This window comes from Lynx rufus, unplaced genomic scaffold (genome assembly GCF_022079265.1).
Source record: "Lynx rufus isolate CCGP_SWC_20201006 ecotype Redwood Valley unplaced genomic scaffold, mLynRuf1.p SCAF_18, whole genome shotgun sequence".
Classification (NCBI taxonomy): Eukaryota; Metazoa; Chordata; class Mammalia; order Carnivora; family Felidae; genus Lynx; species Lynx rufus.
In genome coordinates this window covers 7,028,267-7,158,932 of record NW_025814832.1, presented here as the reverse complement: position 1 = coordinate 7,158,932, position 130,666 = coordinate 7,028,267, and the positions used below count along the sequence as shown (strand labels likewise).

At 40.7% G+C, this 130,666-nt stretch overlaps 3 protein-coding genes and 1 pseudogene across 5 annotated transcripts; 2 read left to right on the top strand and 2 right to left on the bottom strand.

Moving 5' to 3' along the window:
• Positions 1–11,668: 11,668 nt before the first annotated feature.
• LOC124513139 (high mobility group protein B1-like) lies at positions 11,669–12,347 on the bottom strand (annotated as a pseudogene).
• Positions 12,348–14,821: 2,474 nt separating this feature from the next.
• On the top strand, positions 14,822–22,248 carry TEFM (transcription elongation factor, mitochondrial). Of its 3 annotated transcripts, none has more exons than XM_047081109.1 (4): positions 14,822–14,865; positions 15,606–16,069; positions 19,623–19,772; positions 21,601–22,248. In XM_047081109.1, exons 1-4 carry the CDS (start codon positions 14,835–14,837, stop codon positions 22,036–22,038), a joined length of 1,083 nt encoding a protein of 360 aa, XP_046937065.1. In that variant the 5' UTR covers positions 14,822–14,834; the 3' UTR covers positions 22,039–22,248. The 3 variants fall into 3 exon arrangements, with proteins under 3 accessions (XP_046937065.1, XP_046937066.1, XP_046937064.1); XM_047081108.1 differs by having other exon boundaries at positions 14,835–14,886; XM_047081110.1 differs by lacking the exon at positions 19,623–19,772.
• A 1,343-nt stretch (positions 22,249–23,591) lies between these two features.
• On the bottom strand, positions 23,592–70,742 carry ATAD5 (ATPase family AAA domain containing 5). The gene is made up of 23 exons (XM_047080828.1): positions 70,422–70,742; positions 64,464–66,358; positions 63,578–63,686; positions 59,853–60,017; positions 57,972–58,098; positions 57,079–57,160; positions 49,968–50,152; positions 47,342–47,499; positions 46,114–46,273; positions 45,321–45,650; positions 43,664–43,760; positions 41,901–41,980; positions 41,578–41,720; positions 41,330–41,480; positions 35,650–35,823; positions 34,777–34,910; positions 33,971–34,064; positions 32,655–32,719; positions 30,665–30,845; positions 28,606–28,787; positions 25,923–26,788; positions 25,091–25,249; positions 23,592–24,986 (listed from the first exon to the last, which is right to left on the bottom strand). The coding sequence occupies exons 1-23, from the start codon at positions 70,485–70,487 to the stop codon at positions 24,908–24,910; spliced, it is 5,682 nt and encodes a 1,893-aa protein (XP_046936784.1). The 5' UTR covers positions 70,488–70,742; the 3' UTR covers positions 23,592–24,907.
• Positions 70,743–79,926: 9,184 nt separating this feature from the next.
• CRLF3 (cytokine receptor like factor 3) lies at positions 79,927–122,814 on the top strand. The gene is made up of 8 exons (XM_047080772.1): positions 79,927–80,108; positions 94,786–94,993; positions 98,179–98,266; positions 98,758–98,935; positions 101,497–101,719; positions 102,399–102,531; positions 120,388–120,500; positions 121,357–122,814. Exons 1-8 carry the CDS (start codon positions 79,992–79,994, stop codon positions 121,611–121,613), a joined length of 1,317 nt encoding a protein of 438 aa, XP_046936728.1. The 5' UTR covers positions 79,927–79,991; the 3' UTR covers positions 121,614–122,814.
• The last annotated feature ends 7,852 nt before the right edge of the window (positions 122,815–130,666 follow it).

Here is a 130,666-nt window from a genome sequence, read left to right as displayed (position 1 = left end):
AATCCCTCCCACACCTCCAATACACACGTGGCCTCGCTGGATAGTTTGACGTCAGCAGATTTATTTCTGTATCCCACATAATTCCTAGAAACAGCACCTGCACATTTTTAGAAGTCCAATAGTTGCATGACCGTGTTCACCAGGAAGCGTGGTTTCACCAACGCGGACTCAACTAGGCACTTTTATCTGTGAGGTTCCATCGCTGTGAGGTGTGGGCAGGGTTCAGGTGGTTTGGAATCTGGGGTCTCCCTCCCCCATCCCTGGCCCTCGTTGATCCCTTTCTCTGTGGTCCCCAGGTGCCTGGGAAGGCACACGCTGCTCAGGCTTGTCCTCCCCTCCGTAGGTAAACACCCATCTGTCATATGCATATAGCTTAATGCGCAAGGATGTTCCATTTTCATCCTGATCGTTGCAGCCGAAGTTCTAGCTGACCCTCCTGTATCCCCAGTTCAACATACGTGCATATACACATGTGGATACATAGGGCAGCATGGTATCATGGAATGAATCCAAGAATACAGGTTTTGAATCTTGGCTCCACCCCTTACCAGCTCGGTGGCCTTGGGCATATTCCTTCACTTCTCTGAGCCTTGTACTCCTCCTCTGGAAAATGAGGATTTGGGAAGACCCACTTAATAGGGTCACTGAGATGTGCCAGTGGGTGCCTGGCACATAGAACCCTCAGAACATGGTGGCTCCCGTGCTTTCCCTGTCCCTCTCTGGTCAGCTCGTGGGATCATCATATGGAATGCTGTGTGTCATTTCCCATTTTCCACAGGGCAGAGGAGGTCAAGCCTCCACGCCTGGGAGGAGAGGGACATTACCAAAAATAACCAGCCAGGAGGGTCTTGACTGTGGGGGGGGGGTGGTGAGACCTAGCCCAGGGGCAGCTCCAGAGGAGCCAGAGAGAGCCCAGAGGGGGTCAGAGGGCATGGGGCTGTTTACCAAACAGGCTGAAAGATGATTCATTTCCGCTGCTTAAGATGAAAAAAGAGACAGAAATAAATCTCCCAAGAGACAGATGGGAAAGGCAACCTAAGATAGGAAGGCAAGACGAGGGGGGAGGCAGGGGGGCAAAGACAGGACAGGGCAAGGACATCATTTCTCTGCTGCCCAGTGCCAAGGCAACACCCCAAGCCCTCCTAGATTATGCATCTTTGAATATTCCTTCCCCACAACACCAGGAAAAACACAGCATCTCCTTCCTGGTGAGGAGCCAGAGATTGAGAGATTCCTTTTGTTTGCCCTCCACCTGTCCTTATTTCTGGAGGTTTCCATTATACAGAATTCCAAGCCTTAAGGTCTTCAGGCACTAAATAAATATTAAAAAAAAAAAAAAGGTACTATTGTATTTTGTTTGTAATGGGTTTCTTTTATGGGGCAAGGTTAAGGCGATAATACTAATTAAGAATTATTGATTGTTTTACAGAGAGTTTCACACCATTTGGTCACATTTGAGTTCCATGACTGCCCTGAGGGCAGTGGGTTATCTATCCTCAGAGGAGTTAAGTTACCCAGGGTCAAAGAGCCAAAGGGACCGAATGGAGGTCAAAATAGAGGCCTCCTGGTGTCAGCCCAGGTTCTGTCACCAAATCCCACAGGTCAACCCTGCCCTCTTTCGTCTGGGTTTTTGTTTTGTTTTTTTTTCACTTTTCAAAAAATTGAAGTAAAATCTCTATAACGTAAAATCGGCCCCTTTAGCCATTTTTAAGTGTACGATTTAGTGGCATTGAATACATTCACGATGCCCCGCAACTATCACAACTGTTTCCACAACTATTTCATCACCACAAACAGAAATGCTACAGCCCACTCCGTGGGCATGGGACATGATCAGGGTTCAGCTCGGGCCTGTGTTCGGGAACCAGAGGCTGCTCTTAAGGGAAGAAGATAACCGTGCCAAAGGCTGTCGTGACTGGGATCAGGGGCCAGGCTGTGAGGGGCCGGGTGGGCTGAGGCAGCCTTCTTCGTGGGCTCAGTCCGTAGCAGCTGCAGAGGTGAGGGGGCAGTTCAGGCCCTGGGACCGAGTGTCCTCTGTAAATAAAGCTCCCAGGGTCGGCCAAGCACAAACATCAAGCCCTGCTCTCAGGGTCACTGTCTGTGGAGCTGAGTCCAGCCACCGCAGGGGTTGGAAGAAAGCTTTCAACCACATTCCCAGCCCTGGACTTGGCTCCAGATCCCTGGGGAATGGATCGCAACCCCTTTGAAAATTTAAATAATTGTGTTTACTAGTTTTTTTGAACTCTAATTACAGGAAATTTGGAAAATACAATAAAGAAGGAAGAAAGCGCCACCTACAATTATGACCACCATTTATTCAGAGATGAGTGTATGTCAGACATTATTGCATTTAATCTTAAATACAACCCTGAAGTCTGAACTATTTTTATGTCCATTTTATAGTCGAGGCAACGGAGGCCCCAGACAAAGTAAATTTACTACTCAGGTTACACAACTGAGATGATGCATACTGGACGGTACATAGTATTGGAGCTGGGATTTGAATCCAAGTCTGCCTTGGACCCCTTTCATCAATATATTTGGTTGATGGTATGAAGTAGACTTACAAAAGTTGGGGTGCCTGTTTGGCTCAGTTGTGTGAGCATCCCACTCTTGATTTCTGCTCCAGTCACGATCTCATCGTTGGTGAGATGGAGTCCCTCATTGGCATGGAGCCTGCTTGGGATTCTCTCTCTCCCTCTCTCCCCTTCCTCTCTGCCCCTCCCCCTTCCAGCTCCGACCCCTACCCCCCCCCCCCCGCCACACCCCACAACCAGGGCACATGTGCGCTCTCTCTCTCTCTCTAAAATAAATAAGTAAACTTTAAAAAAAAAGTAACGGCATGCAGTTCAACCTAATATTATCCTTTCAATTGTCCTACTATCAGTCTTTATTAACATTTTCCTAGATTTTCTTCTGGACTTCCATACATTTTTTTATATATCATTGGGATCATATTTTTTCATATAATTTTTTTCTTTTACTTTCTTCACATAATGTCCCTTATCATATTGTTATAGATGTATCATGACATCATTTTATTTTATTTTATTATTTTTTAATGTTTACTTATGAGACAGAGAGGGACAGAGCATGAGTGGGGGAGGGGCAGAGAGAGAGAGGGAGACACAGAACCCAAAGCAGGCTCCCGGGTCCCAGCTGTCAGCACAGAGCCTGACATGGGGCTTGAACTCACAGACCACGAGATCATGATCTGAGCCGAAGTCGGATGCTCAACCGACTGAGCCACCCAGGCGCCCCATGACATCATTTTAATAGCTCTGCAATATTCCATGAGGTATGTATATTTCTTTGTTGTCAGACATCGATTGTGACCAATATTTCGCTGTTACACATGATGCAACTATGAGTATCTTTGTGTCCAGAGAGTTTCCCCTCTTTAAGGCTAGGATTTTCAAGTACCTGAATCGCCTGTAATTGCTCACTGGTTTCCTGTCTCCCTTACTCATCTCAGCTTCCTGAGGGCAGGGACAGGTCGCTCTGTCCTCTGTTGCATCCCGGCACCTGCCTGCTGCGTAGCAGGGACTCAAAACATACTTGCAAAATAAACGAAAAAATGAATACAGGTAAAAAATAATAAACAATAAGGTGAGAGGACTTGGGATCACAAAAATATTTTCCTTTTGAAGGGAAATAATAGGCAGGCACGGGAAACAGTGGAAAATCAAGCAGCCAATTGTGGGGAAATAGGTGCTGCTTATATAAATGGGTTAGAGGAAAGCTCAGGGCAGAAAGTCACCATCATGAGGCGAAAGTGCCTGAGGTTAGCTAGTGAGATATTGTAATGGGATCATGAGTAACTTGTTATGTCAGCTGCAGGAAATTACTTTCCATCTGATGCCAATATATTATCACAAACTCCACTTGCCTCCCAGAGCCTTTGTTCTTATACACACCGGTCAATTGCTATCTGATTGTTTTCTTCACATTCACACAGTGGGCAATACCTTGTGAGCTCAAGAAACACGGAGACGAAACCCCTGTTAGAGGCTCTTGTCTCCTTCTGGACGTTAGCCTCTCTTGTATTCAACTCTGCGTCTGCTCTCGCTGGACAAGAGAGCACTCCAGACTCATAGTCTGTGACAGCCAATCAGAAGAATCTGATCGAGTTTATCTATTGCTTGGTGCTTTCAATATTGCTCTGACTTCAGCAGGAAGCAGCTCAGAACCCAGAGGGACTCCCCACTGCAATGCTGCCAAAGTGATTGCTTCTCCACTCATTAAAATGTATGGGGCTTACACTATGTGCCAGGCATTGTTATGGGTGCTGGGAATATAACTATAAACAAAGCAAAGAGTCCTGCCTTTGTACAGCTTACCTTCAAGTGGGGGAGACAGAAAATGAACAGAGAATCATATACCTATATACAATATGGTACCAGAGCGATAAAGGCTGAGAGGGAGTACAGAGTAAGAAGATAGAGAGGGACAGAAGATGCTGTTGTTTTTCTTTAATAAAGTTTATTAAAACTTTATTAAAAGTTTATTATAAAGATGCTGTTTTGATAGGGAGGTGAAGGAGGCCCTCTCTGAGGAGGTGACATTGAAGCAAAGATCTGAAGGAAGGGGTTGAGCCTACCAGGCACCGATCTGAAAGAAGAGTGTCCCAGGAAAAGGGGCCAGCAAATGCAAAGGCCCTAGGGTGGAAACATGCTTGGGGTGTGCTTTGTCAACCTCCTGTGAGCACAGAGCTGTCCAACTCTCTGCTCTTGTGCCTTGCTCCAGCTACTTCTCTACTACTGCAGCTCCCACCTCCTCTACCCTGCCCTCTTGCCCAGCCCCACTGTTCTAGCAAACTCTTGCCTCTATGCCTATATTCAAATCTTACTTTTTTTTTTTAAGTTTATTTCTTTATTTTGAGAGGGACAGAGACAGAGCAAGCAGGGGAGGAACAAAGGAGACAGAGAATCCCAAGCAGGCTCTGCACTGGCAGCACAGAGCCTGATGTGGGGGGGCTCCAAACCACGAAACTGTGAGATCATGACCTGAGCTGAAACCAAGAGTTGGCTACTTAACTATGCCACTCAGGCATCCTCAAATCTTACTTCTTACAGTTTGCCCTATCTCCCACATCTATTTCCTCACAATGCTCATATTTCTGTTACAATAATCATCACATTGTACTATCATTTTTTAAAATCTATTTGTCCCAGTTGTCAGTGATCTTGTTAACAGAAGACTGTCATATTCATCTTTGTATTCTTGGTGCTTAGCAAGTGCTTAAATGCTGATCAATCGCTTTTTAAAAAAAAAATTTTAAGGTTTATTTATTTTTGAGAGAGAGAGAGTGCAAGTGGGGAAGGGGCAGAGAGAGAGGGAGACACAGAATCCGAAACAGGCTCCAGGCTCTGAGCTGTCAGCACAGAGCCCGAAGAGGGGCTTGAACCCACGAACCATGAGATCATGACCTGAGCTGAAGTCGGATGCTTAATCCACTGAGCCACCTAGGCACCTGACTTTTTTTTTTTCAGAGAGAGAGAGAGAGAGAGGGCGCAAGTGAATGAGGGGCAGAGAGAGAGACAGGGAGGGAGAGAGAACAGGGCTCATGTTTTACCCAAAGCGGGGCTCGAGCTCACGAAACCGCAAGATCATGACCTGAACCAAAGTTAGATGCTTCACAGACTGAGCCACCCAGGCACGCCCAGTTGGTTGATCTATTTATGTGAAATGTGCAGGATAGGCAAATCCATAGAGACAGGAAGTGGATTCCTGGTTGCCAGGGGCTGGGAGGGGCGGGCAGGAGAGTGACTGCTAAATGGGTACAAGGTTTCCTTTTAGGGTGTTGAAAAGGTTCTGGAACTACATAGTGGTGATAGTTGCACAATACTGCGAATGTACCAAACACCACTGAATTGTACACTTTAAAACGGTTAAAATGGTGAATTTTATGTTATGTGAGCTTTGCCACACACACCCCCAAAAAATGTTGGTTGAACTGGGGGTGGAGTTGAGACCTCCATTACACAGGCAACCCGTGGTTCGTTCGGGTTTGCATTCTGAGTACAATACAACAAGGAGTTGAAACATCCCGTTGTGAAACCTGAAGAGCCAGAAAAGAAGTCCCGGATTAACACACGGTAATTGAGTGTTTACATTTGATGTCATTACCTGGAGCACTGAGTGAGAAGTTAGTCACAGAGGTTTGCTCAAAACCACAATCAAAGGGGTTAGGGTGACACCTGTTGGAAATGTGATTTGAACGTTGGTGCCACCCTGTTGAAGTGGAGTTTTAAAATTGGGCTCGAAAATCTAAAACTTCTATTTCCTATTGTTATACCTAAATTAATCAGATAGAGGATTATTTTACTTTTTTAAGTTTTTTTTTTTTTTCAAGAAAGTTCTACACCAAACGTGGGGCTCGAACCCACAACCCTAGGATCAAGAGTCACGGGCTCTTCTGACTGAGCCAGCCAGGTGCTCTGAGGATGGTTTTAGAAAACATCTAGGGATTTTCTTCTTGAGGTGGTTTCTTAGGCAATCACATTTCATCTTAACCTATAGAATCAATTGTCCACTTTATCATATCTTCCACTGTGAAAAAAAAGTCATTTCCGTTGTGTAACACTTTCTCTTTTCCCTATGATTTATATAATTTCATCTTCACAACAACCTTGTGAGAGCGGTACTTTGAACTTTATTTTGCACAAAACTGTTCTTACAAAAGTAAACTGAGATACACATATGTAATATGTAGCAGTGTCGGAACGTGAACCCAAGTATTCTGAATTTCAGATTGAATAGTTTCTTATTTTGATCATTTGCCTTATAATTTTAATTGTGTAATACCATTTATTTATTTATAATTTATTTATTTTTAAAGATCTATTTATTTTTGAGAGTGAGAGTACAAGCGGGGAAGGGGCAGAGGCGGGGGGGGGGGTGGGGGAACAGAAGATCCAAAGCAGGCTCTGTGCTGACAGCAGTGAACTCTATGTGGGGGCTCGAACTCATGAACCACGAGTTCATGACCTGAGCCGAAGTCAGGCACTCAAGTGACTGACCTACCCCGGTGCCCCTGTGTAATAACTTTTAAAAAGACAGTAAGACAATGTAACATAAAAGCAGGGGGAAAAAAATCCAAAACTTTTGCCCAAGTGACATTAGGAGGACCAATTACCTTCCCTCTACCCATTCTTGTCTCCTCTGATCTCTTCCTGGGGAGGGGGAGCAAAGAGACGTCTTGTGCTCCTTGCCCAGAATGGTCTATGCAAGAATCAGCAGCCCTTTCATGGAGATCCGGGCTACGTTTGGGAAGTGAACAACTTTGAAGACTAAATAGAATAGATTATATCACTAAATAAACATTCAAACCTTATATGATGCATATCTAACTCAGGTGACTCGGAGAATTACACTTGGATGTAAACTTTTATTGAAATATAACAAACAGAAAAGCACAAATAATAAATGTGCAATTTGATGAATTTTTACTAAGTGCACACACATGTTTAACTAGTACCCAGAGCTAAAAACAAAACAAAATGAAACCAAAAACCAAACAAGCCACAAAAACACAGAAACCGGCATTCCAACGTTTATTTATTTTTGGGACAGAGAGAGAGCATGAACGGGGGAGGGGCAGAGAGAGAGGGAGACACAGAATCAGAAACAGGCTCCAGGCTCCGAGCCATCAGCCCAGAGCCTGACTCGGGGCTGGAACTCACGGACCGCGAGATCGTGACCTGGGTGAAGTCGGACGCTTAACCGACTGTGCCACCCAGGAACCCCATAAACCGGCATTCCAAAAGGCTCCCGTTCCCCTTCAGTTTCTAGTCCCTAAAGGTAATCTGATTTTTATCCCCCTATATTCTTTTGTCGATTTTTACACTTTATATAAATCATGTGGCTTCTTTCCCTCAACATTATGTTTGTGAAATTCCTCCATGATGCTGGATGTATTTGAAGCTTATTCCATATACAATCTTTTGACATTTGAGATATCCCATGTTTTGGCTTATACAAAGGACACTGCTATGAACATTCTGGTAGGAGGTTTGACTCTGGGAAGCTGCAGTTTTTGTAAATCAAAAACTACCACATACTCCCAACTTTATACATATATTCCATGTTTTTTAGTGCACGTATGTTTGCATTCTATTGAATTTACACCCAGGGGTGGGATGGTTGGCTCACTGAGGATACATATGTTCAGCTTTAGTCAATACTGCCAGGTGGTTTTCCAAAGTAATTCCACCAATCCCCACTTCCACAAGCAAGTGTGAGAGTTCCACATCCTTGCCGACACTCCAGGTTTATTGATCGGTATTTTCACTTCAGCTGTTCTCATGTCTGTGTGGTGCTATCACATCATAGATTTTGATTTGCATTTGTCTGATGACTAATAAAAGAACGCATTTTCATCTGCTAATTGGTCATTTAAATGCCCTCTTTAGGTGAAGTGCTTATTCCAATCCTCTGCCCATTTTTTTTTTCAGCTGGTTTGCCTGCCTTTTTCTTACTTTCTAGGAATTTATATATATAATATATATATAATATATATAACATATATAATATATATAACATATATATAACATATATAATATATATAATATATATAATATATATATATAACATATATAATATATATATATTTTTTGATACCAGTTCTTTGTTAGTTATGTTTTGAAAATATTTGCTTTCACTCTGCGACTTGCTTTTTCCCTGTTGTCTTTTTTTTTTTTAATGGAGTTATTTATTTATTCAGAGCACAAGCAGGGAGAGGGAAGAGAGAGAGGGAGAGAAAGAATTTCAAGCAGTCTCCACGCTGTCAGCGCAGAGCCCGATGTGGGGCTTGATCCCACAAACCACAAGATCATGACGTGAGCCGAAGTCAAGAGTCAGACGCTCAACCGACTGAGCCACCCAGGTGCCCCCGGGAATGGATTTTTGATATATTTTAGTTGGTAGCTTCCAGATCCCCAGAGTCAAATAAGGGGACAAAGCCATGTGGTCAAAACAAAACAAAACAAAAAGCCCCATAGTTGAAGACAGATTGTATTTTGAGAGAGATACGAATCAAGTGTTTGGCAAAAGGGCCAGGATGCTCTGGCTTGGCAGAGAGGGGGGCTTCTTGGGGCAGGAGACACCCTTGTTGGCCCTTGAGAGGTGAGAATTCATTTGGGGGGGGATCCTAGGGAAAGGGACCGGCAGACACAGAGGTGCAGAGGTGAGACAGCGTGGAACGTGTATGGGGAACTTTAAGTCACCAGACTGTCTCCTGAGTGGATGTATTAAGGAGGAAGTTATCAGCTTCAAGTAACACGATACTGATCTACAAGTGGCTGAAACAATTAGGTCAGTTTATCTCGTACTGAACCAAAAGTCTGCAGGTGGATGGTTTCAGGGAACAACGTCATCAAGGCATTCTTCATGCTTTTTTTTTTTTAAGTGTTGGTTTTGCCTTGACAGTTTTTCTTCCAAAACGTTTATTTATTTTGAGAGAGGGGGGGAAGGGGCACAGAGAGAGGGAGAGAGAGAATCCCAAGCAGGCCCCGTGCAGAACCCGACAAGGGGCTGGATCCCACAAACCATGACACGAGATCATGCCTTGAGCTGAAATCGAGCCAGACGCTTAACTGACTGAGCCACCCAGGCGCCTCTGTTTTTCATGCTCTGTTGTCAGCATTACTTGTCCCGCAGAGGTGGCTGTTGCTCTTAGTTCCTCCTCCCGGCTACCAGAGCCTCAGGAAGAAAGGGGAGGCGGCTGCTTCTCTTTCCTGATACGCCCCCAAACAGAATCACACCCTTCTTAATCCGCAGCAAAGGGAAATGGGTTACCTTAACCGGTTTGCCTTCCCTGGAGACATTGCCACCTGCCTACAACCAGGGACCTATTGGGAGAGGCAGCACTGTGGGTGTTGGGTGCCAGAGAGGGTGCCTGGTGGTGTGCAGAGAGAGAAAGAGCTAGAACATTAAGGTGAGGCCCCATCACAGGGCAGGGATTTGGAGATTTAGTTAGCCCTGGGGCTGCTGGCAAGGACAGGTAGGGTGTGTATAAAGGACAGGGCAGGGGTTAGGTTGATAGGCAGCTGGAAAATTGGTGGGGGGGGCGGTATTGCAAGAGCCCAGGTGAGAGATAATGCAGGTAAGGTTGTAGAATTTTGTGTGTTTTTAAAATTTTGCAAGTTACCACACAGTAGTGAGTCATGAAATGAATATTGATTTAGTGGTTCCAACTAACCTAGATTTTTTATTTTTATTTTATTTTTTAATGTTTGTGAGAGAGAGAGAGAGAGACCAAGCAGGGGAGAGGCAGAGAGGGAGACACAGAATCTGAGGAAGGCTCCAGGCTCTGAGCTGTCAACACAGAACCCGACGCGGGGCTCGAACTCACGAACTGCGAGATCACGACCTGAGCCTAGGTGGGATGCCTAACCGACTGAGCCACCAGGCGCCCCAACCTAGCTTAAAAAACAAAAGCAAAAACAAAAACAAAAAAACCTCTTACCTCCTCAGGATCCTGCATGCCCTTAGTCTCTTTAACTTGACTTTGTCCTGTTTCCTTTTAAATCTCTCTAAACATTGTCTCTTAGTCTTTTGGGGAATCTGAATTATCTGCTCACCCCCAATACGGGTGCTCCCAGAGTCTTCTCTTTGACTTGGTGTGATTTTCTCACACTACCCTCTCCCCAGCTCATCCCTTGCACTTTCATGGGATAAAGTACCATCTCTCTACACTGACAACCTCCAAATCTATACCCCAGCACAGTCCTCTCCCTTAGCATCAGACTTAGCATCTATCTACTAGGCATCTCCACCTGGTGTCCTGTAGACTTTTTGTTTTTATCATTTATTTTGAGAGAGGCAGCGATAGCACGAGTGGGGGAGGGGCAGAGAGAGAGGGAGAGACAGAATCCCAAGCAGGCTCCGTGCTGTCATCATGGAACTTGTTGCAGAGCCTGATGCGGGGCTTGATCTCATGAACCGTGAGATTATAACCTGAGCTGCAATCAAGAGTCAGACGCTCAACCGACTGAGTCATTCAGGTGCTCCTACACAAGTATTTTTTTTTAACAAAGCTTTTGTGTCACACCAGACGCCTATGTGTCCTGCGTCCTGGTCAAAAAGGTTTTAAAAGGTCAAAAGGTTTTAAAAACATTGAAACCAGGTAACAGGCTAGATGGAAGGAGTGGGAGGAGCCAGGGACATCTGCAATACAAACGGGGAAGTTAGGAGGAGCTGGTTTGGTGGGGGGGGGGGGGGGGGGAGGAAGTAACAACTTTTGTTTTGAACACCCGGAGTCTGGTTTACAGTAAATCATACACCGTAGTTGCCCCTTTACCTTCCACTTCCGGTTCTGGTCCAAGTAATATTGAACGACTGCTCTGAGGAATGAGGGAGTTTCCCTGCAAGGTCATTAATAATTAGCTCCCAGGAAGAGGTAATCCTTTAAAAGGGGAACTAACGTTTACTGAACCCTTACTATGTGCTGGGCTCTCTGCATCCAGTTTTTTTGTTTGTTTTTTTACATTTCAGTTTTTTTTTTTTAATTTTTTTTTTCAACATTTATTTATTTTTGGGACAGAGAGAGACAGAGCATGAACGGGGGAGGGGCAGAGAGAGAGGGAGACACAGAATCGGAAACAGGCTCCAGGCTCTGAGCCATCAGCCCAGAGCCCGATGCGGGGCTCGAACTCACGGACCGCGAGATCGTGACCTGGCTGAAGTCGGACGCTTAACCGTCTGCGCCACCCAGGCGCCCCTCAGTTTTTTTTTTAACAGGAGTGAGTTGTGTACAGGGGGGTTAAATGCTTGATAGACAAGCAAAAAAACTGCGCTAGAACCTCTTATTCATCATCATCTTCTTCTTCTTCATCTTCCTCCTCGTCCTTGTCCTCCTCCTCTTCCTTTTTCTTGCGTTTCTCAGCCTTGACGACTCCCTTTTTTGCCACGTCAGGCTTTCCTTTAGCTCGGTCTGCAGCAATATGCTTTTCACATTCTTCCTTCAGCCTCGGAGTCCTCTTTTCATAAGGCTGCTGGTCATCTGCAGCGGTGGTGTTGTTCCACATCTCGCCCAGTTTCTTTGCAACATCACCAATGGATAGGCCAGGATGTTCTCCTTTGATATCCGCCCCTTTGGGGGGGGGTATAAGTTTTCATTTCTCTTTCATAAAGGCCTTGTCCGTCTTTGCCCTGTCTTCAAACTTTCCTCTCTCTTTAGCAGACATGGTCCTCCACCTCTCCGAGCACCTCTTAGAAAACCCTGAGAAGTCGACTGAAGCAACTGGGTGCTTCTTCTCGTGCTCCTCTCGGCAAGTTTGCACAAAGAGTGCATATGATGACATTTTGCCTCTCGGCTTCTTAGGATCTCTTTGGCCCGTGTTTAATTATTTTCCTCAGCGAGGCACAGAGTCGCCCAGTGCCCGTGTGCCTCTCACTTGCCCCGGTGCTGTGTCTGTGGAGCCCGATGTACTGCAATGGCTGTCCAGCTGTTGGTTTGTTTTTTTTTTAACGTTTATTTTTTGAGAGAGAGCGAGAGCGTGAGCGGGGCAAGGGCAGAGAGAGAGGGAGACAGGGGACCCGATTGCCGGTGAACATCATCATCTCTGAAAGCATCAATCACCAGGGTTCCTGATGGCTTCAGGTGTTAATTTCCTAGGGCTACTGTAACAGACTACCACAAACCGCGTGGCTTAGAGCAACAGAAATGTATTCTGTCCTGGTTCTGGAGGCTAGAAGACTGAAATCACAGTGTAAGCAGGACTGGTTCCTTTCTTTTCTTCTTTTTTTTTTTTTTTTTTACGTTTTATTTTATTTTTATTTATTTTGAGAGAGACAGTGTGAGTGGGGGAAGGGCAGAGGGAGGGGTAGAGGGAGGGAGAATGAATCCCAAGCAGGTTCCACACGGTCAGTGCACAGAGCCTGATGCAGGGCTCGAACCCATGAAAATGTGAGATCATGACCTGAGCCGAAATCAAGAGTCAGATGCTTAACCAAGGAGCAACCCAGGCGCCCCTGGGCTGGTTCCTTCTGAAGGTGAATCTGTTCCCTCTCTCCTACTTGGTGATGACCCACTGGTGATCCTTGGCTTATACATGTACCACTCCCACCTCTGCTTCCATTTTCACACGGCATTCATTTGGTCATTCTCTTAAGGGCACAGTCATACTGTCATACTGAATTAGTCACCTGCCCCCACTCCAGGATGACCTCATTTTAGCTAATTACATTTGCAGTGACCTGATTTCCAAATAAGGTCACATTCTGAGGTACTGAGGGCTAGAACTTCCACATGTCTCATTTCATTTCACTTCACTATTTCATTTCATTTTATATACAGAGAGAGAGCATGAGCAGGGGAGAGAGGCAGAGGGAGGGAGAGAGCATCCCAAGCAGGCTCCATGCTCAGTGTGAAGCCCAGTGCGGGGCTCAATCCCACTACCCTGGGATCATGACCTAAGCCAAAATCGAATCTAACACTTGGGGCGCCTGGGTGGCTTAGTCTGTTACATGTCTGACTTTGGTTCAGGTCATGATCTCACGGTTCATGAGGTCCAGCTCCCCATCAGGTTCCCTGCTGTCAGTGAGGAGCCTGCTTCCGATCCTGTCCCCCCCACCCCAACCTCTTTCAAAATAAGTAAATAAACTTAAAAAGAAAGTCACTCAACCGAGCCACCCAGGCGCCCCAACATATCTTTATTGAAGGATGCAATTCAACCCATAACACCTCATTAAGCAGAATAAGCCAGGAGCAAAAAGGAAATTATTTGATTTGGAGGATTTTGCACAAAAAGTTCGAGATTATTTCTTTTTTACAGTCCTAAGTTCTCCAGAAATTGGTAAGATTCCTAGAATTCTCCTGAGTATTTCTTATGAATACTTAGAAGTCCCTACATTTCCACTACTTCCTGGACAATACCTACAAAGACATTACCACCTCATGAAAACACAAACCCACCCCCTTTCCCTTCAAAACCCACCTCCCTCCTGACTTCTGTGTTGTTCACAAAACTCGCTAAAATCTCCCCATGTTCCAGACAGAATCCTTTCCTTTCCATTCTCCTTACCCCTTCCAGGTTCAGTTCCTTATGGCTGCCTGCCCCTTGGGAAGAGACACTCCCTCCCTCTTCCACCTCCAACCCAGTCTGGCACTTTTATATATATGGCCAATTTTCTAGAAACACCATCTCCCGTCTGCCCCTACAAAAGCCTCAGTAGCTTCGGGCTACCTAATGAAGCTATTTAACTGCTCCATTCCGCATTCAAGGCCCAACCAAATTTTGTGCCAGCTTCATGTGCCCCCCCCCATCCCTGCCAAATGGAACGCTGCTCCTACCTCGCCCTTCCTTGACTCCCTGCCTCTCCCAGTTGCCCCTTTCTGCCTAGAGATAGGGCTATTTGTGTCCCTGTCTCTGCTCCCCACTAGGCTCCGCTCCTTGAGCCCCAGGCAAGGCCCCCACAAGGCCGTATCGGTTCCTGTGCCTGGAATAAACCCAGGGAGTCTCCCTGAAGGAGGGACTTTGCCAACTACAAACTAGAAGTGGCCTAGGCGTTTTCATCCCAGAGACTGGGCTCAGCGGCTGTCAGGGGCCGGCCGGGCCGAGAACGTCTCCCGGACTCAGTGGAAGGAAAGTGCGGGCCGCCCAGGGGCTGGGGATCTGGAGACACCGCCTCGGCCGCAGCGCGCCCGGAGTCCGCAGCCCACAGGCAACTCACCCGCTCCTCAGGCCGGACGTACCTCCCGCCGGTGCCGGAACGCCACGCCGGCCGGAACCTTTCCGCCGAGAGGCCGGGCACTTTGGGGCGGAGCACGTAGGGACCGGAAGTCGGCGGAGGAAGATTGGACTGTGGGAACCTGGTGCTTTACCTGGAGGATGAGCGTCCATTGTCTCCTCGTGGCGGGAGGTAGCGTTCCTGGAATATTAGGTTAATTTCCCGTCTGTCCTGGGATATTTCCTCTCTCGGGTCCCCTGTCCAGCTCTCCGTCTTGGAGTCCTCGCTGAGCTGAGAGGCGCCTCGGAGCGATTGTGCTTCCCGGGGGAGGGGTCCGCGAGGGGCTCCTTCCCGGACTGGGTGGCGGGCGGGCGGACGGTTCAGATTCTAACGGCCGTTTGCTGACTTCTGAAGGCTGTATTTTCTTCCTGGGGCTGCAGTGTCAGAGTGACTTCCCATTGGTTTTACAGAATTGTTTCTTGCATAGTTTTTGCCCTTGCACTTGCAGAAGCATAGTCATAGTAGAAATCTCGAAAAGTGTACCGGAGAAACAAAAATCGTCCTTCAGTCTACCACTCAGCTGAAACATTTCTTACACACGTATAAAATTTAATTTTATCTGGCTCCCCCGGATGAGAAAGAAACTAGTGAAAATGTTCTCAACAAGAGATAGTAATTACAAAAGGATCCTTCTAACGTTAAAAATGCCAAAACGTTAAGCGGTTGAAGACATTGAAGGGCATAAAATTTCCAGGTTGTAAAACTTAGGACTTGTCCACAAAAATCAGAAGACACCTCTTGTGAATTTGGTCTACTACTTCTAAAATTATGGGAAAGTCTCTGTCACTTTGCAAAGGCTCTGGTGAAGCCACAACTAATACTAAAGAGAAGTAGGACATTCCAACTTACATTTTGCTAAATTTTCCTTTCAGGAAGGTGGCGATGTTTTCCAGTACCGTTAGGGTCATCCTTGGTCCAGGGTCTCCATAATTCCTGCTGTCGGAAAAAATCCACTGCACCTAAGAAGATTATTCCCAGTGTTGCTCTTTGTGATGAAAATACAAAGAAATCTGGAAATGCACTTGACAAGCTCTTCTCTTCAGAGCAGCAGGCTTCCATCCTGCAGGTGTTGAATACAGCATCTAATAAAGAACTTGAAGCTTTCAAATTGCTTCGTGGAAGAAAATCCATCAATATTATAGAGCACAGAGAGAAGTTTGGGCCATTTCAGAATTTGGAGAGTTTAATGAATGTGCCCTTGTTTCAGTACAAAACTACCATTCAAGTTTGTAACTCCATTCTTTGTCCAGAGACTGAAGGGGAAAAAAGAAAGTTCCAAGACAACCGGCTCTTGAGAAAGCTCATCAAACCAGAGATAAAAAGAGAGAGACTTAAGGTATATCATTTTTCTTAATGTCCGCTATATAGCCTACATATTTGAGAACATACTTTGCAAAGCACTATTCTGGGCATCAAGACAGCTTAGAGTTTAGTTGGTATGTGATCAGTACTGAATAATGAGATATACAGATAGTAAATTGGCAATGGATGGGACAGGGAACTGTGGGCTGTGACTGTTGGGCAGATTACTGGTAGAACTCAACCTGGATCTTGGAGAGAGAGAATTAGGCTACCTGGAGGAGGCGGGCATTCTAGGAAGAAAGAACAGTTGTAGAGAAATAGGTCTGTGCAAGGTTTATTTAAGAGGAATGTTGAGGGGCGCCTGGGTGGCTTGGTCGGTTGAGCGTCCGACTTCGGCTCAGGTCATGATCTCACGGTCCGTGAGTTCGAGCCCCGCGTCGGGCTCTGTGCTGACAGCTCAGAGCCTGGAGCCTGTTTCAGATTCTGTGTCTCTCTCTCTCTCTGCCCCTCCCCTGTTCATGCTCTGTCTCTCTCTGTCTCAAAAATAAATAAATGTTAAAAAAAAAATTTTTAAAAAGAGGAATGTTGAGAAGCTATCTGGCTGTGTCTGAGGGTTCTATCGAGAGTAATGAGAAATTAAGATGCAGAGATGGTTATGGCCAGGGAGTGACTGTACAACATTACACTGGTCTTTCCAGCAGGATTTAACGTAATCTTTCCCTCCCTACCTCCTTTTAAAAAGCATTCTAAAAGCAAATCCTTTTCAGTGTTGTACTTATTTATTTATTTATTTATTTTATTTATTTTTTAAATTTTTTTAACGTTTATTTATTTAAAAAAATTTTTTTTCAACGTTTTTTATTTATTTTTGGGACAGAGAGAGACAGAGCATGAACGGGGGAGGGGCAGAGAGAGAGGGAGACACAGAATCGGAAACAGGCTCCAGGCTCTGAGCCATCAGCCCAGAGCCTGACGCGGGGCTCGAACTCACGGACCGCGAGATCGTGACCTGGCTGAAGTCGGACACTTAACCGACTGCGCCACCCAGGCGCCCCAACGTTTATTTATTTTTGAGACAGAGAGAGACAGAGCATGAACGGGGGAGGGGCAGAGAGAGAGAGGGAGACATAGAATCTGAAACAGGCTCCAGGCTCTGAGCTGTCAGCACAGAGCCTGACGCGGGGCTCGAACTCACGGACCGCGAGATCATGACCTGAGCCGAAGCCGGCTGCTCAACCGACTGAGCCACCCAGGCGCCCCTTTATTTACTTATTTATTAAAGCGAGAGACAGAGCACGAACAGGGGAGGGCAGAGAGAGAGAGGGAGACACAGAATCCGAAGCAGGCTCCAGGCTCTGAGCTGTCAGCACAGAGCCCGATGTGGGGCCTCAACCCACGAACTGTGAGATCATGACCTGAGCCAAAGTCAGACACTTACTTAACTGACTGAGCCACCCAGGTGCCCTCTTTTTTTTTTTTTAATGTTTATTTATTTTTGAGAGAGAGAGAGACTGAGTGCAAGCGGGAGAGGGGCAGAGAGAGAGGGAGACACAGAATCTGAAGCAGGGTCCAGGCTCTGGGCTCTCAGCACAGAGCCCAACATGGGGCTCAAACTCACAAACTGCAAGCTCATGACCTGAGCTGAAGTTGGAAGCTTAACCGACTGAGCCACCCAGGCACTTTAAGACAAATATTAGAATTACTTGGCACATCAGACATTAAACCTTGGAGGAGGGACTTAGGTCCTGTGTAACAATACATGATAAAATATTCTCTCATCCTATACCAGTAGTAAGCACACTTTTTTCTAGACCAGTAGTTCTCAGTTTTGGGGGATTATGGATACTTTTTGAAAACCTGATGAAAGCTATGGACCTCTTTTCAGGAAAACAAAAACACGTATACATAGAATGTTGCATGTACTTTCAGAGGGTTTGTAAGTTTCATGAAGCCCATCCATGGACTCCTGATAGAACTCTTGCAGTTGATCTGGAACATACTTCAAACGACATTTTTCAGGGGTCGGATTTTCCTTCAAAGTGTTTGCTACAAATACTATTTATATTCACTACAGTGGAGTTGCAATCTTATTTAGAGGGTTAGGTTCTAAAGTTGTTTTGTATGGAAAAAGTCATGCAGTAGTCCTTAAAAAAAATCTTGCCCGTGAAGTACTGTGTGTGACCTGGTGCAGTAATTGTTATGTGCAGTGAATCTCAGCAATCATTGAGCTAAAGAAAAGAACCAAAAGAAGGCCTGTATTTTGTAGATTGGGCATCCAAACTATTCTGCCCATAGTGGATATTTATCCATTCCTTAGCAGTGAAAGAATTAGAAAATGTTCCTGCTTATCTGCCTTTGTATCTGTGGAGCACGTTGCATATCCATATAACTAGATGAACTGTGTGGGAGTGAAGTGATGCCCAGACTTCATGCAGAGTTGAACCCACATATCCAATTATCTACTACACATTTCCCCTTAGAAGCCCTGTAGGCAACCTGAATGGAATACATAAAAAAACAACTCACCTCCCCTTAACCTTCCTAAGTTGATCTGCTTCCTATCATCATCTTTAATAGGTGCCATTCAATCACTGAAATAAAACTGGATTTATCCTAAGCTCCTCCATCCCACATATCAATTCTACCCCCATTATCTCTGCTCTATTTCTTGTCCTCACTGTCACTGTCTTCAATTTTGTTATAAGTTTATTTTTGAGAGAGAGAGAACGCTCGAGAGAGCAGGTGCCCAAGCAGAAGAGGGGGAGGGAGGGAGGGAGGGAGAGAGAGAGAATCCCAGATGGGCCCTGCACTCTCAGCACAGAGCCCGGCACCGGGCTCCATCTCACAAACGATCTCACAAAAGATCATGGCCTGAGCCGAAATCAGGAGATGGTCACTTAACCGACTGAGCCACCCAGGTGCCCCCGATTCTTAATGCTTGGTCATATAACAGGCACCTAACCAGTACCACCTCTAGTCTAGCCTGCTATGGTCCGTCTTCCACACAGCAGTCAGTGATGGTTCTGAAATGTCTCATGTTGTACCTGAATGTTACCTGCTTTGAAAGGGGCTTCCTGGAGCTCTCAGGATAAAGCAAGATGCTTTTGCAGAAATTTGCGTACCCCTCGGCACTTTTCCCACTTGCACTCATACCGCAGCCTGAGTGTGAGGTGTCACACAACCTATCTGTGTGGACATCTGGTGAAATAACGTCCCATTTAGCATTTACTCACTCTCCTGGTCCAGTCAGTCTTCTCGGACCGGGTCTCCTCTCTATAGTGTAACTGTGCTGGCATTTCTTACAATGTACGGGTATGTTTCTTGTTTCCCAGTACCTAGCACAGTCCCCAGCAACATTTGAATATTTGAATGGGCAAGGCGCTGAGAATAAGTAAAGGTTCTTTGTTTATAAACTGCTACTGTTTGTTTTTTAAATATTATTGCTGCATTTCTTTAACAATTCTCAGTTCATAAACTGTAAATATGTTTCTGTTATAGAAACTAATTTGGCATTCTGAGTTTATAGCTTCAATTTTGTATCTATTAAAATGTCTATACTTGTCATTAAACCAGCCTTTTTGTTTTAGGCAGTTAATAGTATCGTATCCATTGTTTTTGGAACTAGAAGAATTGCCTGGGCTCACCTGGATCGTAAATTGGCCGTGCTAGACTGGCAGCAAAGTGAGTGTTGCCAGTTGATGAAAGGAACATACTTATCATCTGTCTATTTACAAGAGGTAAAGCAGTTGCACCTCCAAATTCCCACCTGCCGGAACTCCTCGTGTAGTTTAATCTTCTAGTCCTAAGAGGAATGAAATACAGTACTAACGATGGACTCTCTTTGCGTGCTTATTATTCACCCATTCCTATCATGTTTTCATCACCTATTATTTTTAAAGGTTGAATCTTCATTTAGTTCATGAAATACCTTCATGTGTCAAAGGCATATACTGAGAAAAATCAGTGTTAAAATATATTATTCTAAATGTTATAGAATTTTATCCCTGTATAAAGCTTGTTTTTCAGAAATGCTGTCACTAATTGTCTCATTGAGTCTTCAAAACCTTGTGAGATGGGGAGTAATTACATCCTGATTACACATAGGGAAACTGGTATAATCAAGCATCTGATGGGATTAATCATTTGCAGATGATTTGATTATAGGCTAGTTATTCTAACTCTGTGCTCTACCCTAGACATTTTTATTTAATTAATTTATTTAAAAACTTTTTTTTAATGTTTATTTTTCAGAGACAGAGCGGAGTGGGGGAGGGGCAGAGAGAGACAGAGACAAAATCCAAAGCAGGCTCTGGGCTCTGAGCTGTCAGCACAGAGCCCAACGCAGGGCTTGAACTCACAAACCATGAGATCACGACCTGAGCCAAAGTCGGACACTTAACCGACTGAGCTACCCAGGCGCCCCTTATTTTATTTACTTTTTTAAATGCTTATTTATTTTTGAGAGGGAGACAGAGGATGTGAAGCAGGCTCTGTGCTGAGAGCAGAGAGCCTAGTGCAGGACTCAAACTCATAAACTGTGAGATCATGACCTGATCTGAAGTCAGACACGTAACCCACTGAGCCACCCAGATGCCCCACCCCTAGACATTTTTAAAAGGTTAATAGAAGTTTTAAGTTGTCTAATCTTCTGTAAAATTAAAAAAAAAATTTTTTTTTTCTTTTGAGAGCAAATGGGAGAGAAGGGCAGAGAGAATCCCAAGCAGGCTCCACGCACAGCACAGACCCCAACATGGCTCAGTCCCATGACTATAGGATCATGACCTGATCCAAAATCAAGAGTTGGACGCTCAACCAGCTGAGCCACCCAGGTGCCTGTTAAGTTGTCTAGTACAGATTTTAGAAATTATGAAGCCCAGGGGACCACCTGGTGGCCAGTTGGTTGGGCATCCGACTTTGGCCCAGGTCATGATCTCATGGTTTGTGAGTTCCAAGCCCCACATCAGGCTCTGCACTGCACAGCAGAAAGCCTGCTTCAGATCCTCTTTCTCCCTCTCTCTCCGCCCCTCCCCTGAGCTCACTTGCTCACTCGGGTGCTCTCTCTCAAAAATAAACATTTCCAAAAAAAAGGAAGAAAGAAATTATGAAGCCCATTTTACAGATGAAGAAACCAGTACTTGGGAGGACTAAATGGCCTGTCTTAGCTCAGCTTATTCCTGATAGAACAATGACCAGAACTTGGCTGTCCTGAGGCCTCCATTAAATGCTTTTTCAGTTACTTCAGAACTGTTAGCAGGAGTTTAACCTAAGTTATATATTTAAAAAAATACAGGTTATGAGCCTGGGTGGCTCAGTCAGTTAAGTGTCTGACTTCAGCTCAGGTCATGATCTCATGGTTTGTGGGTTCGAGCCCATGTCGGGTTCTGTGCTGACAGCTCACAGCCTGGAGCCTGCTTTGGGTTCTTTGTCTCCCTTCTCCCTCTGTCCCTCCCCCGCTCATGCTCTGCCTTTTAACAATAAATAAACATTTAAAAAAATAAATGGGAGAGGGGACCCAAACAACAAAGTAGTTCTTGTCACTAATTTTTTCTTTTTTTTTTTTTTAAGATTTCTTCAGTCATTTCAAAGATGCCTAACGCTGACCTCTATGTTCTGGAAAAAATAGGGCTTTCAATTCAGAACTCCTCTCGGTTTCCTGTACTGTTACATTTTCACATCATGGAAGCCATGCTGTATGCCTTATTAAATAAAACTTTTGTCCAGGACGGCCAGCACCGGGTACTGAGCATGAATCGAAATGGAGTGGGGAAGCACTTTGAGCTGATGATTGGTGATACGCGGACTAGTGGAAAAGAACTAGTGAAGCAGTTCCTTTCAGAGTCCGTACTGAAGGAGGAGCCTCGGGTAGTCTTCCCATCAGAGAAGATCGTCCGCTACAGACAGATGTTTTCGTCTACTGAAGAACAGAGAGCGGAGGAGTTATATGATTCATTGTTACAAGCCATTGCCTTCTATGAATTAGCAGTTTTTGATACTGAACCTTAAAATTCTGAGGTTACTGTAATGGGCTTTACTGTTATATCTATTAAATTGTATTTATTAGTTCTAAAGCTGTAAAACCAACTGTTTTTAACGACCATGTTTATGGAGAAGAAAACATGTTTATATTCGGATGTTTAGGGTCAGACTTTTCGGCTGTTGAATTGTTCACACAATAATAGGTCTAGGCCAAATCAATAAATATCTTAGAGGAGACTGTGTGCCTTTTGGGTTTTAGTGTTAAATGGTAAGATGCTCCCTAAACAGCCAAAACAAGAAACAGAGTTATCTCCCCTGAAAAGCAAATCCCATCCTAAGGATTGAATTGTTATATTGCTAAAATAGGGAGTAATGATTTTTCTGGGTGGTGCTCATCTTGGGAATAACACTAATTATAACCGAGAACACAACTTACATCTTCTTCTTCCGTAAGTAGCACGTGGTTCGATGTACTGCTTCCAAAGGTGATTTTCATCAACTCGGTCTATCAAACCCAGAACAAACAAGCTTTGTCTAATAGGTTCATTTTTTTTCACTTTTGAAATATTTTACTTGGACAGACCATCTTTTGAGAAAAGTAGGACTGGGCTGCCTGGGTGGCTCAGTCAGTTAAGTATCCCAACTTGATTTCAGCCAAGGTCATGATGTCGTGGTGAGATCAAGCCCCACGCTCAGTGTGGAGCCTGCTTAGGATTCCCTCTCTGCCCCTCCCCATCTTGTGTCTGTGTGCTCTCAAAATAAACATTTAAAAAAAAGCATAGCACTTAATTTTCCACCCGCATCTCACATTACATGTGCCTTAGTTCAGGCCCTCATTCTATCTCACCAATCCTGAACCCAAGTCTCTTTGATGTCAAAGCAATACATTTTTCCTTTAAAAAGTGAAATATACTTGTTGGAAAAAAAATAATCAGAAATATATAAAATATGTGGAATCTGGGTTGCACTCTAGACCTATTGCCATTCACTTATAAAGCTCTACATTTACCTATATGGTTGTACAAAAACATCTCCACCTTGGATATGTTGTAGATCTCTCAAACTACACGTCTGAAATAATTCTCTTTCCTTCAAATCTCCCTCCCCCCCGCTTTGCCACTGTTCTACACTTCACTAAACAGCTTCACCAGCCATCCAGTTGCTCATGCCAGATACATGGCATTCCGTCTTCCACATATTCCTGGAAATAGCTTTAAGTGAAAATGTGTTCATTTTAGGACTTTATAGGATAAGATGCTAAGTATTGAAAAGCCATCAGAATTTGGTTACTTTATCTCAAAAGGGGACCTAAATCTTCTAGGAATTTACTACCTTTAAGAATTCATAATTTTTTCCCCAAATCATGCTAAACCTAAATAAAAAATCTTAAATGTGTCCCTATTAGGGAGGAAAATATCCTGTTCCCTGATTTTTGATCTTATTAAATACAATTCTAGAATTATTTTACTTTGGTTCTCAATTACTGAGAATTACCAGAATTTTCTAATAATAAAAGACCAAATTAACAGGTAAGTGGTCTACAAATAGTGAATGAACACTAGTATGCAGTAGAAAGATCCATATACTTAAAAACCCACAAAACTTCAGATCTATTCTCTCTTGTACAAGCACGAAACCTGTAAGACATAGCCTATATCCAAACCTATAAAATACCCATATTTACCCAGAGGATTACACCTGAACACCTATTTAAACATTGCATAAAGCCTCTTAGCTTCAGCCTTTAATTAAATCCATATACTATCAATAACAAGAAAAAGTAAATTGAACAAATGAGGTAAAAACATATCTTCATACACATTTGTAAACAGGTATACAACAATATTTTCCATCTGTACAAAATTAGGATCCTTACCTTTTGGGGTAAAAACATAATTCAGATAATGTAACTGAATTCTAGGCTAGTACATAATATAAACATTGGAAATAGGACACTATTTTCAGATATACCTGATTATATGATCGCAAAAATAATTTTAAGTGAAATGTGGGATTTTACAATCTTGTAATTAAAAATATACACTTTCTCCAAAAGCATAACCTTAAATGGAGATGGCTATGATGTAGAAAGCCTGTATAGTAGAATCCTCCCTTGTTACAATTTTGATGAGTAGCACTTTGTTCAAAATAGATATATTAACGTCATTAATATCTTTATGAAATAAAACATCACTGATATAAAAATACAAGAAAAATGTACAAGGCAAATGATTTGAGTTGGCAAAATATACAAGATATCACATATGTATGGTTGCTAAAAAAGATTTATGAAAATGACAATTCATAATCTTGTTTTCACTTTGTCAACATTCTGATCCAATGGTAAAATATGCCAGAGGAATACACTAAAAATAAATTTATCGGGAAGATGTTACTTTTTGAAAACTGACGCATAATTTCTTCCCTAGGAAGTTTTTTGCATGTTACATAATTTTGTATTGCATAAATTTATTTTTTAAAGATCACCACCTAGATGATTCATATATACAACTTGACAGAGTACTGAAGGTTGGGTTGGGGAGAGGTGGATTAAAGGTAACAGGAAGGAGAAAAATTATGGATTAATTTAACACTGAAACATTTTTAGAAATATCTTAGTGAACTGTCCCTTCTAGAAACAGCTCACTCACATACAAAAATACTATAACAAAGCTAAATCAGATAATATAAAATATTTCAGAAAAAAATACCACCACAATCATAAATACAATTTGTAACTCAAATTTTTTCATTTTAAATATCTGCACACTAATAAAAAATATACAAACAGCCTGTTTTAAATGTACATTCAGAAATAAATTCTTCCATGAATCAATATAAAAATGTATCTTGAGGACCACATAATAATCTGTACAAGGCATTGTTAATGTGAACATTAAGGGAAGCCAGCTGCCAAAGTGTTCACAGTCTCTTTCGAAATGTTAAGATGAATCCCTTCCAGATAGTGCAGGAACCTGTCAAAATTACAAGGAACAATTCAATTTAACCATCAGCTGAGGATATTTATTAATCTTGAAATAGCTGTCTACAATGTTACTTGTATAGAGCCTTTCTTTACCTTCTTTTACTTTTTCCTTGTTCTTTTAGCTTCTCCGTCTTACAAATGTTTCGAAGAGTTGGCAAGTACTCAATTATACTAGCTTGTCTATTACCCAGGTTTAGAAGGGATCGGCTAGAAAATACACTTTTAATGACTGCTATCCTCTTCCAGGCACTGCTGTAAATGAAAAGGAATGCATTACTTTTTACTTTTAAGGTCTAATAAAAATGCAACAATCCCAAACACAACCAGCTTCTGGTCTCCACTTCTCCTTGCTTCTGGTCTAGACTAGATTAACTAGATTCCGGGTTAACTTACTGTATCATTTTCAACACATCAATCACTCACAAGTGAAAAACACCTTTAATGGCTACCTGCTATCCATCACAGCAAATCAAAACCCCACTCCCTGTCATTCAAGAGTCTCCTAATCTCTCATTTTTCTTCCCAGCAATCAGGATGGTCTCCCTGTCTTATTAGAAGATACATTATTGGGGCGCCTGGGTGGCTCAGTCGGTTGAGCATCCGACTTCGGCTCGGGTCATGATCTCATGGTTTGTGGGTTCGAGCCCCGCGTCGGGCTCTGTGCTGACGGCTCGGAGCCTGGAGCCCGCTTCAGATTCTGTGTCTCCCTCTCTCTCTGCCCCTCCCCTGCTCATGCTCTGTCTCTGTCTCAAAAATAAATAGAAACATTAAAAAAAATTAAAAAAAAAAAAAAAAAGAGCTACATTATTAAGAGTTTACCATGATCAATAAAGCCAAGCATTTCAAAATTAGTAAAAAGAAACTAATAATTTCCCCTTTATCATTTATTATTGAAAAATAAAAAGTAAAAGGAGGCAAGACTTACTCTAAATTAGCCGCTGACTGACTGAAATATACATTGCTGCGTTTTTGTGAAACATAAAAAGTAAGCTCTTTTGTTGGATCTCTTCCTGATTTCTTGCAAGAATTCAAGGAGGTTTCCAATGCTTTTGAAATAGTAGATGAACATTTAGTAAAGCTGAGAGCTTCTACAGCTGCCTTTAATTCTCCGGAGCTCAGAGAAGTCCATCCATCGGTAGTCTCGAGACTAAACTCATCACAAAGTCCGCTTTTAACATTTGTCCAACTGAAGTCATTTTTACCAATTTCCTTTTGTTCTCTTACATCATTTAAAAGAGCATCTAAGAAGGACATGTTATCCATGAACTCAGTGAGAGAATTTAGACACTGAGAAACGAGGGCAGAACATTTTTTTTCTGCTGGTGTTTTAGGAGGACAAGGAACAGACTCAATGTTAGACTCTAAACATTTGTTTAGTTTCTTTGTCTCTAGATTGCTTTCTTTATCTCTGGCTTTGCTTTCTACTGAATTTGAGGAAGAAGACACAGGGGAAAGGCTAAGGAATTCATTAGAAAAGTCCACTTCAGAGTCAAATAAGTCACTATCATCTAGAATTGTCATCTTTTTCTTTTGTTTCTTTTTTTGTGGCTTTTTCAATGGCTTCTCTCCTTCAGAATGTTTCCCAGCAAGACATTTCATATTTTTTGTTGCTGCACTGGTGTCCTCCACACTTCCTGATGAACCACAAAAGTTTTCCGTTTCTGGAATGATGTTAACAGGTAATGGCAGAATGAACTCAAGATTACTATATAAGAAATCTACATTCTGTGTTCGGAATTCTGTAAGAAGCTGGATGAATTGATACCATTCTTCCTTTGTTCTGATCTTGTGCTGAAAAAAAATTTTGAATGAAGAAGTGTTAGAACGTAGTCTGAACATTCTTCTACCCATATGACCATCTTAAAGTAATGAGTTGCTACCCTCTCATAATTTTATTAACCTACACTCCCTTAATTTGTCAAATAGTTCTGGGGGCACCTGGGTGCCGTGGTCGGTTAAGTGTCTGACTTCGGCTCAGGTCATCATCTCACTGGTTCGTGAGTTTGAGCCCTACATCGGGCTCTCTGCTCTCAGCATAGAGCCCACTTTGGATCCTCTGTCTCCCCCTCTCTCTGCCCCTCCCTAGCTCGTGCTCTCTCTCTCTCTCAAAAATAAACATTAAAAATAAATAAGTAAATAATAATAATAAAATAGTTCTGAGTCTAAAAAATACATTTAAACTATTAAAATTTGAAGAATTACATTTTTAATAGTTTATACCCCAATTCAATAGTTAGCTCATTTGTTTAAAAACTACTTTTCCGGGGCGCCTGGGTGGCGCAGTCGGTTGAGCGTCCGACTTCAGCCAGGTCACGATCTCGCGGTCCGTGGGTTCGAGCCCCGCGTCGGGCTCTGGGCTGATGGCTCAGAGCCTGGAGCCTGTTTCCAATTCTGTGTCTCCCTCTTTCTCTGCCCCTCCCCCGTTCATGCTCTGTCTCTCTCTGTCCCAAAAATAAATAAACGTTGAAAAAAAATTTTTTTTTAAATAAAATAAAATAAAAACTACTTTTCTGAAATTTTCTTTTTTTATTCTGAAATCTTTCTAAATTCTAGTCTAAATCCGATAATATGCATTTAGAGCATTACCCATCAACTATTTGTCAAAGTGGTATATAGTGTGTTAAAATCAGAAATCTATGAAAATTATAGGCAAATTTATGTTAACCTGAAGATTTATTTATTTCTTAAAAATATGTATGTATTTTTAGAGAGAGAGTGGGGGAGAGGGACAGAGGGAGAGAGAATCTTAATTTTTTTTAATTTATTCTTTTTAATATTTATTTTTGGGAGAACGCAAGTTGGGGAGGGACAGAGAGAGGGGGACAGAAGATCTGAAGCAGGCTCTGCATTGGCGGGCTGACAGCAGTGAGCCCAATGTGGGGCCTGAAGATCATGACCTGAGCCAAACTCAGACACTCAACAGACTGAGTCACCCTGGTGTCCCCTCCTTTTTTTTTTTTTTTTTTAGTCTTTTGTTTGTTTGTTTGTTTTAATGTCTATTTTTATTTTTTTTAAATTTTTTTTTTCAACGTTTATTTATTTTTGCGACAGAGAGAGACAGAGCATGAACGGGGGAGGGGCAGAGAGAGAGGGAGACACAGAATCGGAAACAGGCTCCAGGCTCTGAGCCATCAGCCCAGAGCCCGACACGGGGCTCGAACTCACGGACCGCGAGATCGTGACCTGGCTGAAGTCGGACGCTTAACCGACTGCGCCACCCAGGCGCCCCAATGTCTATTTATTTTTAGAGAGAGCGCGCGCGCACACAAGCACGGGAGGCGCAGAGAGAAAAGGACAGAGGATCCAAAGCAGGCTCCATGCTGACGACAGAGAGCTTGATCCCATGAACCGTGAGATCACGATCTGAGCCAAAGTCAGATGCTTGACCAACTGATACCACCCAGGCGCCCTGAGAGAGAATCTCAAGCAGGCTCCATGCTCATGCCCACGACCCTGGGATCGTGACCTGAGCCGAAATCAAGAGTCAGACGCTCAACCAACTGAGCCATCCAGGTCTCCCTAACTTTAAGATTTAAAACACAGGAGTGAGTGTTAGGAAGATGAAAAGGAATATAAATTTAGTATCTTACACTAGACATTGAAAATACCTTTAGAAATGAAAATAAGTCTTTCGATGGGGAAAAAATGTTCTTAAGGCCAAACAAGGTCTCAACACAGCCAGTGTCACATTTGGGAAGATCTGTAGGGCTCCTTTTAGTATTTTTAGGTTTATTTTTGGAATCAGGGCCATCTTCAGAGCAAACCAGTTGAACACTTCTGCTATTTCCTCCTACAAAATTAATAAAAGAAAATCTTAGCTATCTATATTTTTAATAAATTACAGCAAAAAATTATTTAAAATCTAAGATCTTGTCATCTTTTGGACCTATATTCCCATTTTCTTCTTCTCCACATGTGTTTTTAATTCACAAAAAGTACGATACAAACATTATTTCTAGCATACAGAGGTTAAGATGGTGGTGGTGGTCAGCTTACAAAATAATCCAGAAGAATAAAGCACAAGGACTATGAACAGACAAGTAACAGAAGAAATACAAATATCTAATAAACTCATAAAAAGATGTGCAATTTTACTAGTGATCTTGGAAATGCAAATTAGAATAAGATACCATTCGCTTTTCGCCTTTTAAATTGGCAAAACTAAAACAACTGGCAACCTAATTTTCTCAGAGGTATACATAAAAAAGCCATCATAAACTATTCCTGGGAACATAAATTTGTACAGTTATCTTCTAGAGGGCAACCGGACAATACCTACCAGGATGCAAATGTACTCTAGCCTTTGGCCTAGCAACCAAACTTCTAGAATTCTCTCCAACAGAAGTACTCACAGATATGCTCAAGGATATGTGTATGGATATTCACTGCACATTTTAATGACAACAAAAGGTAACTTCCATTTCCACTAATGAGTGATGGTTAATTAAATTATGTTACATCCATTCCCTATTATGGAATAGCATGCAGCTGTGAAAAAGAGAGGGCTAAAACTGTACGTACTAACAACACATTCTCCAGTAAAAACAGCAAATTGCTTAACAGTACATACAGTATTGGTTAACTCTGCTAAATAAGTAGGTAGCAATATTTGTACATGCATAGATAAAGCTCTAACAGTGGCTAATCTTAAGAAGAGGGGAGATCTTTTACTTTTCTTTTACATACTTCTGTACTGTTTGAATTCCCAATGAGTACACAGCTGCATTTTTTTAGACAGAAATAAAATGCATATAAAATCTTCAAGAAAAGAAATAATGACATAGTTTTTTTTCTTTGAAAGTTCTTGGTATAGCATTTTATTTCCAGTCATACGGCAATAGTTACTAATTTGTTTTTTATAAGAAGATTTTTCCGTGTCTTATTTATCATATTTACTTCTAAGAAACAGTTAAGGCTCCAAGCTTACACTGAATTAAATATATACGTTTGCTAACTCAAAAAAGAATAACACATTAAAATTTGGAACTAATCGAAGAAAAACAAAAAACTTGACAGGGGATTAATATTACAGAACTTCACCTTGGTTTTATTTAAATATTTGTGTATTTCCCAGAGCAGGATCTGTAACTACAGAACTGTGACTATGGAGCATGAAAACCACAGAACTATGAACTTCTTCAGGGAAGGAAGCATGTCTTATTCATGTAAACACAGGACCTGGCATAGAGAAAGTCCTCAATAAATGTCTGTGACTTCAATTTGGTAACAGAGGCTAAAGATTGATAAGAAATAAAACATTTCTGAAATGATAAAGTTCTTATGAGAAAAGAATGATAGACTATTGAAGCTAAAGGAGAACTTACAGTCAGACAAAAATAACCTATATATGGGGAAAATCACCAACATGTTTTTTAGTAAGTGGAAAAAGGAAATCAGTTGCTAAATAATATTTAATTCTATTTGTTTATAAGAAACTATGCTTATAAATGTAGAAGTAACAATTTGTTCCATGTGCAGGTTTACTCTAACCACATTTCATGTTTATAAAATTTTAATCAACTAAATTGACATATGTATGTTTATGTTCAAGATTAATATGATCTCTGGATGCTCACAATTTTTTAAATCTTTCAGATATTTTGGTACAGCATATAGTTTAACAGAGGGTCCCCTTATAGAAATTTCTTTTATAACAGATCAACTTACGACAAAGGGATAATGGTCTTTCTTCTAAAAATCCACCTCCACTTCTAATCCAGAACTGTAAGTAAAGGATACTTTTTCTAATATCACAAGTATTTGCAGTTAACAATGTTACAAAGTCTTTCACATCAGTTCTAAAGTTCTCAGCTAAGCAGATCATCTGTAGGTAGCTGGCAACATTTAGCTGAGCAACAAACAGAGAAAGAAAAAAGAAACATGGTGAATTGTAGAGTTAACAGAAATACATCAGTAATACATATCTAAAAGTAGGACAAATGTCACTAAAATTCACAATATCTTAGCTCTTGAGAGTGAAACTGATCTAGAAAAATATAAAGGAATATACTTCTAAATTAAAAAGATTTTACATATACTTATTTTATTAACTGTATACAGTCTAAAAACAGTAAGGAAACTTTTATGGGAAATTTTCCAACACGAACCCTGGAGGCAATGTTATTAAACCTTGAGAAATTCCCTTAAGCTTAAATAATGGTACAACTTGATGGAATATTTCACAGCCATTAAAATTATAAATGGGAATACTATAGAAGAAAAAAAATGTGAATACTACAATACTGAAAAATACTCATATAATTTTTAAAAGCCAGAGTTAGAAAATTATATCAATGCATGCACAAACGTATACATGTAAGTTAACAAGAAACATTATGAGACAAAATGAAAACAAAAATCAAAAAAACAAAAAACCCATGTAATTTCTTAAGAATAAATGGACCAAGTAAAAATTTTCATTTTATTTAGCGTTTTCATCAATATTGCTATAATATTTTTTGTAAAATGACAAAACATATACCCTTCTCTTCCCGCTGTTTATGGAAAGCTTTTTACCTTCAAAAGCTGAAACAAATAAAATTGTATTTACATTTTGCATATTTTACAAGATCACTAGCATTTTTACCTTGAAGTTAACAAGACAATTAAAAGATTTCCTCTATTAAATTTTTGACTTTATTTTATGTGCATACATTACTCCTGCGTACTTCTGGGACTTTTGCTTCCCACAAACTAGGAATTCTTTCAATAACAAAGACCCTATTATCAGACAAACCTTGCCTTCAGTAATAACTATAAACTCTACAATCAGTAACAAATAAATATAAAAAACAAACTACTTGAAGGCACAAGAGAGTAACCAGAGCAGAAGATAACTGAAGGGAAATCAACACTTGGACAAAAGAAAATGGCCCTGGATGAACTCCCATCCTCTCCTACCTCTTCTATGTTGATTTTTGACTGAGGGCAGGGGGCAGCAATGGTGGCTAAAACTCAGACACAAACTCACAATATTACTGGCCTGAACCAGAGGATAGAGTTTGGGATGATGGCCATAGCTGGAAAGTGACAGGGGAGTTCAGTGAAAGTAGGGAAACAGAAAACTAGCTAAAAGAAGAATGCAAATCCCTGGTTGATACCTGAACTTCACATGTGTGGGCCTAGCTCAAAGCAGCCCAGCTAACACTAAAAGAACGGAACAGAAGTTTTAGCTGCCACATATTACAGGAGAATATTTGTTCACACAAACATAACAGAATCTACAATATATTCACAAAGTACAGGGAAAAAGTCTCAAATCCAGAAATATATAAAAGACATAACGCAGGATGACCATATTATCCTAAGAATGCAAGACTGGTCTGACATCCAAAAATCAAACAACATCATTCACCACAGTGATAGAATTAAAAAGATAAACCAGATGATTGTTTCAAAAGACAGGAAAAAACCCACCAGACAAAATTTAACACCATTCACAATAAAAATACAGCTAACCGATAAAGACCATCTATGAAAATATACAGCTAATATCACACTTAATGGTAAAGAATGCCTTTCACCCTACCATCAGGAACAGGGCAGAGATGTTCACCCTCCTAATCAGCAATGTACTGAAGATATACTGGCACCATCATAAGAAACCATCTTTTACAGAATTGTGATATATGATTTATGATCAAAATTCAAAACTTACAAGTGAAGGAGTACTGAAATTAATTTCTTCAAAGCAGCCATCAAACATTAAACTAAATGTTGGATCTATAGGAAAAAAAAACATTTTAAAAAACCATTAAGACCATTAAATTACTTTGTCCAGTTATACTTTTTCTATGAAAATATTCTGTATCTCATTGGTAATAAAAATATGCAAATTATAAATCATTAAAGAAGTGAATTTTTATCTTGACCTAAAATAATTGATCTTTTAATTAAACTGTCATGTAACCTTTGAATAATACAATTTATATCAATATTTTTAGAGGACAATCACTAACAGTCAAATGACCCATTAATTTATAAGTGGAGTCTGACATAAACTAACATTTATTTTCCTCTAAAAATTTATAGCAGAGATATGCTACTGAATATGTGCAATGAAAAATATTAGAAAACACTGTTATAATTCAGTGTTTATAATGAAAAAAAAACTATGAGTTTTAAAATTGAATACCAAACACTAATTATTAGGAAGTTTAGAGCAATCAGGCTGGTTACAACTTACTTTAAAATAGGCAATAATCCATATGGAAGTGTTCTCAGGGGTTAAGGAATGGCTAAGTTCAATATTAAGGAACTGCAGAAAGGCTGGGTTCCATAAAAAGTTCTGACCAGTGAATGATGTTTGGTGCCATTTGCAAGGTAACATATTAATTTTATAATTACTCAAAGCTGAGAACTGATCATAAATTTGAATAATTCTTCATTTAAGAAATGATCTAGGAGCCTCCAAATTTTAGAAAAAAAAAGTTAATTTACTAGTAGACTTTCATTTTTTATTCTTTAATGTTTGTTTATTTTTTTTGAGAGATTGAGAACATGAGCAGGGGAGGTGCAGAGAGGTGGGGGGGGGGGGTGGGACAGAGGATCCGAAGCAGGCTTTCTGCTGACAGCAGACAATCCAAAGTGGGACTCGAACTCACAACCGTGAGCTCATGACCTGAGCTGAAGTCAGACACTTAACCGAATGAGCCACCCAGATGCCCCTACTAGTAGACTTTTTTTTTTTTTAAGTTTATTTATTTTTTGAGAGACAGAGTGCAAGCAGGATAGGGACAGAGAGAGAGAAGGAGGACACAGAATCTGAAGCAGACTCCAGGCTGTGATCTCTGATGCAGGGCTCAAACTCACAAACTGAGATCATGACCTGAGCCAAAGTCGGATGCTTAACCAACTCAGCCAACAGGCGCCCCTTTACTAGCAGACTTTTAAAGGAACATTTCTAACTAAAATTTGGGGCTTTCTCAAATATTTTAACCAAAAGTAATTAGCTGTAAAATCACTGTTACCTACCACTTGTAGTAAGGATTACAGGTCTTTTAGTTGTTGCCATGAATGTTTTGATTGCATTCAAAAACCCAGCATCTTCCTCAAAAATGACATCAACCTAAGAACCATTTATGAGAATATTAGTGTACTGAGTAACAAAACATGTGCTGGATATGTCATGTACACATACTAGATACACTGTAAGTCTGTCAGAGACAAAGTTTATGAATTTATTAAATTTATGAACACTGTGAATTCAGCCCACACTGAAAGCTTAAAATGTTTTACACCATTGTAAGTAAAAAAAATTATCAAATAAATATTAAACCAAAAAAAGCAGTCACCTATACCTGAACAAGTATGAATCAGAATAATTTCTATAATCACTGAACAATAATTAATAACCCTGAATTGCATTAATCATCTTTCTGAAAAATTCTTCTATGGTTGCAGTTTCATTCACTTAAAATTCAAATAGATACAAGTCTTCCTGACTTTCTTGGCTATTTTACAACACTTCACAGTAACACATGCAGTAATCTGTAGAATAAGTTTTTTTTTAACGTTTATTTATTTTGAGAGAGACAGAGAGAGAGTGAGAGAGTACGCATGCATGCACAAGTTGGGGAGGAGCAGAGAGAGGGAGAGAGAATCTTAAGAAGGCTCCGCAACGTCAGAGCAGAGCCTGAAGCAGGGCTCGAGCTCACGAACTGCAAGATCATGCCCTGAGCTGAAATCAAGAGTCGGACACTCAACTGACTGAGCCATCCAGGCACCTCATACAAAAATTTGTATTATAAGATATCATGAACATATGTCCACAAGCCTACCTCCTCAAAAAGAATGAGAGATGTTGCGTTTTTCCTGTTGGATTCCTCAGCTCCAAATTCTTTGACATTTGACTTAGTTGTGTTTGTAGATTTAGTCTGAATAATTGGTTTCTGTTCACAAGAATTTTTGATTCCTGCATAAACAAAATATTAATATTTTAGATTCAAATCAACCTTTAACAGAACACTGGATATTTCTGTAAACTAAGCTCAAAGTGAAACCCCCTATCAAAACTGAAACAAGGGTGGGGGAAGAAAAAAGCTGAAACAAAATATCAAAACTCCTATATGTATGACCTTCAAAGTAGCTGAGGTTTAATAAATAGCAGTAGGAGGTACCTGGGTGGCTCAGTCAGTTGAGTGAACAACTCTTGATTTCAGCTCAGGTCATGATCCCAGGGTTGTGGGATCGAGCTCCGTATCGGGCTCCACGCTAAGCCTGGAGCCTGCTTAAGATTCTTTCTCTTTCTCTCTCTCTCTCTCCCCACCTCCCCCCCTCCCCTTGCCACTGCTTGTAGTCTCACTCTCTCTAAAAATAATAAAAATAGGGGCACCTGGGTGGCTCAGTCAGTTGAGCGTCCGACTTCGATTCAGGTCATGATTTCACGTTTGGTTTGTGAAACCTGACCCAGAGCCTGCATTGTATCCTCTATCCCACACACTCTCTCTCTCGCTCTCTCTGCCCCTCCCCCACCCACACTCATTCTCCCTCTCTCAAAAATAAACATTTAGAAAAATAGATTACAGAAAAATAAAAAAGAATTAGAACATTAAAAAAATAAATCGCAATAGGAACTCATGAAATAGAATATTTTATGTATGAAGGTCATTATTAAAAAATATCACATATATTTTGTCAATTTAATGTCTTACCTTTATTATTTTCCAGAAGTACTATTTCTTCATTTTTTTTTGGCTTAGAAGAAACTTTAAAGTAATTTGCCAAAGTTTTAGGCGGAAGTGTTCGTTTTGGTACGCTACTTTGTGGTGACTGCGGAGGAAGTTTCCTTGGTGATGTAATAACTTTCTTAGGAGAGCTTAATTTTTCTGCCAAAACCAAATTTACGTAAAGGTAAATATTCTAAAAGTTAAACAGATGGTAAGACTGAGTTATCCACAGCCTATATTTCTACTCCTACAAGTTAAAAATTGATACAGAAGTTTTCTTTCATTCTTACACTGTGTACAAATATTAGCATATTGTTACAGTTATTCTATCATCAGAGAAGGTAAAACTGGGCATTTGGAAAAGACATTCTTTTCCAAACAAACATACATCCTTGAAGCAAATAATGTTCATAATCCCTCCATTCACTTTCTGTACATCTGCTTGGGTTCAGAGGAGGCTGGAGGAAGAGAGATAATGTACATACTGAGCACAGACAGAACACTGTTATCCAACTTCAGTTTCCCTATAGTATGTGGATATCACAAGCAAAGAATGTTTTTTTAAGGATACTATGGAGGATCAATACAAAGTTTAAAAGCAAATGTTTGATCTCTACCCTCCTGAGGTCCTATGGCACCAAGCATTTGCACCAGAGCATGTCTTTTCTCCCCTCCAAGTGCTCTGATTCAGTCCTCACATGTGCAAATTATTATTTGCACCCCATCTCCACAGATCTTATGATATTCTTTGCATATTACGGATGTTTGAAAACTTACCGAAAATTTTGAATTTGAGATATTATCCTAGACATCACTATTATGTCATAAACCCAAGAAGGCTCCACACCAGCAGCCCAGAGCCCAGCATGGGACTTGAACTCATGAATCATGAAACCAGGACCTGAGCCAAAATAGAGTTGGACGCTCAACCAACTGAGCTACCCAGGTGCCCTGGAACATAATCTTAAAATAAAAAAATATTTCTTTATATTGAAGAGATTGCGATTTATAAAAAACTCACTATTTTGTCCTTATTTTTCTAATTTTGGCATAGTACAAGGATTGTTTGATCATGGACTGGCATCAGTCCGAAGACTGGTTTTAGAGAATAAATGCCAAGGGGCACCTGGGTGGCTCAGTAGGTTAAGTGTCCAACTTCGACTCAAGTCATGATCTCACAGTTCGTGAATTTGAGCCCCACATTGGGTGGGGTCTGGAGGATTCTGTGTCTCCCTCTCTCTCTGTCCCTCCCCTGCTTGTACTCTCTCTCAAAAATGAACATTAAAAAAATTAAAAAAACTAAAAAAAAGAAAATACATGCCAAATTTAAATAATATACCTAGTAGGTAGTAGGTACTTGGCTAAATTTTATTGATATATTCTTTTCTTTAACACATATTTTTGAGAGAGGGACAGACAGACAGGGTGTAAGCAGGGGAGGGGCAGAGAAAGAGGGAGACACAGAATCCAAAGTAGGCTCCAGACTCTGACCTGTCAGCACAGAGCCCAATAGAGGGCTTGAACTCACAAACCGCAAGATCACGACCCGGGCCGAAGTCATACGCTTAATCGACTGAGCCACCAGGTGCCCTTATTTATATAATCTTCTTAAAGGATCTTTCACCAAAACAGCTCCATGGAGAAGTAGCTACCTTCTAGGTCTGGAACATCTTAACAAGCCAGAAAGCAAAAACAAATATCAAAGATTACTGGGGCTATGTGTAAAGGACACGAGCCAATTAAGTCAGGTTACTGCTAGTCAAAAAGCACAAAAAGAAAAAAGGGCTCTGCATTTGGCCAAGACATATACTGGAGTTACCAATCTATCTGAAATAACAGCAAATAACTAAGCATAATATATGAAACAATGCTTTTTAAGACTTTGGAAATAATGCAAAAAAGGACAGTGATACCTAAGAGAAGAAACAAACAAGGTGAACCCCAGGAATTGCCTGGTTCCTGCCTTGAGACAATGTATAGGCCACAGTGAAGAGGGGGAAGCCAGTCCAGAGGTTTCCTTCAGTTCAGGAGACTGAACAGGCTTCCAGGGAGGCCAAGGCTGATTGCAATCACAGGGCAGAATAGTGAAGAGCAGAGAGCTCCACGGAGTGTTCCAGAAATCTGCAGAGCATCTCCCTCAAGCCTTCAATGGAGTAGTGATCAGTGAAAGATTAGAAGAAATAATCTAAGGCTTACAGAGAGCTGGGAACAGTTCCTCTTCCCATTAGAACGGCAAACTTCAGAATTAATGGGGAAGTGGACAGAGTACTCAGAAGGATTCTACCTAAGCAATGACAAAATTTGTCTTACACTAAATGCTGCTATGGTCTTGCTAATATAGCAGAAGACCCGAAATGATCAAACTGTTTCTAGGTGACTTAAGTGTATTCCAGAACAAAATTCAAGAGTAGTTATGGGAATGTAGAAATGTCCAATACCCAACAAGGTAAACTGCACGAAGTCTGACATCTGATCAAAATTATCAGGCAACGGGGCGCCTGGGTGGCGCAGTCGGTTGAGCGTCCGACTTCAGCCAGGTCACGATCTCGCAGTCCGGGAGTTCGAGCCCCGCGTCGGGCTCTGGGCTGATGGCTCAGAGCCTGGAGCCTGTTTCCGATTCTGTGTCTCCCTCTCTCTCTGCCCCTCCCCCGTTCATGCTCTGTCTCTCTCTGTCCCCAAAAAAATAAATAAATGTTGAAAAAAAAATTAAAAAAAAAACCAAAAAAACCCACAAAATTATCAGGCACCAAAAAGGCATGAAAATACAATCCATAATGAAAAAAAAAAATCAATTAACTGAACCCAACTCAGAAATGATACAGATGACAGAATTAATAGACAAGAACACTAATTAATAAACAAGAACACTATGACTAAAATAGTCATAACTGTGTTTCTTCTGTTCAAAAACTTACAGGAAAAATTGGGCATGGTAACACAAGAAACTATAAAAAGGACCCAAGTCAAGCTTCTAGAAATGAAAACTACAATGTATGAAATAAAAAAATACATTGGATGGCACTGACAGTATACTAGATACTGCAGAAAATAAGATCTGTGAACTCGAATAGTTAGAAACTATCCAAGATGAAACATGCAGAGCAAAGGAAGACTGAAAAATTGCACATGCAATAATCAAGCTAGAAGACAACTCAAGGTGGTCTAATATATACATAATTAAAATTGTCAAAGGAGAGGAAAAGAGAAAAATTATTTGAAGAGATAACATGTGCTGGCGAAGATGTGGAGAAAAGGAAAGCTTTGTGCGCTGTTGAGGGGAATGTAAACTGGTTCAACCACTATTGAAAACAACATGAAGTTTCTCCCCAAAACTAAAAATAGATCTGCTATAGTTGTGCTTCTGGGAAACAAAAATGGGATCTCAAAGATATATACACACTCCCATATTTACTGCAGCATGATTCATGACAGAATGTGCTATGGAAACAACCTAAGTACCCATGCATGAATGGATAAGATGTGGTATATATACACAATGGAATATTATTCAGCCGTTAAGAAAGAACATCCTGCCATTTATGACAGTATGCATGGACCTGGAGCACATGAGGCTAAGTGAGGTAAGTCAGACAGAGAAAAGCAAGCACTGTGTGACATCACTTATATATGGAATTAAAAAGTCAAACTCACAAAAACAGAGTAAAATGGTGGTTGCCAGGAGAAAGGGACTGGGGACAGGATAGATATTGTTTAAGGGTACAAACTTGCAATGAGTAAATAAATCCTAGAGATCTAATGCACAGTATGGTAAATACAGGCAACATTGTATTATAATCACAAAACTTCCTGAGACTATGAATTATTCCAACCACTAAAAAGAAGTGATAATTATGTAACATGATAGAGATGCTAATTATCAATGCAATGGCAAGCATATTACAATATAGAAATGTATCAAATTAACACTTGTATTCCCTAAATTTATACAATGTTATATGTCAAACCTATTTTAAGAGTAAAAACGACACAATGCTTGGAATTTTCCAGATTTGATGAAAACTATAAACGCATACATCCAAGAAGCTCAACAAACCCCAACCACATGAAACACGAAGAAAACTCCAGCAACCCACATCAAAATCACAGCTGTTTAAACTAGTGACAAAAAGAAAATTGTAATAGCCACAACGAATAATGAACACAAAGGACTGAAACACATTAAATAGATCCAAATCCATGAATTCCTCATAATACTAAAATAAAAAAAAAAAATTAGACTACCCAAAAACTCATTGGATAACTTTAGAGATTACTAGGGCACCATTACTTTAAGAACTGATAAATGAAAGAAAAGAATGGGAGTGCCTGGGTGGCTCAGTCCATCAAGCGTCTGACTCTTGATTTTGGCTCAGAAGTCATGATCTCATGGTTGTGGGATTGAGCCCTACATCAGGCTCTACGCTGAGCACAGAGTCTGCTTGGGATTCTCTCTCTACCCCTCTCCCCCACTCATGCTGTCTCTAAAAAAAACAAACAAAATAAATTTTTAAAAAGGAAAGAATGAAACATTTCCCATGCCTTTCCTGTACAAATTGTATGTCAAAGTGTCCAAACAACTGATGAAGAGAAATTCTCCTTACAATTTCAACTAATAAATTCAGAAAGGCTCAGTGAATTACAAAATCACCCATTTTTTAACTCCTAATGAAACAGTCTACTAGATAAAGATCATTCATGGCTACATAAAAGAGTGATGGGGAACTTTATAATGGATGGATCAGCCTGAAAACAACTGAACTCACTGAGCCATGTGAATATCACAAAAGTTATCTTCCGCTTTGATGCCATAGGAAGCACACAGCCCCGCCTATGCATGTATGGTAGCCCTGAAACAGAACCTTAATCTAATCAATATCGCAGATCTAACTGCCAGTTTACAAGAAATATAGGGAAGAGGAATATGTTAACTGATGCCATGAACATACAATCAGCGAAATCCAAAATGTGAGAGATTTTATGAAAAATGACCCACGTTCTTCAAAAAATAAATGATATGAAAAGGATGAGGGAATTATTAGGGAGACTGGAAGATATTTAAAACACATCAGTCAAATGTAAGATGTAAACCTTGTTTGAATCCAAATTTGCACAAACCATTTGAAACAACAAAACACCAAAATAAGAGTATGTATTAGATCAAATTAAGATATATAGCTAATTTCATTAGGTCTAATAATGATTACTGTGGTTATGCTTTTTATTTTACGTTTATTTATTTTGAGAGAGGGAGCAAGCACGTGTGTGAGCGGAGGAGGGTCAGGGAATCTCATGCAGGATCCGCACTGTCAATGCAGAACCCAATGTGGGCCTCGAGTCCACAAACTGTGTGAGATCATGACCTGAGCTGAAATCCAGAGTGAGACGCTTAACAGACTGAGCCACCCAGACACCCCTGGTTATGCTTTTTAAAGGCCCTTATCAATTAGAGATACCTACTGAAGTACATACAAATAAAATTATATGATGGTCTTGAGGTTTATTTTAAAACCATCCAAGAAAACATAAAAAAGGTGCACGCACATGTGTGTATAGGAAAAGGTTAAAAAACAAAACGCAAAAAAAAAAAAATGCTGATTATTAAAATTCTTTTTGTAGATTTCACTTTCTCTCAAAGGTTATGACCTAAGCAAAAGAATTTACTTACTTGGTGACTTGCCTAGGTTGTAACTATTAAAAAAACAAGGTTTCTGAGAGTTTACACCTTGCTTGTCCACTTGATGGGACTGGGTAGCTTCCTTCAGTTGAGACAGAATTTGTCTACCACTGCGCTGAGAAGAGGCATTGACTTCAAATATCTGGAAGAATACATGAAAGCAAGGCAGAATGGTCGGTCTTCCTTTAATTCGAGTGCAACAGTTACATTAACATCCTCCTGGCGTAGCTGTTACTAACCTTAAATCCAAGCTCCTGAGCACACGCATACACCGCGGCAGTCTTCCCCACTCCTGTCGGCCCTGTTATCAGAACAGTATTGCAAAGGCGATTCTCTTCTTCATCATCTGAACTGCCTTTAAAATCAATGCTATCCAACAGATCTGAAAAATTATTCAAATGCAAATTATCATTTGATAATTGCTCAGGCAGCAATAGATGCTAGACACTTATTTACAAAAACTAGGAAATCAAATATAAAATACAATTAAAAAATTTCATACACATTTAGAGCCAATCTAACTAAACACGTTCAGTGAAATGGAGAAAATGCCTCAAGATACCTTCCTGTTTCTCATCTTTTTTTCCCTTCAAATTTTGTCTTTCTTCCAATTCGGCTCGTCTCTTCCAGTCTTTCAACCAACTGCCATAAGAAAATATGTGTTAATTAACTAATTCACAGAATAGAGCCTTATCTCTTTGAATCAACGAAATAGTAAAATATTTTTACATGGGCACAAATATTTCTAAAGGAAGTAATTTTTTACCAAAATATACAACACTGTATGTACAAGGATATCCACTGCAACCTTGTTCAGATTAGGTTCCAAAGGGAAAAACATAAAAGTACTTCAGTAGGAGAAAAGAGACACTACAGTACCCTCACCTATGAAACCAGTACGGAACAACTATAAAGAGTTCAGGTAGACTGTGTGATGATATGAAACATGTCTAATACACAGTGCTAAGTATAGGCAGAAAGATTAAGTTCTAGCTTAGAGCTAGACTGCTCAAGTTTGAGTTCCAGCACCACTACTTTCAAGCTGGGTGACCCTGGACAAATAATTCAACCTCTGTAGGTCCATTCCTTATCTATAAGATGAGCACAGCAGTATTGACGCTCATAGTATAGTTGTAAGGATTACAGGGGCTAAGAACAATGCAAGCACTTAGAACAGTACTAAGCTCAAAGTGTTAACTATTATTATAGGCCCCTATTTCTTATATGAAATCCTTTGGACCAGGTGAGTTTTAGAATTCAAAAATTTTTTTTTTAATTTTTTTTTTCAACGTTTATTTATTTTTGGGACAGAGAGAGACAGAGCATGAACAGGGGAGGGGCAAAGAGAGAGGGAGACACAAAATCGGAAACAGGCTCCAGGCTCTGAGCCATCAGCCCAGAGCCTGACGCGGGGCTCGAACTCACAGACCGCGAGATCGTGACCTGGCTGAAGTCGGACGCTTAACCGACTGCGCCACCCAGGCGCCCCTAGAATTCAAAATTTTTTAGATACTAGAAAAGTAATTTGGTACATATACCACACATAACACAATACCCCTCTGGGGTCTCTGGTATTACAAAATAATCACTTAATGTTTTTATTTAAAAAAAAGATATGAGGGGCGCCTGGGTGGCTCAGTCAGTTAAGCATCTGACTTCAGCTCGGATCGTGATCTTGTGGTTTGTGAGTTCAAGCCCCGCATAGAGCTCTGTACTGACAGCGTGGGCCTGGAATCTGCTTCAGATTCTGTGTCTCCCTCTCTCTCTGCCCCTTCCCTGTTTGCACTGCGTGTCTCTCTCTCTCAAAGAACAAATAAACGTTAAAAAAATTTTTTAAAAAGGTATGAACTCCTACCAAGTGGGATCCATAAAAACCGTAAGTTAGTAACTTTTAATTTTTAGAACTTTTTTGGATGTGGGAATTGTAGACAAAGGACTATGGACCTGAATTAGTAGTAATATGACCCTATTTGTTAGGAAGAAAGGAGCTAACATATGCATAAATTTTTTTCTGGAAGATTCTACAGAAACCTTTAATAGTTGTTACCTCTAGAGAGTAGAAATAGAAAAGAAGGATATTTACTTTTCATGTTTTTCTTAATTTTCTTTTTTACAAAGATTTTATCATACAAGTAATACTTTATAATTTCTATATTTTAGTATAAATAAAGTAAATAAATAGTAAAACTAGATTCAAACAAACTGAACACTAAACTCAAACTAGATTAAAACTAAATAGTAAAACTAGATTCAAACTAAACAAACTAGATTCAAAACAAACTAAATGTAAAATTATTTCTCAATTCTTTTACATGTTTTACCAACCTATGTAATTTTTTTATAGCTAGCTCATTGCCTATGAGCTCACTGGAGTTCTGGGGTTGATACTTTTCTGTCCATAGCATGTCTTCAGTTCCAGAATCTAAAGCAAAACATATACATTGAACCATTGTTCCTTAACATAAGCATATATTTTTACACATTTACATTTGTTTCACATAAACAATGAATATTTGTACAGTATTTATATTTACAAAATGTCAAAGGGCAATTTCAAAACTTTACATTTAAAATTCTTCATATCATATTCTTCGTATCTTCATATCAATTCTTCCCCCTTAAAAACTAACCACCATAGGAGCACCTGGGTGGCTCAGTTGGTAAGTGTCTGACTTCAGCTCAGATCATGACCTCACAGCTCATGAGTTCGAGCCCCATGTCAGGCTCTGTGCTGACAGCTCAGAGCCTGGAGCCTGCTTCAGATTCTATGTGTGTCTCTCTCTGCCCCTCCCCTGCTTGTGCTCTGCCTCTCTCTGTCTCAAAAATAAATAAACACTAAAAAAATAATTAGCAAAACAAAAAACAAAAAAACCCAAAAAACTAACTGCCATAAAGTCTCATGGAAGTAAAGTTTAAAAGTTGGTACTCAATTAGGGGTGCCTCACTGGCTCAGTCAGCAGAGCATGTGACTCGATCTCAGGGTTGTAAGCTCAAGTCCCATGTTGGGGGTAGAGATTACTTACAAAAAATTATGAAAAAATAGAAGTACATGCTTAAAATTTAAGTAATCACTAAAAAAACATGATATATGAAAAGGAATTTATTATTTCTTAGGAAATAATCTAAAGAATAAAGGCAGCGTAATTTTTGTGAAGCATCCTTTGATCCCTGAAAAGAAACATTAAAATATCCTACAAAGTCAACCTAGGTAAATGGAGATGTGCCACACTCCCGTTTGAGAAGACTGAATGTGGTAAATATGCTGATTCACTCCAAATTAATCTATACACTAATGCAAAATCAAACCCCAGTGGGATTTGTGGAATAAGAGAATCTATAGTTTATTCAGCAGAGTAGATACATGAACATAGTTTTATTTTTTAATTTTTTTTAATGTTTATTTTTGAGAGAGAAAGAGCACGAGCAGGAGAGGGGCAAAGAGAGCGAGAGAGATGGAGACACAGAATCTGAAGCAGGTTCCAGGCTCCAAGCTATCAGCACAGAGCCCGACGTGGGGCTCAAACCCACGAACTGCGAGATCATGACCTGGGGCTAAGTCGGACGCTCACCCAGCTGAGCCACCCAGGTACCCCGATACATGAATAGTTTTTAAAAAAACGATAGAGGAGACTTGCTATACAAATATTAAAACATCCATTCAGCCACATAAATGGACGAATAACTCAATTCAATAGAATATTTTTGAAAAAGCTAAAGAACCCAAATGGGAGTAAGTCAGAGACATGTTAAAGAGATATAATCCCAGGTTGTTTAAAAAGCACACAGAAAAATCAAAGACCAAACACCTATCTGTTAAATGTGGTTTTCTGTAAGACTGATTATAATTAGTAAGGCTTCCACTTCTTGTTTTATAAACATATATTGTTCGAATGTTGCAAAGAACATATATTAAAGAGAAAATGAACAAGAAAAGAAAACAAACAAAAAAGTTCTAGGCCCAGAGGAAGAAGATCTAATTTACCAGGAACAGGAGATCTTTCTGATGTAGGCTCTTTGCCATCATCTATTATCAGAACATCAGAATCTTCAACTGCTTCTGTTTCTATTTTACATGTTGTACTCGAAGCAGTTTGTTTCTTCCTGGATGTTTTAGAAAGAAGGCCTTTACAAGAGTCTAGCTTTATCCCAGTGGAGTTGTTTCTTTTGTCAAGTTCTTCTGGTTTCCCATTTATCTTTTTTGGGCTTTGTGAATAGTCGTTTGGCTTCTTTCTTTTTGACTTCTGAATTTCCGTTTCCACTCGTTTCCTTTTGGTTTCTTTTTGATTCACATCAGGTTCGAGTTGTGGACTTTCTATTTCAGAAGTTAGAGAAATGCATGTGCTTACTAATTAACAAAAAACAAATTTTAATATCCAAAATCTTAATATCACTTCAAAATATCCAACAATCTTATTACTACAAAATGAAGAGGCAAGAATCAAATGTGGGCCACTGAAAGCAAGCAGGATATTGTGTTATTTAGATTGCCTTTTGTACAAGTTATATAAAGGCAAGTCAGTTCAAATGATCTCACCTAAGGCTTTCCTTAAATGAACTATTAATATTTTAACAAAATTAAAGCTGTCTTTGGGTTTGTACCTGTGGAGAATGGCAGGGGCCAACATTGCATTGAACAAGATGCTTTAATACAATTGAACAATTTTCCCTGCCAACCATAAGCAATATTCTCTCAGCGGACTTCCAAGAGTCAAAGACTAAGTCTTAATGTTTTCAAAAACAAAGTGTTAATGTAAATGATAACAGTTATCACTAACCTTGTTTACGATGACACTCAGAAAGTACCTGGTGGTCACTTCGTTTTTTAAGAAGCAAAGAAAAATATTTCCTCAAAGAAAATTCGGGATTTGACCACCTAATTTCCTCCAGCAAAACATTTCTTACTTCTTCAGTCAAATCTTTCCTTCTCTCCACAAACTGCAATAAAGAAAAAAAAGCTCAATAATGGACCCACATTGTCTGTTCTTTTAAAGACGTTTCGATTTTTTTTTAAGTAATCTCTACACCCGTCGTGGGACTTGAACTCATAACCCTGAGAACAAGAGTCGCCTGCTTCACTGAACCAGTCAGGTGCCCCCCACATCGTCTATTAATATTAGTCACCAACCATTTTCTGTCGATAACTAGTCAATATTAATGTAGGATTAACTTCAGTGACTAAATAAAACCTTAACAGCAAAGCTGCATTTACATAGTTTTTAGGGACTTAATTCATATTTTTCTTGTTCCCTCTTTCAACTAATTGTACTTTACACATTAGATTAGAATGCTGATTTACACAATATCTAAATGTGCTATATAATCTAATATTCTTTTGAAACTGGCTACCCTTAATTCCTTTTTTTTATAGAATTTTTTTTAATGTTTATTCATTTAAAAAAAATTTTTTTAACGTTTATTTATTTTTGAGACAGAGAGAGACAGAGCATGAATGGGGTAGGGTCAGAGAGAGGGAGACACAGAATCTGAAACAGGTACAAGGCTCTGAGCTGTCAGCAAAGAGGCCGATGCGGGGCTCGAACTCACGGACCACGAAATCATGACCTGAGCCGAAGTTGGCAGCTTAACCGACTGAGCCACCCAGGCGCCCCATGATGTTTATTCATTTTTGAGAGAGAGAGAGAGAGAGAGAGAGAGGCAGAGAGAGACGGAGACACAGCATCCGAAGCAGGCTCCAGGCTCCGAGCCATTAGCACAGAGCCTGACGTGGGGCTCGAACTCACAGACCACAAGATCATTACCTGAGCCAAGGTCCGACACTCAACCAACTGAGCCACCCAGGTGCCCTGGCTACCATTAATTCTTAAAATGTTTCTAAAGCTCCAGGAATATTTAAAAGAGATGTCTACCTCATTTGGGATTTATTCTTTAAAACTGGACTCCAGGGAAAAAAGAACTTTAGGCCACAGTAGCAGATATCTGTTTGCTTTCCCTCTGAAGATATGAAGGAAACACCGTACAATATCTGGGATCTCTGGTACTTACCACAACAGCAGAATTAGTACTTTTAGAATTTGAATTCAATGTTGAAAATTCACCAAGAGCAAGAACACATCTTGAGAGATCTATTACTCTAGTATCCAGTTCTTTAAGTTTGGTTAAGAGAGGGCAAGTGGGTGGTTTCAAATGCCACAAATGGCATCCTAAAGCAAAACAGAAAACAAAGGTCTTAATTATCTTCATTCATTACATCGAATGCCAAATACGCAAACGTGAAAAGACCTGACAGCTACATAGTTAACACAAAAATACCAAAACTCAAAAAACCAAACTCCTCTCCTCCAACAAATACAATTAATAAAAATATTGAGTCTTCCTTCCCAACTGTTTAAAATAACCAAGTGATAGCAAACTTCGTTTCTTTTGAAATCAACCCTTGCTACTAGGGGTAAGAATTTCAGGGGCAGTTCACATCCTGGTTTAAGGTTTAAACTGAGGGCAGACCCGGCATACCAGTAAATAAATGTGTGATTAACTCCTCCGGTTCTATTTTTTTCAAGTTTATTTTTATTTATTGTGAGAGCGAGAAAGAGAGAGTAAGCATGGGAGGGGCAAAGAAAGAGGGAGACAGAATCCCAAGCAGGCTCTTCACGGTCAGCGCAGAGCCCGATGCGAGGCTCAAACTCACGAGATGTGAGATCATGACCTGGGCCAAAGTCAAGAGCCGGACGGTCAACTGACTGAGCCACCCAGGCGCCCCAACTCTTCAGGCTCTAAAAGAGAGAGGTTGTCTCTGTGCTTGCTTCATCTCCTGATCCACAAACACATATGATAAGTTTTACAGTAGCACTCTGGTGAAAATGTTGATCAAAATCAGGGAAGAAACACATAACTAACTTCTACAGTTGAATATACTATTGGAATATGCTGTATAAAACTGAACTGGTGAAAATAACAAGAAGGGCTTCGTCCACCGAATGGCCAATGGCAGAGCTGAGGAAGAAAGAGAAAGAAGAATATCACCAGAAGGGCTGGCTGGGAAGTTCCCTGTACAAATAGGAGGCTGAACAAAACTGAAAAGCTATCAAGGTCAGAAACACAAAAGGAAAAAAGAAAGAAGAGAACATAGAGCATATTTTAGGAGTAGAAGGAGTGCATTAAACCAAACCACAAAGCCAGCCGAGAAGAATACAAATGCTTTTGTGCATGCACGCGAGCGTGCACACTCACACACACAAAACCCTCTAGGTAGGAGCAATGACAAGGAAAAGAAATAAAGCTTTGTACACTTTTGGTAATTAAAAACTATGTAAGTCAAGTAAGATTGTGGTTGCGGTAGCATTTGAATCCAACCAGAATCAGGTTCTGATTAAGCTAAGACCACCGTGCAGAAGGCTTGTGCAAACAGCTCACCCTTGTGCATGGTGTGTATGAGGAAAGGGTGAACTGGAGTGCGGAGCTACTTGCTGCCTGCTCCAGGGGGGATTTAGATGCAACGAGAGGAAAAGCTGTTCTGGAAAGGAGGCAAACAACTCCCTTGCACATTCAACAGCCCATCGGACGAGGACAGGGCTGGAGCTCCTCTGAGAAAGTCTTACAGGTGATCTGTTCACACACAGGCTGCATGAGTGAAGACCACTGCCTTCCTTTCGGAACACAGTGCCTCCCTGGAGAACAACATCCACCTGAGGTCCCGCCCGCACGCCTGCTCTTCGCTGCATAAGGTGGTGAGGGCTGAGGATGCCTCTGGCTCTCTTGCCCTGACACCCCATATGCAGTACAGGGAGTCCAAGACTGAGGAAGAGACAATGAAACACATACTGCGAATTCTCACTAAAATCTCCTTAAGAATTATCTTTAGGGCGCCTGGGTGGCTCAGTCGGTTAAGCGTCCGACTTCGGCTCAGGTCATGATCTCGCAGTCCGTGAGTTCAAGCCCCGCATCAGGCTCTGTGCTGACTGCTCAGAGCCTGGAGCCTGTTTCGGATTCTGTGTCTCCCTCTCTCTCTGACCCTCCCCCATTCATGCTCTGTCTCTCTCTGTCTCAAAAATAAATAAACATTAAAAAAAAAAAAAAAAAAAAAAAAAAAAAAAAAAAAAAAAAAAAGAATTATCTTTAAACTTTAGCCTCATTTCAAGTCAACTTACACTTCCATATTACTTCTAACATTTAAAAATACTTTCTTTAATATTTATTTATTTGGGGGACAGCGCAAGCAGGGGATGGGCAGAGGGGGACAGAGGATCCGAAGGGGGCTCTGTGCTGACAGGCTGACAGCAGAGAGCCCAAGAAGGGCTCAAACTCACGAACTGGGAGATCGTGACCCTGAACCGAAGTCAGACGCTGAACTGACTGAGCCACCCAGGCGCCCTGCATTTAAAAATATTTAATTATAGGGGCGCCTGGGTGGCGCAGTCGGTTAAGCGTCCGACTTCAGCCAGGTCACAATCTCGCGGTCCGTGAGTTCGAGCCCCGCGTCAGGCTCTAGGCTGATGGCTCAGAGCCTGGAGCCTGTTTCTGATTCTGTGTCTCCCTCTCTCTCTGCCCCTCCCCCATTCATGCTCTGTCTCTATCTGTCCCAAAAATAAATAAACGTTGAAAAAAAAAAATTTTTTTTTAAAAATAAAATAAAAAAATAAAAAATATATATATTTAATTATAATAAACTCACCATCATCTCTTTGTTGTACGTGGACAACTCTCTGGAAACTAGTACTCGCTGCAAGGTACACATCTAATACAGCAGCTTTCTTTGCAATCTGTCGTTTCAGCAAATCCGGCAAACCGCTCATTAGGAAGTCGCGCTTGGCTTGAAACTGCACATCACAATCCTGAGACTTTTCAGATGTATCTTGGCTTTTAAGAAAATGATGCGACAAAGGAAAGCTAAGGTTATAAACACTTAAAAAAATACACAATACTTTTTAATTTCAAAAAATGAATCCGCTATCTGAGATGTTAGCTGGGCACATTCACTTTTGCTTATCATAAAAATGAAAGCTATCAGTATTAAGAAATTAAATAAAAGTAAATATATAGAGGGAAAAAAATGACTTGAAGAACATCCAGCAAAATGTTAACAGAGTCTATCTATGAGTGGTAGGTGAGTTTTTTCCCTTGTGTATTTTGTCTTCTTTTTAAAAGAACATGCATTTGTATCATAATCAGAAAACAAAGTAAGTGCTATATTTCAAAAAGTTAATATCAGAATTTCTAATGTGATGTTTCCAATATAGTAGCAAGACCATTAGGGCCTTTATTACTGATGCCTCAGTTTTACCTCGCTTATCTTCATATTGCTAATCCTAAGAGTCCTGACTTTGGTGGGAGGGAGGCGAGGAGGATGGGATACGAGAGCAGCGGAAGGGGGAGAGGGTGGTACGACAGCTAATCTGCCCTTCCTAGCCCGCCATATATGGAAAATTGTAATATTCTCTACAAACAGAAATTTGAGTTGGTAAGTAAAAAGAGGATGCAAAGACTTCCATTTCTCTTTTCCTTTCCTTTTTGAGAGAAATGAGGGAAAGAAGAGATTTAAAGCCAGTGTGGAGGCATTTATCTCAGAAAAGAGGAGGTTTTTTTACTGCTTTTTTTACTGTTAGTTGGAGGGAAGGAGGAAGAGATTCGTGAAGTTGTAGCTAAGTAGGTATGAGATTGGCGTACCTGGCTGGCTTGGTAGGTAGAGCATACAACTTTTTTCTTTTTTTAACGTTTATTTATTTATTTTGAGAGAGAGAGAGAGAACGCGCACACATGAGCAGGGGAGGGCCAGAGAGGGAAGGAGAGACAGAATCCCAAGAAGGCTCCACATTGTCAGCACAGGGCCCGACGTGGGGCTCAACCTCATGAACCTGTGAATTCATGACCTGAGCCGAAATCAAGAGTTGGGCTGAGCCACCCAGGTGTCCCTAGCATGTGACTCGATCTTGGGGTTGTAAGTTTGAGCCCCATGTTGGGTGTAGAGATTACTTAAAAATAAAACCTTAAAAAAAAAAAAAAAGAGTATATGCCAATAGCAGAAGGTAAACTTTAAGGAGAAGTGTACAAAGTGCTAATACAAAATATACACATATTATATATATGTGATAAACTGTGTAATATATACAATTATAAATAGCTTTGAGTATATGCGTATATATAAAAAATATATACATACTTATATATGTATCCTAGCTTTATCTGCTTTATCAGACAGACCCAGGTTGAGAGTCTCCACACCTCAATAAACACAGTCAAGGACATGGGAAATCTTGGTGAAGGGGATAGGAGTTCTTTGTAGTAGTCCGGCAACTTTTCTTAAAGTTATTTCAACATAAATTATTTTTTAAATTCTTTCATAGTATACCAATTTAGGAACATAAGAATAATTCTAAGAAACTTCTAAGAAATTTAAGTTAAGTAGTCCAAAACCAGCAAATTTCTTCCTTCAAACAATTCTACTGGGTAAAGCAAAGGCATATAAGATAATAGCATTAGGTGAAATGGTGGACTGTGGTATAGGTTAAAAAAAAAAAAATCAATTGTATTTCCACAGAAATCAACAATTGGAAAACAATGCCGTGTATAATTATATTAAACACATGAAATACTTAGAGATGAATTTAACACATGTATAAAACCTCTACACTGAGAACCACCGAACACTGGTGAAAGATATTAAAAATAGAAATATAATGTTCTTGGATCAGAAAAAATATTGTTAAGATATCAATTCTCTCACTATTTAACAGAATCATTAGCAAAATTGTAGGAGACTTCTGCATGAATGTTGCTGGCATCTTTATTCTTAAGACTGGAAACAACCCAAATGTCCATCAACAGGTAACCAGGTAGACAAAAAGTGGTTTATCCATATAATACTATTCAGCAAAAATTATGACCTACTGATATATGGTTGACCTTGAACAACATAGAGGTTAGGGTTGCTGACCCTCTGCACAGTCGAAAGTACATGCATAATTTTTGACTCCCCAAAAATGTACCTACTAATAGCCTACTACTGACTGGAAGCCTAAAGGATTAACATTAACTGTCGATTAACACATAGTTTGTTGTGTTGTGTATACAGTATATATATTATATACTATATTCTTAAAGTAAGCTAGAGGCAAAAATATTGGAAAATCATATGGAAGAGAAAATACATTTTCACAGGACCGTAATGTAAAAACCCACGTAAGTGGACTTGCGCAATTCAAAGAGTCAACGGTATTTGATAACATGAATAAATCTCAAAATCATCAAGCTGAATGAAAGAGGCCAGATGAAAGAGTGTATTACCATACGATTTCATTAATACAGAATTCTAGAAAATGCAAATTAACATACAGAAAAGAGACAGGTGCTTGCCTGAGCTGGGACTAGGAGGAGGACTGCAGAAGGGCATGAGGACACTTGTGGAGGAAAAGACTTTCTGGATAGTGGAAATAAAGCATTATCTTTACTGCAGTGGTGGTGCTTTCACTACATATACAACTGGCAAAGCTCACCAAGTTATACACTTTAAATACAGGTGACTATGTAATTTATACTTCAATAAGGTTCAAATTTTTAATTGATTAAAAATAATAAAAAAATAAATAATAAAAAATAACACTATACCACTAGAAACCCATGAGAATGGCTAAAATTAAAGTCTGGGGGCACCTGGTGGCTCAGTTGGTTAAGCGTCTCTTTTGTTGTTGTTGTTGTTGTTGTTTTTGATGTTTATTCATTTTTGAGAGAGACACAAAGCGCAAGCAGGAGAGGGGCAGAGAGAGAGGGAATCTGAAGCAGGCTCCAGGCTCTAAGCTGTCAACACAGATCCCGTCGTGGACCTCAAACTCACGAACCGTGAGATTATGACCTGAGCCGAAGTCGGACACCTAACCAACTGAGCCACCCAGGTGCCCCTAAGCATCTAACTCTTGATTTCAGCTCAGTTCATGATCTCACAGTTCATGAGATCGAGCCCTGCATTGGGCTCTGCACTGACAGCGCAGAGCTTGCTTGGGATGCTCTCTCTCTCTCCCTCTCTCTGTGCCCTTTCCCTGCTTGCATGTGCACACTCTCTCTCAAAATAAATAACCGATAAAAGAAAAGTCTGATAATGCCAAGCGTTAGCAAACGGAGCTCTCATATACTGCTGGTGGGAGTATAAATGGAACAACCACTTGGGAAAGTTCGGCAATTCTTACAATGTTAAACGTACACCTACCCAATGACAGAGCAATTCCACTTCTAGGTATTTACTCAAGAAAAATGAGAACACTGTCTGCGCATGGAATGGAATGGAATGGTCACAGCAGCCTTATTAATAATAGCCAAATACTGGAAACAACCCAACTGGCCATCAATAAAAGAATGGATACACACACTGTGGTATATTCATATAAGGAATACTACTCAGTAATAAAAAAGAAAAGACTACTGATATATTACCTTGGCTAAGAGAAGACAGAGACAAAAGTGAGCGTCCTGTATGATTTCATTTCTACGAAATTCTAGAAAAGGCAAACCAATCTATGTCAACAGAAAACAGATCAGAAATTGTGTGGGATTGAGTTGGGGACATGGATTAATTGCAAAGAGGCAAAAGGGAACTTTCTGGAATGTAGTGAAAATGTTCTCTATTGTGATGATTACACAGATGTGTACGTTTGTTAAACCTCAAACTGTTTACTTCAATTGTATGCATATGATTGCGAGTACATTATACCTGAATAAAGTTGATTTAAAAAAAAATTTTTTTTTACAATTATTTATTTTTGAAAAGCAGAGAAAAGCAGAGAGTGTGAGCGGGGGAGGGGCAGGGAGAGAGGGAGACACAGAATCCGAAGCAGGCTCCAAACTCTGAGCTGTCATCACAGAGCCCAACGTGGAGCTCGAACCCACGAACCATGAGATCATGATCTGAGCCAAAGTCAGATGCTCAACCAACTGAGCCACCCAGACGCCCCTGAATAAAGTTGATTTAAAAAAAGAAAGTGTATGTATGTGTACTGACCAAAAGCAATTAGATACAAAAGAATACATATAGATAGATAGATAGATACACATTTACACGAAGTTCTGAAGTTTACGTAAAGTTTTAAAACTAACAAAACTAATCCACGGCAATAGAAATCAAACTAATCAATGGTTAAGAATCAGTATAGCGGTAACCTTTTGTTATGGTGGTGGTAGGAATAACAGAAAAAGAGTAACCTTTCAGAATAAAAGAAAGATTGTTAAATCTTGATATAATGTACTTATGAAAACTGTATGCTTAAGAATGGTGCAGTTAGGGGGCGCCTGGGTAGCTCAGTTGGTTAAGCATCCAACTCTTGATTTGGCTCACATCATGATCTCATGGTTTGGGAGTTCAAACCCCACACTGGGCTCTGCATTGACAGCTTGGAGCCTGCTTGGGATTTTCTGTCTCCCCCTTCCTCTCTAAAAAAATAAACATTAAAAAAAAAAAATAAGAAGGGCACCTGAGTGGCTCAGTCGGGTGAGCGTCTGACTTCGGCTCAGGTCACGATCTCATGGTTCGTGAGTTCGAGCCCTGCGTCAGGCTCTGCGCTGACAGCTCAGAGCCTGGAGCCCGCTTCAGATTCTGTGTCTCCCTCTGTCTGCCCCTCTGCTGCTTGCACTCTCTCGCATTGTCTCAGGGATGAATAAACATTAAAAAAGAAAAAAATAATAAGAATGATGCATTTTTAGGGGCACCTGGGTGGCTCAGTTGGTTGAGTGTCTGACTCTTGATTTAGGCTCAGGCCATGATCTCACAGTGAAACTGAGAACACCACTCCTTACTGAGTATGGAGCCTGGTTGGGATTCTCTCTCTCCTTCTCTCTCTTCCCCTTCCCCGCTCCCTCTCTCTCTCTCAAAATAAATAAATAAACATTAAAAAAAGAGAATGGTGCATTTTACAAATAAACAAAACAGAAACAGACTCATGGACAAAGGAACAAATTGTTGGCTACCAGAGTGGGGAGGGGGAGAGGGTGGAGGCAGGAGAAATAGGGGAAGGGGATTAACAGGTACAAACTTCTACTCACAAAGTAATTAAGTCACAGGAATGAAATCTACAGCATAGGGAGTATAGTCAATCAACTGTAGTAATTTTCTGTATAGTGACAAATGGTAACGAGACTTATCATGGGAATCTTTTTGTAATTTATACAAATATCAAATCACTACCATGTATATCTGAAACAGGATACTGTATGTCAATTATACTTCAATCAAAAAAAGATTAATGGGTGCCTGAGTGGCTCAGTCGGTTGAGAGTCTGATTCCTGATTTTGGCTCAGGTCATGATACCAGGGTCATGGGATTGAGCCCTGCATCTGGCTCTGCACTGAGCATGGAGCCTGCTTGGGAGTCTCTCTCAGTCTCTCTCTCTCTCTATCCCTCTGCCCCTCCATCCCTCGGAAAAAAAAAAAAAAAAGATTTGTGCATCTTAACAATATGTAATTATACCTCAGTAAGAGTGAAACAGGAAAAAATAACCTGAACCCATGATGTCCCTAAACCTGGTCTTCCACCATGCCATCCGCTTGCACAGGGATACCAGAACTTGAGTGTCACCTTCACTTTCCTCTCTCCTACCCCTACCCCCCAGATCTAATTAATCATTATGGATTTTGATCTAGCAAACCAATCCAGCAGTCAGAAAAGACCTTCCCGAAATCCAAACATTTATGTGCATATTTTGTGTTTAAAACCCTGTTTCTTATTGCCCTTGGCAAAATGACAAAATTCTCTCACACGGCCTAAAGGTGCTACGTGGGCTGGCATCCACCTCCCCAGCTTAGGCCCACATTCCTCTCACCCAAGCTCTCTGCTCAAGTCACACTAGCATTCTTTCAACCTCTCTCTTCACCATGCTCCTTCGAGCTATAGGGACTCTGCAGATTGCTCCCTCTGGCCAGAACACTGTTCCTCCCCTGGTGAACTCCTGCTCATCCTTCAGTTCAGATGTCATTTCCTCAGCAAAGCCTTTTTTGACCAGACCAAATCCACTTAATATAAACTTAATAAAACTCTGTACCTCTCCTTCTTAGCACAACTGCAATTTTTCACTTGATGGCCCAATTAATGTTTTATCACAGATTGTCTTCCCTCTAGAGTGTAAGCCTCATGAGGACAGGGAAGGTGTCTTGTTTTCTTCCCCCAAATATTCCTAGTATGAAAAACAGTGCCTGGTACATAGCAGGTATTTAAAGATTTCATTTTATTTATTTTTTTGTTTTAAAGTAATCTCTACCCCCAATGTGGGGCTCAAATTCATGACCTTGAGATCAAGAGTCACGTGCTCTATTGACAAAGCCAGCCAGGCACCCTCATAGCAGGTATTTAAATATATACTGAATAAGTTCATAATCAGCTCTTTGGTGCTTTTGGTTTATTTTTCCACTATTGTATCTAGAGATGGCCACAAAATGTCTGATCTTCAAATTGTGACTGTAGCACTGTCAATATTGTCATCTTTAGAAACGAACTTATTGGGATGCTTGTGTGGCTCAGTTGGTTAAGCATCCAACTCTTGGTTTCAGCTCAGGTCACGATCCCAGGGTCATGAGATCAAGCCCCGCATCCGGCTCTGCACCAAGCATGGAACCTGCTTAAGATTCTCTCTCTCTCCCCCCCCCTCTGCCCCTCTCCCCAACTCGTGCTCCCTCGCTCTAAAAGTAAATAAATAAACTTATTAAAGGTTCAAATGATAATGTACGTGCTTTCTCATCAAAGTCAAGGAAAAAATACAAAATACATTCCATAAGACATTTCAGCATTTTAGAATTTGTATTAGACTGACCTGTTTTCATCAAAACCAAGAATAGGATCAGCTGTTTTTTGAGCTTTTCTGGTAAGAAATAAAGGAGCAACTTTCACTTTCCCTTAGAAAAATAAATAGTTAGGTTAGTATCAAAGTTTATCATCTCTACTTACCTCCAGATACTTTCCAATTATAGCTCTATCTTCTTAAACTTAAAAAAAATGAACTCTTCTCAACTTTAACAAAACTAACTTTTTTTTAAAACTAACTTTTTAATTAAAAAATTTTCTATATAATCATCTGGTCTCCCAATAGCATTATCAGAATCTCCTGGGAATGTTTTTTTAAACTACAGATTCCCACAATCCCCCTCCAGACATTCTTAGTCAATATGCCTAGGGAAGGACCTAAAGATTTAAGAAAATTTTTAATTTGGGGCGCCTAGGTGGCTCAGTCAGTCGAGCAGCTGACTTCTGCTCAGGTCATGATCTCACAGCTCAGGAGTTCGAGCCCCGCGTTGGGCTCTGTGCTGACAGCTCAGAGCCTGGAGCCTGCTTCCGATTCTGTGTCTCCCTCTCTCTCTGCCCCTCCCCTGCTCATGCTGGTTCTCTCTGTCTCAAAAATAAATAAACATTAAAAAAAAAAAATTTTTTTTAAAGAAAATTTTTAATTTATTCAGAAGATTTTGATTATCAGGTTTGGGAATCTCTACCTTAACTGCAGCTAAATAGAAAGAAATGCAATAACTTGAATATACACAATTACCTTTATAAAACTCTTCACTACATTATAACTTAACTTATTAAAATAGATATATGTAATATAATTGAACGTTCATATTTTAGAAGACAAGAAATTAAATTAAAATGAGAGCAATATAATTCCTCCAAAGCATTCTAATATTCGTCACAAACATTATCAGATCTCATTACCTGGTACGTTTTTAGGATTCTTGTTAAGTTTTTTTCCTAGCACATCATTCAGACACTGAAGATTCTTCTGATTTTTCTCAGGTTGCTTTAAAGAAGTAATATCTGAATCTATTATTATTACAGAGTCCTAAGACAGAATAAGAAAAACATTTTTACAATATGTCAGACAACTGAGGTTTTAAATTTCAAAAGGATTACAGTGCTAGAAGCCAGAGGTAAGAGAATTACATTAGCAGCTCCATCCATCTCTTCATCAGACACTACCTGATTGATACAGAAAACATACGCTATATGTCGTAAATGACAATAGCCTGTGCTATACCATTCAAGTTCACATATCAAAGGGTGGACTTATTATTACCATGGGTTTTCTTTTTTAAAGAAGCAACCAAAAGACTTTACTCCAGACAAAAGAGTCAGTATCACTGAGCTATACAAGTTCTAGCTCTACTCTTTGAGAGCTATACATCCTATAAATGTATTAGATAAAGTCTGATATGCTTTCAGGTGGTCAGTACACATTTACTAAGCATCTGCCATGTGTCAGGCAATACCGCATACACAGACAAATGCAACAAGAGTTGGCTTCAAGGTTGTACCAGGGTTTAGGGGACAGAGGGAGAGCTAGTTCAATCATAACACGGTAGGTTGAGAGCAACATTGACTAAAATACAAAAAACCCCACAGAAGTTAAGTACATTTTCGGAAGGAAACTACTTGTCTTGAAGGCACCAACAAAGCTTTCAAGAGGAAGTATCAGAATGTTCGTACCATTATTCCTAATAATCAAAAAGTGGAAACAATCCAAATGTCCGTCAACTGATGAAAGGGTTAAAAAAATGTGGTATAGCCATACAAAGCGGTATTATTTGGCAATAAAAAATAAATGAAATATTGATGCTACAATATGGATGGACACCAAAAACACTATGAGTGAAAGAAACCAGGCACAAAAGGCCATATGTTATATGATACCATTTATATGAAATGTCCAGAATAGGCAAATCTATACAAACAGAAAAGTAGATTAGTGGTTGCCTGGAGCTGAGGGAGGGGAGACTGGGAAGTGATAGCTAAGGGAAATAGGAGTTCTTTTTGGGGTAATGAAATATTCTAAAATTGTGGCGATGGAATCACAACTCTGTGAATATATTAAAAGCCAGTGAACTGGGGACTTTAAATAGTGAATTATATCTCTATAATAAGATATAAGTATGTGACTTATATCTCTATAATAAAGCTGGTTTTAAAAAAGAGGAGGCAGGGGTGCCTGGGTGGCTCAGTCAGCTGAGCATTGGACTTTCGGCTCAGGTCACGAACTCATGGTTCTTGAGTTCAAGCCGTGCATTGTGCTCACTGCTGTCAGCGCAGAGTCTGCTTCAACTCCTCTGTCCCCACGCCCCCCACCCTTGCCCCTTCCCCACTTGCACTCTCTCAAAAATAAACATACATACATACATACATAAGAAAAGAGGGTAGCATTCAGCAGGACTTAATGTATGAGTAGGAATTCCTCAGGTAGCAAAGAGTATTTGGTATATGCATTTCAAGCTGAGACTACAAAGTGGAAATAAAAGTTGCACCATTTGGGGAGAAAGGAATAATTCAGTGTGACTAGAGCAAAAAGTGTGTATATGAGGAAGGAGGAAAAGGAAGAGCTAATTCAGCCAATGAAGGATCTCAAATGACATGATGAGGATGCAGACTGTATGCTTTTGCAAAAGGAGCGAAGAGCTTTTAAAACAGAAATGCAAATGATATTCTTTCCACAACCTCAGGGGTATCTTACAATTCTACCTATAACTTTATATGGCTTCCTCCTCCTTCTCCAAGCAGCAGAATAGGACAGAACTCACACCAATAAATATTTCTAATACTTACTGCTGTTTCTGACAATTCCTTCCTTTCAGCAAGCGTCTGATGTCTAGATGAACGTCTTAAGGGCGTCACTATTTCTTCAGTAGTTTTTGACCTACTAATGTGTAAAGCTTTTGCTTTTTCAATCAATTGTTTTGCTTTTGATACACTTTTTGAAGCACTGCTTGCCTAAACAAAAATTTGAAAAACTTAGATCAGTGGCAAACATTTTATATTTAATAATAGAAAGAAATTATAAAAGGCAAAACTTTGGAAACAGTAGAAAGGTTAGTGGTTGCCAGGAGTTAGGTGGGGAAGGAGGGATGAACAGGCAGAGCATAGAGGATTTTTAAGCCAGTGGTACGACACTATATGTATGATACTAGAATGATGGATACATGTCATTATACATTTATCTAAACTCACAGAATGTATAACACCAAGAGTGAACCTTAATGTAAACTCGGGACTCTGGGTGATAATGATCTGTCAATGCAGGTTCATCAATTGTTAAAAAATGTACTATTCTGGTATTGATAATATGGGAGGCTATGCATGTGTGGGTACAGGGAGTATATAGGAAATCTCTGTATCTTCCACTCAGTTATGCTGTGAACCTAAAACTGTTGTAAAAAATAAAATCCAGGGGTTTCTGGGTGGCTCAGTTGGTTAGGCATCCGACTGTTGATTGCGGCTCAGGTCATGATCTCATGGTTTGTGAGATGGAGCCCCATGTCAGGCCCCACGCTGACAGCATGGGGCCTACTTGGGATTTTCTCTCTCCCTCTCTCTCTGCCCCTCCCCAGCTCACTCACTCGCTCTCAAACATTTAATTAATAAATAGTAAAATCCATTAAACATATATAAAACTATAATCATAAATCATATTAAAAAAGACAAAGAAATAGTTACTTAAATCTTACCAAGGAAATTAAATTAGTGTGTCTAGTGTAATTAACATGTTTAATGTAATGTGTCTACCTTTATTTTTAACTAGAAATTTATTCAGATAAATATAATTACGTTCATGAAAAACACCCAGAGAGATGTCTATATTAGATGTCTGTATGGATTAGAATTGTTGGTTATTTCCCCACCATCTTCATGGCATCTGTTTGACTTTAGTCACCTTTAGGGTGAATCCACTAGAGAGAGGCTGAAAAGGCATTAAGTATAGAAAAGAGCACTAGATAAGAAGTCTGGCCTTTAGGCCTGACTTTGCCATTGATGTACGAAGTGATCCTGTGCATTTAAATATTACCTTCCAGACAATGTGCTTTCCACATTGAGTTCTACGGGTTTTTATGTTTGAAGACATCCAACGAGCAAGGTGCACAACAGTTTACATTATATGATCCCTTTTAAAAGTCACATATACCTATATAATCATAGGAAAAAGTCTAGAAGGGCATTAATAGTTTTAATGTAACTATTAAAGTGGGTTACCCTTTGAGGAGCCTGGGTGGCTCAGTTGGCTGAGCGTCTGACTTCCACTCAGGTCATGATCTCACAGTTCGTGGGTTGGAGCCCTGCGGCAGACTCTGTGCTGGTGGCAGGGAGCCTGCTTTGGATTCTCTGTCTCCCTCTCCCTCTGCCCCTCCCCTGCTCACGCTGTTTCTGTCTCTCCCTCTCTCTCAAAAATAAATGTTAAAAAAAATTTTTTTAAGTGTGTTACCCCTAGAGAGTAGATAATAACTTTTTACTTTTAATTTTATATACTTCTGTTTTTAAACAAATGTTTGCTTTTTTTTTAAAACCTTCAAAATGTTTTTAAAAAACTATTGAAAAGCATAGGCATGGATATTCAAAATATATGTAAGAAGGTTAGGAAAACAAAGATTCTGTATAGTAGAATCTTCTTCTATAGTAGAATCTTCTGTATAGTAGAGTGATAGATTTCTGTTGTTCTGCTAGCAAAATTTTTGGCAGGCTGATGAACCTTATTAAGTTCGTATTCAAAATAATCCACCTAAATTTAAATGGATAACTCAATTACTAAAATAAACTGTTACACAAAAAGATATGTTTTAGTGAATGTGAAAAAAGCATACACATACACATTTTGGCAAGTAATTCTGCCGTTACTTGAAATTAGTTTTTTTTTTTTTTTCTAATAGTTTTTTTTTTTTCTTTCCTGATAAAAGTTCTTAAAGGTTCGTGTTTATAGGGCTGCCTGGGGGGAATCAGTCGGTTAAGTGTCTGACTCTTGGTTTTGGCTCAGGCCATGATCTTGTGGTCATGGGATCGAGCCTCGTGTCCAGGCTCTGAGCTGAACGTGGTGTCATGTCTGCTTAAGATTCTCCCTCCACCCCTCTCCCCTGCTCGTGCTCTCTTGCTATTAAAAAAACTAAAATAATTTTTTAAAGTTCATGTTTATACAGAAAACAGAAAAATAAAGTTAAAACCATCAATAATCCTATCACCTCAAAAACAGTCATATCCACCCATCCTCCCAGCCTTACTTGGTTACCCCTGACAACACCAGGAACTTCATTGCTGATGGCACCCTACTTTCTCCCTGTTTGTCAGCCTCTAGTCCCAGCCACCCAGCTTGGCTTCCACTGCACGTCACTTCATCCACTCTGAAAAATGTTCTCACCTCCTTTGGCTCCACTGTCCTTCAAAACAGGGATAAATATTTACTTTATGACATTAATGATGAGTACTAAGCATAGTGCCTGGAATGTGATAAGCAGTCAAAAAAAATGACAGCTGTTAAATAACAATGAAAGAGATAACAACTTTCTGTAGCAGTGCCATTCACCTAAGGATTATATCAGAATCACCTTATGGGCATTGTGAACCCACACATACCTGTGCCTACACCCTGGAGAGAATCCAATTCTCTCAAGGTGTGGATACACAGATTATTTTTAAAAGCAGCTGAATTATTCTTATATATCCTACCTTTCCCTTTAGGGTAAAGGTTTTCAACCGGGGGGGGGGGGGTGATGCGCGATTCTTTTTTTTCCTTCCCAGGGATATTTGCAATGTGTGGAGACATTTTTAGTTGTCATAACCAGGGGAGCTGGACAGCGACTTATATGTCATGGGTAGAGGCCTAAGTTATTGCTAAACATCCTACAATGCACGAGTCCCCTATAACAAAAGAATTATCCAGCCCCAAATATCAATAGTACAAGGGTTTTTGGACCTGTCCCAGAGTTACAGACCCTATTTTTTAGCCTCTGATCTATAGAAATAAACCAAAAATTGAATCATACCTATAAGCAGCCTTAAGGAAAATGACTAACGTGTAACTCTTACCAAGAAAAGTTTTTCTAGGGGCGCCTGGGTGGCGCAGTCGGTTAAGCGTCCGACTTCAGCCAGGTCACGATCTCGCAGTCCGGGAGTTCGAGCCCCGCGTCAGGCTCTGGGCTGATGGCTCAGAGCCTGGAGCCTGTTTCTGATTCTGTGTCTCCCTCTCTCTCTGCCCCTCCCCCGTTCATGCTCTGTCTCTCTCTGTCCCAAAAATGAATAAACGTTGAAAAAAAAAATTTAAAAAAAAAAAAAAAGAAAAAGAAAAGTTTTTCTAAGCAAATTATACTGTCCTTATCAATTGCTTTCATCTCACAATAAGATATGTTGACCACTTAATAAACTAACTAGAGAAACAGAAAAATAGTGAGTAATAACATATGCTATAGTTAATATAACCAATCTATAAAATATGTGAATATTCTTTTGGCACATTACTTCTAATAGTAGCTGTTGTTTTAGGAAACGGAATACCCGAATATTCCAATTACCTTTCTAGTCTGAGAAGTAAAATCTCCATCGGTTGCTTCATATTTCTCACATCTTTTTTTAGATTTCTTCTTAGATTTTTTGGGAGTACTAATTCTGGTGAATTTCATTCTGGGAATAAAAAAGATATTCAGAAGCGTTTTATGATTATGTGTAAGAGTTTTAATTAAGTATAGAAAAGAACCACCTAGGGCTTCAATTTCTGGACAGTTCTTAAAAACAAAAATACCCCCTACATTAGTTTCAAACTACTGATCAAAAGTAAGCCAAACTCAAACTCTTAAAAAATATAAAATGTTTCCTTTTAGAAATCGTAAAATTACCTCTTAAGATCACTCTTTCATTGACCAAAACCAGCATGCAAGTATATACCTCATACGATATGGCTCAGTTTCCCAAGAAATAAAGCTCTGACTTATTTTTAATCTCATGTTTATTAGATGCAGAGAATTCAGAGATTAGCAACTATGATGAGTAAAAGTTAGAACTCATCTAAAATACATCTAGGAGGCACCTGGGTGGCTCAGTGAGTTAAGTTTCTGACTTCAGCTCACGTCATCATCTCACGGTTTGTGAGTTTGAGCCCCACATGGGGCTCTCTGCTGTCAGGGCAGACCTGCTTGGGATCCTATGTCTCCCCACCCCCGCTCCACTCCGCCCCTCTCCCCCTTAAAAACAAACATTAAAAAAATAAATAAAATACATCTATAATTCTTCTGAAATCATGCCTGACCTTAAATTAAATGTGAAAAATAAGCATTTTTGAAACTGTGCCTTATAAATCAGGTATTCTAGAAAAAAATGATACTCTCCAATGCTTCAAGCATTTTCCTTCCCAACTAATATATGGAGAACACTTAGAACTTCAGAATAGAAACAAAACTTTACCTAATAGGGCTCTCTGAGTCAGAAGAGACTGTTATTAATTCTGCCGTATATAAGCTATGCTTTTCTGGTAAGGTGGCTGCTTTTGGAGTGGAAGCCTTTATTGGACTATCATCTTCAGAATCAGTACTTCTAATGACCATTGCGGTAGGGGTGCTGCTGGTTCTTACAGATCTTCTGCTTGACCTGGGTGTGGAAACATTTTCCAGACTGTCTTCGGTTTCGGTTTTACAATGTATGACCTTATCATTAATGGGTACGCTGCTTTTTCTTGAAGACTTCTTGTTATACGGAGAGGAAATCTTTAGAGGGTCTTCCCCAACAAGATTTTCACTGCTAAATAATGTGTTTTTGAAAACTTCCGTTTTCTTTTGTCTTAAACTCCTCCTAAGCCTATTTTGACTCTGTTTACCCTTAAAGGAAAAAGTTGTTCCTTTCTTTTGAGTACTTCCCTGTCTACTTTCACCTGGAGTAGCACCAGTATCTAACATCTTCTTGCCCTTTTTCTTCAGCTTTTTACTTTTCTCTTTAGGAAAAGTTCCTTTGTCAGTATGTGACTGTGAATTGCCATAATTTGAAATCATTTGAATATTAGCATTGTCCATGATTTTTTTAGAATTACCGGATCTTCCTTCATCATTCAGAGATTTTTCATTGAGCTCTTTCTGCTTATCGGAAGACTTTCGCACTCCATTTTTAAGCGCATCCGATGCTGGCTGCCTAAACGCTTTCATAAACTGTTGTCTTTCTTCTAGAGTGCATTTCGGCTTTGAGCCTTCGGAACTTCCAGCTTCCAGCACTGCCAACTCTAATTCTTCCTCCTGTATGACAACGTTCGATTTTCTTTTCTGAACAGTCTGTTCATTCTCAGGATCCGACAGGCTATTTTCTGTTTCCAACTGCTTTTGTTTCAAGAAAATTGAGGGTATTTTCCGGGTCTTTTTGGGGGGAATAGGATGAACCTGTGCAAGAACGGTAACTGTCTTGGAGCGTATGTGTTGGGAAGTGTCACAGGTTTCTGGGTCACTCACACTACCGCTTTTGATTATATCTTCAACAGTTTCAGAAGGAATACAAATCGCCACTGTAGAGTCTGGTAGGTCTACTTTATTTTCCTTGTGACTTTTCAAAAATTCCTCATAGGAGACAGTTATTGTCCTATCCTTTAAGCAGGCTGGTTTAGCTATATCACCCCTAGAGTCTGCACAGTCTGCAGGACTGTCCATCTCATCAGCTAGGGAAGGCACTCTCTCCTTCCTGTCTTTACCATCTTTTTGAAGGAGACTTATTTCTTCTGCCAATGGTAAGCTTTCAGACAGATCTATTATATCTCTGTGCTTCCTTTTCCTCATTTTTTTGCAATCATTTTTTGTGATTCCTTGCTTAGGATTTACTCTCTTGGAGCTTTTTATGGAGGTCCTAGTGCTTGACTGTTTTTTGATATCTTGAATACTTTCTGCAAGTACCTCTACACGTTTCTTGCAGAGTGAAACAGAAGTACTACTTTCCACAAAATCATTATTTAGACCGGAGTCTTCTTTGCTATCGTCACTGTTAATTTCAATTGGAGATTCATTTTCAGCTTTAATATTATTTAGTCGATGAGATAAATTAACTCTCTTTCCTCTCTTCTTGAACTCTATATGTGAGAACACTCCCAACGGTGTTTTACAGTCTTTGCCACTGTCAGCAGGCAACGGTGGCAATGATTTTATCTTGCACTCTTTTGCTGATTGTGTCTTCTCATTTGTGGGGGATGTCTTTCTAAAATAATTCAGAATATTACTGGATTTGGGTGGAGAGAACACACTGTCTCCAGTCTTCCCTGTTGGTGATAAATATTTTGTAATTGTTTTGCAGGAAGATCTGTCATCATCTTTCCTTCGCTTTTTGCACGCCTATCAATTTAAAAGAAAAAGAAAGCACTTACGTCAAGCAAGATAATACAAAACATAAATTTTAAACATGGATCTAATATTTTACCTAATTGGATAAAAAAAGGAAGGCTCCCTTAGGTAACAAACATGATATATACTAGAAAAAAGAGGGGTGTCTGAGTGCCTCAGTCAGTTAAGCAAATGACTTGAGCTCAGGTCATGATCTCGCGGTTCAGGAGGTGACAGCTCCGAGCCAGGGGCCTGTTTCAGATTCTGTGTCTCCCTCTCTCTCTGCCCCTCCCCCATTCCCATTCTCTCCCTCTGTCTCTCAAAAATAAACAAACAAAAAAATGTTTTAAAGCAAAAAGAGCTTTAAAATTAAACCTACATTCAAATCTCAATGTTACATCACAAGTCATACACTTATAATTTGTGTATTTTACTTTATATATATTATACTTGAAAAAAAAGTTTCAAGGCGACTATACTTATGTACAAATGTGTTAATTTCTATTGGTCTCTGTTTACAACCTTTGAATACTAGCACCTACCCCACAAAATTTGTAATGAACACCATACATGAAAATATATGAAGTCTGCATGGTAGAACCTCTACAAATATTAACTCCATTCCCTTTTCACTTTTTTAGTTAAAAACAAATTATCCTATCTCTAAGAAACACGCACACAGTGAACAAACCTAGCATCCCAAAATTCACTAATCAAGTAAAAATTTCGAAGGACACTTACCACAAATAAAATTTTCCAATGTTTTAATGTGATTTATTTATTTATTTATTTATTTACTTTTGAGAGAGAGAGAGAGAGAGAGAGAGGGAGAGAGAGGGACCGCCCATGCACACACACTCTCAAAAAATAAATAAACAAGGGGCACCTGGGTGGCTCAGTCGGTTAAATGTCCGACTTCGGCTCAAGTCATGATCTCGCGGTCTGTGAGTTCGAGCCCCGCGTCAAGGCTCTGTGCTGACAGCTCAGAGCCTGGAGCCTGTTTCAGATTCTGTGTCTCCCTCTCTCTCTGACCCTCCCCCGTTCATGCTCTGTCTCTCTCTGTCTCAAAAATAAATAAATGTTAAAAAAATTAAAAAATAAAAAATAAATAAATAAACTTAAAAAAAAAATCTTGGGGCGCCTGGGTGGCGCAGTCGGTTAAGCGTCCGACTTCAACCAGGTCACGATCTCGCGGTCCGTGAGTTCGAGCCCCGCGTCGGGCTCTGGGCTGATGGCTCAGAGCCTGGAGCCTGTTTCAGATTCTGTGTCTCCCTCTCTCTCTGCCCCTCCCGCGTTCATGCTCTGTCTCTCTCTGTCCCCAAAATAAATAAAACGTTGAAAAAAAAAAAAATTAAAAAAAAAAAAAAAAAATCTTGGGGCATCTGGGTGGCTTAGTCAGTTAAGCACCCAACTTGGGTTCAGGTCATGATCTCACTGTTTGTGGATTCGAGCCTTGCATTGGGCTCTGTGACAGCTCAGAGCCTGGAGCCTGCTTCAGATTCTGTGTCTTCCTCTCTCTCTCTGTCCCTCCCCACCCCCCTTGCAAAAATAAACATTAAAAACAAATTAATTTATCAAATAAAATCTTAAAAAATTAAGTAATGAATGGGGAATTATACTTCTAGAAAATTAAAAGGTATCATAAAGCAGGGGCACCTGGATGACTCAGTCGGTTGATCTCACACTTCATGGGTTCCAGCCCCACATCAGGCTCTGTGCCAACAGCTCAGAGCCTAGATCCTGCTTCGAATTCTGTGTCTCCTTCTCTCTCTGCTCCTCCCCTGCTTGTGCTCTCTCTCTCTCTCAAAAATAAATTAACATTAAGGGGGAAAAAAAAAGGTATCACAAAGCTATCATCATTGAAAGCATTAAAAGCTAGGGGCACCTGGCTGGTTCAGTCAGTGGAGCATGCAACTTTTGCTCTTGGGGTTGTGAGCTTGAGCCCCACATTTGGTGTAGAGATTACTAAAACAAAAAAAAGAAAGAAAGAAAGAAAGAAAGAAAGAAAGAAAGAAAGAAAGAAAGAAAGAAAGAAAGGAAGGAAGGAAGAAAGAAAGAAAGAAAGAAAGAAAGAAAATAAAGGCAGGGGGGAGCCTGGGCGGCTCAATCAGTTAAGCATCTGACTCCTGATTTTGGCTCAAGTCAGGATCTCTTGGTCTGTGTGGCCGAGTCCCACATCAGGCTCTGCGCTGACAGTGTGGAGCCTGCTTGGGATTCTCTCTCTCTCCCCCTCCCTCTCTGCCCCTCCCCTCCTTGAGCCTGCTCTTTCTCTGTCTCAAAATAAGTAAATAAACATTAAAAAAAAAAAAAAGAGGAAGAAGAAGAAGAGAGGCACCTGAGTGGCTCAGTCGGTTGACCGTCCGATATCGGCTCAGGTCATGATCTCATGGTTTGTGAGTTCAAGCCCCAAGACAGGCTCTGTGCTGACAGCTCAGAGCCTGGAGCCTGCTTCGGATTCTGTGTCTCCCTCTCTCTGCCCCTCCCCTACTCGCGCTCTCTCTCTCAAAAAATTTATAAAAATTTTTTAGGGGCACCTGGGTGGCTCAGTCGATTAAGCGTCTGACTTTGGCTCAGGTTATAATCGCTCACTTTGTAAATTCGGGCCCAGAGTCGGGCTCTGTGCTGACAGCTCAGAGCCTGGATCTGCTTCAGATTCTGTCTCCCTCTGTCTCTGCTCCTCCCCCACTAGAATTCTATTCTCAAAAATAAACTTAGAAAAATCTTTTTTAAATTTTTTTTTAAATAAAAAAGAACACCAGAAAAAGAAATAAGTATATATTTAAGAACTTGGTACACGAGAACAGTAGTATTCAAGCTAGTGAGCAAAGAAGTACTTAATAAATGGTATTGGGACAAATTTCTAACCATTTGGATGACTACGAGGCAAAATAAATTACAGATGAAAATTTTGTATGTTAAAATGAGATGGTAAATGCATTAGGAGAAAATGCTAATGAGTTATCAGTATTAGTATATTACCATGAGATCGTATCAAAGGCACTATGCCATAGGCTCTGGAGTCAGGCAGATCTAAGTTCAAGTGCTGGCTCTGGTATCTACTAGCATGGGACCTTAAGCATATTACTTTTAACTTTCTAATTATACAGGCAATGATACCTCAGCACAGGGTTGATATTAAGCAAAATAATGTGTACAAGGCCCTCACCCTTGCAATACTAAACAATAAGTATCATTGCTATGAAATAGGCTAAGCAGGGCACCAAAAGCAGAAACTGTAACGAAAAGGTTGATAAACCGACCACACAAAAATCAAGAACTGTCTCATTCAAGTACCAAAAGTCCTTCTTCACATCGGAGAAAGCTGAGCAACTCCCTTGATTTAGCAGACAAATATCAGCGTAACAGCTACCAGCAAGTAGACAAAAGTTATTCAATTCCAAAAAATAAGGGAGAGTCCTAGTTAAATAAGCATACATCTTGGCGCACTTCAAGGACACCAGTGTGCCTATTTCAGAACGCTAGCTTGAGATGCTACTCCAATACTTCATGGCATTAGAGTATCTATATAACGACTGCTTACTGCATTTCACTGAAATTTGGTGAATACGTAAGAATAACAGCATTCCACGCTGGGACTCCTAACTGCAGTTATCTTAAGCTCTGGAACCATCAGAAACCGATTTTTTTAAAAAAATTACTTTGACTCCCGTAATGGCAATCTAAGCAGTCATCCTCCAATAGGTAAATGGATACACTACTGGAACTTAAAGATTCTTTCCAACGCTAAAGTTCTGATTCCTTACCATGAACCCAGACTTGATCCTGGGATCCTCTGCGACATTTCACAAGTCCAAAACATCAAGTTCCACCAACATCTCAGGATCTGGGGACCGGTCGAGGTATCTTAAATCCTGACTTTCTTGGCCCCGCAATCATCTCACAATCTCGATGTTTGTCAGTACCTATCACGACTTTAGGAAGCGACACACTCCAGCAATTGTTGCACACAATGTCACTGCTGTGGGGCCTCACCAGGTCCCTCCTCTCCCCTCCCGGATCCAAAGTTGGGATCACCTTTCACCCACCTCCTACAGACGGAGATTCTCTAGCTCACCTCAATCTCGTAGTCCTTCACCGGAGGGGGAGCAGCCGCCGCCGCCATGGCCAGGACCCCCACCATGCTCCCTGCTTCCCGGAATGCCGGCTCCTAGGGCGTTGAGCGGCCGGGCCCCGCCAGCCTAAAGGCCATGGAGGCGGCCGGCCCCCGAAGAGGCAGCAGCCGGGCTGTGGGGTCCGTCCCGGACTCCCCCCGCGCCCACCCGCCCGGAGCGGTAGCGGAGGCTGGGCCCAGCTCAGCCGAGTCGAACGCGGGAAGGGGCGGTAAGAAAGCGCGGGCAGCGAGGACCCCGGGGCGCGGCCGGCGAGCGCAGTGGGCCCTCGACACAGGCGCCCCCAGGCTAAGCGCCCGGGACCGCGACCCCGGCCGGGAAAGCAGGCCGAACGCAGACCCGACCCGCGGGCTTCGGAGGGAATTCTTGTCAATTGGGTTTTCGCGCCGTCTGGAGCGCATGGGGCGGAGCTTAGGATTGCTTCTAGAGGCTGTGCGGACGGTAAGCAGAGAGGCCCAAAATACTTCTCGGACGAAACTGCAGGAGGCGGGATTGGTTTTACCAAGGGATTTCAGACTAGCGGGGCTTCTCCCGCCCAGTTTCACGGATGAGGACGTGAGTTGACTAAAGTCCGTCGGTGACAGAATTAAAACTGTAGACTTTTGATGCCCTAGGCTAGCCCCTTGTAAAAAGTGGAAATTCAAGGGCGCCTGGGTGGCTCAGTGGGTTAAACGTCTGATTTCCTCTCTGGTCATGATCTCTGTTGGTGTGTTCGAGCCCCACATCGGGTTCTGTGCTGACAGCTCAGACCCTGGAGCCTGCTTGGGATTCTGTGTCTCCCTATGTCTCTGCCTCTCCCCCGCTCACGCTCTGCTCTCTCTGTCTCTCAAAAATGAATAAATGTTAAAAATAAATAAAAGTGGAAATTCAAGGGGCGCCTGGGAGGCTCAATCAGTTAAGCAACCCACTGGATTTCGGCTAAGGTCATGGTCTTGGAGTCCATGGGTTCCAACCCCGCTTCTGGCTCTGCGCTGTCAGCTCTGAGCCTACTTGGGATTCTCCGTCTCCCTCTCTCTCTCTCTGCCCCTCCCCTGCTGGTGCGCTCTCAGGAATTAAATAAATAAATAAATAAATAAACAAACAAACAAATATTTTTAAAAATCTTAAAGAAAATTCTGTCTCTTCCCCTCCCCTTTCTCTCAAATTAAAAAAAAAAAGTGGAAATTCAAAAAAATAAAGTGGAAATTCAAAAAATACAGAAAAGGAAATAATTGATTACATTCCACCCACATGGAATAAAATGTTATTTTGGCAAGCGTCTTACCTCGAAATATACACACAGGATCCGAGATTTTGACTTTTTCCCCTAAACTGAGCAAAAGAGGGCATTGTTTCCCACGGATTTCTTCCTCCCCGGCAGCCAGGAGCCCAACATCATAGCCTCAGCTGGTTGGAGTGCATGCCAGTTGTTCCAGGGGTTTGCTGGTTTGTAGTGATGATAATCTCATACTTCATTTGCATTCTTGTCACGGATTTGTTTAGCTTTGACTTTTTTTTTCACATGAGTTTATTGTTGCAGTGATATAGACATAGAGTATGTTTATTTTGTTTGAGTGCATACTTTTAACTGCATGGTGTGTAAGAACTGAGTAGGTCAGGTAAAAGGATATACCAAATAATAACGGGAAGCCACCTTGTTGCATCTGGCTATGCAAACTGATTTTAACTACGGATGTCACTGTGTCCATCTCGATACCATAAAGATGGTATTGCTATTGTTTTCACAACATAAAGGGTGCAAATTTCTCCAATGAAATTGGAAGTAATTATTTTTTTCTTTTAAAACTGTTAGCCAAGGGGCGCCTGGGTGGCTCAATCAGTTGATCATCCGACTTCAGCTCAGGTCATGATCTCATGGTTCATAAGTTCCAGCCCTGCATCGGACTCTATGAGGACAACCCAGAGCCTGGAGCCTGCCTCAGATTCTGTGTCCCCATCTCTCTCTGCCCCTCCTTGCTCTCTCTCACTCTCTCTCTCTCTCTCTCTCTCTCTCTCAAAAATAAAAAAAGACTAAAAATTTTTTTAAATAAAAAAATAAAACTGTTAGCCCAGAATAAGGTTTTTCTAAAATAGATACTGTTTTGTTGATCTGGTTTTTTTTTTTTTTTTTTTTCCCCTCACTGTAGAGTAAGAACACTGCCCAAGGAGAAGGAGAAGGAGAAGGAAGAGGAGGGGGGAGGAGAAACAAATGAGAAAATTACAGAGAAAACTGAAAGTCTCCTTGACTTCTATTCCCAAATTCAATCTCCACCTCTTGGCCCAGTGGTAGTCATTATTACCTGTTTGGTGGGTAGCACTGCACACTTTTTATATTTGTATGTATATCCATAGAAAATGCTTTACTATTGTTTTTATTTACATAAACAGTAATACTGTAAATATCACTCAGCAATCTGCTTTTTTTATTCATCATTGTTTTCAAGAGCTATCCATGATACATGTAGATCTGATTCACTCCCTTTCATTCTTGAGTATTCTGTCCAATTATACACATTTTATTTATCCATTCCCTTAGTGATGAACATTTGTCACCAGTTTTCTGTCTCAGTGAGTCAGTGAACACTCTTGTCTATGTCTCCTTGAACATGTGTAATGTTTCTCTAGAAGACACATCTAGAAGTGGAATTGCGAGGTTATATGCTATATATCTCCATGACTATTCTTCTAAATTTCTAAGTATTTAAACTGCATTGTTTTGTTAAGCATTTTCTTAAGGAGCTCATGGCATTTATACGTTTTAAATTAAATAAGCTCTAACATTTGCATAGCAATTAAGTATTTACAATGTGCTCATGTGGTTTTTTATCATCTTCCCCATCTAGCTAACTGCTACTTTTAAGAATTATTATTAACCCTTATATTTATCAAAAGTAATGCCTGTGCTTGGTTAAGAAATGTCAGAGAGCATTATAAAACTTACTATCAAAAAAGAGCTAATTTCTTTCTTTCTTTTCTTTTTTGAAAGCTTACTTATTTACTTTGAGCATGCTCAGGGGAGGGGCAGAGAGAATCCCAAGCAAGCTCTGTGCTGTCAGCAGCACAGAGCCCCATGTGGGGTTCAATCTCATAAAGCATGAGATCATGACCTTAGCCAAAACCAAGAGCTGCACATTTAACTGAGTGAGCCACCCCTCTTTTTTTTTTTTTTTTTTTAACGTTTATGTATTCTTGAGAGCATGAGCTGGGGAGGGGCAGAGGGAGAGGGAGACATGGAATCCAAAGCAGGTTCCAGGCTCTGAGCTATCAGCACAGAACCTGACACAGGACTCGAACCCATGAACCTGAGATCATGACCTGAGCTGAAGTCGGAGGCTTAACCAACTGAGCCACCCAGGCACCCCTCCCCCTTTTCTTTTTAAGTGGACTCTATGACTAATGTGGGGCTTGAACTCACCACCCTGAGATTAAGAGTCACATGATCTACTGACTGAGCCAGCCTAAGACACAGCTGATTTCCATTTCATACCCTGGTGTAATTTCCCAAGGGCAGCCACTTTCAAAAGTCTTCTAGCACTATAAATATCTCATTTTTATTTTTTAAATATTTTTTAATGTTTTATTTATTTTTTGGAAGAGAGAACATAAGCAGAGAAGGGACTGAGAGAGAGAGAGAGAGAGAGGGAGAGAGAGAGAGGGACAGAGGATCCAAAGTGGGCTTTGTGCTAACAGGCTGACAGCTGTGAACCAGATGTGGGGCTTGAACTCACCAACCTCGAGATCATAACCTGAGGTAAAGTCAGTCGCTCAACCAACTAGCCACCCAGGTGCCCCTAGATATCTCCTTATTTTTAAATACAGCAATATGCTTATACACATATTTCTTGATTTAACTATTTTATTTTATTTCATTTCATTTATTTTTATTTTTTTGTTAATTTTTTTAAATGTTTATTTTTGAGAGAGAGAGAGAGAGAGAGAGAGCAAGCAGGGGAGGGGCAGAGAGAGAGGGAGACACAGAATCCCAAGCAGGCTCCAGGCTCTGAGCTGGCAGCACAGAGCCTGACATGGGGCTTGAACTCACGAACGGTGAGATAGTGACCTGAGCTGAAGTCGGACGTCCAAGCGACTGAGTCACCCAGGCGCCCCTTGATTTAACAATTTTAAACAGTATTCATTAATGTCCTTTTTTTCTGGTTAAAGATTTAATTCTCATGTACCACTACCCTCCAATATAGTTTTTATTTTAAATTTTTATTTTTTTTTTTTAATTTTTTTTTTCAACGTTTATTTATTTTTGGGACAGAGAGAGACAGAGCATGAACGGGCAAGGGGCAGAGAGAGAGGGAGACACAGAATCGGAAACAGGCTCCAGGCTCTGAGCCATCAGCCCAGAGCCTGACGCGGGGCTCGAACTCCCGGACCGCGAGATCGTGACCTGGCTGAAGTCGGACGCTTAACCGACTGCGCCACCCAGGCGCCCCTTAAATTTTTATTTAACTTCTAGTCAGTTAACATACAGTGCAATATTGGTTTCAGGAGTAGAATTCAGTGATTCGTCACTTACATACAACACCCAGTGCTCATCACAAGTGTGGGCTCAAGCCCACAAACCGGGAGATCATGCCCTGAGCCAAAACCAAGAGTTGAATGCTTAACTGACGGGGTCACCCAGGTGCCCCTATAGAGCATGTGACTCTTGATCTCCGAGTTGTGAGTTCGAGCCCCACTTTGGGGGCACAGTTTACTTAAAAAAAAAAGTTATTAAAAAAAAAAAAACTGGTTCAGAGATATTTACAAAGTGTTTAGCCAAGTCTCTTAACTTCTTAGCTTCTGTGCTTTTTTGCAATGTTACATTGTAGTCAGTACATGGAAAGACTGTGAAAGATACCCTTTTCTCCCCAATATTATATCTCCTTCCCTTGATAACCATTACTGTTGTTATTCTGAGGTATACACTTGTCCCACTTGGTCAATTCCATCCTTGGTTCTGGATCCTTTGAAACTAATCTGCATAATTCCACCTCCTGGCCAGTTACCATTTCAAAGGTGGGCATGTGTTGGGGTGCCTGGGTGGCTCAGTTGGCTGTCTGACTTCCGCTCAGGTCATGATCTCACGGTTCAGGAGTTCGAGCCCTGCATCGGGTTCTGTGTCTCCCTCTCTCTCTGCCCCTCCCCCACTCACGTCTTGTCTCTCAAAAATGAATAAACGTTAAAGAAAAATTTCAAAGGTGGGCATGTGACCAAGTGTAGGCCAAAGCAGGATTGTTACATTCCAAGAGCTCTTCTGGGTGCTTCTGGGAGATAAGCAAATTCGGACTACTGATATAGCACAGAAAGGGGTCCTTTCCCTCCTTCCAGAAGGTGGGTAAGATTAAAATAAGGTAATGGTACCTTACCAATGGCAGAAAAAGAGTTGGGAAGTTTGACCTTTGAATCAGACTAACGCTAAAGCCTTTTGAGTTACACCACGTTAGGGAATGGATCCCATTTATTGTTAAAGGCAGTTTGAGTCTGCTGTAACTTGTAACTGAAAGTATCATAAAGAATGCAAGATGCAAGAAGGCATAGAAAGGAAAACTTGGGAGACTGAATGTGTAATTAACTGATCTTTGTAAAACATGTAAATAGATACTAAAGATATTTAGAAACATTCTGAATAAATCAAGAGGCCATTGAGGTAACCCAGGAAAGACTGACAAAACCAAAATGTATTAACATGTATACACTCCCAGCCTTGGCTCTTACATCCCAGCCTATCAACAAAGAGAATTTTGCCCTCACTTTCTCACTTGCAGCTTGTTTTCAGCCTGGCTCCCAAGATTCTGTGGCACAGAATTGAGAGAAATGACTGAAGAGGTAGGTGGGAAGGAGGGAGCTGGGTATCAGGAGATTTGCATTGAGTAGGGAGTAGGAGGTTTGCAAGAGATTGGGGAAGAAACTCCAGAGCACTAATGGGGAATTAAAACAAAACGGGAGTGGAGAAGAGAATATTAAGAATGGCTGTGACTTGGGGCGCCTGGGTGGCTCGGTTGGTTAAGTGTCCGACTTCGGCTCAGATCATGATCTCGCGCTCTGTGAGTTTGAGCCCCACGTTGGTTGGGCTCCGTACTGACAGCTCAGAGCCTGGAACCCGCGTCAGATTCTGTGTCTCCCTCTCTCTCTGCTCGCCCTCTATCCCTCTCTGTCTCTCAAAAATAAATAAACGAAAAAAAATTTTTTTTTTTAATTTCTGTGGCTTAATATGAATTGGAGACTGTCATGACCTATGACAATTCAATGCAACCCATGATTCTGGATTGGATCCACTTGTTATAAGGGGCATCATTGTGGCAATGGATTAAACTTGAATGAGATCTGAAAAATAGACGGTATCAATGTTAAATTCCTGTTTTTGAGGGTGCATTGTGGGTGGGTTCATAGAAGAATGTACTGAAAGAATCTGTCGACTTATTCTCAAATGGTTTACTGAGGAAAAAAAAATTTTTGAACTGTATTTGCAACTTTTCTGTTGACTTCTGAGATTCTGTAAACGTGAGTCCTCAAAATTAAAACTAGATGGCATTAATTAAAATGTTAAGAGTTACAGTCAAAATTAGAATTGTCTCTGAATTATTTTTGATTGGACAATAGTGTTTATTTGTATGAGTCCCTATTAAAAAAACAGGTATTGGGGCACCTGGGTGGCTCTGTCAGTTAAGTGTCCAACTCTTGATCTCAGTTCAGGTGATTATCTCAGAGTTTGTGGGTTTGTGCATTTGTGCCCTGAGCCGGGCTCCGCATGGAGCATACTTTGGATTCTCTCTCTCCTCCTCTCTCTGACCCTCCTCCACTCGAACATGCATGCTCTCTCTTTCTTAAAATAAATAAATTCATTAAAAAACAAAAAAACTAGACACTAAGGTTTACTTAGTTGTAGCCAGTTGATTTTAAACAATGAATTAATAGCTTTAAGTGTGTAGAAAGGGGAGTCAGAGTTAAAAAAAAAAAAAAAGTCAGTACATGCCCAATACAGTTAGAAGCTTTCTGAGAAAAGCCTGGAGTGAGGAGAGAGGAAATCTTGGCTGACCAGATAATCAAAGTATTCTGGACTGAATCCATGTTTACCAAATAACTCTCTGGTTATAACTTGATTTTCCAGCTGTTGTAATCTTCAGAGCAATTATATCCTTATGTAAATAAATAACTTAACAAGTTGCTTTATTTGTTTCTTCTAAGTCTTATTAGCATGGGGAGTCTGTGACCCTGAATCTGCTTACCTCTGGATAACCTTGAAAAGTCAATTCTAGACCAGTGTGATGTGAAAGAGATAAAAACTATGGCCTGCTGGCTTCTATCATTCCCACCTCTAGATCAATCTTCCTGTCATTGACTAGAGTATTTACTTTGCTCTAAAGCTAAAAACAAAACAACCAAAAATTTTAAGCCTGGGAGGAGTGGTTTCACAAGATTTTCCTTAGTCCATATTATTTTTTTTGTATAATGTGGCTATATTAAATACATATTTCCTGCCTCCCATCAGGTGGTATAGATCAAGGAAAAAAGTTGAACGAGACCAAGATTAGAGTCTTGGCCTTTAGACATTTTCTTTCTTTCTTTTTTCTTTTTTTTTAATTTCACACAGTAAGCCTTCTGGGGTAGGATCCAATTCTGTTCAATTAGCTTTAGAGATCACACAGAACACACTGTGTTCAAGAACATTTAGTAAATCCTGTGTGCCTACACCCTCCTATTCCCTCAAACCATTTGACTATCTTTTCCTCTGCTTTACTTTCAAACCTCTATAAAGGCCAACATCCTAATTCAAGCTTCTATCACATCATAGCTGGACTAGTGCCTATGGTCTTTTCTTATTTACCACTCCATCCATCTATCTTATGTATTTTCATTTCACTGAACAAATATTTACTGAGAATTTACAATTGGCACCCCCTTCTTTATCTTAAGACACACCCAAATGCCAGGTCTGTCATTTACCATCCTAAAACATTTTTTTTTGCAAATGTAAATGCAAAAATCTTTAATGTCTACTCATTAAAGTCAAAATGTTTTTTAATTGTTTATTTATTTTTGAGAGAGAGAGAGAGAGCAGGGGGAGAGAGAAGGGGACAGAGGATGGAAAGCAGGCTCCTCACTGACAGCTGAGAGGGGATGTGGGTCTGGAACTCACCAACGTTGAGATCATGACCAAAGACGCTTAACCGACCACCCAACAGCCCCTACAGTCTAAACTTTTTAACAGGAATTCCATGGCCTTTATTCTTCTCTCAACCTCATCTCGCAATATATTATTCAGCCCTACCTCTCCAAAGTGGTCTGTTCTTTTTTCTTAAACAATTCGCTTACATTCCTGTCTCCAAGACCTATATACCTTTCCTTACTTAATTCTGTCCTACCTAGGATGCCTTTCCACACCCCTTTTGCTTAGTTCATACCTTGATTCATTCCACAGATATTTGTTGAGTATTTACTAAGTGCCCAACTTCCTCACCTTCAAGATAAAGCTAATTTCCCATTTTCTCCAGAAGGGCTCCCCTTTTCTAAATTTCTCTAGTTCCAAGTGTCATTAACCTAGCACAAAACACGGTGGTAGAAAGAGCTTTATTCTGGTCAGAAAAACTGCGATCTAGCCTTTATCACAGTCTCGTTGTGTAACCTTCAGCAAAACCCGTTCTGTCTGTTCTCTTTCCTGGCCGAGGCAACTTTCAGCTCTAACATCCATGGCCAGGGGTCAGGAAACTACGGCCCACGGCCAAATCTGACCCACCGCCTATTTTTGTAGGGCCCCTTGGCGAAGAATGATTTTTATTTTTAAATAGCTGAGAAATGATGCAAAGAATACTTTGTGACACGTGAAAATTATGTGAGGTTCAAATCTGTATCCATAAGGTTTAATGTGCACACGATCACGCCCATTTACTCACGATGTTGCAAGAGACACGGTGGCCCGCCAAGCTCCCAATTTTTACTACTTGCCCCTTACTGAAAAGGCTTGCTTACACACATCTTGGCCGCTGCTCATCGCCTTGGCTCCCTCACTAGTCTGCGAGCTTCTGGACGGTGGGGCTCTCGTCTGACCCTCTGAGCGTGGTGCCTGGTTCATAGTAAGCCGCTGCAGGGACGCTCCTTTGCTTAGGAGGTAGGACAAGGACGATTTAAGAGCCATCTGGGCTGAAATCTCGAGAAAGTTGATTTCCCTCTCAGCCCGTCTCTTCCTTCGTGAAATGGAGACACAAAGGGGGGCTGGCAGGGAGGCCAGAATGAGATAAGATGTGGAAAGCACCCCGCGAAGTGTCCTTACTAATCCTTCCCTGACCCCACGCGTGTCTGGAGGAAGCACCACAGCCAGGGGCTGCGCGTGCACGCGGTCATTGCGCGGTGGGACTGGAGGCGGGCGGCGCTGGGACCCGGAGGCGGGTCGCGCCCGGCGCCGGCGCGGCTGTCAATCAAGGCGGCCGTGGGGCGGGGCGGGGCGGCGCTTCCGCCTGCGCGTGGTCGCGCGGGGCCGCTCGCCGGCGCCCGGTTCAGTGGGGAAACCGCGCCCGCAGCCGCCGGCCGCGCGGCCGGACGAGGGGGCGATGGAGCTGGAGCCGGAGCAGCTGCTGCAGGAGGCCCGCGAGAACGTGGAGGCGGCGCAGAGCTACCGGCGGGAGCTGGGCCAGAGGCTGCAGGGGCTGCGGGAGGCGCAGAGGCAGGTCGGAGGGCCGCGCCCGTAGGGGCGCCGAGGGCCCCGGGGAGGGCTCGGGGTGCCCGGCGGGTGGGTGGAGGCCAGGAGGGACGGAGGGGCGCGAGTGTCCGAAAACTCTGAAGGGAGAAGGGAGGGGGCTCTGAAGGTGCGGGAGGCCCAGCAGGGTCTGGGAACGAGGGAGGTGGGTGCTGGCGGGGGGGTGGGGTGCGGTAGTGGGGAGTCTTAAGGGGAAGAGACAACTTTGGGGGATCGCGGGAGAGTGTGAGGAGCGTTCCCTAAACCCTGTGGTGGCGGTGTTGGGGATAGGGGTGGGGTCCGAGGTTGGGGAGAGGGAGAGCAGAGCAAAACCCGAGGGCGTCACAGAGGAGAGGGCAGTGAGGACCGTGGAGCGCTGGGGGAGGTGGGGATTCTTTGGGAAAACCTGCCATGGGGATGGAGACTGATTTTAGAGAGCCTGGGGAGGATATTGGAAGGGGAGGATTGAAGACACAGAGACAGAGGATGATTGAGAAGCAATTGAGTTAACACCAAATGAATGGGATTAGTAGTACTTAATGTCTCATATAACCTTGGATGCATTAAAAAAAAAAGCCTTTAGCAGAACGCTATTCTATATGGTTTAGAATTTAAGGCGGAGTTATGTTGGAAGGGCAAAAGGAGATCAGAATACTTGAAGGAAAGAATACAAAAGTGTAGGGAAATGGAAAAACAGATTTAAAGAAAGGAGTGCTGAAAGGCGAAGCTAAATATACTTTCAAGTGACAGTTTTATCTGTTCAATGGGGACATGGTTATCAAAGATAAAGGAACACCCTGGAACATAGAAGATACAACCCACTGCCAATGTGTTACTAGGACAGATAATCCTCAAGCTACTAGTCACGCAGGTCCTTAGTAAATGCTGTGTGAGTGAATGGGTTCCATCTGAGTGGAATCATTTGGGTGAATGGGATTTTTCTACATCACACTTGATATTAATCTATATTGTTATCCTAGTAACTCCCATGCTGCGCAGAATCTGAAAATGTACAACTGGTAAAAAGTGCTATGATAACAATGCCTTTGGATATTTTCCTCACTAAGGATATTCAACATACTCTAGGTTTTATATATATTTTAAAACTTTGTAGGGGCTCCTGGGTGGCTCAGTTGGTTAAGCATCCAACTCTTGATCTTAGCTCAGGCTATGATCTCAGGGGTTCCTGTGGGTTCGAGCCCCATGGTGGGATTCTGTTTGGGGTTCTGTCTCTCCTTCTCTCTGCCCCTCCCCTTCTTCTCTCTCTCTCTCAAATAAACTTTAAAAAACAACAACAAAAAACAAATAAACCTTATAGAGCTCCTGTAGGCCAGGCATTATTTGTAGCCTAGTAGTAAAACTGGGAGCAAAATTTAGATATGGTTTCACCAGTCTGGTGAATGCTTTTTATGGCCTTCCAATGCATTCATCTTGATTTCCACTTGAAAACATCTGCCTTATTCCTTCTGCTATTTTGAAATAGAGGTTCATTGTTTTGAAAGAGATTAAAGTGTCTCTCTTATTATTTGACTAATGTTTAAGCCAGTTAAGATATCTTATATATGAGCAGGACTTTTGTTTAACTCATCTGCAACTAAGAAACAGTAGTGTTGACGCTAAAAGAATGAGTTTAGCACCTGGGAGTAGTACTTACTAATTTCTTGTGTAATATTGAATTCACTTAACAAATTTAGTATGATCCCATTCTGATTGGGTTAGAATTCAGTTTCCAGGCCTATATTCTTTTAATTCTTATATCCAATCATTTAAATACAGGACATACTTTCCTGCAATTTGGTGTAGTTCAGTATGGGTTTTTGTTTTGTTTTTTGAGGCCCATTGTGTCAGACTTGAGACAGAAAACACCAAGAGAACATCCATCACAGGTTCCTGATGACGCTGCCTTCTGACTAGACTAATAGCGTAGTTTTCTCTCTTGTGAACTGGAATGTGTTTTGTGCCAGTCCCAGTTACAAGGCGTCTCCCCTCAAAGCTAATTCTAGTGGACTGTATATGTTTGGGTTTGTACAATAAGCCCTCTGTCAACTTGCATTTTAAGGAAAGTCTGTGTTACAAAAATGTTATCAAAATAAGCAGCTGCTTTTGTTTAGTGGCTAGGGTATTTTTAGGGTCCCAGTCATTTTCAGAATAACTACATAATATTTGGCTTTTTAGTCAAAGATTTTGTATGGGGGAAGGATGAGCACAGAGGAGAGATCCTCCCCTTTGTGTATATTTTTTTATTCATTGGTTTTGTTTCCTTTTGGTGTATGATTTTTTATTGATATATAATTTACATACCATAAAATTCATGCCTTAAAATGTACAATTCAGCATTTTTTAGTATATTTGCAAAGTTGTGCAACCATCACCACTAATTCCAGAACATTTTCATCACCCCAAAAAGAAATCTCCTCCCTGTGAGGTATCACTCCCTCTGTCCCTGACAGCCAGTAAACTACTTTCTCTATTAGGATTTGCCTCTTCAGAACATTTCGTGTGGATGGAATCATACAGTATGTGGCCCCTTGTGACTGGCTTCTTTGGCTTAGCACAGTGTTTTCAAGGTTCATCCTTGTGGTAGCACGTTATCGATACTTCAATCCTTTTTATGGCTGAATAACATTTGTTGCGTGGATATACCACATTTTAGTTATACATTCATCAATTGATAGATACTTGGATTGCTTTCACTTTTTGGCTATTATGAATACTGTTGCTGTGAACATTCATGTACAGGTTTTTATGTGGATACATGGTCAGTTCTTTCAGTATATACTTAGGAATTGCTGGGCTGTATGGTAACCCTTTGCTTAACACACTTTTGAGCACTTTTTATTTTTTCTTTTGTTTCTTACCCTTTAAAAATCTCTCACGAAGGGGTGCCTGGGTGGCTCAGTCGGTTGAGCATCTGACTTGCGGCTCAGGTCATGATCTCACAGTTTGTGAGTTCGAGCCCCATGTCAGCCTTGCTGTTATTATCAGTGGAGAGTCCTGTTGTATCCTCTGACCCTCTTTCTCTCTGCCCCTCCCCTCTCTCTTTCTCAAAAATAAATTAAAACATAACAAAAAAAAATGTCTTACGAAGTTTGTCTCATGTTAAGAAATCATGTCTATGAAAATCTAGAAGGAAGAAGAGTAAAAATATTTTGTTATTCTGTCAGAAACAACTGCCAGCATGTAGCAGTTTCTCCTCTTGTGGTTAGTTTAGGCCCTACCCTCTGTCTTTACAGAAAAGGAAGTTCTGTGTAGGAATGCACGGGTACTCTATAACTCTTGCTGTTTAAATAAGTTAAAGACTAGAGAGGTATGTTCGTTGTCTTCAGGAAATCAGATGATGTTTACAGCCAGCCTGGCCTAACTGATGTTGAAATCATTAAGAATAATTCTCTATAGTTCCCTGGAATCCTTGGTACTAAGATGTAAATACCAGAGAAATTAACTCCCACTCTCCTTAAATACTCATTTGTTCATTCATCAGTAAATATTTATTAGGTGTCTGCTGTGGCTCAGAGATACTTCTAGGTCTTAGAAATACTGTGGCTAGGGAAACAGACTAGTGCTCTCATGGATTTACTCTTCCCTTTGTTGGTGGGTCTTGGGACTGTTACCCCTAAAAACAAAACAAATAGGAAACACCTAAATCCGTGTGTATTCATTTTCAGATTTCACTTCCATTGTGTTTTTCCTCACTTGTTTATTTCTGCAGGGTTGGTTTTCCTGCTTGTTGTAAGTAGAGATAGCTGATCAAGATGTCACATAGTGATGTCATCTGGCCAGTCAGATGTGCCTCACAGAGTGACACTGCCTTGATGACATTGCCACTGTCTGGGGCCTGGTCCTTAAGCTTTGCAGGTCCAGAAACTCCATCTTTGTATGTGATAAAGGGGGATGGATTAGTTTGAGGTACGGGAGGGGCCTACAGTGAGAAATACCAATTTTCTAGCCTGTGTACAGTTATAATGCATGCTAGAAAGTGAACATGTTGGCCTTCATATACCTTTTTTTTTTTTTTTTTTTTTTTTTTTAAGATTGATTTGTTTATTTAAGTAATCTGTGACCTCGGGGTTGAACACAAGACCCTGAGATCAGGAGTTAGTTGCACTCTGTTCTACTGACTGAGCCAGCCAGGCATCCCCTTCATGTGCCTTTTGGTATGATTCAGTGTCTCTTGGGGCATTGATGAAAGCAAGTCTCTGTTCTTTGAGAATAGAGGGCCAGATCTTGTTACCTAATTAAGATACTCTGGTGAGGACCCTGCATAGCTCTGGACAGTGGTGTCCTTTGTTTTTTTAATGTTTGTTTATTTTTGAGAAAGACAAAGAGCGTGAGTGGGTGAGGTCAGAGAGAGGGAAACGGAGGATCCCAAGTAATCTCCACGCTGACAGCAGCAAGCCTGATGCAGGGCTCGAACTCACGAAATGTGAGATAACAGCCTGAGCCAAAGTCAGACTCAACCAACTGAGCCACCCAGGCGCCCCACAGTGGTGTCCTTTTGATCCTCACTACCACAGATGTGGTTCTTGACCTGAGAGCTTATGAAGAATATAGCAATCAGGCCCTGCCCAGACCTACTGAATCATAATCTGTACTTGCACAAGATTGTCAGGTATGATATGCATGCACATTAAAAATTGAGGCATACTCCCCTCTCGGGGCTCCATTCCAAGACTGTGGGATCATGACCTGAACTGAAATCAAGACTCAGACACTGAACCAACTGAGCCAACCAGGCACCCCGAGCCCTCTACTGATTTCCCTAGTTTAAACCCATAGGTGTGTTGTTAAAAATTGCTGTCCTTTATCCTCAAGGTTAAAACATTGTTTGAGGGGAGCCTGGCTGGCTTAGCTGGTAGGGCATGTGAACTTGATCTTGGGTTTCTGAATTTGAGCCCTGCATTGGTTGTAGAGCTACTTTAAAAAAACAACAAAACAAAACAAACATCGAGATAGCATAGGTTTCTTAATTTTAAAAAAAAATTTTTTTAAGTTTATTTATTTTTGAGAGATAGAGAGGGCACAAGCCAGGGAGGGGCAGAGAGAGACGGAGACAGAATCTGAAGCAGGCTCCAGGCTCTGAGCTGTCAGTTCAGATAATTTTTTGATTTAACTAGCAGTCTTGATATTCTTAATGCATAATACCATGTCCTCTATAGATCATTATTTCCACAGGGTTTGAAAACGCATAGCATACTAAAGACTGGGACAGATCTAGAACTCAGTGGGGAGGAAAAAGTCATTTCAGAAAAGCAGGGCAGGAAGTCTTTAGTAGCTTAGCAAAGAAAAGAAAGCTATCATTGCTTCTTTTATCTCCCACTTCCCCTTCTGTTACCCATTTTCAAAACAGTCCAAAACTCTGACTGAAAATGATGTTACTACAGTAGTAGTGATCATAGTGTCCTAAGAAAAGGTTAAATCTAGAGCTGGGGAAAACCAAGAACAGATGAACTAATTTTAAAATAACCTATAATTCTACTACTTACAGGCAACCACTGTTAACATTTTGGTGTATCCTTCTAGGCATATTATTTTGCAAAACTGAGAGACTACTGTATATACAACTTCATATTCATTTTTTTTTTCCTTTTGGTTAGTTTTATATGGAACATTTAGCAACTTAGGGAGCATTTGTTGGTAGGCTAAAGCTGTATTGACGTAGGTATGCCAGAATACTGGAAGTGACGCTCTAGAAGCAAAACTAACCAACAGCCAAGGGGGAAGAAAAAAGCTGCACACATATTTGTGTGCAAAAGACCACGTGTTTACATTGGCTTTCAAACATATTTTCTCAATTCTTTTCACACATTTAAAAAAAAATTTTTTTTCTTACGTTTCTTTATTTTTGAGAGGCAGAAAGAGACAGAGTGTGAGTGGGGGAGGGGTAGAGAGAGAGAGAGAGGGAAACAGAATCCGAAGCAGGCTCCAGGCTCTGAGCTGTCAGCACAGAGCCTGACGCGGGGCTCGAACTCACGGACCACGAGATCATGACCTGAGCCAAAGTTGGATGCTTAACCAACTGAGCCACCGAGATGCCCCAACAAGTTGTTTTTAAACATGGCACTCTGAAGGCACCTGGGTGGCTTAGTTGTTTAAGCATCCAGCTCTTGATTTCAGCCTAGGTCATAATCTTATGGTTCATGGGATCAAGCCCCAGGTCAGGCCCTGTACTAAGCATGGAGCCTACTTAAGATCCTTTCTCACCTGCTACCCTGCTCGCTCTCTCACTCTCTAAAATAAAATTAAAAAAATAAAATAAAGCATGCCTTCTGAATCAACAATGTTAAAATCAGTGATGTTAATTACAGAGTGTGTGAATGTCACAGAGGTGCCCAGGTTTTCTCTGTGTAGATGTTGTTTTCGGTGTAAATGTAGTGTATGTATAATTTTGATAGAGAAAAACTACTTATTGCTATAAATCTGGTTAATCTGGCTAATTTATGATCTAAAAAGTCAACCAAATGTAGGACAGGCTTTTATTGAGGGTTATCAATATTTGCAGTTATTTTACTTTGCTAGCATTTGCTCCTATTAGCCATGAGACCTTGAGAAACTTTTTTTTTTAATATATATATATTTAATATTTATTCTTTTTTTTTTTTTTTTTCTTTCCAAGAGAGACAGAATCCGAAGCAGGCTCTGGGCTCTGAGCTGTCAGCACAGAGCCTGATGCAGGGCTTGAACCCATGAACCACAAGGTCATGACCTGAGCCAGAGTTGGACACTTAGACTGAGCCACCCAGGCGCCCCGAGAAGCTTATCTTTTCTGATCCTCACTTTTCTTATCTGTATGGTGAGGATAAAGATAGTACCCACTTTGCTTGGCCAATGTGGGAATCCAAATGAGCAATGTATTTAAAACGCTTAGCACAATGCCTGGGACATATAAAGCACTTCATAAATATTAGCCATAATAATAATACCACTGAATATTATTGTTATTCAAGGAGACATTCCCTGCTTCTTCAAATGTCTCCTACTGTGTTTCCCAGCAGAATGCTGTTTTTGAGTGTAGATGGCAGTTTGTGGCCATCCCACTTACGTAAGAACTTAATACATTTTATTATAGTTACGTGTGCATGCAACTATCTCTTTTACCAGAATGACAGTTTTTTTGAGGTCAGGCCCATGCTTTATTCATCTTTATAACCCCAGCTCCTGGCACATATTAGACTTCAATAAATGCTGAATAAGTGCCTTTATGAATGATGTGGGTGTAATTTTGCAGACATTCTTTTTAGATTATTCATGGTCTTGATTCATTAATGCAGATAATCAAGAATTAAATTTGTGTTATCATACAGTTTGGTTATTTGTTGTTACATAATAAACTATGCCTAAGTGTAACGGCTTAAAAAACAATCTTATTTGCTTACCGTTCTGGGGATTGACTGGGACTGGGTTGGGCACTTCTTCCGGTTTTGCTGGCGACACTCGTGTAATTGCAGTCAGATGGTAGCTAAGACTGGAAAGTTCAAGAAAGAACGTTCACTTACCTGTTAGGAGCCTTAGTGGCAGTGGGACTCAGTTGGAATGCTGTCATGGCTGGGCCTGGATGCTAGTCTCCCTCTCTCCTCCCTTCCTTCCCGCTTCTCTCCTCTTTCCACTCTTTACAAAGGAGTGGCTCAAGACCCTCAAAAGTGCAGAAGCAGCAGTTGCCAGAGCTTCTAAAGGCTGAGACCTGAAACTGACACAGCTTTAGTTCCACTGTGCACTTATGCCTGCAAGTGCATGTCACAGCCCAGCCCGTACTCTCGGGGACTGAACAAAGATAGAGTATCAGGACGTGTGGTTCTTGGTTCCCTGGGGACCACTAATAAATGTTTCTGAATGTTCTCAAATAGATATTAAAAAAAAAAAGCGCCTAACTCTAAGAGAGGCAAGGAGGAAATGTAGCGGCACTTATGAGTCCGTAAGTGAGTCATGCAATTCAAATTCTCTGTCACTTTACTCGCTTTGTGATGTGGACATGTTTATCTCTCTGACTCCACTATGATACTCATCTGCAGATGCTTTCTTCACAGGGTTGTGGTAGCATTTAAATGAGACCATGGCTGTAAGTACCTGGCACACAGTAGGTATTCAGCAGATGATCGCTGTTGTTGCTGTATTATTATTGCCATCATCATTATTATTTTCAGTGACTGATATCTTGGTGTCCGTGCAAAGACAAGTGGCTGATGCAGTACATTTCACATGAATTGAGAAGAAACATTGTGGTTAGCTTTTCCAGTTCCAGTGGACTATTTTATATCTTATTTTTGATCGTTATGTTCTTCAGCTAAGTGTTCAAAGCCAGTCCCTAATTTTAAAATAATTTTGGGGTGCCTGGTTGGCCTAGTCAGTGGAACATGTTTCCTCAGTGAGGATTGTGAGTTCAAGCCCCATGTTGGGTGTAGAAATTACTTAAAAATAAAACCTTTTAAAAAAATAACAAAATGGGGCGCCTGGGTGGCGCAGTCGGTTAAGCGTCCGACTTCAGCCAGGTCACGATCTCGCAGTCCGTGAGTTCGAGCCCCGCGTCAGGCTCTGGGCTGATGGCTCAGAGCCTGGAGCCTGTTTCCGATTCTGTGTCTCCCTCTCTCTCTGCCCCTCCCCCGTTCATGCTCTGTCTCTCTCTGTCCCAAAAATAAATAAACGTTGAAAAAAAAAAATTAAAAAAAAAAAAAATAACAAAAGAGTTTTAGTTGCTTGTTTGTTAATTGGGAAACTAAACTTGGAGGATAAAAATTATTTTCTTCTATAAAGTCAAAATTGTTTTAGAGGAGATGGAGGAGATTTCAGTTTCTTAATTTTCTGAAATATGCTATTATATTTATTATATCATATTGTTTTACATTATATTGATGTAGCAACTGTATATTGCCACTGAAGACCACAGATGTTTTAAGTCGCATTCTACATAGGTTTTATAACCTTTTTAGTATCTAAACTCATGAGGAAAATATATTAGTCTCTGTTATCTTGGAGGGCTATGAAGTATGCATTTACTAGGCTTTTGCAAGCCTTAGTATTGATATGTAAACTTGATGACTTTTTGGCATTTTGTGAACTCATCCTCATGTTAAAACATTAAAAATACAGTTGCTTGGTGGAGTCTGGGTGGCTCAGTTGATTGAGTGTCCTGCTCTTGGTTTTGGCTTAGGTCATGATCTCACGGTTTGTGAGTTCAAGCCCTGAGTTAGGCTCTGGGCTGACAGTGCAGAGCCTGCTTGGCATTCTCTGTCTCTTCCTCTCTCTCTCTCTGCCCCTCCCCTGCTTGCATTCTCTCTCTCTCTCTCTCTCTCTCTCTCTCTCTCAAAAATAAATAAACTTGAAAAAAAAATCACAGTTGCTTAGGGGACGCTCAATTAAGCATTCAACTTGATCTTAGCTCATGTCTTGATCTCAGGGTTGTGAGTTCAAGCCCTGGTTGGGCTCTGTGCTGGGTGTGAAACCTAGTTAAAAAAATTTTTTTTTTAATTTTTATTAAAAAAAAATTTTTTTTTTTTACATTTATTTATTTTTGAGAGACAGAGAGAGACAGGACACTAGTCAGGGAGGGATAGAGAGAGAGGGAGACACAGAATCCGAAGCAGGCTCCAGGCTCTGAGCCATCAGCACAGAGCCCGACGTGGGGCTCGAACTCAAGAACCATGAGATCATGACCTGAGCTGAAGTCAGACGCTTAACTGACTGAGCCACCCAGGCGCCATCCCCCCCCCCCCCCCCAGTTTAAGGATTAGATTAAAGGATTAGATTAAACTGCAGTAGAAACTTTGTAAGTAAACTTTAATGGTCTGTTACAGTAGAGGTTTGATGGAAAATTGGTTTGGAATATTATTAATCAGCATAAACAGTGTATATGACAACTTCCTTTTTGAGACCTTGAGTTGCTTATCATTTGTATTCTATTTAAATGTACTTTGTTACTATCACAGTTGTTTTGCCCTAGAATGGCTAGGTAGAATTTGGGGGCTGTTTGGTAGTCTACCATGATTATTTTTATTTTTATTTTTTTTTTAATTTTAGAAAGAGAACATGAGAGCTGAAGAGAGGAGCTGGATGGAGTGAGGGGCGTTGGGAATCTCAAGCAGGCTCCATGCTGAGTGTGGAGCCCCATGTGGGGCTGGATCTCACAACCCTGGGATTGTGACACAAACTGAAATCATGAGTCTGATGCTCAGGGCACCTGGGTGGCTCAGTCGGTTAAGGGTCTGACTTCAGCTCAGGTCATGATTTCACAGTTTGTGAGTTCAAGCCCTCATTGGGCTTGGTGCTGGCGGTTCAGAGCCTGGAGCCTGTTTCAGATTCTGTGTCTCCCTCTCTCTCTGCCCCTCCCCCGCTCATACTCCGTGTCTGTCTCTCTAAAAAATAAATACACATTAAAAAAAAAAAAGAGTCTGATGCTCAACCAACTGAGCCACCCAGGGCCCCCAACCACACGATTCTTTATGCAAGGATAAGAAATACAGGGGAGCCTGGGTGGCTCAGTTGGTTAAACATCCAACTTTGGCTCAGGTCATGATCTTGCAGTTGGTGAGCTTGAGCCCTGTGTCGGGCTCTGTGCTGACAGCTTGGAGCCTGGAGTGTTTTCAGATTCTGTATGTGTCTCTCTCTCTCCCTCTATCTCTCTCTCTCTCTCTCTCTGCCCCTCCCCCGCTTGCACTCTGTCTCTGTCTCTCTCAGAAATAAACATTAAAAAGAAAAAAAAGGATAAATACATGTTATAGCAGGAAGTGTTTTCAGTCAGTACATAATTTATAGGTTTACCTGGGAACTCCTGAAAATGGGAAAAGTGGAAAGACCATGGTCCTTGGAGTCAGACTGTTTCTGGCACCATGAAGCCTTGGGAAAGTTATTTGATTTCTTCAAGATTCACCCTCTTCAGTGTAAACCATGGAGACCCACCTGTTAGAGTCATTGTGAAGTTAATGAGCTAACCGTGAACACGTTGGACCATGGTAACACGTCAAATAAGAAGAAACCACTCAGCAGTCAAGTCTGTGTTGTTTAGTTTCATAAAGCCAAACAAATGAACTTGATTAGTTACATGATTGGATAAAAGGTGACTGTGGCTTAAATTATGAACTGTTTCAAGGGTGCTGCGTGGCTCAGTCCATTGAACATCTGACTCTTGATTTTGTGCAGGTCCTGATCCCAGGGTTGTGGGGTTGAGCCCCCCCCCATTGGGCTCTGCGCTGAGCATGGAACCTGCTCGGAATTCTCTCTCCCCTTCTCTGCCCCTCTCCCCCACTTGGGCCCTTGCTCTCTCTCTGTCTCTCTCTTTCGAAAAAAAAAAAGGGGGGGGGAACCATTTTGTGGAGAAGAAAATAATGCCAAGGTAGTATCAGGTCTGAAATGGCAATGATTGGGATTCTGTGAATAAAAGGAACCACACTTACAATGGAAGCTTAGGAAGTAGATTTGGAAGTGGAGTCTCCCCTCCCTGGCCCTCTCACTGCTTTATGTTCACATACTTCCTTTTTTTTTCCCCCCTCTGAGGTTCTGAAGTAAAAACAAAACATATTTGGCCTCTGAAACAGTTGAAGGAGCTTTTGAATTCTTTCTAAAGAGGAAATTGACTTTACCTAACCAATGCACTTCCTGTGTGTGCAGTATCCGTTAAAGAGTGAGACAGGACCTCATTGGTATACTTCTCAACTGCAGAATTTCCTCTTGGTGCTGGGAGTGTGAACTGTACTACAGGGTTTTGACATGTTATCTTCATTTATTTTGGAATCTGTAAGGTCTGTCATGATTCACCTAGGGATCTTGTTTAAAACGTAGGTTCTGATTCTCTGGTTCTTGGTGGGGCCTAAGAGTCTGCATTTCTTTCTTTCTTTTTTTTTTTTTTTTAATGATTTTATTTATTTTTGAGACAGAGAGAGACAGAGCATGAACAGGGGAGGGGCAGAGAGAGAGGGAGACACAGAATCCGAAACAGGCTCCAGGCTCTGAGCCACTAGCACCAAGTCCGATGAGGGCTTGAACTCAAACTGCGAGATCATGACCTGAGCTGAAGTCGGACGCTTAACTGACTGAGCCACCCAGGCGCCCCAAGAGTCTGCATTTCTTTCTTTTTTTTTTTTTTTAATTTTTTTTTTTTCAACGTTTATTTATTTTTTTGGGACAGAGAGAGACAGAGCATGAACGGGGGAGGGGCAGAGAGAGAGGGAGACACAGAATCGGAAACAGGCTCCAGGCTCTGAGCCATCAGCCCAGAGCCCGACGCGGGGCTCGAACTCACGGACCGCGAGATCGTGACCTGGCTGAAGTCGGACGCTTAACCGACTGCGCCACCCAGGCGCCCCAAGAGTCTGCATTTCTAACAGCATTCAGGTGATATATCAAAATCATAAGGCATTCTTTCCCTAGTTCCTTAAAAAAGGTCTTAAAAATGTACATGATTAATTTCATTTTTATTCAGCAACATTTATTTCCCTGGTGCTATGTATGTTAGGGCCTGAGTCTTAAAGATCCCACAGGTGACTCATGAAGCAAATCAAGTACATTTTGAATATGGCTCCCTCCCTTTTTTTTTTTTTTCTTCAACCTTGGCTTGGGCTAATTTCATAGAAGTTCCTTAGTAACTGCACAGACAGTGATCAACAAACTTAAATTAGAATCTCTCTTTTTCCTTTTTAAAAAAAAATTTTTTTTTTAATGTTTATTTTTGAGACAGAGAGAGACATAGCATGAACGGGGGAGGGCCAGAGAGAGGAAGACACAGAATCTGAAGTAGGCTCCAGGCTCCTAGCTGTCAGCCCAGATCCCGACGCGGGGCTTGAACTCACGGACTGCGAGATCATGACCTGAGCTGAAGTCGGCCGCTCAACCGACTGAGCCACCCAGACGCCCAGAATCTCTCTTTTTCTTTATGATTTAAGGAATTCTTTGGGGTGCCTGGGTGGCTCAGTTGGTTAAACTTCTGACTTTGGCACAGGTCATCATCTCGCAGTCTGTGAGCTTGAGTCTGGCATCAGGCTCTGTGCTGACAGCTCAGAGCCTGGAGCCTGCTTCAGATTCTGTGTCTCCCTCTCTCTCTGCCCCTCCCCTGCTCATGCTCTGTCTCTGTCTCCAAAAATGAATAAACATTAAAAAAAAAATTAAAAAAAAAAAGGAATTCGTTCACTTCACACATACTATTGTAAGTTAAATTAATGTTGGAAGGAGAAAAAATTATTTCCATGATCCTTCCACTTCATCTAATCGTCAGACTGTCCCTGTATTTTCCTCCCTGTATTTCTTCGTACTCTTTGAGCATAGGCATCTTTTGTTTTTACATGGTTGTGAATATTTCTGGAAAACAATTTTGTATCCTGCTTTTTAAATTTAGTATTAGAGAATAAATGGAAACTTTTTAAATTTCTGTTAACTGTTAAAGTCGTATGCTTTGTGGATTTTCTTGGACTTCAAATGCTCTTGCAAAGATAAAGTTAGCAAAAGGGTTAGAGTATAAATGTAATAATGTCATTATGAAACTAATATCTGCAAAGTAAGTATGTGTTTGCTTTAATTCAACTTTTTGGCTTTTGTTAGAATTTTCCTGTTAAGTGGGAGTGAATTGTGTGTTATCCATATTCTTAAAAAAAAAAAAATCTTGTATCTGTATAGACAACTGGTTTGTTTTCAAAATATGTCTGAGCTGTAAAGATTTCCCTGCCCTACCTTCCAGAACAGCAGCTCTTACTCTGGGCTCTGTGGACCTGAGGGCAGTGTTTCTCAGAGTCCGGGCTGCAGAATCACAGGTGTGCTTGTGAAACATGAGAACTGTATCCATATACCCCTTCACCCTTCTCGAAGGTTCTGAATCATTAGGTCTGGGATGGAGCCCTACAGTCTAAATTATAACAGGCAGCCTACATGATTCTTCTGCAAACCAAGTTTCAGAATTACTGTTTCAGGCAAGCCATGGTTGAAATTTGAGGGAATTTGTAGCTTTGAAATTGAATTAATTTCTTTAGGGTACGTATTCTTCATTTTACTGGGAAGAGGGTCTATAAACCTCTTGTTGAGATTTGCGAAGAGGAACGGGACTCAGAAAGGATGAAAGTGTTGTCCCAGAGGTGTGTTTTCATGAACATTCTCTGCCTTCTGTGAGCCTCTTTGAATTCTAAATAAATTCTTAGTTTTACCACAATGAGGGCATTTTATCCATTAGGTAATTAAAAAAAATATATTAATGGCCTTCTAATCTACCTTTTATTTACTACTTTTCAGTAAAATGAACCTTAATCCCCTCCTAATTTAAAATTTTTTTGTACTGAAACATACTGTTGCCAAGAACTACTTTGTGTAGATAATAGTACTTTCTAACATTTTTTGGGAACATCAGTGTGCCAGTTATTTTACCAAGTGTAATACATAGATTATTTTTATTTAATCCTTACAGCAACTCCATGAGGTAAGCATTACATTGATTTGACAATTAAGGAAATTGAGGTGTAGAGTGCTTAATTAACGTGACCAAAATCGACGGGGTTTGTGAACGATGGAACCAGGATTTGAGCCCATTCAGTTTTACCTGAAGGCCAGTTTTATGCATTTCTGCAAGTTTGTGCAAATCAGTCACATTTGATTTATCAAGAAATGGGAGATGGTTGTTGTGTAGTGCCTTGAGATTTTGAGTGATGCCCGCCCGTGTATTAGCCTATTCAGAGATTCTAAGTTTTTGTGTTCTTCCTTTTCAGATCAAAGAGAGTGCATCCCAGACCAGAGATGTCCTCAAACAGCATTTTAATGACTTAAAGGGAACCCTTGGGAAGCTCCTGGATGAGCGATTGGTGACCCTTCTGCAAGAAGTGGATGCCATTGAACAGGAGACCATTAAACCTCTAGATGATTGCCAGAAACTCATAGAGCACGGAGTTCATACCGCAGAGGACTTAGTCCAAGAAGGTGGGAGTCCAGGGAGCCTGTTAAGTGTGGCACATTCAGATTGGCACTTTGTCGATTTCTCAGGGTGCCAACAGGCTTCTTGCCATCTGTGGGTTGCTCGGAATGTTCCTGCCTTAGGATGGTTTGTAATATAGGACAGCAGATACTGTGAGGTATCCCAGGGTGAGTGCAGTTAAAGTGTTAATTATAATTATTTACAAAACAAGGAGTAAAGGGTTTTTCTCAAATGGTTCTATGATAGGGTCTTACTCACTGTTAACACAGTGATTTTAAGGTCCTTTTGAGTCTATTTAAATGTTTTTCAGTGTCCAAATAATTTAATTCCATTGTTAGTTTTAGAAGGTTACAAATTACGATCAGTGTTTACTCCTGAAATCGTAATAGTTCCATACCTATCTGTAGCCCGTTATTGTGGTTAAAGCATGCCCAGATCTTGCCTTGCTACCTTCCCGTCTTCACACCCACCTTCCTCCCTTCACATACTTCTTTGTTGAGTGTATTAATTAAAAAGATCACAGTTCTGCCCTGTGGGGTTCACAGTACAGTGAGAGAGGCATACATGCTGAGAGCAATCTAAGACCCACAGGAGCACAGAAGGGAAAGCCCTTAACTCTGGGAGAGTGTAGGGTAGCTTTCTGTAGGAGGAGTTGCACAGAGGCTTGAAGGAATTCATTAAGCAGACAAAGGAAAAAAGGAGGTAACAGCACAATTTGAAGCAGAAGTAACATCACGAGTGAAGTGAATGGTGTATCAGGGATCTATTGAAGTATTTTAGGCAGCAGAGTTACACAATCAGATTTGAATTAAAAAAAAAAAAAACAGCAAAATGGTACTGCCTACAGTTTGGAGACTGTATTGGAGGTCATAAGACTGAGGTAAAAGAGGCCAATTAGGAAGTTGTAGCACTAATCCAGACAGGAAATGATGAAGGCAGTGACAGGTAGAGATGATGTGGAGCTGATTTTAAGATTTTTCAGAAAGAGAATTGATGATTTTACTTGTCAGTGAGTGTTGATTACTGGTGATTGTCTGGATATTGGAGGATAAAGGGAAGGCCTTAGGATGACCAAAACCAGCCTGATTTTGGATTACCAGGTGAATTGTGCTGTTTATGGACATAAACAAAGGAGAAGGGTGGGCTTCACTGGGTAGTTGGGCATTCAGTATGGGGCAAGATGCCCAGAAGGTAGTTGGGAATGTGGCATGTGGCTTAGGAGAGAGATCAGTATGGCAGTATGACAATTGATGGTGTATACATCGAGTCTGAATCCATGAGAGTAAGTAAATCATCAAGAGTTAGTGTACAATATTGAGAAGAGAGGGTGGCAGAGGGTAGACGGTGGGGGATGCCAGCATTTAAAGGACAGTTGAGGAAAAAGGAGCCAGAGGAGACTGAATACCACCCATTCTGCATTGAGTGCTGTGAATGGCATGAGATAAAAAGGGTGAGTGGCTAACAAGTCTGTCATTCCAACTGGAAATTCATCCCTTTGTGGTAACATTTAGAATGTGGTATTGGTATTATCTGTAGATGCTCATTACATTTTGTCTTCTCTTCAGTGAGAACTGCTTATTTGACACTGACCCTAGCAGTGCCTCTGAGAAAATGCTTCTTAGTGGTACCATAGAACGTCTTTCCCTGGAGGCTTTGCATTTGGAAACAAACCCAGAAGTAGTTCACAGGTCATCCATCACCCTGAGGACTGAGAAATGTTTTTATTTTAGAAAAGAAATCCTTTGAGGCACAAACTTGTTTGTTACAGCATCTGATGCTTAAATTTTTTTATATTTCAGAAATATTTTGAATTTCAATCTCTTCCTCTCAAGGGATAAAGACTTATTGATGGAATTTTGAGGACTTTCAGGCATTGTTCAATATGTCTCTGTTTTCCTATTGGTGAGGGAGAATGTCATGTTATATGGTCCCCAAAAACTTGAGTCACTCCAGGGCACATTCAGATGGAAAGAGTCCCGGTACTGTTTCTTCGGGGTCCTGGAAGGACACAGAAGTTGTCTTTATATAGCTCCTCCTTTTTATTTTTGTGGAATAATTTTTTTTTAATGTTTGTTTATTTTTGAGAGAGAGAGTGTGTGTATGAAAGAGGGAGTGGCAGAGAGAGAGGGAGACAGAGGATCTGAAGCAGGTTCTGCGCTTGAGAGTACAGAGCCTGATGCGGGGCTCAAACTCACTGACCTCGAGATCATGACCTGAGCCAAAGTCAGACGCTTAACCGACTGAGCCACCCCAGATGCCCCTCTGTGGAATAATTTCTAATGTGTGATATTCTTTCAGGAAAATAGCTGTATCATTTGACTTTATAAGACCCCGTGCCCTATTCTTCTGTCAGGGTAATACCTGTACTGGCTCCTATTGGAATTCTGTAAGTCAAGATTCTGTAGGAGAGATGGCAGAAAGTACCTGCACCTTGTCCATTGCATAAAATTGGTTGACAAACTAGGGGCGCGTGGGTGGCTCAGTAGGTTGAGCATCCGACTTCGGCTCAGGTCATGATCTCGAGGTCAGTGAGTTCGAGCCCCGCATCAGGCTCTGTGCTGACAGCTCAGAGCCTGGAGCCTGCTTCAGATTGTCTCCCTCTCTCTCTGCCCCTCCCCCACTCATACTCTGTCTCTCTCTATCTCTCAAAAATGAATAAACGTTTAAAAATTTTTTTTTTCAACGTTTTTATTTTTATTTTTGGGACAGAGAGAGACAGAGCATGAACGGGGGAGGGGCAGAGAGAGAGGGAGACACAGAATCGGAAACAGGCTCCAGGCTCTGAGCCATCAGCCCAGAGCCCGACGCGGGGCTCGAACTCACGGACCGCGAGATCGTGACCTGGCTGAAGTCGGACGCTTAACCGACTGCGCCACCCAGGCGCCCCATGAATAAACGTTTAAAAAGATTTATAAAAAAATTTTTCCTTGATAAACAGTATTTCTTTGTTTAGAGCACATTTTTTCATTTCTGGCAAAATGTTAACCATCATGTACCCCTTTTCCTCATGAGCTTCACCTTAGAGTCACTTCTAAAATAGTTTCTACTTTTGCTTTTTGGGAATTTGACTCTGGAATCACTTAAGAATTGTTTGTAGGAAAACCAGAGACCCACCTTGACACGGGTTGTAGTGATTACTTTGTAACGGGACCGTTTTTCACTGTACTTGTTCTCTTATTCCTGATTGTAGGGGAGATCGCCATTCTGGGTGGTGTAGGAGAACAGAATGAAAAACTGTGGAACTTTACCAAAAAGGCCTCACACATTCAGTTGGACAGGTAAAGTAGTTAGTGCCTTCAGGATTTGGTTTTAAGCATTTAAACTGTCTGCTTTTTTTTCCCCTCCCTATTAAAGATTCTGAGTAAGTGTGATAGAGAATATAGATTTCAAGGTCCACTGCCCAATACCAGTATTAGTAGTATGAAATAGTTGTGATTGTAATTTTTGGTATAGTTTTATTGTAGATTTTCTTCAATTCTAATGTGTAAGAGAATTGTTAAATTTTAGATATTCTGCACATATTGAAACTGAGTACATTGGATCTTTCAGTATAAACTTGACAGTGGTGATTCTACCAATTTTCTATTTTGTTGGTTATATTTATCTGGGAAGAGAATCTTTATGTAACATCTTGCAAAGCCTCTGTTGCCATTGGCATTATTTCCTGGGGGCTTCAGCATCATTATAGTATGTGACTGATTGAAACTCTGCGTCATATTTTTAACTTCCAGTTAAAAGCCTCATAAACACATAAGCTTTGTTTCCTCAGCTTACCAGAAGTGCCTTTACTGGTTGATGTGCCTTGTTTATCTGCTCAGTTGGATGACTCAATTCTGAACATAGTGAAAGACCACATTTTCAAGCATGGAACGGTAGCATCTCGCCCACCGGTACAGATAGAAGAACTAATAGAGAAACCTGGAGGCATCATTGTTCGATGGTGTAAGGTATGTAATTAATTGTAGAAGTGGCTTCAACATTGTGGATTTGAGATTTGAGGGCCTTTAGGATGTTTTTTATTAATTACCTTTGAAGATTTTCTTCTCTTCACAAACAAAAGTCTCTTCGGCTTTACAATTAAAGTCACAGGGAACTTGAATGGAGGTAGCTCCTCCAGTTTGAGATAGTTTTGAAGATGCCTTTAAAAATCTCTGTATCACAACAGTATTTCCCATCACATATTTCCCAGACTTAACCCTTAGTGAGTTGAAGATCTCTCCCATTTCTGTTTATTACGAAAGTCAAAAGGTCATACTGAATATTGATTGGGTGTCTGATATTTTCTGTTCCACGTTGAACTAATGTTTCTGAAATAAAGTTCTTAAAATGTGGTTTTTTCACATTCTCAGCATTGCTGAGAATTTTGTGTGTTAAATCATGTTACGTATATGAGTTACCATATATTTTTTTTAATTTTTAAAAAGAATTTTATTTTTGGGAGAGAGAGAGAGTGAGAGAGCATGGGAGGGTCAGAGAGAGAGAGGGAAAGAGAGAGAGAATCCCAGGCAGGCTCTGCACTGTTAGCACGGAACTGGGCTTGAACTGAGATCATGATCTGAGCCGAAATCAAGAGTTGGATGCTTAACTGACTAAGCCACAGGCACCCCTGGACATGGTTTCTATCTAAAGTATGGTAACTTGGGGTGCTTGGGTGTCTCAGTTGGTTAAGCATCTGACTCTTGATTTCAGCTCAGTCATGATTTCACCGTTTGTGAGATCAAGCCCTGGATTGGGTTTGACATTGATAGCACGGAGCCTGCTTGGGATTCTCTCCCTTTCTCTGTTCCCCTCCCCTGCTTGTGCATGTGCGTGTGCTCTCCCTCTCTCAAAATAAATAAATAAACTTAAAAAAAAAAAAAAAAAGAAACCATGTCTAAATGGGTCATAAGTGTCTTGGCTGTTGACAGATAAATACATCATTCAGAGTGGGTGCTCATATTCTGGAAATAATTTTCTTAAATGGGTTTTCTAATGAAGCCTTATTAATAGAAAAAAAATAGAGAGGTTTTTGTTCGTTCAAAACAAAGACTGTCATTCCATTTTTATTCTTTTGCCTGTCAGTGGACCTAGAGTTTCCAGTTTTTTGCTGTAAACATATTATTATTCATGTTTCCTTGTGTACATGTGTAAGATGTTTTTCTTAAGTGTATACCCAGTAAAATTATGAGGTCTTAGAGTATAGGATCCATACTCTGCTAGATAATACTAAGTTATCTTTAATGTGATTGTACCAGTGTTTCCACCAGCAGTGTATGAGTTCCTGTTACTCTGCATCCTGACCAATACTTGGCTTTGTCAGACTTTGTATTTTTGCCTATATGGTATCTCATTTTGGTTTTATTTATTTCTTTATTATTTATTTTTTTCTATATCTTTTTTTTTTTTTTTTAAGAGTGAGTGTGTGCATACGCGTGGGAGGGGCAAAGGGAGAAAGAGAGAAAGAATCTTAAGCAGGCTCCACGTCCGGCACCATCTCACCACTGTGACATCACAACCTGAGCCGAAATTAACAGTCGGACGCTTAACCGACTGAACCACCCCACCGGGCACCCATCCTTTTGGGTCTATAAATTTTTTTTAATGTTTGTTTATTTCTGAGAGATAGAGACAAAGAGAGGGCAGGGGAGGGGTAGAAGGAGAGAGAGTGAGACACAGAATCTGAAGCAGGCTTCAGCCTTTGAGCTGTCAGCACAGAACCTGATGCGGGGCTCGAAACCACAAGCCGGGAGATCATGATCTGAGCCAAAGTCGGGTGCTTAACCAACTGAGCCACCCAGGCACCTCCCTCATTTTGGTTTTAGATTTCATTGTCCATGTTACAAATTTGGTTGAGTATTTTTATATATTTTTGGTTGCTTATATTTTAATTCTATAGAATGTTTATTTTGGTCTTTTGTCCATTTCCTTATTGGGTGGTTTTTAAGTTTTAGGAGTCTTTTATATATTCTAGATATTAATTCTCTTGGTTATATGAATGATGTAGTTGTGGGGTTCTTTCTTTATTTAATTTTAATTTAATTTAATTTTTGTTATTTTAGAGAGAGCGAGAGAGCGTATACTAGTGAGGGAGAGGCAGGGTTGGGGGTCGGGAGAGAGTCCCAAGCAGGCTCCACAGTTAGCATGGAGCCTGACATGGGGCTCGATCCCATGACTCTGGGATCATGATCTGAGCCAAAATCAAGAGACGCTCAACCAAATGAACCACCCAGGTGCACCTAGTTGTGGGATTCTTATCTTTGAATTTTGAATACTTTACCTTTGGCTTTATTGTATAGAAAACATACAATTCTTCAAAAGAAGGGTTTTCCAAATCAGACTGGGAAGTGTAAAACAATATGGCTCAATAAAGGAAAGAAGGGAAATAATGATGGCATATTTTCTGTGACCTTCCTGTGAATAGCCCACAATCAGTACATGGGCTTCTATGCTTGGCCCAAGAGTTCTTAAGCCATGATGCTGAGAGAAATTATTTCCTGATTTTTACCTAACATAAAACCTTTCTCCTTAGGTGGATGACGACTTTATAGCCCAAGATTACAGGCTCCAGTTCCGCAAATGCACTTCAAATCATTTTGAGGACGTATATGTAGGCTCTGAAACTGAGTTCATAGTATTGCACATAGACCCCAACGTTGATTATCAGTTCAGAGTCTGCGCCCGAGGAGATGGCCGACAGGAATGGAGTCCTTGGAGTGTCCCCCAAATGGGTCACTCCACGTTGGTGCCTCATGGTATGCTGTTGCCTTCTCACTCCTGAAGCTTCACTGTGTATCAGACCACTTGCACCTGTTCCGTCAGCACACTGACAACCACATTTGCTGACAGTAAAACCTGAATTGATAAGAAAAACATGGAAACTGCCCTGTTCAAATTACTTCATGTGAATTTTAAGAAATTTTCATCAGTTCTTCTCTCCAGAGTCCAAAAATAGTGCCAGGCAGGATTATTAGCGTTCCCTAAATCCAAGGGCTTAAGTATTGCATCAGAATACTGATTTTTCAAATGAATGAGTATCAGGATGGAGGTCTTAGGATTTGAAATTGGTCTCTCCTAAAAAGACAAAACAAAATGAAATTGGTCTCTCCTGTATTACTACCTTAAAACATTTGGACTTACTTGTTAACTAGTTCTTAATCAGGTTGGAATAAGCTCAAACAGTTATGCTTCACCCTGATTTTGTGAGGTAGGAGAGAGCTCTCACTTGACCTTCCATGCCACAATAGACTAGCATGTGTTTCGTGGTTTGTAGGGTTAACCAGGATACCCTGTCACTGCCTCTCTTCTTTTATGGAACTTGCCCATGACCCCTAAGAGCAGCCTCTTCTGCTTCCAAGTTTTATTTAATGTGTCTGTATTGAAGATACTCCTCACAGGGTTTCAATAATCTCAATATTTTTGCTTTTTAAAAAGAGTGGACAGCTGGCTTTGAGGGCTACAGCCTGAGTAGTCGAAGAAATATAGCCCTCCGGAATGATTCTGAATCCTCAGGTGTCCTCTACTCCAGCGCTCCGACTTACTTCTGTGGGCAGACATTGACATTCAGGCAAGTAGATATTACAGTATCTGTCATGCCTTAGGCAGCAGAGTGAAGTGCATAGAACATACATGAGCTTTGGATTCAAAGTAGACCTGAGTTTACTTCGTCATTTGTAGGGAGAGTTACTCTGGGGAGAGTTCCTCATTTCTCTCTGCTTTGGTTTTCTCATGTGTGTTCATAGGGTTATTACGAAGATGAACTAAGATAATGTATATAAGATGTCTCGCTTATGCCTGATACACAGCACATACTTACGTTTATCTCTTTTCTTGGGAGATAGAGGTAGGTAGACTACCTCTCAGAAGTCTATCTTAGGGGCGCCTGGGTGTCTTGGTCAGTTGAGCATCCCACTCTTGATTTCAGCTCAAGTTGCGATCTCAGGTTCGTGAGATCGAGCCCTGCGCTGGGTTCTATGCTGACAGCACAGAGCATGCTTGGGGTTCTCTCTCTCCCTCTATCTGCCCCTCCCCTGCTTGTGCACAGGCATGCATGCACTCTCTCTCTCTCAAAATAAGTAGGTAAACTTTTTTAAAAGTCAATCTTAAAAAATCAGAGGCCAAGAATTTTTTTCCTTTATGAATGAATATGAGCAAGTCTCTGTGAAAGACAACCTGCTGGTGTAAACATAATGAGAATTACATACATAATGTATGTGATGTGTATAATTCTCTGTAAAATAGAACTGAAAGCAAACTCTCCTGCCACCAATCATTTTTCTGTTTCTTCATCCATTTCTTCCTGTATTAGAAAAATTTCCTTGTTTTCATGTTATCTGAGATGCGTTCTCTATAGTCCTATCTCTGAATAGGTCCTGCTAGAAACCAAAGCCCAGTTTTGATTTGGAAAAGCAGGGTAGCCAACTCTTCTCTAAGTTTTAAGTCCAGATCATCAGATTTTATGGTGAATGGTTGCTTAGAGTTTCTGTTGTTCTCAGTCCTTTGTCATATGAAGCTTGGAGAGTATCTGAAAGCTTTATGTAAGCTAATATGGCCATGTTCTCCCCCAGCCAAATCACCTTAACTGTCAGCAATTCTCACAATATACTGGTTTATGCTTTGTCTCATTTAAAAAAATTTTTTAATGTTTATTTTTGAGAGAGAGAGTGAGTGAGTGAGTGAGTGAGTGAGGGGCAGAGGAGACACAGAACCTGAAGCAGGCTCTAGGCTCTAAGCTGTCAGCACAGAGCCCAGTGTGGGGCTTGAACCCACAAACCGCAAGATTGTGACCTGAGCCACAGTCAGAAGCTTAACTGACTGAGCCACCCTGCTCATTTTTGACACCTCCTCTCACACCTTAGGTTTTGAACAATGACTTAATAACCAGAAAGATACCAACAGAGAGAGAGAGAGAGAGAAATGAGTCTATTACCTGAAGTCCTCTTAGTTACTCCCTAAAGGGGAGTTCATGAGTTTTATTTGCTAACAAACGCTTTTTTTTATCTTATATCCTTTGTTTATAGAAATACTGCCATTAGTGAATCTCCGGAGAACAATGTGCTCCTGTGTAATGATAGGGCTTCCTGAGTTGATAGATTCAGGTCTGATATCTCAGACAGTAAGAATAGTACTCATAGTAATAATAATTGCAGTTGATAATTAAATGACATTTATTACATGTGGGGTACTATTTTAAGCACTTATATTCATTTCTTTGTTTTCTAAGTTTATTTATTTGAGAGAGAGAGGTGGGGGGCAGAGAGAGAGAGAATCCTAAGCACTGCACGGTCAGTGCAGAGCCAGATGTGGGGCTCGAACTCATGGAACCGTGAGATCATGACCTGAGCTGAAACCAGGACAGACGCTTACCTCACTGAGCCACCTAGGTGCCCCTATATTCATTTGATTCTTACAATAACCCAATAAAATAGGTATAGCTACCCATTTTAGGGATGAGGATATCAAGGCACACAGAAGTTAAGTCACTTACCCAGTGTCACATAACTGGTAAATGGCATAGCTAGTCTGTATTGTTTGTTTTTGTCTTCTTCACAGGAGAATAAATGTGATTGTAGTTAGTGTTGAAATGTACAGTTTCTCTGTCAGTATCCTTAGCTCTTTTCCTTTTCCCTCTTCTGTGACCATTTCCCCCCCAGTGATGGTGACCTGATGCTCTCCTGCTCTTAAATGCTTCCTTAAGCATTTAATGTTCTTAAATGTGAACACAGGGGGAGGTCTGATAGATGGTGTACTCAGGTTTGTTTCTTATGTCATTCAGTAAATATTTAAGACATTGGAACTGACCCAAACTGGTGTCACTCTACTCACTATCTGTGGACCATGACCTGACATTTAGTAGTCCTCAGTAAACCATTTGTTCCTTCCTCCTCTTCCAAAGATGTCTGACCGGGCCCCACTTGGCAGAGTGATTAACCGAAACTTAGTTCAGCTCAGTATTATTGTAGCCAGACCCTTGCATTTTTGTCATTTTTCCTTTGAATGCGGAAAGAAAATATCTTCTCTCTGTGTTAAAAGCAATTGCAGGCATCAGCAGCTAAGTCAGAAGATGTGAGAGATGGGGGGCACCTCCTCTGTATAAGGGGGGAACAGACGGGCCAACTTGACTAAAGGTAAACTTTATTCAGTTTTTTGAGGGTGTTGGAAGGCCTTGCAGTTAGAGGGAAGATTATAGTCCTGTAGGCACTGCCCTGTTGCTCCCCCCAGTCTATTCCTGATGAAGTTGCCGGAATGTGTAGAGCTGCGGAAGCCAAGAAACCTGTTACTGGCGGGCTCCGTCAGTCTCTAGAGCCCTGTCTCATTTGGTGGCCAGGTCTGCAAAGCAAACTCCTCTTGCTAGGCCTCTCCTTGATTTCCTGCCTGAACATTCCTGCTCCCCTCTCCTTGCTTCTAAGATTTCCTGATCTTCCTGTTTTTTTAACCATATTTTTATTTTCTTTTCTCTACCACTTCCTTTCTTTAAAACAGCTTCTTTTCAAACAACCTTCCTTAATCCTAATAGCCTAGGAGGTTACTGTCATCTTTTATAGATGAAGAGACCAAAGCACAGGGAGTACATGACTTGCCACTATTTAGATCCTGCCAGTCTAGCCCTAAAAGTCTGTGCTTTTACCCACTGTGCTATCTGCCTCCCACAAGTCACATGTGGTGGTAAATCAAGGGGCGGTAGGCTGGCTATTTATTGTTATAAACTTTCTCTTTTAAAGAACATAAAAAGTTAATGTTACAGTTAGCATTATCAATTGCTGTGTAACAAATCACCCCAAAACTTAGAAGCTTAAAACAGCAATAGTCATTTATTTTGCTCAGGAAACTGCAATTTGCAGAGTGTCAAGGACAGCTCATCTCTGCTTGTTTGTCGGTAGCTGCAGTAGTTTGATTAGGGTTGGTGGATCTACTTTCCAGATGGCTCACTCACATGACTGGCAAATTAACCCTGGTTCTGTGTGCCTGTCTGTGTAGGCCTGTCCATGGGTTGCTTGGGCTTCCTCACAGCATGGTGGCTGGGTTCTAAGAATGAGCATCTCAGGAGATAGGAAGTAGAAGCTGCAGAGGCTGTCACTTTTTAAGGCCTGGGCCTAGAAATTGGCATAGTGTTAACCTTACCCCATTCTATTGTACATTCACAGAGTCTAGATCCCAGGAAGGGAATAGACCCCACTTCTTGATGGGAGAAGTGTCAAAAAATTTGGGGGCTTTATCTTAGAAATGGCATGGTTGATAGCTGTAAGAAAGGGGTTGCTTGGGATTTGTGAATTTGCTTTAATGCTTGCCTTTGGTTAAGCGTTAGCATTACCTTTTCTGAATAAATTTAAGCTTGAGGGGATCTTTCTTTTCTGTATAAGGCTGGTCTCTGTCATTACCAGGTGTATTTTCAATACTGATTGTTAGCCCAACAGGTCATAGTTGAATTAAGAAGTTAATTTGTTTTGGGGCGCCTAGCTGGCTCAGTAGGAAGAGTGTACAACTCTTGGTCTCAGAGTCATGAGTTTGAGCCCTCATTGAATATAGAGATTGTATAAATGAATAAACTTTTTTTTTTTTTTTAAAAGAAGGTAGTTTGTTTTTTATTAGTCTTTGAAATCTTGTCGGTTCCTCCTTTTATAGAGACAGAATGCTCTGTCCTAGGGAGAATACAGCTTTGCTGGGTTTTGTATTTTGCCAAAGTGGTCCCCTCTAGAGATATGATATGTAGGCCTTTCAGGTTGGAATAAACTCTTGATTATGTACATTTGGATGAGATAAGATAGCTCCTTTCCTAAATAGATCTCTTTTAGGATTCTATACCCTAGTTTTTAGTTTGTCTGTAGGTGGAGGGTTACATGAAATCCAGAAGGTGTATCTACTCTGAAGTGTTCACATATAGCAACTCGTCCAAATAATCTAAGGAGTATTTCTTGGACCTTTTTCCTGTCCATACTCTTTCTTTGTTAAACTACTTTATTATTTATTATTTTTAAAATATTTAATCTGTACATCCAATGTAGGGCTTGAACTCATAACCTGAAATCAAGAGTCATGTGCTCTTCCAACTGAGCCAGCCAGGCCCCCCTAAAATGACTTGAAAAAAATTTTTTTTTAATATTTGTTTTTGAAGGAGAGAGAGACAGAGTGTGAGCAGGGGAGGGGCAGAGAGAGAGGGAGACACAGAATCCGAAGCGGTCTCCAGGCTCTGAGCTTTCAGCACAGAGTCCGATGTGGGGCTCAAGCTCATGAGCCATGAGATCATGACCTGAGCCAAAGTCGGAAGCTTAACCGACTGAGCCACCCAGGTGCCCCTAAAATGACTTTTTTTTAATGTAAGGACAGTTCTCCTTATCAACTCTAGTCTTTGAATGAGGCTAATCATTTCGTTCAGCCTTTACTCCATTCAGATGGTATTTGCATAAAGTACTTGGTATTGCCATGAGTGTGAAGTTTAGGAAGAAAAAAACCCGCAGAATCTTTGATTAATCATAGAGTAAGCAGTTTATAAATTAGTATAAGAAAGATCCAAGCTACTCTGCAATACAGAGGGAGGAAAAGTTACTTCTAGATGAGGGGTTGATGAGGCTTAGTGCAGGTAGAGGTGGACAGGCAGTTCAGGTGGGGAAACAAAGCAAGAATCAAAGATACGGAGTAGAAAAAGTACAAATAGCAAGTCATGAGTCTGGATCGGGTTAATAGAGATAGGCACTATAGTCAGAGGATCCCAGAAAAGTAGGCTATACTTTTGAACAGGCTGCATATATTTCTTTTTTAATTCCTCAAAGAAATACCCTTTTGAAGGTCGCCTGTGGCCATTTACAAGGAGGATATTTGACACTGCATATGGAGGTCTCCCCACCCCCCAACAAAGGCCTCACCAAGTGAAGTTTACATTTTCATTCTCTTGGGGAGGGAGACATGCTCTCCTTTTTACTTTTCATGAATTCACAAGTTGAGCTAGATGGTACAAAATAATAATGGTCAGCTAACATTTATTGAGCTTTGCTGTGTGTGTGTTTTTTTTTTTTTTGAGTTTTTAAATGTTTATTTACTTTTGAGAGAGAGGGAGAGACAGAGGCATGAGCGGAGGAGGGGCAAAAAGAGGAGACACAGAATCTGAAGCAGGCTCCAGGCTCTGAGCTGCCGGCACAGAGCTGGACATGGGGCTTGAACTCACAGACTGTGAGATCATGACCCAAGCCGAAGTTGGACTTGGACGCTTAAACAACTGAGCCACCCGGCGCTCCTAGTTCTTAAGGACTTAATGAGTTAATATCTATAAATCCTCATTACATCCTCATCAGGTAGACACATTTTATAGATATGGAAACTGAGATGTAAAAAGATTAACTGACTTGCCTGAGGTTGTGCCGATTGTTTATAGTGGGGCCGAGATTCAAATCTTGACAGTCTAGTCCCATAGGCCTCTATTCCGACTTAGTGAGGTGAAAGGTCGTTGGAGGGTGTTGAGCAAACGAATGACATCATCTGATACATGTTTTACAGGCCATTTTGGCTGCTGTGGGGAAACTAGTCTGTGAAGGGTGTGGGTACAAGCAGGGAGACCAGTCAGGAGACGGTAACAGTAATCTTGGTGAGAGTGAATGGTGGCTTGGACTAGGATGGAACAGTGGAGGTAACAATAAATGGTTAGAATCTGGATAGATTTTGAAGGAAGGACTGGCAAGATGTGTTGCTTGTGGGACGTGAGAAAGAAGGGAGTCCAGTGTGACTGCAGGGCTTTTGGTCTGAGTAACTGTTGACATAGAATTGTCATTTACTGAGGTATGTAAGAGACAATTAGAGTGTATTTCTGAGTGAATATCAGTTTGTTCTTTCACAAATTAGTAAGCTTGAGTTCCTTACTGCACATACGAGTAAAGAGGTGGATAGACAGCTGGATACAGAAATCTGGAATTCAGTGGAGAGAACCAGGCTGGAGATATTAACTTGAGCGTTTTTAGATTGTAGATGAGTATTTAATTTAAAGCCATGAGACTGGGTGAGATCAACCAAGGAGTGAGTGTAGACAGAGAACATTGAAGGATTGTAACATTTAGCAGTCGGGGAGGGAAGAAAGCCATCAAAGGACTCTGAGGAGGAGGAACCAGTGGATGCCGTGTCCTGGAAGTCAAGCGAAGGAAGTGTTTCAAAGAGGAGGTAGTGTGGGCTCAGTCATGTCAGATGGCACTGATCCACCAGGTAAGAAAAAGACTGAGAATTGACTTTTGGGTTTGCAGTGTGGATGTCTGTTGGTGACCTGACATGAACGGTTCCAGGGACGTTGTGGAGAAGCCTTGGTGAGAGGGCTCAAAAGAGACCATGAGAGCTTCTGGGACCAGTGCCTATGTGGTGGCACCTTAGTTCTGAATTTTTTCCACTCGCAGAAACTTTTTGGAGTAATAAGGAGAATAGAGGTAGGAGGACCCGTGAGTGCTTTTTCAACAAAACTAAGATACAGAAAACTCAATTCCAAATTAGGTCTAAAGACTTCTGAAGCCACAGATAAGCAGGAAGTCCACTGAGGAAATCATGACAGTTTGCTGAGGGAAAAAAAAAAAAGATTAGCGTGGAGGTACCGATCGTAGAAATCTCCAAATACTCAATCCCAAAAGGAGAAGGCCCCACCCTGGAGACTGTAAATAGGGCTAGGACTGAACAGTGCCTCAGTGCTCTGATTGAGGAAGCAGAGAGAAAAGATGTGGAAAATGCCTGAGCAAGTTTAAAATGCTTGATCTTAAGAAAGCAAGTGGTGACCGTGGTCAATGGTCTGTGAAGCAGCCTTTGAAGAAACCACAGAAGCTGAAGTCTGGCAGTAGAAGCTCTTTCGAAACACATTAGGTCTTGAGTGTCAGAGGAGACAGGACTAATAGAGGAGCCACATTATGAGGCAGTGTAGTTCTGCAGCGATGGGGGGATGACAGGCCATAGAGCTGTAAACCTGAGAGTTACCCGGGTTTCCCACCCACCCCCTTCATCCCTCCTATTACAGGAACCCGATGCATTAATACGAGCAACAAAACGTGAATGTCCACGGTGTCTATACAAAGATAGGATAAGGGAAAGAAATGAAAACGATCGGCAAATCTTTTCTATAGATAATGAAACACCAGCAAAAGTAATTGCCAGAAACGAAGAGAAAACTGTATTCAGCGTTTCAACCTTAATTAAAAAAAAATTAATCACAGTTATGAAGGAAGATTACAAAGATTAAATACAAGAACTCAGGGAAGAGATGGCTGAATAGCAGGAGGTGATGCACAGAGAGCAGGAATCTATGAAATGCTAGCTGCCAGAACTTAGCAGAGAGATAGAAGAAAAAGGCACTATTTCAGAAATCAAGACCAAATTACAAGAAGCACAAAGGAGATTGATAGCATGGGAAGCAGGGATAGTAATGAAAAATGAGCAAAGTGAAACAAAAATCAAAAAGGGATTCAAGAGAAAATGAAAGAAAAGAGATAAGCAAAAAGAGATCCAGCAAATGTAATTAGAGGCCCTGAGAAAGGAAATCAGAACCGTGGGAACATAACACCTTAAAATACAATTCAAGAAACATTTCTGAAATAAAAGTTTCTATTTCTAATTTATCTTGATTTTTTAAAATCAGTAATGGCTGTAGAACTTTGTGACGTATCTTCTCTGCATCTCTCTGCCCACTCTCAAACTCTTACTGCAGTGATATACACCAGGAGATGCTCTTTTTTTTTTTTTTTTTTTAATGTTTGTTTATTTTTGAGAGAAAGAATGCACGTGCACACACACGGGGGTGGGGCAGAGAGAGAGGGGGACAGAGGATCCCAAGTGGCCTCTATGCTGGTGGCAGAGAGCCCAGTGGGGGGCTCAAACTCACAAACCATGAGATCACGACTTGAGCTGAAATCGGACGCTGAGCCACCCAGGTGCCCTGTGAATAGGTGTTATAATGTTAAATTAACTCTGCATTCCTGGGATAAATCCTACCTGATGGTATTGCTTTCTGTTTCACAGTACTGGTTTGATTTTGGTGGTATTTTTATTTTTTTTAATCTAATCTATATTCATGAATGAAATTGGCCTGTAATTTTTCTCTTACAATTTGTGTGTCAAGATTATAAAAGCCTCATGAAATAATTGGGTGATCTTTCCTCCCTGTTTTCTTTCTGTTTTTTTGTTTTGTTTCATTTTTTAATTTTACATGATAGATTATCTCTTCCTTGAAGGTTTCATAAAGCAGTCTGGATCAAGTAACATTCTTATATGTATATGGGCAGTTTTTTCACTTTTTAAAATTTTATGGAAGTAAAAATCAGTCTTGGGGTGCCTGGCTGGCTCAGTCAGTAGAGCATGTACCTCTTGACCTTCTCAGGTTGTGAGTGCAGCCCCCACATTGGGTGTAGAGCTTATAATTTAAAAAAAAAAAAAGTCGGGGTGCCTGGGTGGCTCAGTCAGTTGAGCATCTGACTTCAGCTCAGGTCATGATCTCACAGTTTGTGGGTTCGAGCCCCACATCCGGCTCTGTGTTGACAGCCTGGAGCCTGCTTCGGATTCTGTGTCTGCCTCTCTCTCTGTGTACCGCCCACCCCCCCCCCCCCCCCGCCCGGCTTGCACTTGTCTCTGTCTCTCTCTCTCTCACTCTCAAAAATAAACATGAAAAAGAAAAGTCTTTTTGTAGTACAGTTCTGAGTTTTGACAAACGTGTTGAGTCATGTATCCACTGCCACAATCAGGTACAAAACAATCTCATCACTTCGTAATATTCCCTTGTGTTATCTCTTGTGTTAACCCCGCCTCTCTCTGTCAACTACTGATTTGTTTTCTGTTTGTATAATTTTGCCATTTCAGAATGTCCTACAAATGGAGTGATATATTAATAATATGGAGTTCTCTCTCTCTATTATATATGTATGTAGTATGTGCAGTTTAGTCCTTTATTAATATTATTTTATTGTGTGGATATATCAGTTTATTTACTAGTTGAAAGACATGAGTTGTTTCCAATTTGGGGCCATAAGAAAGCCTCTTTAAACATTTGTCTACAGGTTTCTCTGTGAACACAAGCTTCCATTTCTCTTATGTAAACGAATATCTTCGATGACAATTGCTGGGTCATACTGTGTTTACTTATCTGTCTAATGAACTGTCAAACTGTGTTCCAGAATGGCTGTAACCATTTTACATTCCCTCCAGCACATATGAGATTTTCAGTTGTTCTTCATCCTTGTTGGTATTTGGTATTGTCAGTTGTATTGGTTCTTCTTTTCTTTTCTTTTTTTTTTTTTTTTTTTTGAGAGAGAAGGAGAGCAAACACACAAGTGAGCAGGGGAGAGGGGCAGGGGAGATGGAGAGAAAGATCTTATGCAAGCTTCATGCCCAGTGCAGAGCCCCATTTCGAGCTCAATCTCACAAACATGAGATCGTGACATAAGCCAAAATCATGAGTTGGATGCTTAAGACTGAGCCACCCAGGTTCTCCATTTGTGCTTTTTTTTTTTTTTTTTTTAAGTTTGTTTATTTATTTTGAGAGCCAGAGAGCAGGGGACGGGCACAGAGAAAGACTCCCAAACAGGCTCTGCCCTGTCCGCACAGAGCCCGATGATCACGGTCGTGATCTTGAACCGTGAGATCATGACTTGAGCCAAAATTAAGAGTTTGATGCTTAACCAACTGAGCTCCAGGCATCCCCACTTTTGACTGTGAAGTTCAGCTAGTCTATATACATGTAGTTGTACCTCACTGTGGTTTTAATTTTCTTTTCTTTGATAGCTAAAAGATAGCATCTTTTCATGTGTTCACTTATTGGCCATTTATATATCTCCATTGGTGAAGTGTCTTTTCAAACCTGTTGTCTGTTTAAAAAGATTTTTTTTTATTACTGAAATTTTATGAATATAAGGTTTTGTTAAGTATATGTCTTGAAAATATTTTTTACCGATGTCTTTTGTGGAGAAGTTGTTAATTTTGATGAAATACAATTCATCAGTTCATCTAGTACTTTTGGTGTTGTATCTAAGAAATCTTTGCCCAAATGCAAGGTCATAAGGTCTCCTATATTTTCTTCTAGACACTTTATATTTTTAAATTTTACATTTAGATCTCTGAGCTATTTTGAGTTACTTTTAGTATAATGTGTGAAATATGAGTTGAATTGTGTTTGTTTTGCATCTGGTCCAGTAGTCCCTGCACTATTTGTTGAAAAGACTGTCCTCTATCCATTGAATTGCCTTTCACCTTTGTCAAAAATCAGTTGACAGTGTGGGGAACTGTTTCTGGACTGTTTCATTGATTTATGTGTTTCTCCTTTCCCAGAACTAAAATCTTGATTACTGTAGCTTTATAGTAAGTTATCAAATCAAGTAATGTGATTTTTCCAACTTTATTCTTTTTTTATTTTGGTTATTCTGGTGCCTGTGTCTTTCTATTTAACTTTAGATTCAGCTTGTCCATTTCTAAGAAAAATTTTTTTCCTGGGATTGAGATTGCCTTGAATGTATAAATCAGTTCGGGAGTAATTGGTATTTTAATATTCTGATTGTTCCAATCTATGGATATGGTATATTTCTTTCTTTCTTTCTTTCTTTTTTTTTTTTTTTTTGAGAGTAAGTGAGCTTGAGTAGGGGAGGGTTGGAGAGAGAGGGAGAGAGAAAATCCCAAGCAGGCTTGGCACTGTCATTGCAGAGTGTGATGCAGGGCTCAGTCTCACAAACCATGAGATTATGACCCAAGCCGAAATCAAGAGTTGGTTCAACTGACTAAGCCACCCAGGCACCCCTGGGTATGGTATATTTCTTAATTTAGTTTCTTTTTTTTAAGACAACATTTTGATTTTATTGTTTAACTTTTTTTAATGTTTATTTTTGAGGGACAGAGACAGAGCACAAGTGGGGAGGGCAGAGAGAGGAAGATACAGACTCTGAAGCAAGCTGCAGGTTCTGAGCTGCCAGTCGGCACAGAGCCAGATGCGGGGCTCGAGCTCACGAAACCATGATACCATGACCTGAGCCAAAGTCAAATGCTTAACCAACTGAGCCACCTCAGCCACCCAGGTGCCCCAATTTAGTTTTTTAAACGATGTCTTTCATCAGTATTTTGTCATTTCTCTCTCTCTTTTTTTTTTTTTTTTGCCTCATCACACTGGCTAGGAAGCATGATTCTGAATAGCAGTGTTGAAAAAAAGCCTTCAGTCTTTCACATTAAGTATGAATGGTAGCTGTAGGTTTGAGGGTTTTTTAAGACTTGTTTTTTTATATAAATTATGTTTTTTACATTTATTAATTTTGAGAGAGAGGGAGAGAGAATGTGTGCAGGGGAGGGGCAGAGAGTGAGGGAGAGAGAGGATCCCAAGCGGGCTCTGGCTGCACTATCAGCACTATTAGCTAACCTCACAAAGTGAGATGGGGAAGTGTTTCTTCCTCTTTTGTGTCCAGAACTGTTTGTGTAGAATTGGTATTATTTCTTCCTTAAGTGTTTGGTAGAGTTCACCAGTTAACCATCCTAGAATTTTCTTTGTCGGAAGATTTCCAATTTCTATAATAAAGGACTATTCAAGTTATCAGTTTTGTTTTGAGACAGGATAAAAGCTGTTTTAGGATTTGTATGGTAAGGAACGTATTTCTATTTCAAATATATTTCAAAAATCCTTCTTTGCCATGACTTGACAAGGCATCCCTTCTTTCTCTTACCCCTGACGTGTCAAGCTGTGCCATGACCCTCTTTGTCGACACACGGCTCATTCTCTCTTCTTGGGCCAGTCTTCCTGTTAGTGACACACAGACTGACTGGCTATGTTCTGGAAGCACTTGCAGGCCTCCCGGCAGTGTGTGAGGTACTCATGTCGCTGCAGACCTGGCTGTTTTTATTCCATCTGCAGCTGCTAGGCCAAAACAAAAACTTTATTTTATTTCTTCTGTTTATCATAAAGCTGGGTATTTTTCATATATTTCTTAGCGACGCAACTGAATTTTTGGATTTTTGTCCAAGCATTCACTGTGAAGAAAAAGTTTGAGGTTGTATAATAAAAAGAGTGTCACTTAAACGCAATCAAAGTTAGCCAAAGTGCAGAATAATAGGGATAATAGATTAGCTTTCTTGTTGCCATCGAAATTGCTCCTCTTTGTGGCCCTGTTCTTTCTCAGAATATTTTGCCTAGGACTTTCTACTACTTTTGTCTATGCAGTGGATGCATTTCTAGTGGCTTTGTGCTCGCACCCACGAACCGTGAGATCGTGACCTGAGCTGAAATCAAGAGTCGGACGCTTAACCGACCAAGCCACCCATTTGCCCTGTAGTTTTCTTTCTTATATAGTTTCTTACAAAACTTGTTATGTGAAAGAACACCTACAGTAGTTTTTTTAGGATATAATGTCCTCCCTACTTGTCTTGTAATTTAAAAATTCAGTGATTTTAAACTTTCGTTCTATTTCTTAGTGAACTATGAAAATAATTCTGTGTTTCAGGCATATTGGCTATTTATTTTCCTGGTTCATTCCATTTTCAGAGCAACTTTTGTAAACTTTTTATGCTGTGCTGGTCTTATTTATTACGTGCTGTTTTGGTAAGATGCTTTTAGGAATTACTTTGTGATTTATTCAAATTAGGAGGGTTTTTTTCTTCCTAGGATTTCTTTTCTCTCACTGCGTTGAGGACCTTTTCTGTATTACTATCTTTAATTAATTTCAAGACATTTTAATTGAATTCTTGGTTTAAAATGTTTAATAACTAAAAAAATGTATACTTGCAACAAGTTGGCCAGACACAAGGTTAAAAGCATAGTCCTCCAGGGGAGCCCGGGTGGCTCAGTCAGTTAAGCGTCCGACTCCTGATTTCAGCTCAGGTCATGATCTCACACTTTGTGAGATCGAGCCCCACATTGGGCTCTGCACTGACAGTGTGGAGCCTGCTTAGTATTCTCTCTCTCTCTCCCTCTTTCTCTGCCCCTCCTCTGCTCAAGCTCTCTAAGCAAACAAACATTAAAAAAAAAAAAGCGTAGCCTCACTTTAGGTACCAGCTGCAAGTTTAGGGGTCTCCAAGGCCTCCCCTCACTTCTAACTACATGGAAAACTACAAATCCCAGGGTTCCCACGACCACCCTCAAATTCTGTAATTTGCTAGGATGACTCACAGAACTTAGGAAAGCACTACACTATGATGAGAGTTTTGTTACAACAAAAGGATACAAATGCGAATCCACCAAAGGAAGAGACCCATGGTGCAAGGTCTGAGGGGTTCCAAACATGAAGCTTCCATTGTTCTGTGGGATACCTGGCCCTCTAGCATGACAGTACTCAAACTTTCTAGTTTTCCTTCTGCCATTAATTTCTAGTTTCATTCTGTTGTGGTCAGAAAATGTATGTAGTGTGATTTTAGTATTCTTAAATTTGTCGTGACTTGTTGACCTAACATGATGATTCCAGGAGAATGTTCCACATGTGTTTGTGGAGAACATGTATTCATTCTACTTCTCTTGGGTAAAATGCTCTGTATATGTCTATTACATTCTTTTGGTTTACAGTGTTCAAATCCTCTGTTCCTTATCGATTTTCTGTCTGTTCTGTTTTCTTAAAAATGGGATATTGAAATCTCCTACTATTATTGTGTAACTGTTTTTCTCTTCAGTTCTCTCATTGTTCATTTTCTATATTTGATCTGATGTTGGGTGCACATATGTTTACAATTGTTATCTCTTCCTGGTAAGTTGACCCTTTTTAATTATATAATGTCTTTCTTTGCCTCTTTTGTTATTTTATAACATAAAGTCTATTTTGTCTGATGGAAGTATGGCCATCTCTGCTGTCTTTTGCTTACCATTTGTATGGAGTATCTGGATCTTTTATATTCATCAGCCACTCCAATCTTTCCAGTGGGAGAGTTTAATCCATTTAGATTTTTAAAATTTTATTTTAGAGAGAGAGCACACGATGGAGGGATAGAGGGAGAGAGAAAGAGAGAATCGTAATCAGGCTCTATGCTTAGTGTGATGTGGGCTCGATCCCATGATCCTGGGATCATTACTTGAGCCGAAATCAAGAGTCAGCTGTTCAACTGACTGAGCCACTCAGGTGCTCCAATCCATTTATGCTTAAAGTGATTATTGATAGAGAAGGACTTATTGTTGCCATTTTGTCATTGCTTTCTGTCTTGTAGCTTTGTGTTTCTCTTCTCTTGCTGCCATTCTTTGTGTTTTATTGTTTTGTGTTTTTGTTTTTTTGTAGTGACATGCTTTGATTCCTTTTTTATTTTCTTCAGTGTGTCTTCTGAAAGTATTGTCTTTGTGGTTAGCATGGGGCTTACATAAAACAGCTTATAGTTATAACAATCTCTTTTAAGCTGATAACAACTCCCACACTGTACGTCATTGATGTCATAAATACATCTTTTCATATTGTATATCCATTAACATCTTTTAGTTATGTTATTTTTTATCTTTTGCCTTTTAACTTCTACACCAGAATTAAAAGTGATTTATCCACCACCATTACAGTATTATGGTGTTCTGTGTTTATATATTTACCTTTACCAGGGAGCTTCATACTTTCACATACTTTCATGTTGCTATTTACAGTCTTTTCATTTCAACTTGAAGGATTCCTTCTAGCATTTCTTGTAAGGCAGGTCTGCTGTGGATGACCTCCCTCAGCTTTTGTAGGGATGCCTATTTCTTCCTCATTTTTCTAAAGGACAGTTTTGAGATATTGTATTCTTGGTTGGCAGAATTTTTTTTCCTTTAAGCACTTTGAGTGTATCACCTCACTCCTTTCTTGCCTGCAAGGTTTCGACTTAGAAATCCACTGAGAGTCTTATGTGAGCTTCCTTGTACCTGATGAGTCACTTTTAAACACTGTGTCTTTGACTTTGGACAGTTTGTAATGTGTTTCAGCGTGCTCTCTTGGGTTCATCCTAGTTGGTCTCCAGTAGGCTGCTTCTTCCCAAAACTTCATATCTGGGAAGTGTTTAGCCATTGTTTCCTTAAATGAACATTCTGCCCCTTTCTCTTCTCCTGTAAGTCTCTTAAACTTTCTTCATGCTTTTTTTCCTTGTGATTGGATAATTTCAAAAGACCTGTATTTTGATGTTTTTTTCTTCTGCTTGATTGTGTGATATTGCACTCCTCTTGTGAAGATTTCAGGTCTTACTGTATTCTTCAGCTCCAAAATACCTGTTTGGTTATTTTTTACATTTTTCATCTCTTTGTTGATATTCTCATTTTGTTCGTGTCTTATTTTCTTGGGCTTGTAGAGCATCTTTATGATGGTTGTTTTGAATTATTTGGATATTTTTGAGACCTATTTTGTTTTTTTGTTTGGGTCTTTTTTCCCAGCTTCTTTATATGTCCTATAATGTTGTGTTGGGATCTGTACACATGAGAAAACAGCCACCTCTGACAGTTTTCATGATCTGGTTTTGTGTAGGAGGTGACCCTCGCACGTGAACCCAGCTAGAGATTCTGGGGGCCTCAGAAACCTTTTTTTGGGAGAACGTGACTTTCCTGGGCTGAGTGTTGCGGGTCTTTCCGGAGCTCATAGTCTCTTGCTCCCTCTGGTGCCTGTTGGTACCACGGCTGTTCTCTGATGTGACAGCAGCAAGCCGCCTGCCTCTTTCTTGTACTCAGTGGCCGCCAGGTATCCAGAGCCCGCCAGCTCCCCAGCAGTGCCCACATCAAGTGAGACAGATATCATTGCCTTGAGCAGCCCTATGAAAAGTTGGTGCAGAAGCACGTTCGCCTCTTCTCCCTTCCTCGCGAGGGAGAGAAGCCTGAAGTTATGAACCTTCTCCCAGTCACACCACTCACATTTCTTTGCTCTTTGCAGCATTTGGGAAGCCATACTATGCTCACTCTGTCAGTTCTCCAAATGAGGCATCACAGAAATTAGTCCTTCAGACAACCTTCCAAAGAGTTAGAATGCTGGATTATGGGGCGCCTGGGTGGCTCAGTTGTTTAAGCATCGGATTTCAGCTCAGGTCATGATCTCGTGGTTCGTGGGTTCGAGCCCCGTGTCGGGCTCTGTGCTGACAGCCCAGAACCTGGAGCCTGCTTCAGATTCTGTGCCTCCCTCTCTCTCCTCCTCTCCTGCTCGTGTTCAGTCTCTCTCTCCCTCAAAAATAAACATTCAAAAAAAAAAAAAAATAGAATGCTGGATTAATGCTTCACTCCCCTCCCTCTCTCTCTCTCTCTCTCTCTCTCTCTCTCCCCCTCTCTCCCCCTCTCTCCCCCTCTCCCTCTCCTTCCCTCTCCCCCCCACCCCCCCAAAGAAAAAGTCAGAAGCCAGATGTTCTTACCAGGCACTGAGCTGTGGTAGCTTGGAAGAGGGACTGACTTGGGAAAGTGAAATGTCTCTTGTTACCCATTGCAGTGTAGCTGTTTTCAGCGTTGTGCTCCCCTGGGGGTACTGTCACTTCTTAACTGGATTCTGGAGCGCTCAGAAAGGTGTTTCTGAGTATCATTGTGAAAGCCATGTTTCTGTGGTAGAGTGAGGACTGGGACTCCCAATTCTGCTATAACGGTGACGTCACTGTCCTCTTTAAGACTGCCGCCAGTTCACAAGTGCAGTGACTTCAGAAACCTGGCTACGTATTTATCTTGATCTTGCATATTTGCCACTTTGCAACATAAGACATTTTGAGGCTCTGCTGACTAGAAATCATCACCTCTTCCCGTGGTAAAGCTACATCTTGTTCCTTGCTAATTTTTCTTTTTCTGTCCTTGCAAAGTCTGGCTTTCTGGAACAGAGGGAAAGATGCATCTGGTGGTAGAGATATAGGTTGACTTTATATTTAAGGTTCCTATTTCTGGAGGGCATGATGATGTATTTTGAGACTAAAACACAAAAAGAAATGCTTCAACTTTCCACACATGAAGTCCTCCAAGCAAAGTATGTTCGTAACTATATTACCCATTTGATAAAGACTAGAGTGTCTATTTTTTAAAGGCTTTAAAAACTTGACAAACAGTAATCAAACCATTGCTTACATTCTCACGTTCAAGGTTTAGGTGATGGCAGCAACAGTCACATTTATTATAATGGCAAGTATGACATGACAGGCTTTCTAGAATATATGTCCAGAGCCAGAACATAAAATGGAAATGCGTCGTCACAGCTGCAAGTAGTTAACGTACACCCTGCGATTAGAATGCCTGAGTTGCCGTCATGGGCCCAGCACTCAGCCAGGCGATCAGGGTCAGGGTATTTAGCCTCTTTTTAATCCTGTTTCTTCTCACGTATAAAATGGGTATGGTAATAATGAGGTACTACCTACCTCATGGCTTGTTACGTGAATCGAATGAGGTGATTGGCAGATAGATACAGAATGTTTAGAATAGTGCCTGGAATTTAGGAAGTGCTGAATCATTGTTAGCTATTACTAAGAGCAATTATGATGACATTGTTCTTTTTAACCTTAGTAACTGTTACAGATCATATTTAAGAAAAAAAAAAAGATTAATGACTTTCTCCCTCATTTACAGAGTTGAGACTGTGGGCCAACCAGACAGAAGAGACAGTATAGGAGTGTGTGCAGAAAAACAGAATGGCTATGACTCTCTGCAGCGTGACCAAGCAGTGTGCATTAGTACAAATGGTAAGAGATACACAACTGCTCTCCTCTTTGAAATACATGAATTACTGTGGTAACATCTGAACCTATTCCAACATCACGCATTTGTAGCAGGACACGAGAAAGTTCAAGTCTTTATGACATACCTATATGGCTACTACGTACCAGGCATTATTCTGTTCCCTTTATAAATAGTAAATTATTTAATCCTTTTAACAACTTGTTGAAGTGGGGAGTCGTAGTATACCCATTTTATAGATGATGAAAACTGAGCCACAGAGAGGTTAAGTGACCAGCTTAAACTCCCTTAGCTTAGAGGTGACTGTGGGATCTACACCAGGGAGTCTACCTCTGGATTCTGTGTATATAGGGCATCTAAACTCAACACAGATCGATGAAACGAAGAGAGTGTTGACTTAATTTGTTTTATCTCCGTAGGGTTCTTTGGCCCCTTACTCTACCGTAATCACACTTTTAAAATCCCCTCTGAAGATGTGTTACTATTTCCTGGTATGGGTCAAGCAGTAGGTAGAAAAAGACTCTTTATTTCACGTGCAACAACAGTCTTTCTGTTTCACAGGATGTAATCTTGTAATGGAGTCAAGTTTCTTTTGATCCCATCCACATTGGAAACTCAGTCTCTGTTCTAAAAGAGTAGCACCCTCGACCAGAACTGTGAAATGTGATTAAAGCTTTAACTTTTTCTCCTGGGGATGGCGGTTAATTAACATATTGAGATGCATTCTCTTTGACCAGTTGGCGTTCCAGAATGTTTTCTTGATGTGAGTTAGGAAATTAGCTGTGTTATCAGTAATCTAGAATCCGTTTCATTTCTTCATTATTGCTCACATGTAAATGACTCTTTACCTTAACATTTTAGGTGCAGTTTTTGTAAATGGAAAAGAAATGACTAATCAGTTGCCAGCAGTTACTTCTGGGTCCACTGTCACATTTGACATTGAAGCTGTGACTCTGGGATCCACCAATAATAACGAAGGAGGAAACTTCAAGCTTCGAGTAACTATTAGTTCGAATAACAGAGAAGTGGTTTTTGATTGGCTACTAGATCAATCTTGTGGTTCTCTTTATTTTGGATGCTCATTTTTCTATCCTGGATGGAAAGTGTTGGTGTTCTAGATTTTTGGATGATTGGCTTTGGTTTGCAGGGTTTTAAATGTAGCTGTCCTCAGCTCAGTATAGTTGAAATTGGTTAAAAAAATTGTTAGATTCATCTCTCAGTTAAGCCATTGAAAATGGAAATTGTTTACTGGATTTATTTGGAACATTTTAGCAAGAAAAGATTTGACTATTGTGGACAAAACCGTAGTGCAGTCAGTTTTACTTTTAGCGTAGTGTTAATTGGAATATCAACATCACGATAAAAATCAAATTGGCTTTTAAAGTATGAGGAGATACAGAAAGCCCTGTACCCTTCTACTGTACTTCTTTAAAAGCTGGTTATTAGACCAGAAAAACCTAGTGTAACATTATTTTATTAAACCTCTATCTTTTAAGGATCCAAGGCCACGTAAGACTTTAGGATAAAACAACAGGACTAGACCAGCCAGAGGCCAGAGTTCTGTAATATGCCTTCACTTGTGTGCTCTCCACGTGAGTGTTGAGTATGCTCTCCACATTCACGTATCTGTAAGCAGTATTGAATTTTATCTTCTGTTCAGTGATCTTGAAGTCCCAAAAGTGTGATAGGTTTTGTGTTTTTTTAAATTACTGAGCACATGTCTACAATAGGCAAGTACTTGCTTTTTTCTTTCCTTGCAGTTCGATTCATGATAGTTTGGAGGATTTTTACAGGGTAAAACTACGAAGTAGTACGTACAGCAGTGGCCATTCTCACGTATGTCATGTGCACATGTGCATGTCCAGCCTCAGTGATGTATGTGTTACTCCTGATAGGGTATGAGCTACAGCCCAGTTTAATATCAGTTTTATAAACGGTCTGTTAGTGGACCAAACAAATATAGGCTAAATACTTGACCTATTTTTTGGAAAACTTCAATTTGTTTAAAATATTTATTTGAAGGACTTAGTGTGTAAAAATGATTAGCTTAACTTGCTATACCAGCCTACAGATTTTTTTTAATGTGAATTTTTTTCCTTCATTTTTAACAGTAGAAATGTGGAAACGCAAGTTTGATATTTTTGTAAGATAATTTATTTGGGGATTCACATTCCCTGTTGGACAATCATGACCTTTTTCCCTTGCCTTTTTATATACAAGTAAGTCGCTTTCACCTGTTTAGTGACCATTAAGAAGATGTGCTAGAGTGTAGATGTCTCGTCCAGCTGTCTGAAACAAAATAAAAACCTCAAAGTTAAATGTGTGTATTTTTTTCTTCTGTGAGATGTGATGAATCCAATTTTAATCTTTACTTTTAAGTAGAGGGAGGAAAGGATTTCTTGTGTCTCCAGTCATTTTAATGCAAATATCATTGTAACTTGTTGTCAGGTTACTTAGGCTTTATCTTCTGTGTATCTGATACTGAGCATCGTGCCTGACATATAATGTGTGTCCAGTAAAAGTTGGATTGAATGAATACGGATGGGTTATTTTCTCCAGAATGTTTTCATCTCATTTCCTTCATTTGTCAGTTCCTTATTGAACCTCATTATTTCTTATCCTCTGCAGGAGGGCGACATCTTACATTTATATCCTTAGAATCTGCCCTTTCACAAAAATGACTAAAACCTGACTTAATTCTAGATAGGAGTGGATTGCAAAATTTCAACTCTGAAGCTACTTTAAATACTGCGGGGTTTTTTTGTTTTGTTTTGTTTTTTTAAGATTTTATTTTTGGGGATGCCTGGGTGGCTCAGTCAAGCTAAGTGTCTGACTCTTAGTTTCAGCTCGGGTCATGATCTCCTGGTTTGTGAGTTCGAGCCCCACGTTGGGCTCTGTGCTGACGGTGTGGAGCCTGCCTCGGATTCTCTCTCTCTCTCTCTCTCTCTCTCTCTCCCCCCCTCCCTCTCCCTAGACCCCCCTCAAAATAAATAAATAAACTTTAAAGAATAATAAAAAGAGTTTTTAAAAAAAGGTTTTAAGTAATCTCTATACCCAGTGTGGGGCTCGCACCAGGAGTCTCGCATCAGGAGTCTCATACTCCACTGTGACAGAGCCAGCCAGGTGCCCCTGCTTTTTTTTTTGCCCCCTTGAACTGTGAACATAAGATTTTGTTAAAAGCCAACTCATTCTGTTTAAACAGATAAAGGAGCCCAGTATTCCAAATCTATTTGTATGCTTGGAGGGATGAGAGAGTTTGGGTGATGATAATTAAAACGATAATAAGAATTGATCTTTATTGAGCCCCTACTACGTGCCAGGCACAATGCTGAATTTTCAGAATACATTTATTATCTCATTTAATCCACATGATATATACTGTACTGTTATTACTGTTATTCTACTTTAGAGACAAAAGAACTTAGGCACAAGAGATGTGAACTAATTTGTCTAAGGTCAAGACTAGTAACTAGCCTAGTCAGGATCCTAGCCCAGACCCGATTAGGTCTGGAGCCCCTACTCATAACCGTTGTGCTCCTGGGAAGAGTGGACACTACGGGGAAAGCCTCAGGTGTAGATAAGAATCAGCCATGGCATCAATGATAGCAGTTGTTGGAGTAGCACGTTATCTTTATATGTTCTAGATGCTAGTGCTTTGTTGGATTTATGGTCTGCAAATACCTGGTCTCTGGCTGGTCTTTGCATCCTTATACCAGGGTCTTTTCCAGAATAAAAGTTTCTACTGTTGATGAAATTGAATTTATTAATCTTTCCTTTTATGATTGTGCTTTTGCTCTCCAGTCTGTGAACTCTGCCTAGCACTGGACCCCAAAGAGTTTTTCCTGTGTTTTTTCCTGAAAGTTTTAGAGCTTAACCTATTACATTTATGTTTGTGATCCATTTTGATTTTTTATAAGGTTAAGTTTCACTTAGGAACATATCTGTTCATACGGCTGATCCGTTGCTCCAGTGTTGTTTGTAGCAAAGGCTGTCTTTCCTCCATTGAACTGCTGTTGTCCCTTTGTCCAAAATCAGTTGGACATATTTGTGTGAGCCTGTTTCTAGGCTCTTTGTTCCACTGATCTGTGGGTCTGTCCCTCTGTCAATACCACACAGTGTGATTACTGTAGCTATATAAGGTTTTAAAATTGGGTAGGCTGACTTCTCTTTTATTCATCTTTTAAAAAGTTGTTTTAATGGGGCGCCTGGCTGGCTCGGTTGGTAGAGCATCCTACTCTTGATCTCGGAGTTGTGAGTTCAAGCCCCACGTTGGGTGTAGAGATTACTTAAAAAAGAAAAAAGGTGAAAGAGAAGTTTTAGGTATTCCAGTTTCTTTGCCTTCCCATGTAGATTTTAGAATATGTTGTTTATATCTACAAAAAATCTTGCTGAGATTTCTATAGGCATTGTGTTAAACCTATCAGTTTGGGAAGAGTTGACATCCTTGCTATGTTGATTCTTCCAATCCATGAATACGGTATGTTTCTCCATCCATTTAGGTTTTTGATTTCTTTTACCTGCATTTTGTAGTTTCCAGCATACAAGCTGAGTTTTGTTACATTGACACCTAAGTGTTTTGTTTTGTTTTATTTTAGTGATTGTAAACGGTATTGTATTTTTAATTTTGGTTTTCACATGTTCATTCCTAATATATAGAATATGTCTTTGTAGTTTATCTTGTATCCTGCAAAATTGCTGAACTCAGTTTTTTTCCTCCCTCAAGATTTCCTCTTCAGCCCATGGACTTCCTAGAAATGTGTTATTTAGTTTCTGAGTGTTGGGAGATTTTCCTGCCATCTTTCTGTTATTGACTTCTAGTTTGATTATACTGTGTTTGAAGAACAGTGTATATGATTTCCATTATTTCATATCTGTTGACTTATATCCCAGCATATGGTCAGTTTTGGTATATGTTCTTTGGGCACTTAAAAAGACTGCGTATCTTCCTCTTAATGAGTAGAATGTTTTGATCTTGTAGAGTTCTATATATATCTTTCCTGATTTTCTGTCTTGTTGCTCTATCAGTTCTTGAGAAGGGGGTGTTGTAATAATGGGTTTGTCTGTTTCTTCTCTTATTCAATCAGTTTTTGACTCACATCTTTTGTAACTCTTTTGTCTTATGAATACACACTTAGGATTGCCGTATGTTTTTGGTGGACTGACCATTTTTTCGTAATGTCCCTCTCTGATAATTTTCTTTCCTTCGGAGTCTACTTTATCTATATGAATCCAGCCTCTCTTGCCTTCCTCTGATTAATGTTCACTTGATATATATTTTCTGTCCTGTGCTTTCAACTTTTCCATATTAATATATTTGGAGTCAGTTTCCCATAGCATATAGCTGAGCCACAGTTTTTTGTCGTTAATTTACTCCGTCAGTCTCTGAGTTGCGTTTGGTCTATATAGACCATTTATATTTAATTGTTATTATTGATTTGTCAGGATTTAAGTTTGCCACTTTTCTTTTTTGTTTTCTGTTCTCTCTGGTTTTCTGTTTTCTGCATTCTTGTGGGTTGCTTGAACATACTTTGGAATTCCATTTTGACTTATCTATAGTGTTTTTGAGTGTCTCATTCTGTAGCTTCTTTAGTAATTGTTCTAGGTATTAAAAATACACGTTTATAACATACACAATTGATATACACAGTATATATACATTAATATATGTATAGCATATACATTACATATGTATGTTGTGTACGTGTGTTTCTACAGATATACATATGTAGGTATACCTACATTAATACGGTAATGGTTTTTTTCATAAAAGCATAAATCCTCTTTGGATTTCTTTGCATTAGTGAAAACGCACTGAGGTAGGTCTTCTTGTAAAGTGACGTGGCGTAATGTGAACTTTTAGAAAGCGGGGGATATTGTTCACTTTATGCCATTTCAGCTTACAAGTTTTTGTTTTTGTTTTTTTTAAGCTTATTTATTTTGAGAGAGAACCAGTGGGAGAGGGGCAGAGAGAGAGGGGCACAGAAGATCCCAAGCAGGCTCTGCGCCGACAGCAGTGAGCCCAATGTGGGGCTCAAACTCATGAACCGGGGAGATCATGACCTGAGCTGAAGTTGGAAGCTTAACCGACTGAGCCACCCCGGTACCCCGCTTATGAAATAGTCATGCTCCACTTTTGGATACGGGGGATATAAAACTTCCCAGTCTGTTGGTGTCATCGTTTTATCCATTCAAGTGAAATAATCTTTACATGTCTTTATCCTCCCCCATGTACAGTAATTATCTTTCTTAAATATTTTCTCTATAAACATTTAGAACATAGACAATGTTGACCTAACAAAAAATATTTCAGAAAACTCAAAAGAAGTGTCTGTTGTTATTTATCTGTATTTCTGTTTACTGTGTTTTATTTTCCTTCATGATGTTCCAAGTTCCATTACCATTTCCCTTCTGTTCCAAGAACCTACTTTCGGCATTCTTCTAGAAGTATAATTATGATGTGTCTGTGCCTGGGATTCTTTGGGGTTATCTTGTTTGGGTTCCTCAGCTTCTTGAATTGTTAGGTTTATATCTCTTGCCAAATTTGGAAAGTTGTCAGCCATTATTTCAAGTACTTTTTTCAGCCCTGCCCTTTTTCCTTTTCTTCTAGGACTCCAGTGACACAAACTTTACATCTTTCATATATCCCCACTGACTCCTGAGGTTTTGTTTGGTTGTTTGAAGCTGGCTTTCTCTGTGTTGTTCATTTTAGGTAATTCCTCTTGTTGTACTTCCAGTCCACTGATCTGTCCTCTATCACATTCATTCTACTTTTGGGCCCCTACTGAGCTCTTTGTTATATATTTTGGTTATTGTATTTTTCAGCTCTAAAGCATCCATTTGGGTCATAGTCATATCTTCTGTTTCCGTGCAGATTTTTTTATATTCTTTGCTGAGGCTGTTCATTTTCTCATCTGGCTCAAGTGTGTTCATAATTGCTTGTTGAAACATTTTAATCATGGCTCTGGTGATGTTTAGTTGTACGTGTCAGTTCTTCTGGGTGAAGGGATGTTCAGATGGCTAATTAAAACGTTATTCTGGGTGTTCTGTGAGGGTGTTTCTGGAAAAGATTGGCATTTGAATTGATGGACTTGAGTAAAGCAGGTGGCTGTCCCCAATGTGTTGGGCCCCATCCAATCTGTTGATGGCTTAAATAGAACAAAAGGCAGAGGAAAGTAGAATTCGCTCTCTGCCTGTTGAGCTAGGACATGGATCTCCTGCCCTCAGTGCTTCTGGCTCTAGGGCCTTCCTATCTGGACTGGAATCTACACCATTGGCTCTCAGGCCTACGAACTACATCACCGGCTTCCCTGGGTTCCCAGCTTGCAGGCAGCAGATTTTGGGACTTCTCAGCTTCTCTAATCGTGCACTGGTTCTGTGTTTTTTGGAGAACTCTAATACAGTGCTTTTTAATCTTTGTCAGATAATTCAAATAGCTTTGTCAGCCTGGGGTTGGCATCTGTTGTCTTTCTTTTGAGATCTTTCTGGTTCTTGATACAACGTGATTTTCTATTGAAATGTGGGCATTTTGTATTATGTTATGAGACTTTGGATCTCTTTCAGCTGGTCTCTTGATACCACTCCAGCGGGAGAAGTTGGGGCAGGGGGTGGGGGTGGTGGGCACCGCCTCATTACTGCCACGTGGAGATAGAAGATTAGCTTCCCCTTGGCCTCTGTTGACAGCCGGGAGGAGACCAGACCCCTGTTACTGGTCGCATGGGCATGGGGGGTTCCTTCTGTGACCCCCGCTGACACTGCAGCAGGGGTGGCCTCATTCCCCTCAGCAGTGGTGGAAGTCCTGACTCTTCATTAGGCTTCTTCTAAGACTGCGTATCAGAGAGGGGGAGAGGGATCTTGGTGGTGGGTGTGGAGGTCCAGGCTCCTCTCTCACCGTGGGAGGTGGCTTCCTTGCTGCCCAGTGGGGTGAAAGTTTTGCCTCCCTATTTGGTCTTCTCTGACACCATCTTGGCAGAGGTGTTGGGGTATCTCATTACAGCCTCATGAATGTGGAAGTCTAGACTACCCCAGGCCTTTGCCAACATGGGCAGGATAAGGAAACAGTCTTTTCTGTAGTTATTTTTGTTAATCTTAGAGCTTCCATAACAAATTTCTACAGTCTCAGTGGCTTAAACAGACAGGAATTTATTCTCACAGTTTTGGAGGACACAAGTCTGAAATCACGGTTTTGGCAAGACTGTGCTCCCTCCAAAGGGTCTACAGGGGACCGTTCTTTACCTCTGCCAGGTTCTGGTGGCTTCAGATACTCCTTCACTTGCCCCTGCATAACTCCAATCTCGGAGTCTGACCCTGTCTTCTCACGGCCACCCTTCTGTTTCTTACAAGGACACTTGTCTTGGCTTTAGGACCCATCCAGATAATCCACGATGATCTTATCTCAAGATCCTTAACTTATTTATATCTACAGAGATTATTTTTCCAAATGAGGTCACCATCACAAGTTCCAAGATGTGGGCATATTGTTTTATGGGCCACTATTCAACCCTGTACAGTAGCGTTTGCCTGGAAGAAAGCTGTGGTTGGCTAAAGGCTGTCTTACAAGGCTGCCCCTTTTGTGGTCCTTTGGCTAGAGAGAGCAGGCTTTTTTGTTGGGGCTTTTTTTGTCTTTCTTTGTTGGCATTTCCTGGTTGCTGGCTTCCTCAGCCCCAGCTCTGGGATACACGAGACAAGAAAATCCAAGGAACTCACCACTGTGTTGATCCTTGGGTTCTGAGATTCCGAGCCAGTTGACCGGATCTTCAGAGTCTTCTTAGGTGGCTTTTTTTTTTTCACATTTTTTTCCAGAACTTTTAGTTGTGTTTACCAGGAGGAATAGGAAAGACATGATACTCCGTTTTCTCGGAGAAGCATAAATTCTGAGGCTATGTGATAGATTTAATGTCAAAACAAAAAAATAGAACAGTAAATAGAAAAAGTAAATGCAGCTCTTAGGAGGGATTTCCCTGTAAAGGGGTAAAAGCAAGCACCTGAGGGCCTCTGTTATTACATGAAGGATTAGTCCAAGGTCAAGAACTGAAATGTATTAAATTATTGGTAACAGCAAGCTCTTGTGACGACTGTTACTGACAGAAACACACTCATGTGGGTGTCTCCCAGCCTGGCTCAGGCAGCCACATGCATGTAGAGCCCCATGCCGGAATGTGGACTTTGCTCAGCTCGCATCCAGTGCCGCCCTTTCTGTTCCCCACATTCCAGGTCTTCTTCCTTGGATTCTTCCATTATTTTAGTGAAGCGTTTCCTCCACTTCCTGGGAATCATTACCCAGGAGGCAAGATTTTGGGGAAAGAGATGTGGAAATTCCTTCCTTTTTCCTCCACTTGAGTGGTGGTGACTGGTTAAGAATTCTAGATCGGAGATCATTTCCCCTGAGAACTTGAAGTCATCGCTCTTTCTAGCTTCTAGTATTGAGAAGTCTCGGTGCTTTGCTGCTGCCTGTTCATTTGTATGTTGTATGTTTATTTTCTGTCTGGAAAACTTTATTCCTGGTCTTCCCAAGTTGGTGTAACAGTCAGCTGCGTAACCCATTTCACTGGCCTTGTGGGTATTTAAGTTGGTAACAACCTTTGAACTCACTAGATTGTAAGTTCCTTGAGGTTTTGTATCTACTGTAGCAGATGTTCTCAGTCCTGACTGCATACTAAAATTTCCTGGAGAACTTCTAAAAATAACAAAAATTCTGATGTAATCCGTATCAGTGGAGATCAGGCTTTTTGTTGTTGTTGTTGTGTGTGTGTGTTTTAAGAAACAGAATGGTTCTATTTGGAAGGCAGATTTGGGAGCAACTGCTCCAAAGTAACCAAAAGTCAGTCTCCACAGTAATTCTGTTGCAAATCTAAATGTAGTCTACTAAAAAGACTATCCTTTATTCTGAAATAATCCCTCCTGTTCTTTATGTACTGACCTTTTATAAAGTGAAAGTGCCAGTGGACGTCAGTCAGGTTTGATTGTTCTGTTTGCAAATCGTCTAACCAGACAAAACAAAAAGTCAGCAATGTGAAAAATGTGTATTACTGGTCTGTGAAATACACAACTGTGGGATCTCCTTGACACCCTACATTGCCTGATATCTGGGCATCTGAGAAATACTTTTTTTCTTTTTTTTAACGTTTATTTATTTTTGAGACAGAGACAGAGCATGAACAGGGGAGGGGCAGAG

Bases quoted from the DNA above. Each gene is read 5' to 3' on its own strand.
- ATAD5 (XM_047080828.1), bottom strand. From the start codon at position 70,487: ATGGTGGGGGTCCTGGCCATGGCGGCGGCGGCTGCTCCCCCTCCGGTG. The intron at 43,761-45,320 runs GTAAATTAGATC...GTTTTGCTTTAG, and splicing joins AGAAAGATCTCCTGTTCCTG to ATTCTGGAACTGAAGACATG. The intron at 41,981-43,663 runs GTTGGTAAAACA...TTCTTATGGCAG, and splicing joins GCTATAAAAAAATTACATAG to TTGGTTGAAAGACTGGAAGA.
- TEFM (XM_047081108.1), top strand. From the start codon at position 14,835: ATGAGCGTCCATTGTCTCCTCGTGGCGGGAGGTAGCGTTCCTGGAATA. The intron at 14,887-15,605 runs GTTAATTTCCCG...TTTTCCTTTCAG, and splicing joins TAGCGTTCCTGGAATATTAG to GAAGGTGGCGATGTTTTCCA. The intron at 16,070-19,622 runs GTATATCATTTT...TTTTTGTTTTAG, and splicing joins TAAAAAGAGAGAGACTTAAG to GCAGTTAATAGTATCGTATC.
- CRLF3 (XM_047080772.1), top strand. From the start codon at position 79,992: ATGGAGCTGGAGCCGGAGCAGCTGCTGCAGGAGGCCCGCGAGAACGTG. The intron at 102,532-120,387 runs GCAAGTAGATAT...CCTCATTTACAG, and splicing joins GGGCAGACATTGACATTCAG to AGTTGAGACTGTGGGCCAAC. The intron at 120,501-121,356 runs GTAAGAGATACA...TTAACATTTTAG, and splicing joins AGTGTGCATTAGTACAAATG to GTGCAGTTTTTGTAAATGGA.